The 130,520-nt window shown below is 43.9% G+C and overlaps 1 protein-coding gene across 1 annotated transcript; it reads left to right on the plus strand.

The window, feature by feature from the left end:
* The first annotated feature begins 980 nt into the window (after positions 1 to 980).
* LOC144693608 (erythroferrone-like) lies at positions 981 to 97,897 on the plus strand. The gene is made up of 8 exons (XM_078563421.1): positions 981 to 1,160; positions 47,597 to 47,707; positions 60,695 to 60,797; positions 64,895 to 65,097; positions 68,165 to 68,273; positions 73,709 to 73,799; positions 84,273 to 84,351; positions 97,721 to 97,897. The coding sequence occupies exons 1-8, from the start codon at positions 996 to 998 to the stop codon at positions 97,817 to 97,819; spliced, it is 960 nt and encodes a 319-aa protein (XP_078419547.1). The 5' UTR covers positions 981 to 995; the 3' UTR covers positions 97,820 to 97,897.
* Positions 97,898 to 130,520: the final 32,623 nt, after the last annotated feature.

The raw sequence follows: 130,520 nt of genomic DNA on the forward strand, positions 1-130,520 counted from the left end.
TCATACAGTACTAGACAGGACTGAATCATTCTTTTTAACTCAGATGGATTGTACACATTCAGGAGCTGAAAGCAAGACGTACTCAGGCTGCACAACACTGGATGAGAATGAAGAGTTCCTTTTTACCTTGTGTATGAAAAATGACAAGGAATGGTATTGCTGAGCAGTGCGGCTGTTACAGAGTTAAGTTCTGTAACTTGAAGTAGGTGTGGAATGAGAAGCAGCCTGTTGTTGTCTGGCAGGGCTGAGGCGGGAACCTGAGCATCAGCTTGACAGAAGGTCAGATATTTACACAGGGCAACGCCACAAGAGGCAGAGACAGAGGCAGAAAGAAACCTTTACATGTTCAACCGAAGGAGATGGGAGGCAGAATATGCCAGGACAGCACTGTCACCTGAGGTTAAGAGGACAGGCAAACATCAGCGGGTCTCACCATCACCTCAGAGAGAAGGCTGATTCTCAAAGCAAGGCTCCTTCCAGGTTTCATTGTTAATAATGATGTGGAAAGTGTTCATTTGCCTGAACTGAGTTTGCATCCAGAGTGTCTTTCCAAAGCTCTTCTTTAAAGCAGTGGGAGATCAGTTCCCTTTGACGTTTTATCTAAAGGCGCAATCAGACCAGGCCCACATATAGCGAATCAAGGCACAAGTGAATCTTGCTTATAGGAAAATAGGAACACCAAAGAAAGACCATTTTCTTTGGAAGATAATTCTATTCTTCCTTTTACGAGTTTATTCAAGGACGTAACTTGTGGATCAAAAATAACAGCATGTAGAAGAAAACCTCCGAATATGAGGTTCAACTGAAAGTGAGTCTCGGACTTCTCTGTATAGGAACCTGCCAATCCCAGTGTAAACGCGATCTAAAATCTCCAATTCGGAAGCAGCAAGACAAATCGAATCCATACTCTGGGAGGAAGGAAAAAGCAAAAATTTATAATATCCTATTTATATTTATATTTGTCTTGCTGTGGACAGCAACATACACGGAGACAAATGGCGGCCTCACTCGCAGTGCTCCTGACCATTATGTTGTGTGTCGACTTTGTGCTGTTTAAGTTGGTGCTGTCTGATCGGAGTGTTGTGAGTGCCATGGGGAGAAAAGCCCTGCCAGTGGAAAAGGATTTGGACCAAATAATAAACGTGCCAGACAGCCAACAGGTAAGTGAGCCCACAGGTAAGCTAGCAAGTGAGTGAGCCAATATACAGGTGGGCAAGTGTGCAAGTGAATGAATGCACAGGTGTGCGAGTGTGTAAGTAGGTGAGCACACAGTGGAGAGAGTGATGTTCTGAATCAGGCGCTATTCTACCTTGCTGCTTTTTGAAAGATTTGGATTTTTTTTAAGAATCTTAATACCACCAGAAAATTGTATTTCCAAGGATTGAGTTACAGACTGTGGTGTAATTGAGGTATTTAGATTGTTTATAGGTGCAACAACAGACACCCTGGGAGTTAAGTTACAGGCTGGAAATAAGCAAAGAGTTTGTATGGTTTATATATAGATTAATGGTTACAGAGAATGAGGTACAGGATGGAATCTAATCGAGGGCTTCAGATGGTTTATATATAAAATAACAGGCAGCTTGGGAATGAGTTACAGACTGGAATTTAATCAAGGGTTTCGTATGATTTATATATAAAATAACAGATACCCAGGGAGTTTGCTTTTAAGGAATCTGATCAAACGCTTCATATGGTTTGCATATAAAATAATAGACACTCCTTGAGTGAGTGACAGGTTGGACTTAAATCAAGAGACTTGTATACTTCATGTGTAGAATAATATTGAGGAGTAAGTTACATGTTGGAATTAAATCGAGGGGCTCCGGTGGTTTACATAGAGAATAACGGATATTTGGGAGCAACATATGCTTCAATTCATTTTTGTAGTGTGCGGGCGATTTGTTTAAGTGTGTGGGCCCTCAAATTTTTTTTGTGCGGCTGCGCATATGTGTAATTTAAAGGGGTTGACTTGTGTATGGTGTGTGCAGGAGATTTCTGCAGCCATGCAGCTTAAAGGGAACTTGTTCAGGAGTGAGTTACAGGCTGGAATCTAAACAAGGGACCTGGATGGTTTATACTTAGAATAATGGATACCCGGGAGTGAGTTACAGAGTGGAATCTAATTGAAAGGTTTGGGTGATTTATGTATAGAATTCTGGATACTGAGGGTATAGATTAGAAACTAATCGAGGGCCCTGGATGGTTTATGCAAAGAATAATGAAAAACTGGGAGCGAGTTTCAAACTGGAACCTAATAAAGGGCTTTGGGCGGTTTAAATATAGAATACTGGATAATGAGGAGTGAGTTACAAACTGGATGCTAGTCAAAATGTTCCTAAACTGTTAACTGAGCTTTGCCTTTCTGTTTCTCTTGCACTCTTTCACTTTTGTCCCACACTTATGTTTGCCTCCAGCTCATTTTCTCATCCCACCCTCTCTTTCTATAAATCGGTCTTGTTCTCTCTCTCCCCTTTCTTCTGCAGGTCTGGCGCTCCTCATTTTACCCTTACACTCCCCCTGTAGCCCTCAGGACCTCCCACAGTTTTCTAACAAATATACTTTGGCTGATTTGCTCAGTTTGTACCATTTGCCTTTTTTTTTAAAAAAGGTCCACAAATGTAGGAAAATGGCCTGGAGGTTGAGGGGATGCAGTGGGGGGTGGGGGATGGCGTTGGTGGTGTTGGGGTGGGATGGGTGGTGGTGAAATGGGGGCTGGGAAAAGAGAGGAAATTCAATGGCCAGGAGTGAAGGAGAGCAGGGCTGGAGGCAAGGGAGGCTGCCAAAATAAAGCTTATTTACAAACAATGCAGCAGGAGAGGACACTAAGATGATGGGAAGTACCTTATGATTGAAAAAGAATGAAAGAGAATGAGACCATCTTTTTTGGGGGAGCAGGAAGAATGAGTGGAAACTCAGTGTATGAGTTATATGGTTCTAAATGTAGTGACCAATGGGATGCCTGTGACTAGGGCTATGAGGAGTATGTGGCCCGTACTTAGTCTCCGACTGCACTGGAGGCGGTGAGGCTATTTGATAGTTTGCATGTATAATAATGAATATATGGCTGAGAATTACAGGCTAGTATCTAAATGAAAGGATTTGGATGGTGTATGTTGAGAAAACATGGCAGTGAGTTACAGACTAGGATCTAATCAGTGAAAAACAAGAAAGAGACAATGAAGATGTGGAGACTGAGGCATAAAGTCACTGATGTTTGTAAACTGGTGAGCTGTTTTGTCTAGTAACCTAACGAAAACCTGCTAAGAATCTTAGCCCACGCCTGTTAGAGATGGGATTGTCCAGCCCTGGGCATTAGTGATAGCTTTGTGTGCCAAGAAAGCTCAGTGATGATGAACATGATACCAAGCTTCAGTCTGATATCATTTGATTGCCACAGCACGCGATACATTCCAGAATATTTAAATGGTACAACTGTCTATTTAAAGGGGCAGTGCAAAACCATAGCACGCTATACATTTCGGAGCCTTCAAAGGACACCATCGCCTACATAAATGGAAAAAATTTGGAGCAGATGCTAAGAAGATAGAGGTTGTGAAATGAATAAGAAAAATATAGAAGGGAAAAAAGAATTCTCAAGAGTCGTATGGTCCAGGAGGAGTGCTTCTACGCAAATGTGAAAAGCATCAGTCTAACCGTCAGGAGCAATAATAAATATGGAGGGACATGAGGTTGTAGACTTAATGAAAACTGTAGGGTGAAACGAAATGTGTTGGCTATAAAATTTTCAAGAAAGATAGAAGGGGAAGAAAAAGATTGAGTGGCCTTATTAATTGAAAAGAAAACACAACCGTAGAAAGGGAAGTTCTCATTGATGATGGCGGGGTCAAACAGCTTCTGACTTGAGTTGAGAAATAATAAGGGAGTATTTTCCATATTGGGGGTACTTCATGATACTGAATAGTTGGAAAGAAAATGAGGGTGAGAATTGAATGAAATATGAGGTTTGTATCAGTGGCAGATATGTAATTATGGGGGACTTTAATTATCCTAAGGCAGACTGCGATAAGGCAGAAGTTGTACAAATGGGAAGGGATTCTTAGAATAAGTTCCTTAGAACTGTTTCCAGTTAGTACGCTGTATCTCCACCAAGGAAGGATGCAGCATTGGAGATGTTCTAGGTAAAAAGGCAGGCCAGGTAGGTGACTGAAAAATAGCAGAACATTTCAGAAGCTGATACATTTCACATTGAAAAGCTACTGAAATGGAGCCCAAGGTAAAAGTGTTGGATGGGCTACCTTCAGCGAACCTCATCCAGATTAATTGGTTAGAAAAAAAAATAGAAAGACTTGCATTTATATAGCACTTTTCACAACCAGTGGATGTCTCAAAGTGCTTACAGCCAATGAAGTATTTTTAAATTGCAGTCACTATTATAATGTGGGAAACACAGCAACCAATTTGCACAGACATAACTCCCACAAACAGCAATATGAAAAAGACCAGATTTTCTGTTTTTATGACGCTGACTGAGAGATAAGTATTGGCCAGGACAGCATGGGTAATTCCCATGGTCTTCTTTGAAATAGTGCCATGGAATCTTTATATCCATCCCAACAGGCAGATGGGGCCTTAGTTTAATGCCTAATCTGAAAGATGGCAACTCCAACAGTGTCGCACCCCCTCAATACTGTACTTGAGTGTCAGCCTAGATTTTTGTGTTTAAGCCCTGGAGTCAGACTTATGACCAGAGCCTTGTGAATCAGACGTGTGCTACCTGCCAGTAAGTAGTGAACCAGTTGCAGGAGCTATATAAGATGGTAAGATGGAAGCTAAATCCATTCTGACTTAGAGAATAAGAGGATCCATGGATCAATATAAAGGTTGGATCAAAAATGAGGTCTAAAAATGTGGCATGTGTTAAATGTACACGGGATAATACAGAAAAAAGTGAGTTATTTAAAAGATGTTGCAAAAAATGAAATGAGGGATTGTGGATAAAATATGAGTTCATTGCACCAGGGAACACTTAAAAACACATGGACTAAGAAGGGATTTCCAAAAGGCAGGTCCTCATTGACTAATTTAGTTTAATTTTTTGAGAAAGTCAGAGACCATGGGTCGATAAGAATGTGGTGGATGTTGTAAGTATGGATATTTGTCAGTCATGTGATAAACATTATATAAAGGGCTTAAAGCAGAAACTGATATCTGATATTAAAATGAATGTGGTCACGTAGATAGGGAGATGGCAGGAGGAGATCAATCTCCATTATCTTTTCTTGATCTGCAATTTAATGATCTTCACTGAGTCTTCCACCATCAACATCTTGAGCCTACCATTGACCCGAAACATAACTGGACCAGCCAGATCAACATCATGGACAGGGTTTTCCGCTCGGCATGTGGGCGTGCCCGAGTGTGAAATAGCGCCTGATGTCGTTGGGTGAGCATCCCGAGGCCTATTAAGGCCATTAAAGTATTAATTAACTGCTATTTTTCGCTGCCCATCTAACCTTACAGTTTGCGGGCAGGCGAATCAGCCAGGTGACCTTTGTACTTTTGAGGGAACCTCATCTATGGGCGGGATGAGGTTTCCAACATTAATTTTTTAAAAAATGTTTTGACATAATTTTTACCATGTTTCTGGTCACGTGAGTGAGTCCTATGTGGGGACATTTTTTCTGATTTTCACAATATTTATTTTTGATTTTAATATTCTTCAGCTCCCCGAGGTAGCTCCCTGCCTTCAGGGAGTTTTCAGTGTGCGCTCCCCCCGCACCCACATTGGCTTCCACACTTGCCATCCTCCTCCCCCAATGCCCCTGCAGCGCTGAGCTTCTCAGTGCGCCTCTCACACTGGCTGGCCGTTAATTGGCTGGGGCAGGGATCGGGGGTCGGGGGCCAATCGCGGGTCGTGGTCCGTTTCCCGGCTGCTCCTGGGCCCGCCCGACGACCCGAAAATCCTGCCCCGTGGCTAAATGGGGTAGGATGCCCCATAAGAAGTGGCTTACCTACTGACCCCGTAAAACCATCCCACCACCAAGACTCAGATCAGGAGCACGATGCAATACTCGATACTTCGTATATCTTATCGCGTTGTCTCCAATATGAAGAAGCTATCTGGGTGGAAAATAGGAGTGTAAAGGGTTGATAAAGACCAATCTGGCCAACCTATCAGTCATTAATAACTCCTTTACTCCATCCCAGCTTCAAGTAACATTCCCAGTTTAGTGATGAAAGTTCTGCCCCTTTGGCAGAGATATGTACATTTCTAAAACAAAGGCAGAATTGAAGAAAGATCTGTGTCTCGTATAGATGGTTGGCAGTGAAGCAGTTTACTATACTTTGTGAAGATTATTACAATGTGTTTTTTACTTTGTGATTCTTTTTAATTTAATCTCCGTTAATAAGATTTAACGGAGAGAAGGTTCTTGAGATGGATGAAGACCATTTTGACTTTGATAGGTGAAGTTCATGTTTAGAACAACTGAAGAAGCATAATAATAATATCAATGTAAAACCCATTTACAAATATAAAGCAAGGGATTAGTGAAAGTAATTCAGCCCTTCAAGCCTGTCTATTCCACAGATCAAGTAGGACCTGCTATCTCATGGACTCAGTTCAATACATTTAAGCCATTGGAGAAAGGTTGTGTAAAATTTGCTTTCCCAAATGGTTCACTCTCAGATCAACTACAAAATTTGAAAATCTGCTTAAGAGTAAAAGTTCCTCAGATGCAGAATGAGATGCTGTTGAAGATCAGGTACAGCATGGGGTTGGATACAAAGAAAAGCTCCCTCTGCAATGTCCCATCAAACACTCCCAGGTCAGTTATAGCATGGGTTAAATACAGAGCAAATCTCCCTCTACACTGTCACCATCAAACACTCCCACTGCAGGTACAGTGTGGGTTCAATACAGAGTAAAGCTCTCTCTGCAATGTCCAATCAAACAATATCATGTCAGGTACAACATGGGTTAGATGTAGAATAAAGCTCCCATTATACTGTTTCATCAAACCCTCCCAGGTCTGGTACAGCATGGAGTTAGATACAGGGTAAAACTCGCTATACACTGCCCCATCAAACACTCCCATGTCAGGTACAACATGGGTTAAATTCAAGGTAAAGCTGCCTCTACACTGTTCCTTCAAATACTCCCATGGCAGGTATAGCACGGGATTAGATACACAGTAAAGCTCCCTCTACACTGCTTCGTCAAACACTCCCAAGTCGGATAGAATATGGTTTAGACAAAGTATCTTGCTGGTTCAGGTTTTGCTTCCGATACATGTCTTAGGAATTAACACAGCTAGGAAAGAAACAAATACGTCAAGCAATTGGTTGAGGGATTTGAAATTTGTAGGCAGAACTTTCCACTGGTGTCAGGTGTCAGCGGACAATATGGCGGGAAGGCCAAAAATCGGTTTTACCGCATCGTGAAACGAGTTTGCAATCGTCTGCTCCACCCGTCAATGGCGAGCCCCTTTTCCCACCTCCGCACGTTGGAAGCCTCATTTTAATACATCTGCATATCATTATAAGGCCAGCCTGCCGGAATCATCCCCCCGACACTGGATCATCTGAGCATATCGACATGATTGCATACTGATGTGTTTCACGACTGAACATAAGCACCTGGCGGGCTGCACTTTACTCGGGATTTCGAGGTTAGTTTGTCTACCTTGCTTCGGGCAGCACTCGTGGTCATCAGCGCCAGGCTTCACAGGCAGCACCACATCACTGTTAGGGGAGCTCACGGGCAGGTTTCTACCTGCCACACCAGCCATAAGGTGGGGGTGGATTTTCAATGGCTGCAGGGTGAGGGTTGTACTGGGGAAGGGGGGTATCCCAGGGTGTGTGTGGGGGCACATGTTGATCTGTGCCAGTGGCCTCAAGATGATAAGGGCTGAGGAGGCAGTCTCCAGAGGAGATGAGGCCAGATGGAGATGTGAGGGTGTGTGTGTGAGAATGGGTGGTGACGTCCCTTGAGCTGTCAGTGAGTGAGATGCCAGTGAATGTGTGACGGGCTTGAGTGTGTGAGTGTAGAGTGATGAGATGGTTGCCATACCCTGGCTGCACGGATGAGATCATTCACCCTCTCTCTGCATTGGATGGCCAACCTCTCCTGTGCAGCATTGGCATTGATCACTACTGCTATCAGCTACCAAGCTGGAGTGGTGAGATTGATGGACCTCCTGTAGCCAGAATGTGGGTAGAGGACATCATGGAGGGCCCCCATGGCATCCAAAAGGTATTCCAGGGATGCACCACTGAATCGGGGTGGGGGGCTGCAGTCTTCTCACCTTTCAGGCCATACAGCAGTCCTGGGCTGGGAGGGCTGAGAGGTGTGCACGTGGCTGCACTTTAAATAGGGCACTCGGTGTGAGGAAGCAGCGAGGTGACCGCATGGTGGGAAAATGAATGCCCAAATGCCATCAACATGGCGAGTTTTCCTGGAATGCTGATTAATGGGCAGGATTGTGACGATACAGTGTGAAAAGCCCCCATCGTGGCCGGTGGGTAAAACCTCTTCCCACCTGCTACCGCATTCCGCCCCATGGCCTTTCACTGAGAGAAGTGCATGTTTTGGACGCTATGCGAGCTAGAATGCTGTTGCCATTTTTTTGCAAGTCTTCTTTTCTGACATTTGAACCCTGTTCTGGTGAAGTCCTACATTGGGAAGAAGCTGAAGGCAGGAGACCATGTGCCATTCTGCCAACTGCCAGTAGAGGGCACACTTCTTCCTACTATAGATTGTGGGGCAGAAGTTGAATCCTCACAACCTTCCCTGAAATCCCAAACAAAGGCTTCTGTTAAAAGCCACATGGACATGTGTACTGGATGGGCTTGAGCAAGCTACTACCTAATACCTCTCTGAAACATCACATTCTGATTCATTCAGACATCTTTTAATGTTGGTTACTCTGGGCCTTAGCCTTTCAGCTTAGTAACTTCCTCTATGTCAATATTCAGTCTTCCTATAGTCACTATTTCACAAAATCCTTTCCAATGACACGAGTATTGCCGGCAAGATCAGTATATGTTGGGAGGATGTTGATTACAGAATGACGTCTCTTAAAGAGGTCTTTCTGGTCTTCAGTAGGTTAACAGCAAGTCTTTATTGACAACTTGTAACTATATACATATAGTGAGTAAAAGGTACAGACAAGGAGCCACCTCCATGTCTAGGTCTTCACATCTCTCTGTTCAACAGTACACTGACCCTAGGTCTGGATCATGTGCTTTCTTATGTCACTGTGTGGGCGGTACTCTACTCAGTCCCACATTAACCCTGAATGGGCCAGACCCTTATACTACACCTCCCCCCAAGTCTTTATCCAATATATATGAAGTTACACTAGTTTCCTTCATGGCCAGAATTTTTGGCTCGGCGAGCAGGGTGACATCAAGTGGGCATCCTGACGTCACCACTCGCCATTTAGATTTGCAGTTTGGCAGGCGCGCAATCGACTCTGCTCTGCGTGCCCGCCAAACTGTCAAAGGCATATTAAGGCCACTTAAATATCAATTAAAGTAATAAACTAAGCTGCCCTTCCAACCTTAAAGTTGGCGGGCAGGCGAAGAGCCCAGGCGGCCTTCGCATTTTTCATGGAACCTCATCCACGGGCAGGATGAGGTTTCATGAAGGGTTTATAAATTAAATAAATGTTTTCATTAATGTTCCTTGACATGTCCCAGCTCATGTGACAGTGTGACATGAGGGGACATGTCTTAAAATATTTTCTTTTCTTTATTTAAATTTTTAAACCTTAAACTAATCTCCCTGAGGCACCTCCCACACTGGGAGCGCACAGCGCTTCCGGGCGCAGGTCACACTGGGCAGGGCTTAACTGGCCCGCCCACATAAAATGGCGGTGCGGACCCGATTGGGGATGTCAATTGGGTTCGCGCCTGCCCCCGCACAACCCTCACCCGACGGGGGGAAAATTCTCCCCCATGTCTTACATTGTTATCAGTCTCATGCATTTACATTGTTGTTACCACATTATTACTATTACTGCTATTACTGTATCGGCATTATTACAATATTTGCACACCCCCATCTTCCCCCTTCAAGTCCTTGAATTTATAGGTTCAGGCGGCCTGGAAGCCTTATAACCCTTCTATATTTCATTCACCATTCTGTCGGAGGAGTGGTAGGCTCTATTAGTTCTGGTTCTTTCTATTGGCTTGGAGGTTGGACTGGCATTTGGGTATGCTTTCATTCTTTTCTTCCATCGCTTCATGTTCAACTGATGTTGGTCAATTTGGCGGTTGTGTTGATCCATGGTCGCTGCTCCGGTAAATCGTTTCTTGCGGGGTAGGAGAACATTGAACCCATCTCTGCATCGCTTCTTTCTTGTCTCCTTCCTATTTGCTCGATGCCCTCTGTGGCTGAGGAAGAGAATTCCTCTCGCGAGAACAAGGTTTAGTGGTATGCTCACCTCTGCTTTTCGTTGTCGATGGTGGGAGACTGCTACCAGGTTGCAGCACCCCCTGTAGTTGTCGCATGTTGGCTGGAAGTTGCCATGTGTGCACGGTGGTTGCTGTATTGAACAGCTGTACTGTTGTCATAGATGGAGGTAGAGGCCTCTCGGACTGCTGATTACTCTGTTGTACCACTCCCACTGGAGGCGTCGTAGTTATCTCATGGATGGTAAGCTGGTCTGACCACTGGGAGTTTTCTGGGACCTGCAGTAAGAGTTTGCCAACCTGTTCCACAAAGAGAGAGTTGAAAGCTGGAGTCCGAGTCAGGCTCTGAATCAGGATTGGGTTTTAGCCACAAGTTTTGTTCGAACGGTGCTTCTGACACTGGATCAGTGAAAGGGCTCTCAGGACTAGCTGCGGCCTGGAACTTTAAAAAATGTAGCTCTATCCTTGCAGGTTCTGTGGTCTCTGTGTTCTGAAGCTGGACTTCCAGGAGAGATTGAATGGCGTTGTCTGCTTCAGTAAAACCTCTGCCTTCAGCTCCCAGGCTCTTTTCTCTGGAACGTTTTCTGGCGAATTGTCTCAGTGTCTGCAGCTTTTGTTGGGAGCTTCTCTCTTGTCAGAGTTGCTGTTGAATTTTTTTCTTTTTTGGTCCTCAGCATTTTAGTGAGGTTGAGGGTTTTTGATCTGAGCTGCCATCATCTTGGGAGGATGTTGACTACAGAATGGTATCTCTTAAAGAAGTCTTCGTAGTCTTCAGTAGGTTAAGTCTTTATTAACTATTTGTAACTATATACATATATACAGAAAAGGATACAGGCAAGGAGCTATCTCTAGGTCTAGGTCTTTACACATTTCTACTCAACACCTCACTGATCCTAATCTGGGTTCACATGTCCTCTTGCGACACTGTGTGGGTGAAGCTGTACTCAGTCCCACATTAATCCTGTATGTTCCATGACTCTTATACTACAGGATATTTCGTCCATCTATAGTTCCCTTTGAGAAGATAGGGGAGCTGTCTTCTTTAACCACTTTAATCCCTCTGGTGAAGGTGCTCCCACAGTGCTGTTAGGAAGGACATTCCAGATTTTGACCCAGCAACAGTGAAGGCAGGACAACATATGTCCAATTCGAGATAGTAAGTAACTTGGATGAGTACCCGGGAGTGGTGGTGTTCCCATGTATGTGCTACCCTTGTCCTTCTAGGTGGTAGTGGTCACACTTTGGTGGTAGCGGTGAGGAGCTGTTACTGTTGAAATGTTGAAAATATAAAGCTAAGTTTGGGTATAATTGATTATCCCAACAGAAGTCCAGCAGACTTCTTGATTTTGAAGTCACTGCAAGCTCCCTGTGTAATGTCACAAAACCGTAGCAGATTCTGAGATCAGCATTCTCTTGCCTTGCTATTGGAAAGAAGTTAGTGCATCAGCAATGTAGAAGATTGTCAATGAATTGAGATGAAGGAATACCACACAGTGATTGCAAGACTGTGTTTCGATAACTTGGCTAGCATCAGTTAATCTGGTGATTTCTCCCTTAGCTTTGTTGCAAAGAGCATCTAGAAATCATGCATTAGAACGGAAGAACTATTAGAAATAAGGTTATTGATTTGATTACTCACATTCTAACCATATCCCCCAATAAACTCTATCCAGAAGCACATCCAGTTATTTCTTGAAGTCATCTATACTGTTTCTTTCAGTGGCTCATTTATTTTATGTCTAGCACCCTTCCTGAGAAGTAGCTTTATTTACTCCAAATGTTCAAATAATAGTTCTTACCTTTTACACTTTCTGCCAGTGTAATATTTCTAAAACAACTTTATCAATCTTCATTGTAATTTTGAAAACTTGAGAGGTAATCCTAAAGTGATTTTTCTCTAACATGTGCAACATCTTAAAACTCTCTCTGTAACTCGGATAATTAAGGTCTGGCCCAGTCATTGTAATCTGCCTTTATAGAGCACGATAGGACCATTACTGCACCTCATATATCAGGGTGGAATCTAACCCAGTTTTGGATACCACATCTACATTATAATGGTTCATACTTCCTCACAACAATTTAAGTTAATGCTCACAGCAAATAGGCAGTTTCGATAGGACAGACTGCATCTCCTTAGATTCTGTCTACTTATACAGTGAGTGGAATGTGTGTAACAGGACTAATAATTATTCTTTACCTAACACACATCACACCAGCTACCACAGGGAAAACCATTGCCAATCCATCACAATCAGGCTAAGCTTGCAAGTTAAATGTATTTGTTTAATTACACAAAGGCAGAAAATACAAGTTACTGGCACAGAAGACAATAAAAATAGAATCTACCCAAACAAGGCTAAAATACCTTCAGAACATGTTTCTCATAGAGTCTGATAATTGGCAGAAATTTGGGAAGGAACCAATCTAATGTTCTATTTGTTTTTTATTCAATGTGAGCATCACTGGCAAGGCCAGCATTTGTTGCCCATCCCTAAATTGCCCTTGAGCAGGTGGTCATGAGCCAATTCTGAACTGACGTAGACCATTTGATGTGAGTACACCCATAGTACTGTTTAGGGAGGGAGTTCCATGAGTTTGGCCCAGAAACAGTGATTGAACAGCAATATATTTCCAAGTCAGGATGGTGTGTTACTTGGAGGGGAGCTTGCAGGTGAGTGGTGTTCCCAAGTGTTTGCTGCCCTTGTCCTTCTAGGTGGTAGAGGTTGCTGGTTTGGAAGATGCTGTCAAAAGATGAGTTGCTGCAATGGATCTTATATATATAGTGCACACAACTGTCATTGTGTAACGCAGGTGGAGAGGGTGAATGTGTAAGATGGTGGGTAGGGTGCCGATCAAGGGCGTTGCTATGTCCTGGGTGGCATTGAGCTTGTGAGTGTTGTTAGAGCTGCACTCATTCAGGCAAGTGGCAAGTATTCCATCACACTCTTGACTTGAGCCTTATTGATGGTGGAAACGCTTTAGGAAGTTAGGGTATTTGTCACTCTCCACAGAATTCCCAGCCTCTGACCTGTTCTTTTTTATTCATTCAGGGGATGTGGGCTTCACTGGCTGGGCCAGCATTTATTATCCATCCCTAATTGCTCTTGAGAAGGTGGTGGTGAGCTGCTCTCTTGAACCGCTGCATTCCATGTGGTGTAGGTACACCCACAGTGCTGTTAGGAAGAGAGTTCCAGGATTTTCACCCAGCGACAGTGAAGGAACGGTGATATATTTCCAAGTCAGGATGGTGAGTGACTTGGAGGGGAACTTCCAGGTGTTGATGTTCCCATCTATTTGCTGTCTTCATTCTTCTAGATGGTAGTAGCCATAGGTTTGGAAGATGTTGTTGAAGGAGCCTTGGTGAACTTCTGCAGTGCAACTTGAAGATGGTACACATTGCTGCCACTGTGCGTCAGTGGTGGAGGGAGTGAATGTTTGTGGATGTGGTGCCAATCAAGCGGGGCTGCTTTGTCCTGGATGGTGTCAAGATTCTTGAGTGTTGTGGGAGCTGCACTCATCCAGGCAAGTGGGGAGTATTCCATCACACTCCTGACTTGTGCCTTTTAGATGGTGGACAGGCTTTGGGGAATCAGGGGGAAAATTACTTGTCGCAGGATTCCTAGCCTCATACCTGCTCTTGTAGCAACAGTATTTATATGGCGAGTCCAGTTCAGTTTCTGGACAATGGTAACCCCCAGGATGTATAGAGTAGGGGATTCAGTGATGGTAATGCCATTGATTTTCAAGGGGCGATGGTTAAATTCTCTCTTGTTGGAGATGGTTATTGCCTGGCACTTGTGCGGCGCGAATGTTACTTGCCGCTTGTCAGTCCAAGTCTGGATATTGTCCAGGTCTTGCTGCATTTGGACATGGACTGCTTCAGTATCTGAGGAGTCACGAATGGTGCTGAACGTTGTGCAATCATCAGCAAAAATCTCCCCCCCTTCTGATCTTATGATGGAAGGAAGGTCATTGATGATGCAGCTGAAGATAGTTGGGCTGAGGACATTACCCTGAGAAACTCCTGCAGTAATGTCCTGACGCTGAGATGACTGACCTCCAACAACCATAACCATCTTCCTATGTGCTAGGTATGACTCCACCTAGTGGAGAATTTTCCCCCTGATTCCCATTGACTCCAGTTTTGCTAGGGCTCCTTGATGCCGCATATATCAACGCTGCCTTGATGCCAAGGGCAGACACTCTCACCTCACCTTGAGAGTTCAGCTCTTTTGTCCATGTTTGAACCAAGACTATAATGAGGTCAGGAGCTGAGTGACCCTGGTGGAACCCAAACTGGGCGTCAGTGGGAAGGTTATTGCTAAGCAAACGCTACATGATAGCATTGTTGATGATCCCTTCCATAACTTTACTGATGTTCGAGAGTAGACTGATGGGGCAGTAATTGGCCGGGTTGGATTTGTCCTGCTTTTTATCTACAGGACATACCTGGGCAATTTTTCACATAGTAGATGCCAGTGTTGTAGTTATACTGGAACAGCTTGGCTAGGGGCACGGCAAGTTCTGGGGCACAAGTCTTCAGTACTATTGCCGGAATATTGCCCTTAGCCTTTGCATTATCCAGTGCCTACAGCCATTTCTTGATATCACGTGGAGTGAATTGAATTGGCTGAAGATTGCATCTGTGATGCTGGGGCTGTCCGGAGGAGGTTGAGATAGATCATTCGCTTGGCACTTCTGGCTGAAGATTGTAGCAAATGCTTCAACATTACCTTTTGCACTGATGTGCTGGGCTCCCCTAACATTGAGGATGGGGATATTTGTGAAGCCTCCTCCTCCAGTGAGTTGTTTAATTGTTCACCACCATTCACGACTGGATGTGGCAGGACTACGGAGCTTAGTTCTGATCCATTGGTTATGGGATCGCTTAGCTCTGTCTATCACTTGCTGCTTATACTGTTTGGCATGCAAGTAGTCCTGTGTTATAGCTTCACCACGTTGACACCTCATTTTTAGGTATGCCTGATGCTGCTCCTGGCATGCCCTCCTGTACTCTTCATTGAACTAGAGTTGATCCCCTGGCATGATGCTATTGGTAGAGTGGGAGTTATGCCGGGCCATGAGGTTACAGATTGTGTTTGAGTGTAATTCTGCTGCTGTTGATGGCCCCCAGCAGTTCATGGATGCCCAGCCTTGAGTTGCTAGATCTGTTCGAAATCTATCCCCTTTAGCACTGTGTTGGTGCCACACAACATGTTGGAGTGTGTCCTCAATGTGAAGGTGGGGCTTCACCTCCGCAACAACTGCGAGGTGGTCACTCCTACCGACACTGTCATGGACAGATGCGACTGTGACAGGCAGGTTGGTGAGGAAGAGGTCAAGTGTCTTTTTCCCTCTTGGTGGTTCCCTCACTACCTGCCGCAGACCCTTTAGGACTCGGCCAGCCCAGTCAGTAGTGGTGCTACCGAGCCACTCTTGGTGATGGACATTGAAGTCCCCCACCCAGCGTGCATTCTGCACCCTTGCCTCCCTCAGTGTTTCCTCCAAGTGGTGTTTAACATGAAGGAGCACTGATTCATCAGCTGAGGGAGGGCGGTACATGGTAATCAGCAGGAGGTTTCCTTGCCCGTGTTTGACCTGATGCCATGAGACTTCATAGGGTCCGGGGTCAATATTCAGGACTCCCAGGGCTACTCCATCCCAACTGTATGCCCACTGTGCCGCCACCTCTGCTGAGTCTGTCCTGCCGGTAGGACAGGACATACCCAGGAATGGTGATGGTGGTGTCTGGGTCATTATCCGTAAGATATAATTCCGTGAAGATGACTATGTTAGGCTGTTGCTTGACTAGTCTGTGAGACAGCACTCCTAATTTTGGCACTAGACCCCAGATGTTAGTAAGGAGGACATTTCAGGGTCGACCTGGCTGAGTTTGCCTTGTCATTTCCAGTGCCTAGGTCAATGTCAGGTGCTCCATCCTGTTTCATTCCTTTTTTGAGGGTTTGTAGCGGTTTGATACAACTGAGTGGCCTTGCTAGGCCATTTGGTCTAGGACCATAGGGCATAATTTCAGAGTAAGGGAGGGTCACACATTTAGGACAGAGATGAAGAGGAATTTTTTCTCTCAGAGGGTAGTGAATCTGTGGTATTCTTTACCACAGAGGGCTGTAGAGGCTGAGTTGTTAAATATATTCAAGACTGAGATACAAAGATTTTTAATCAGTAAGGGAATCAAAGGATATGGGGAAAAGGCAGGAAAGTAGAATTGAGGAATTTCAGATCAGCCATGATCTCATTGAATGGCAGAGCAGATTCGATGGGCCGAATTGCCTACTTCTACTTGTCTATGTCTTATTATGGTCTTATTTCAGAGTGCATTTAAGAGTCAACCACACTGCTGTGGGTCTGGAGTCACATGAGTCCAGATTTCCTTCCCTAAAGGACATTAGTGAACCAGATGGGTTTTTACGACAATTGACAATGGTTTCATGGTCATCGTTAGACTTTTAATTCCAGATTTTTATTGAATTCAAATTCCACCATCTGCTATGGCAGGAATTGAACCCAGGTCCCCAGAGCATTACCCTGGGTCTCTGGATTACTAGTCCAGCAGCAGTACCACTGCACCATCACCTCCCCTGTAGCCACTATATATAACTGTTACAGTTAAGCTTTTCATCAATGCTAACCCCCAGGATGTTGATAGTGAGAGATTCAGCGATGGTAATGTCGTTAAACATTAAGGGGAGATTGTTAGATTCTCTCTCATTAGAAATGGTCATTGCCTGGAACTTTTGTGGCACAAATGTTGTTTGCAACTTATTAGTCCAAGCCTGAGTGTTGTCCAGGTCTTGCTGCATTTGGACATCGACTGCTTCAGTATCTGAGGAGTCACGAATGGTGATGAACATTGTGCAATCATCAACAAACATCCCTACTTCTGACATTATGATTGAGGAGAAGGTCTTTGATGAAGCAGCTGAAGATAGTTGGGCTTAGGACACTACCCTGAGGAACTCCTGCAGTCATTTCCTGGGCCTGAGATGATTGACATCCAACAACCACAATCATCTTCCTTTGTGCTAGGTATGAATCCAAGCAGTTGAAATTTTCTGCCAATGCCCATTGACTTCAATGTTGCTAGTGCTTCTTGATGCCTTGACACTTGGTTAAATGCTGCCTTGTTGTTAAGAGCAGTCACTCTCACCCCAACTCTTTAATTCATCTCTTTTGCCCATGTTTGGATGAAGGCTGTAATAAGATCTGGAGCCAAGTGGGCCTGTCAGAACCAAAACTGAGCATTGGAGAACAGTTTATTACTGAATAAGTGCCGCTTGATAGCACTATCAACAACACCTTCCAACACTTTGCTGATGCTTGAAAGTAAAGCGATGGGTCAATTATTGGTTGAGTTGGATTTGTCCTTCTCTTTGTGGACAGGACATACCTGGGCAGTTTTCCACATTGTCGGGTGGGTGCCAGTGCTGTAGCTGTACTGGAACAGCTAAGGGACACAGTTAGTTTTGGAGCACAGGCTTTCAGAACTATTTCCAGAATGTTCCGAAAGGTCAGAGTCTAGGAATCGTGTGACGAGTAACTCACCTCCTGACTCTCCAAAGCCTGTCAATAAGGCACAAGTCAGGAGTGTGATGGAATAACCTCCTGAATGAGTGCAGCTCCCACAACACTCAAGAAGCTCAACACCATCGAGGACAAAGCAGCCCTCTTGATTGGCACCACATCCACAAACATTCACTCCCTCCACCCCCGACGCACAGTGTGTACCATCTACAAGATGCATTGCAGGAATTCACCAAGGCTCCTTAGAGAGCATCTTCCAAACCCACGACCACTACCATCTAGAAGGACAAGGGCAGCAGATAAATGGGAACACCACCACCTGGAAGTTCCCCTCCAAGTCACTCACCATCCTGACTTGGAAATATATCACCATTCCTTCACTGGCGCTGAGTCAAAATCCTGGAACTCCCTCCCTAACAGCATTGTGGGTGTACCTACACCACATGGACTGCAGCGGTTCAAGAAGGCAGCTCACCACCACCTTCTCAAGGGTAATTAGGGATGGGCAATAAACGCTGGCCTGGCCAGTGAAGCCCACATCCCATGAATGAATAAAAAAAAATGTTGTCAGGGCCCATAGCCTTTATAATATCCAGTACCTTCAACTGTTCCTTGATATCATGTGAAATGAATTGAATTTGCTGGGGACTTGAGGAGGTGGCCACGATGGATCATCCACTTGGCGTATTGGGCTGAAGATGTTTGCAAATGTTTCATGTCTTTTGCATTGACATGCTGGGCTCAGCCATCAATCAAGATGGAGATGTTTGTGGAGCCTCCTCCTCTGGTCAGTTGTTTTATTGTCCACTGCAATTCATGACTGGATGAGGCAGGACCGCAGGGCTTTGATCTAATCGCTTGTTTTGGGATTGCTTTGTTCTGTCTATCGGAGGTTGCTTCCACTGTTGGGAAGCATCTGGTCTTGGGTCTTGTTGCTTCACCAGGTTGGTACCTTGGGCAAAATTTTTACCTCAGTGGGCAGGCGCGTGCCCGACCCGCTCGAGCGTAAAATGAGGCGCATTGGCGTCGGGCAAGTATCCCGATGTCAATGCGCAGGCGTGCGATATTTCGATCGGCAGGCGTGTGCGGGAATCGGCAGTGCGCCAGCCAACAATTAAAAGGCCTGTTAAGGCCATTAAAGTCTCAAGTAACTTACATTTTACGGTTGGCATGCAGGCGAAAAGGCCAAGCGGCTTTTACACTTTTTAGAAAACCTCATCCACGGGCGAGATTTATTTGTTTCCAAAAGCAAATAAAAATAAAATAAAATTTTTAAAGTTAATTAATTACGTGTCCCTGCTCATGTGCATCACATGAGGGGATATATTTTATAACATTCTTCAATTCTTTAATTTTTTTTCGAAAACTCTTCACTGCCCTGAGGCAGCTCTGGGCCTCAAGGAGATTCTCAAGTGGGCACTCACGCCCATGCGTGAAGTTCACACTCACCCTCCTTGCCCTCCTCACCCCACCCGCACAGGCAGCGCTGAGCAGGGCCACTAGCGTTTCACGCTGGACGGACCTTAATTGGCCCCCCCAGTGTGAAATTGCCTTCAGGCCTCGATCGTGGGCAGCAGTCGGCTTCTTGACCTCCCCCCACCTGCGCCCACCCCTGCCGAGCCCACCCGACAAGGCCTAAATTCTGCCCCTTATTTTTAGATATGCCTGGTGTTCATCCTGTCTTGCTCACCTGCTCTCCACATTGACCCAGCGTTATCCCATGCCGTGATGGTAATGGTGGAGTAAAGGATATGTCAGGCCCTGAGGTTACAGATTGTGGCTGAGTGAAGTCCTGCTGCTGCTGATGGCCCACTGTGCCTCATGGATGCTCAGTTTTGAGTTTAACAATGTGATATGTGTTTATGGGTGATGTAATATTCTGTTCACTACATAGACCTCAAGTGTCAAAGCTGAATTTAATGTAGACCAATTGTTGCCTAGTTAGCCAATCTAAACTGGGAGGGGCACTACAATTGGCTCAGTGGTGCTGAGGGAGTGCGGAAATTGGTCAAATTTCCAAATCCCCGTTGTGAGTGAGTGACCTCCAACTGGAAAAGAGAAATGTAGATGCTAAATTCAGGTTTGGTCGCAATTCCCCTTCAGTCATATCTCCAATCTTCACTCAGTGTTGAGGTTCACAGGCTAGAACTCCCTTCCTAACACCACTGCGAACGTATGTACACCATATGAGCTGCAACGGTTCCAGAAAGCGGCCCATCACCATCTTCTCAAGGTAAAACTAGGGATGGGAAATAAATGCTGGCCTTGCTAGTGATGCCAATATCCTTGAAAGAATAAATAAACAAAATGGCATTTAGACTACAGGCACCCAGGGAGCTGAGCCCCACCACCATCAGAAGAGGGAGAGAGGAGAAAACATAGGCAGAAAAGAAAGAAAGCTGGTGAAGATGTGACTGCTAGATAGGGACATTTGCTGATTAATGCAGTGATTATGGAATGGAGCCTGACTTCATTAATGATTGATGTTCTCTAACTGACTACGGCAATGACAGATATTCAGCCCCTGATTAGTCTAATGACCTGTCTCTTGCATCTGATCCTTGCAATAACCAATCTCTGCTGCCTGGCGCTATTCACATCCCCGTGCTGAGTGATGTCCTGTAATTGCTTTGCTGACTGATAGATTGAATTGCAGTAATTACCAAACTCTTGTATCCAATTGCTACAATGACTGATCAGTCCCAAAGACATAAACCAATTCAGATTCCTGTCAAGAATGAGGCCCAGCCAATGACTTCTGATTTCCTTCACTACATCAGTGTAAGGGCCAATTCCCGTGCCTCCATTGAATGGACTGGTTGCTGTGGCTCAGTTCATAGCACCCTCGCCTTTGAATCAGAGGGTTGTGGGTTCATGTCCCACTCCCGGAAACCAAGAACTGTGATTGTACTCGAAAGAGTTGCAATCTGTGACTGTTGATAACTCGAAAGAGTTTCCCTGCCCCTGATTAATGAATGGTCTGGTCCCCTGCCACTGATTTGGTCCCTTGCCCCTGATTAATGAATGGTCTGGTCACCTGCCCCTGATTAATGAATGATCTGGTCCCTTGCCCCTGATTAATGAATGATCTGGTCACCTGCCCCTGATTAATGAATGATCTGGTCCCTTGCCCCTGATTAATGAATGGTCTGGTCACCTGCCCCTGATTAATGAATGATCTGGTCCCTTGCCCCTGATTAATGAATGATCTGGTCACCTGCCCCTGATTAATGAATGATCTGGTCCCTTGCCCCTGATTAATGAATGGTCTGGTCACCTGCCCCTGATTAATGAATGGTCTGGTCACCTGCCCCTGGTTAATGAATGGTCTGGTCACCTGCACTCGATTAAGGAATGTTCTGATCCCCTGAACCTGATTAATGAATGGTCTGATGTTCTGTGATGTGCGTCAAATGTGTCACATTTCTGTTAAAATATCTCAGACCCATGTTGTAAGACCACTTTGGTTTTGTGTCTATAGGCTCCACCTGAAGATGAACATTCCTCCGTAGGGAATAATTATTACCTCAACTGAAGGCATAACTTACATTAACTTAACGTGCACACATTAGAAGTGGCCAACTGGCTATGATTTTTCCTCCATTAAAATCAATACAGGGAAATTACCAGACAGCAGACACATTATTTTTGTTGCATGCTTATGGTGTGCAAGCTATCTAGCTATAAGCAAAGGATCAGAAAATCTGTTCCTACATGCGGGTTATTACACTGCTACGTGCAGCTTTTGGCACCCACCCTTCAAATAGACACTGAAAGATTAGAGAGGGTTCAGTAAAGAAAAATAAAGAGAATTCTGAGGCCAGAATTGTAGATTAAGAGGGTTGGTTGACAGATTGAACTGGAAAAATGAGTGCTGACAGGGTACGGGATCCAAGACTTTACAATACCAAGGGACATAAAGGCATAAGCAGATCATTTAAACAAAACTATAGTCACAAAGCTATAAACGGTGGCTGCAGGATCAGCTGTCATACTGAAGATCTGTGCATCTAAGCTAGTCTCTTCCAAAGCCACATTACTCCAGTACAGCTCGGACAATAGGGAGATTGTCCAGGGTATATTCTAGCCACAAAAAAACAGGAAAAAGCAAACCTGGCTAATTGTCACCCTATCAGCCACCTCCCAATCATTGACGAAAAGCCAAAACCACTCATTCCAAATTCTTCACAGTCTTGAATCAGATATGGACACAAAAGCTGAATGCTAAGAGTGAAGTAAGACTAGCTGCTCTCAACATTATTCGATGGAGTACGGTATCAAGTGGTGAAGCAAAACTGAAGTTGTTGGGTGTCAGAGAAAAAGCAGCTTATACCTGACATAACATAATTAGGATTATCAGAGACTAATCGTCTCAGATCCAGGAGTTCCTCAGTGAGATATTCACAGCTCCATCATATTTAGCTGCCTCATCAACGACCTTCCCTCCACAATGTCAGGATTGCGACTGATGATTTCACAGTATTCAGCACAGCTTATCTTATAACAAAGCAGCACACAAACTGAGTAACATTCAGACTTGAGCTGTCAAGTGGCCTCCACCAGCACCGCCATCACCAAAGTCAACACTATTAACATCTCGGGAGAGACCACTATTGACCAGCAGATTTACCAGGCCAACCATATCAACTTATAAGACCAACTAATGGCTGGAGCATGGGGGCAAGTCATGTGTTGAAACCTCCAGAAATACGTTGAATCACAGTTGGCAACCTTGAACAGCTGCAGACCCTGTGGTAATGGTTTTCCCACAGTGGTGTTAGGCAGTAAATTCCATGACTTTGATCCAGCAATGATGAGGGAACATTGACAAATGTTAAAGTCTGGATGGCCTGTGATTTGGAGAGGAACTTATATTTGATGACAAGAATGCTCGTGTTCATCAGAATACTCTATCCATACCCCTAAATACCTCTAATAAATCTCTTCTCTGCCTTCTTTTCTCCAAGGAAAACACTCCTAGCTTCTCCAATCTATCTTCATAGGCATTGCTGCTTTTGTCCCTCTCAGGGGTAAAAGTCCAAGGGGATGGAGGTCCTTTCAAAGTAAGCTTGGTGATTTGCTGCAGTACATCGATGATCTGCAATGAGTGGCTCACCTCTTGATCCCTCCAGTTACCCCTCCAACATCCACAAGACTCAAATAAATTTGCTTTTATGGTTGCAGCTGCAACAACACACAAGGTGCTTAATATCAGCCAGAACAGCGCTGTTAGCTTGATTGGTGCCATGGTTACTTAATTCATATCCACCTCCTCCTGCACTGATACATTGTGGCTGCACAATGTACAATCTACAGGATGTACTGGAGACTGATCTTCAATTCCTAGAGGCTCCAGGCCAATCCTGGAGGGCTGGCAACTCTAGTTCAGAGAGAAGGCCCACTGTCATCTCTCTGACCAACTAGAGACGGGCAACGATTGCAGCCTTGTCAATATTACCCTTACCAAGCTGCTCGTATTACACTTTAAGTGGGCTTATTCCTCCATTAAAATAGCAGACAGTGGAACCTCACTGAAACATGTCAAGAAATGCTATGTCAATATCTCTAAAAGTGATCTCCCGGCTACTGCCTCAACTTTTCAGCTGTCAGAGTGGGCAGGTTAGCTCATTTAAAAAGCAACTGGACAAATATCTAATTGAGAATAGGACTGTAGGTTCTGAGGCTCAGTATAGACAGAGGTGATTGAATATTCTGATGAACACTAGCGTTCCTGTGTCCCATTGGGAATATTGGAATATCACATGTGAGGAATGTAACTCTTGGATTGAATTAGTCAGTTTGTGATGTTGGGTCAAAATCTGCGAATTTGGGCAATTCTCATTGGAGCCAATGGCACGCTCTGAAAACTTGACCTGGAATTGCCAAGTGTCTAAGATGGTAAAAGTGTACATGATCAAATGAGAGTTGCAGACTTGTTGGGACAAAGGTCAGTTCTCACTACAAACTGGAGCTCTGTCATGATACTTGCTATTCATAGTAACATAAATGTTATTGCACTGATACAGGAATTTGCTTATTACAGTATTGGTTACCAGAATTCCGTCACACGTACCAGGAATAATTCCAGTAAATGTTTTGATTTAATTGTGGTTTAAAGATTCCTGAATCTTGGCATTCTCTGCCACTCAATCTTACCCGACTGCAAATATCACCAGTCAGTATAGTATTAGTACCAATTCAAAGACACTCCAAGTCTAGTAAAGGCAGTGAGGTACTGATGAACTACATGTTGGTAAGAGGAACATGGAGAGACAATATAAAATAAAGGGTACAATGCTAAGTGGGTGCAGGAGCAGAGGGACCTGGGAGTATATGTGCATAAGTCATTGAAGATGGCAGGACAAGTTGAGAGCGTGGTTAATAAAGCATACGGTGTCCTAGGCTTTATCGATAGGGGTATGCAGTAAGACCAAGGAGGTTATGTTGAACTTACATAAGACAGTAGTTCGGCCTCAGTTGGAGTACTGCATCCAGTTCTGAATGCTGCACTTTAGGAAGGATGTGAAAGCATTAGAGAGAGTGCAGAAAAGATTCACAAGAATGGTTCCAGGGAAGAGGAACCTGAGCTATGAAGATAGATTGGAGAAGCTAGGAGTGTTTTCTTTGGAGAAAAGAAGGCAGAGAGGAGACGTATTAGAGGTATTTAGGGGTATGGATAGAGTAGAGGGGGAAACTGTTCCCACTCGTGAAAGGATTGAGAACGAGAGGGCACAGAGTTAAAGTAATTAATAAATGAAGTAAAAGAAACATGAGGAAAAACCTTTCCATGCAGTGGGTGGTTAAGGTCTGAAACGTACTGCCTGAGAGTGTTATGGAGGCAGGTTCAACTGAAGCATTCAAAAGTGAATTATACAGTTATCTGAAAAGGAAGAATGTGCAGGGTTATGGGGAGAAGACAGGGGAATGGCACTAGGTGAATTGCTCATTTGGAGAGCAGGTACATACACAATGGGCCGAATGGCCTCCTTCTAAACTGTAACAATTCTGAAAATGTTGGTGTTCCCAATTGGTGGAGGTTCTCACTCAGATGTATCAAGGCATACTCAGCATGGGAAATGTTAATGGCACACTAATGCAGGGCACATTTTATTGGATTTGGGACTGAAATATTATTAGGACGGTGTAGAGGGGCCTTTACTTTGTATCTAACTTGTGCAATACCTGACCCAAGAGTGTTTGGTGGGACAGTGCAGCAAAAGCTTTACTCCTTATCTAACCCAAACTGTCACTGTCCTGGAAGTGTTTGATGGGACAATGCAGGAGAATTTTATTCTATTAACCTGTGCTGTACCTGACCTTGGAATATTTGATGCAGCAGTGTAAGAGGAAGCTTTACCCTTTTCCTAACATGACCTGTTCCTAACCTGGGAGTGTTCAATGGGACAGTGTAGAGGAAGCTTTGCACTGTATCCAACCCATGCTGTACATGACAAGAGAAAGTTTGATGAGACAGGGTAGAGGGAACTTTATTATGTATGTAACAAATACTTTACCTGGCCTGGGAGTGTTTGATATTGCATTTCCCTTGGTTTTCACAGTCAGTAGTTTTCGCATTGAAATGAAGAATTGCTTTCATTATGCTCAATATTTACCTAGATTTGGGGATTGGGTTGGGGTGATCACTCCCCTTCTTTCTTCCTTTGCCTTCTCCCTGTGTCCCAAGTATAATGAAAACATGCTGTGGCAGATTGAGATCAAAGGAGTTATTCTTCCTAACCAAAGCTGCCTTGAAGACTCACTATCATATGTAAGATTAGATCTCTCGATATGTATGGAGATCTTTGTTCTTCAGTTCTGAAGATTTGTGTACATTGCTGTACAACACGATTTCGGGCAAACAGATTGTAGGCCACTCACGTTAACCCATTCGTAGTACCCTCACGCTATGACAGTCCCCACCTATCTATTGATCTAAATTTAAACAGGATGGCAGGGGAAAATTCACGTTTAAGTCTCATATTAAAGAAGCATTAACTATCCAGCTCGGGAACAGAAAGCAAATTTGGTTGATAATGTTGGCGAAACTGATCATTTCAGAGGGATTTGGGTAAATTAAGTGGATAAAATGGCAAAATAGATTTCAGTGTGGAGTACTATAGAATAATATAGGAACAAAGGTAGGCCCCTTAAATCTGTTCTGGCATTCAATTAGACCATAGTTGAACTCTACATTAACACCATTAAATCTATCAATCTCAGTTTTGAAATTTTCAGTTGACCCATATCCTCAAACGTTTTTGGGGCCGGGCGGGGGTGGTGGGGGGGGGGGGGGGAGTTCCAGAATTCCACTACCCTTCGTGTGAAAAAAGTGCTTTTTGACATTACCCCAAATGGCCCAGCTCTGATTATAAGGTGTTGCCCCCTTGTTCTACACCACCCCAATCAGAGGAAATGATTTCTTTTTATCCATACTGTTAAAAAATCATTTTGTTAAAATTATTTTGTTAAATGTTAGACTGTACCTTTAAAGATAGTCCTGTGATGTAAGATCACATGATCTATGTAAACCAACATGTTAGCAGCATGGGATACCTCCACAGCCAGTGTAGAGATAGAGATGGAGTTGAATATGCATGTGTAATTGCCACTGGCTGTATTGTAATGTTTCCACTTAGAAAGTTGTCTACAGATCAGCTCTATTACAAATAGGTGACAAGGCCACACTATAACAAACTGGAGACAAGGATAAATCAGGATAAATCAAGACAAATTAGAATTGGTACTGTACCTCATCCAGCAGTTGTGAGTATCAACGTCCATTTAAAATAACAGAAGATATACTCACCCAAAATGCCATAGTTTGGTTGAATCAAACCCTTTGAGCCAGCCACAAATGTTTGGTCTCAGTTTGGTCTCAGATGTTTCGTTCTTTCAAACGAATGAAATTTCGGGGGAAGAGAAGAGGTGAGCAATCCTCTTGAGTATTTGTGGGAGCAAAACCTACAGTCTGATTCAAAGTTTGATGGCACCCAGTGCCCCAGCTTCAAAGAATTTTGGAGAACTGATGGACCTTATGAAGGGACATTTTCAATCCAAGCCCTCAGTCATGATGCAAAGATTCTGGTTCAATTCATGAAATAGAGCCCCAGATGAGCCAATTGCTAGCTATGTGGCAAATTTGAAGCAACTAATGGAACATTGTGAGTTCAGTGAAGCTCTGAACGACATGCTTAGAGGTCGTTTAGTGTGTGGTGTGAAAGAAGACACTATTCAGAGAAAATTGCTGGCCAAAGTGAATCTGGATTCTAAGAAGGCGTTAGAAATAGCGCTGGCCATGGAAAGCGCTGTAAGAGATTCAAAAGCAATAGAAAGGGACATAATGGCGCCGTAATCCAAATTGAGCGGGAACAGTCAGCTGAAAGTAACACGAAATAGCAAGAGTCTGCTGCGAAATGGGGAACAGCCCTCACTAATCGAAAAATAAGAAGAAATAATTTAGCGGCTAAATTGAAGAACAACTTTAAATGATGTGGAAACAATCAGCCTTTTAGCAATTGGCAGTTTAAAAAAGTGAAACGTTACTTTTGTCAAAGAAGTGGACTTATAATGAGACAGTATAAAGAGAGATTTAAACAGACTTGCAAACAACAGAAGAAGCCAATGAAATCTACAGTGCAGAAGAGCCTGAAACAACAAATTCTGACATTTATTTACTGTTTAACATGAAAGTTGGGAAGACAGAGCCAATATTTATTACAGTACAAGTAAATGGAAAACCATTAAAAGTGGAAGTAGACACAGGAACTTCCACCACTGTAATTGGAGAACACACTTTCAGATATTTAAATAACAGTGAACATCAATTAAATTTGGAACAAACATCCGCCAAGTTGAAAACATACGCAGGCCAAGAAATCCAAGCAAAAGGTATCAGCAGAGCACTTGGCCATTATAGAAACCAATCAGCACAGCTATCAGTGATGTGGTAGTAGGTGAAGGGCCAAGCCTTCTTAGGCAAGATTGGTTAAAGGAGATTAAATTAAACTGATTTGAACTCTTCCAGTTGAGAGCAAATGGTCTACCAGATCTGCTTAAAGAGTATGCCACCGTCTTTAAGAGCAAACTGGGAAAAATCCGAGGCCTGCAAGCCAAAATTTACGTGGATCCAGAAACAACCCCTTGCTTCATGAAAACAAGACCAATGCCATATGCCCTGAGAGAGAAGGTTGACGTTGAGCTGAACCAGCCAGAGAGTTTGGGTGTCATAAAAGCAGTCCAGTTCTCAGAACAGGCAGCACCCATAGCCCCTGTCCTTAAACCAGACCAAAGCGTCTGCATTGTGGGGAATATAAACTAACGGTCAACAGAGCAGCCAAACAAAAATTGAAGACCTGTGTGTCAAGATAGCAGGAGGGACAACATATACAAAGCTTGACACGAGTCACACGTATCAGCAATTAGAGCCAGACGATGCCTCCTGGGAATTTGTCACAATTAATATCCACAAAGGGTTGTACCCGCTTGCCGATTGGTGTTTCCTCAGCCTGTGCCATCTTTCAGAGAACAATGGAATATTTACTGCAGGGGACTAGCCCAGGTTGTAGTCTACAAGACAATGTGCTGATAATCGGATTCACTGAAAAGGAACATTTGGCTAACCTAGAGGAAGTTCTAAAATTTTTTTTACAAGCAGGGGTGGGACACAAAAAGGAAAAATGCACGTTTCAAGCAAAGTAAGTAATCTATTTGGGCCACCGGGTAGATTCTCAGAGGTTACACCCAGTAGAAGTGAAGGTTAAAGCAATAAGAAAGGCACCCGCACCCAAGAATGCCTCTGAACTTAAATCATTTTTAGGAATGCTAAATTATTATGGGTGATTTTTACCTAATTTATCTACAGTTCTGGCTAAGAAAGAAGCCAAGTTGGCCTTGGGAGGCACCCCAAAAAAAGGCTTTCATGAAAGTGAAACAGTTGTTACACTCATCCAATCTGTTGGTGCATTTTGACCAGATGAAAGGCTTGTTGCTAACATGCGATGCGTCTCCCTATGGAGTAGGAGCGGTACTATCTCATAGAATGGACAACAGCACAGAACGGCCAATAGGCTATGTATCCAGGACACTTACCACAGCTGAAAAATTATATTCCCAGACTGAAAAAGGTCTGTTTTTGGTGTAAAAAAAATTCACCAATATGTGCATGGCTGGCATTTCATGATTGTTTCAGACCACAAACCATTGTTGGGGGTTTGTTTAGCAAGGAAAAGGCTATATCTCCCATAGCCTCAGGAAGAATACAATAATGGGCCCTAATTTTGGGGGCTTATGAACAAAGCTTTGTATGTAGGCCTGGCATTCACATCGCAAATGCCGATGCCCTGAGTCATCTGCCCTTACAAGAGATTGACAAATACATCCCAGTTCCACAGGAACTCATTTTACTGTTAAATTTTCTAGATTCCTCCCAGTGTCTGCCAGTCGGGACCCAGTCCTATCTCGAGTGCGTGACCAAGTGTTACATGGTTGGTCCCAGGAGCCAGTCTCCGATGAAATGAAACCTTTCTTCAAACAAAGACATGAGATGAGCAGTTGAGATGGCATTCTATTGTGGAGTGCACAGGTAAAAGTTCCTCCAAAGGGAAGGGAGCCACTTTTAGTCAAACTACACAGTGCCCATCCAGGGATCTCCCGAATGAAGACTATAGTGCACAGCTACCTATGGTGGCTGGGGATGGATGGCGATATTGAAAATGTGGGTAAAACACTGTGTGCAATGTTAGCAGCTGCAAAAGTTGCCAGTGGCATCCCCGTTGCAGCCATGGGAGTGGCCTGGTGCGGTTACACATCAACTACATCAGACCCTTCAATGGAACCATGTTTCTATTGATCATAGATGCCTATTCCACATGGTTAAGCATGTATGAGGTGAAGTCATCAACGTCGGGCACAACAATAGAGAAACTACGCCAGAACTTCACCATCCACGGTCTGCCAGAGGTATCCAGTAATGGCACTGCATTCACGAGTACAGAGTTCCAATGATTTATTAGCCTCAATGGTATCACCCATGTGAAGACTGCACCGTACCATCTGTCATCAAATGGACTGGCAGAAAGGGCAGTTCAAACTTTTAGGGTGGGCATGAAGAAGTTAACAGGGGATTAGTTGGAAACCAAGCTTGCACGCTTTCTTTTTCACTACAAGATGACCTCCCAGACAATGACAGGAGCAACACATGCAGAATTGTTGGAGAAGAATCAAGGAAACCAAAAAGCTACGCATGACTTGTATAGTCGTAAGAGACAATTTACTTTTGGAGGAGCAGTATATGTAAAGAATTTCGGTGGAGGACCGAAGTGGTTACCTGGTAAAGTAAGTTCAGTGACTGGACCATTATCATACCACGTGCAAATGGAAGGCCGGATCACCTGTAAGCATGTGGACCATTTAAGAAAAAGGGAGATGTCACAACAAATATTGTACCATCTGTAATCATTACTGAACCAGTGTTTCCTGTTCAACGTGCACAACAAGGACTGACATGTCTGATGTCTCTATCAGAGTGGAAGACACTGAACTGCAGGTGCCCACCGAGGTACCTGATGTTCATGCAGTTCCAGAGAATGTGGTCCTGACAAAGAATCTGAAGTTGTGGAGCTGCGACATTCCACACGAATCAGGAAACCACCTGAAAGACTGAACTTGTAAATTTCGTGACCTGTGTAAATGTTATAATGTCACAAGATAAATATACTTGTAAATACAACATGTATGGCAAAGTTAAAGAGGGAGGAATGTAGTAATTATGGTTTTATCAAATGCTGGACTGTACCTTTAAGAATAGTCCTGTGATGTAAGATCACATGATCTGTGTAAACCAATGTGTTGGCAGGGCGGGCTACCTCCACAGTCAGCATAGAGATAGAGTTGGAGTTGAAAGCACACATGTAGTTGCTGCTGGCTGTACCATAAATAAACCTAATGTTTCCACTTAGAAAGTTGTCTGCAGATCAACTCTTATTACAAAGAGACGACAAGGCCACACTTTAACAGCACTTCAATTAGATCACCGCTTAATCTTCTATACTTAAGGGAAGACAAACTTAGTCCATGCAACTTATCCTCATAATTTAACCCATTTGGCTCTTTTATCATTCTGGTGAATTGTAACAGCACTGTGGGTGTTCCCACAACACATGGACTGTAGCGGTTCAAGCAGGTAGTTCATCATTAGTTTCTCAAGGGTAATTAGGGATGGGCAATAAATGCTGTTCAGCCAGTGACACCCGCATCCCATGAATGAATAAAAAAAATCAGTACTGCATCTCCTCCAAGATCCTTCATGAGATGCAGTTGCCAGGTGCAGTTCAACCGGAGCTTTATTCAGCTGCAGAAACTGTAGTATAACTTCCACATTTAATTATTTTTGTATCTGTTCACTAGTTTTTAGTGACTTCTGTATTTGGACCCTAAATCTCTCTGGCCGCCTAGATTTCCAGCTTTTCGTCATTTCAAAAATATTCTGACTTATCTTTCTTAGGTGTTTCTTCGCTGGATGACCTCACACTTTCACACACTGAACACCGTCTAGCACAGTATTGTCCACTCACTTAATCTATCAATGTCCCTTTGCAACATTTTGCCCCATCTGCATTATTTATACGCTGCCCAATTTAGTGTCATCAGCAAACTTGGACAAATGGCTCTCTATTCCAATGGAGGATGAGGAGATGGGGAACAGAATTGGAATGGTTGTGCTCACTACCATAACGGCAACAGGATATTACCGATGGTTCAGCTGGTTACCCCAGTAAGACCTGAAAAGTTCAGATTCAAACAATATTGATCTCAGGCAAGATAATGGTGAGAGGAATACCTCGGTATCTTGTGTTATGAAATTAAAAATTAGCATCAGCACTAAACAGAAGCAATTTGTTCCCTTTTATCTAATGGGTGCCGTACATGTACAGGAGCAGGTACTGAGACACACATAAACCACACAGTGCTATACAGGAATGAATCATTCCTTTTACCCGCTATACATTTCAGTGTACATTTCGTGTACAGAAGCTGACACTATGACACACACAAACCATGCAGCACCATACAGGAGTGAATTGTTCCCTTTTATCCAGTGTCTTCTATTCCTGTTAATCATACAGAATTTGACATTTCTCAGTCTGCTACAGAAAAGGCAAACACAAAGCCAGCCTCATTAACTTAAAATGCTTACTTTTGGATATACATTGTGGATTATATTCATGGCATTCCAATACATTTCACTTGCTAGAACCTAAGGAACATGTACATTTGTCTTTCTTAAGTTTGCTAGACTTTGGAAAATTGCATCCTAAATATATCTTAGCTCTTTCTGGTATGCCTATAATAATTTTGCCAGTGGCCTAATTTATTACATTTATAAAATGAAATGGAATATTTTACTTTAGACATTTCCATTGGAGGATTACATTGCTGTTATTGTATTCAGTGAATCGGTGCCCCTCGGCACTGGCGCCAGTCTGTTTACCTAACCGCATAGCTCGGATAGCACTGCAGGGGAAAATAAGATTACACTCGTCTGAAGCAAAATAAATTATTCACACATCAGAAAATCAGCAGTTTCCATTAACCCCCTCTAAAGTTGGCAACTTTGGGTTCCAACAATATGTACCCAGGATAGTATTGACATGAATTGACAATGCCAGGCGGAGGTATGGTCCTGGCCTCCTTTTAAGAGATTGGAAAGTCAGATATAATGCATCACAAAGGCAAGATGGAGGGGAGCATCTTGTTCCTTTCACCTTGAGGGGAGGCTAAAGAATAAGCTGCTGATCACATCAATTCCTTGCCCAGATGGACCCCAAAACCAGAGTAGTAGGAGCAGAATTAACTGGTGAGACCTTCACCATTAATTACCCACTAATGTTTGGACTTTTGACAAAGTAGTTAACAAAGAAGCATAGCAGTTATATTTTATAAAACCCAGAGATGTTCAGGTAAATAATCTTAGCCATCTAACGAATATTAGGGGTATGTTGCAAGGGGGATGGAGTATAAAAGTAGGGAAGTCTTGCTATAACTGAACAGGGCACTGGTGAGACCACACCTAGAGCACTGTGTACAGTTTTGGTATCCTTATGTAAGGAGAGATATACTTGCATTGGATGCAGTTCAGCGAAGATTCACTAGGTTGACTCCTGGGATGAAGAGGTTGTCTCATGAGGAAAGTTTGAACAGTTTGGGCCTATACTCATTAGAGTTTGGAAGAATCTTATTAAAACATATAAAATTCTAAGAGGGCTTGATGGGGTAGATACAAGAGGATGGTACCCCTCATGGGGGTGTTTTAGGACTAGAGAGCACAGTTTCAGTATAAGGGGTCTCTCATTTAAAACGTAGATGAAGAGGACTTTCTTCTCTCAGTGCATCATTACCATTTGTAATGATCTACCTGAGGGAGTTGTGGGTCATTGAATGTATTCCAGGCTGAGTTAGACAGGTTTTTGATCTACAAGGGAGTGAAGGATTATGGGGGACAGACAGGAAAGTGGAGTTGAGGCCCCAGTCAGATCAGCCATGATCTTATTGAATGGTGGAGCAGGCTTGAGGGGCCAAATGGCCTACTCTTGCTCCTACTTCTTATATTCTTATGTTTCTTATGATTGGTATCTCATGGGCTGCAAAAATGTTATGCACATTATGCATTTTTCAAGAACACTTGAAAAAGGGGCATTATAGTTTTGGGATTTGTTGCAACATGAAAAGCTTTGATATGAGGATAGTTAAGGCAACAACCCTTGCATCTTTTAAAGTAAAAGCAGATCATGGAAACTGAGAACAGAGCTATGGAAGAAAACAAGGCAGTGGGATTAATTTTGGGTTACTCTGACAAAGAGCCAAAATAGGCACAATAATCATGGCTTCCTCCTGTGTTTAAACCTCTGCTGTTGTATGGTTCTAAGTTCTATGCTTCTCAACACCCCTTTTTCTGAGATTCTATAGGCAGAATTGTCCCAGATTTGCACTAAGTGCGTTAGCGGATGGGTAAAATGACGTTCTAGCTGCTGGCCGCAGTGGTGGCTTTTCATGCCGTATCATCCCAAACCCGCTGCATTAACTATCCATTCCAAGGAAACACGCCGCTTCCATGGCAGGCGGGCTCTCATTCGCTCGCCACACCATCACCTCGCCACTTCAGCACGCCGGGCGCCATATTTAAAGACCAGCTGCGCGCGCACTTCTCAGTGCCTCCAGCCCAGGACTGCTGTACAGAAGACATGGCCCTGAAAGGCAAAAAGACTGCAGCCGCCAGGTTCAATGATGCATCCCTCGAGCATCTTTTGGACGCAGTGGAGGCTCGCCATGATGTCCTCTATCTCCATTCTGGCCACAGGATGGGCAGCGACATCACCAATCCAGATTGGGAGGCAGTGGCAGTGGTGGTCAGCGCCAATGCCCTGCGAAAGAGGACAGCCACCTAGTGCCGCAAGAGGATGAATGATCTCTTTTGTTCCACCAGGTTAAGTCACTCTTCTCATCACTCTCAACTCACACACTCACAAACCCATTACATATCCACAGGGCCCTCACTCACTGCCAGTTCAAAGGACATCACCATTCACTCTCTCACAAAAACCTTCATTGTCCTCATCTCATCCATGGGACCACTCACCACCCACAAAGGCCAGGCATACTTATCACCTGGCCTAGCAGGTGTCCTGCTTACAGTCTCTCCACCTCTATAACATACAGGACAAGCTGGCACACTTCAAGAGGAAGAGGTCGCAGACTGGTGGAGAAATGCCTGAAATCAAAGTCCTCACGGACTTAACAGAGCCATCCAGCTGGCCGGTGAGGATCTGGACCGGTCCTGTGCTGACGGTGAGGTCGGCGCTGCTCTACCAAGTGAGGATCCAGCAGTGCAACATCCATCAGACAACCATGCCGTGAGTGATGTGTCCTGTTTCACAGGTCACTGTCGTGCAAATTATCTCCCCTTGCTTTCACAGGCACATCTTGGAAACAGTTGACAGAGTCCATGACCCAGGGCCTCCAATCAAGCCCCGAAGAAACCTCTGAAGAGGAAGCTGGAGGCACCCTCCCTGAAGTGCCGTCACAGCCTCACTCACACCCTCCACCAGCACAGAGACACACACCTTGGTGGGACCTAGCTTTAGAGTAGCCTCGGGATCACACTGTCTGACCCACAGCAGGTGGAGGCAGGGACTTCCCAGGTCTCCAGCACTCAGAGGACTGCTGGAAGCCAGAAATTTGCTGAGTCTGAGTCAGATGAGGAGCCTCTGGACTCGGTCATGTCACAGTTGCTGGAGCTGCAAAGGCAAACTCGGGAACATCAGGAAGGGATGTCCGCTGCACTCCTCAGATTGTAAGACACAATGGAAGAGTCTATCCGCCTTCACTCTGTGGTGATAATGTTGGCATGCCAACACACCAAGGTCAACACTGGTAGGATGGCTGCCGACATGGAGACCTTGGTCTAGGACATCACTCCTGCACTGCTGCTTGGGCTTAACTCCATCGCTGACGCCAAAGTTGGCCTCCAATAGTGTGTACGCGAGAGTGGTGTGGGCAGCTTGATCTCACTCCAGCTACCTCTTCTCCTCAAGGAGTCAGCTAGGGGCCCTGGGGCACCCATAGGGAGGAGGATCAGCAGGTGTACCTCCTGGGGCCATCCATCCAGGTGACTCTGGGAGTGACCGGCCCATCCGAATCCCCTCTTCCTGAGAGCCCAGCAGCTCCAGCTCCACAGGCCGAGGAGGCTGCCACTGCCACACAGCAGGACCCCGAAAGCAGGCCGGGGCCCTTCAAGTCTTGGCCCTCCCAGAGGACACCCGCCAAAGTCATCACAGACAGAGTGTCACAGTCAGCAGGCTGCCTCCACCGCTGCTGTGGATGTCCAGGGAGCACCAAGATGTAGCGGCAGGGTTAGGGCAGTTAAGAAGATGTAGTTGCATAGCCTGGGCACGCGTGTTATTCACTTGTACATACTATTCACTATTGTCAATAAACTCCCAAGAATGTCTCCCTGCCTATGGCTCCTTGTTCTGATGAGCAGTGTTCGTGTCACTCAGATGTGAAACCTATCTGCACAAGACAAAGGCCTCTTCCCTGTGCTTTGTGCAGCCTTCGGACCAAAATGATGGTCCAGCCTCACACTCCCTGGACACATTGGTGATGCCTGCACCTCGATGGTGCTTGTCATTGCTGCCAGAATGTAGGGCAGGCGTCACAGGGTTCCGTCATTCTCTCTGTGTGCTTTTAGCACCTTTAAGGTGGGGCTGGCCCCCATCTCACCAGCATCTGTGACCAGTGATGCTGTGCTCCTGAAAGGGTCAGGTGTTGAAGGCAGACAAAGGATCAGATGCTTTTAAGGTTTCATAGCTGCGTCTCTATGATATGACCCTGATCACAGAGCACAAGCGAGCTGCCCTCGGCCAGACAGAAGTCAGACATTCTCAGAGGTCATGTGAAGATCTATGGAGTGTCTTCACTGCATGTTGTCATCATCCTCCTGCGATCAAGCAACTATTAGGGCCTCCACAGCGTCTCCATGAGAGGAGCATCATCACAGAGGGTAGGTGCACTGCCATAAGCCAGACTGGAGCCGAACATTTATAGGTGCAATGTGAGGATCTATGGTGTCTGCTCACTGCATGTTATCATCATCATCATCCTCCACAAATCTGGCAGCTATGAGGGCCTCCCGAATGCACCTGCCTCCTCTAGCCAGTGCGAGAGCCTCATCCCCATCGTCGTCACCACCGAGGACCCCCTCACCCTCATCCCTGTCGGTGTCCTCCTCATCAGAGGAGACCTCCAGCTTCTCCATCTCCTCCTCAGTCAGCTCCTCCCCCCGTTGCAGCACCAGGTTGTAAAGGGCATAGCAGACGATGATGATGTGTGACACCCTCTGTGGTCTGTATTGCAGGGCTCCACCAGACCGGTCCAGACACTGGAACCTCATCTTCAGCATCCCAATGGTTTGCTCCACCAAGTTACGAGTTGCAGCATGAGCCTCATTATATCATTGCTCTGCTGCAGTCTGAGGCCGCTGTGGCCTCTGCGGGTAGCCCTTGTGCCTGAGGAGCCACCCCTGCAGCTTCAGTGGACCCTGGAAGACTTCATGGATCTATGACCGACTGAGGATGTCAGCGTCGTGGACACTCCCTGGGAACCATACCCAGACCTGCAGGATGCGTTTCTGGCTGCCGCACACCAGCTGCACATTCAGCAAATGGAAGCCCTTGCGGTTGACATAGTTGACCTCATGTTGCGACAGAGATCTGAGCACCACATGAGTGCAGTCGATGGCACCCTGCACTGTGGGAAACCCGAGATCTGGGCAAATCCAATTACTCTTGCATCCTGGTCCGAGGAGAAATACTCAAAGTTGTGTGCCCTCGCAAAGGTGGCATCTGTGACCTCATGGATGCATTTGTTTGTGGAGGCTTGTGAGATCCCACAGAGGTCACCTGTGGAGCCCTGAAAGGAGCCATTGGTGTAGAAATTGAGTGCTGCGGTTAATTGCACAGTACTCGCGGTGGATGTCCTCCATGTCTCCATGGTGGCAAATCCTGCACTAGCTCACAGATGTGACAGACCAGTTCCCTAGACAAGTGCAGTCTTCGGCAACACTGGCTCTCAGTCATCTGCAGGAATGAAACGCGGTGTCTATAGAGCCTGGGTCTAGCTAGGCGCCAACCAGCAATGGCTCGCTGTGACTCTTCAGCAGTGTGTGCGGAGCTCCATCCGCCCCTCTTCCAGAGGGAGAAGCTTCCAGAGAAGCAGCTCCTCCCTCTGTGCATCCAGGCACCTCAGTCACTCACTTCTTGGTCTTTGCTCTCTGGATGCCACGAGGCATAACAGCAAGTTCAGCAGTTTCCTCCTGCAGGATGAAAGAGAGAGATGCGTGGGTCAGTATGGGTGTACTAAGAACCTGTCTTGGTCAAGTCTGGAGGCCTCTTAATGCATTCCAGAGAGCGGATGGCCACCACTTGGATGGCCAGAGTTTAGTGTGCTGTACGGCTGCCTGAAACCCCACCCACCTCCGCCCCACTCTACCTGACCGATTGGCGGCAGCTTTGCCCATTGGACTGCATGCTGTGCTCTCAGCTCAGACACAGGCATTCTCCTAACCCGCACTGCAAGGCTGCACTGTTAGCTTGAACCATTGGGGAGACTGGTCCAAACTGGGATGATGACATTGCAAGGGGCTGTGAGCACCTCCACCAGTGACTGCTCCATGGCCAACTTTAGCAAGGAGATTGTACAATGTGCCCAGTTGTCCAACTGTTCTGCAGTCCACTAAAACACTCATTAGTTTGCAGTCTGTGCCTGAGGTATGAAAAGCTCTGGAGCACGTGGTGGAACTTTGATGCCTCTGCGTTGCTTGAGTGGGCAGAGAAGCTAGAGGCCCAACTCCAATCGTATCAGTGTGGCTGTGCCTGAACTGTCTCAGCTGCAGAGGAATGGTTACTTTGTACAACTTTATACAAGCAGCCCTAACGTGTGGCCGCTTCTGTTGCCCATCACCCTACCCCACACATGTTTGTGCACTACCTTCAACTCAGGGCAGCCTTTGCCACCCCCTCTCCCACAATGCGCATCAACCTTGAAGTCCAACAGGTGACCTGGTGAGTGCTCCACAACGTTACTGTGCATTTACCTCGGAATGCAGCCCGCCAAGTGCACGTCTTTTATATGCTGCTGTAAAACACGTCGGCGTGCAATCACACTGAGGTGGGCAGACAATCCAGCTGGGGCGGTGACGATTCCAGTGGGCTGGGCTTATAATGATATGCAGGTGTATTACAATGAGGTTCCCGATGTCCGATGGCGGGTAACGTGGCACACCATCAGCGGGCGGAGCGGATGCTCGCAAACTGGTTTCAAGACAAAACCAATTTTTGGCCTTCTCGCCATATTGTCCACTCACACCACTGAACACGCCCGACGCCGGCAGGCATGGACGATTCCACCCTATATTTCTGTGGTTCTACAATGCATAGTTATATGCTTGCGTTGTTCTCTTGGCTCTAGGGCGTATATTTTTGTTGTTCCATGTTATCAGGTGCCACATCAAATGGTATTGCAAAAAATCAAAGCTCATGGTGTAGGGGGTAACATGTCGGCTTGGATAAAAGATTGGCTGGTTAACAGGAAACAGAGAGTGGGCAGAAAAGGGCCTTTTTCAGGTTGGCAAGATGTAACGAATGGTGTGCCACAGGGATCAGTGCTGGGGCTTCAACTGTTTACAATTTACACAAATGACTTGGATGAAGGGACTGAAGGTATGGTTGCTAAATTTTCCGATGACACAAAGATAAGTAGGAAAGTAAGTTGTGAAGAGGACATAAGGAGGCTACAAAGGGATATGGATAGGTTAAGTGAGTGGGCAAAAATCTGGCAAATGGAGTATAATGTGGGAAAATATGAAATTGTCCATTTTGGCAGGAAGAATAAAAAAGAAGCATATTATCTAAATGGTGAGAGATTGCAGAGCTCTGAGATTCAGAGGGATCTGGGTGTTCTAGTGCATGAATCACAAAAGATTAGTAGGAAGGTACAAAAAGTTATTAGGAAAGCTAATAGAATGTTATTGTTTATTGTGAGGGGAATTGAATACAAAAGTAGGGAGGTTATGCTTCAGTTATGTAGGGCATTGGTGAGACCACATCTGGATACTGTGTACAGCATTGGTCTCTTTATTTAAGGAAGAATGTAAATGCATTGGAAGAAGTTCAGAGAATGTGTTCTAGATTAATACCTAGAAAGGCTGAGTGGTCTTATGAAGTAAGGTTAGACAGGCTAATCATGTATCCACTGGAGTTTAGAAGAGAAAGAGGTGACTTGATTGAAACATATAAGATCCTGATGGGTCTTGACAAGGTAGATGTGAAGAGGATGTTTCCTCTTGTGGGAGAATCTAGAACTAGAGGCCATTGTTTAAAACTAAGGGGTCGCCCATTTAAAACAGAGATGAGGAAATATTTTTTTTCTCAGAGGATTTTGAGTCTTTGGAACTCTCTTCCTGAAAAAGCGGTGGAAGCAGAGTCTTTGAAAGTTTTTTAGGCAGAGGTCGACTGATTCTTGATAAGCAAGGGGGTGAAATGTTATAGGGGGTAGGTGGGAATGTGGAGCTGAGGTTACAATCAGATCAACCATGATCTTATTAAATGGCAGGGCAGCCTTGAGGGGCCATGTGGCCTACCCCGATCCTAATTCGCATGTTTGTATGTTCATATATGGGTCTAGGTTCCATGTTCCTGGGTTTCATGTTTCTGTGAGATAATAAGGTTTAACATTAATGGAAACTACATTTCATTGTTAATAAATTTATTCAACATGGTAACTTTCGGGTTTGTGTGGTTCAGTGCATTTACACAATGAACCATTACGTAAGTAGCCACTTTATTGTTATTGCATTCTCTTTACAAGCTGTGATTTCCTGCAGACAGAAAGGATTTTCTTCATTAAATTTTTGTCCCAAAGGCAGTCCTTTGTGCTGGCTGTTTCATCATGGGGGAGGGAGTTATCATAGGCAAGTCTCATCATTTCCTCATCCAACATGCATGTTTACAGACTGTCTAGCAACTTCAGGATGAAGGTTAGGAAAGGAATATTACCCTTCCCTACACTAAGGGTGTGAATGTCAATTGTAGCATCTTTACCATCAGTGAGATTAACTAACTCAGCACTGATCAATCGCAGAATTTGGGATATCTCTTGCCTGTTTGCCTCAGTACCATACTAGGTAATGCATCTACCAACTAAGAGCTCTGCACTCCTTCAATTCTGACCTCTTGTGCATTCCAGTTTCCTTTGCTCCACCATTAGTAGCCATGATTTCATCTGCCTAACTCCTAACTCTGGAATTCCCTCCCTAAACTTCTCCGCCTCTCTCACTCTCTCTCCTCCTTTCAGTCACTCTTTAAAACCTATCTCATTGACAAAGCTTTTGGATCCCTCTCCCAATATCTCCTTCTGTGGCTCAGCACCAAGTTTGTCTGATGGTGCTTCTGTGAAGCGCCTTGGGATGCTAAATGCAGATTGTTGTTGTTGAGCATTTGAAAGGATTTAATGCCACATACGTGAAGCCTTGAAAGAAAGACGCTTGGTCATGTTGCTGGCATGCAGTGGCCACACGCCAGTGTACCATGCCAGGTTAGAATTTAATGAGGGTTTGCAGCCACCATTGCTGACATTAGTGAGTTCACATTCTAAGCTGTGTCATTGACATGAGTTGTTGGGTGGGGGTCTGGTTCTTCTCCCGGCTGGTTACACTTCAGCACTGTCTGTTGCTACAGTTGCCAGCTCTAGATGGATGTATCCCTGGAGGCTTCATCATATGACCTCCTGCCTCTAACTGCTCCAACCCCACACTCCCTCAATTTGTCATCCAATATGTCCACCCTTACAGTGCGCCATTGTCCCAAGCCCATTTGGAAAGGAACAGATGCTTCGTTAGCCAATTGGATGACCTTTGACCCCCCCCCCCCCAGTCAAACAGCCTTATCTTCCCATTGCCAATTAATTTATAACCAATAAGCAAAAGTGTGCAAAGCAAATGAAAAAGAAACATAATTTTTTAAACACTACTTTTCCAGAACCACTTCATCCAATTTAGTATCGTGGGGAGTGGGAGCCTATCCCAACAGGCAATGGTGGGGTACACCCAGGACTGGGCACCATTCCATCACAGGGCACACACTCACACAGACTAAGAGACAATTTACCATAGCCTATCCACCTAACCAGCATGTTTTTGGATGGTGGGAGGAGTACCTGATGGAAACCCACACAGACATGTGGAGAACATGCAAACTCCACACAGACAAACACCTGAGGTCAGGACTCAAACCCAGGTCCCTGGAGCTGTGAGGCAGCAGCGCTAACCACTGCACCATCATGCTGCCATTTTTAAACACCCCTATGATTATTCTCCTGGTTTGTCCGCAGCAATGTCCTGGGGATTAATCTCCAATCCCTGAAGACTCTCAACCAATTACAGAGTGTTGGCAATCCCACCAGGGACCTGAGAAATAGTCACCAGCCCAGTCATCTGGCCAATGTTGCACGAAGAGGCCAAAAACAAGAAAGGAGAAGAAGCGATTTGAATAAGATATGGGCCTAGAAATTGGCTTGTGCCGGCCTGCTGGGGAGGGAGGATGCAGTAGATGAGATTTTCTTGAGTTAACTGAGCCTCATGGACCCTAATATTTACTGAGATGTGCGTTCAGTTTTGGGGAAGACAATAAAGACAGGAAGGCCAAAAGTACAGCTTTCTTGCTTGCCCTGGGGTTAAAACTATAGGGTGTGTTTGATTTTTGTTCCCAGGTTTTCCATTTGATAGCTAGCTTGATTGATTTACTTGGCCAACTGTTGGACAGGGAAGGCTATGACATGTGGCTGAGGCACAGATAGATTTAGCAGAGATAGAGGCAGGGGATGGTGATAATTACAGGGAGTTTCAAAAGCTTTAGTGAAGATTGGGATCAGGGATTGTGGAGGTGGCGATCGGAAGAGATCACAGCAGGGTAAGTGATCGCGGGGGTCTGAGGTCATTGAGGTGGGGGTGAGGGTGGGGTGGGGGTATTGGGGAGGCGGCAGTGCTGATTGAAACACTGCTGCTATTCTTGGCCCACAAGCAGTGCTTTAAATGAATTTATGTTATGGATCCAGCCCTTCTCACTCCCTGTTGGGTTTCTCATGACTTAGGGGAACCCCGGCAACAGTACCTACAAGTAGAAACCTTATTAAAATGGAGGTACATAGCTTCCTTAAAAAGTTTAACAATCAACCCACCTCCCTCGAGTAATTTGATTGTCCTTCCTTCATCCTGCCTCTGTTAAAGCTGGAATTAGGTGGGTTCATGGCAACTTGGGATCAGGGCTGAAATTTTTCAATTTGAAATCTCCCACCCACCCCAAACCGAGTTATGTGGGTTACAATTACCCCCACAGTGGCTGCTCATGATGCAGCAAGAACAGGGGGGTTGGGGAAGTCTGAAATCGTTGATCATCCCACCCAAACACACAGGGAGCCTTGGCTAATTTATGGAGCGCAAAGGTGTGGAAAAAAAGCAAATAGCTTCAGTAGTTCAGCTAATTTGATGGACAAGGAACCAAGTAGAAAAAATACTTAAACGCAACTGTAAATTCAATTGTGGTTACTAAAGATGGCCCAGAGATGACTCATGTAGTAGAGAGGAGTCTGATGGACAAGACATCTCATTCTGGTATGTTGTGGTGAATGAAATATGAAGATGCTGTGATTCCACAGTGCTATAAACACATGAAATACTCTTGCTATTCTTTGAGCCATTAGAACAACTTGTACAATAGAGGAATAAGGTATTCAAATCTGGACCTCAATGACACAAAAAGTTGTGCTTCAGTGAATTCTCAATGACAGCTATTGATGTGGGTCAGAAATAAAAATGGCTTACATGTATATAGTGCCTTTCACAACCTTTGGACATCCCAAAGTATTTTACAGCCAGTGAAGTGCGTATTTGAAGAGTAATCACTGTTGTAAGCTCTTTAAATATGAAAGTCAATTTGCACATAGCAAGATCCCACAAACAGCAATAAGATAACTGCAAGATAACCTGTCTTGGTGATGTTAGTTGAGGGATAAATGCTGTTCAGGATAATGTCCATGTACTTCTTCGAAATAGTGCCATGGTATCATTTCCATCCACCTGAGAGAGCAGACAGGGCCTCAGTTTAACATCACATTGGAAAGACAGCACCTGCAGTAGTGCAATGTGCCTCAGTACAACACAAAGCGTCAGCCAGGATTATGTACTCAAGTCTCTGGAGCATCACTTGAACCTGCAACCTTTTGACTCAGAGGCAAGAATGCTACTAATTGATTCACAGCTGATACAGGGATAGCTGTAGCAAGACAATGTTTGGCCACAATCTTTTGGCAACGCATTGTTGTAAAGTTGTCAATCGCATCCATGATAAGAATGGTCCCTGTTGCAAGTGAATATGAATGGCATGTTTTTAAAGTAAAGAGCTTGCATTTACATAGCACCTTACGCAACTCAAAGCATCTTACACCAATGGATTACTTCTAAAGGGCAGTCGCTGTTGTTATGTTAGAAAATGTGGTGTGTTACCAACATTGGACTTTACAAGACAGGTTATGTTTTGAAATGTCTCCTTTAACTTAAGATGAAACATAATATTCTCAAAAGGGGGCGGTGAGGTCATACAAAACACCTCCACACAGAGTCAGGCCCCATGTGATCTGTGGCCATGGGAGAGAAACTCAAACAAGAACCTACTAAAATCAAATGACAGTTTTGACACCTTGGCACAGCATCTCACAGAAAAAAGGACAGTTGCTTTTTGAGATGCAGAGAGACAGACAAAACAACTACTGCTGCAGGGAGAAGCAATGCAGTTACTACTGTGGGGAAGCAGAAGGATTTTTTTTGTGTTAACAGCCAGGCAGGATGATTGTGAGACCTTGTTTGCTGTTTGAATAGAAGGAGACAGAACTGATGGGATTTTTGGAGATTTGCGGAGTAAAGAGTTGCCGGGGTAGGCCTTGCTGGTGATGGTCAGGTCTGGAAGACTCAGGCTGAGTGGAATGACTTTTGAAGGACACTGGAAGTTTTGACATAGTGCGGCAGGAAGAAATGAGCCTGCTGGAGAGCTGGGGTCAACTTTGGACTTGTTCTTGTAATGCTAAACATCTGTCAGAAGTGCAGTGCTCAGATGTACCTCGATTTCGTTAGTTAGCTAAGGCAAAAGTACTCTTTCTTTAGTTTAGTGTATTAATTGCCTATTAAGTAATGTATCTCAATGTTTGATCTTGTTGATTTTAGTTTGTTTGTTATAGTAAAAAGTCTTAAAACATGAAATCTTGTTCTTTGGTAATTTCTGTCGGTTACTGGGAAATTCATCTCTTTGGAAAAGTTATCACTATCTATGGGGGTCACAACAGGTGGCCAAATTGTGAAATGCAATGTCCCACAATAAAGCAGCCAACCTCTTTTTGGTGTGGTTGACTAAGAAAAGAATGTTGACCCAGTGACCAAGAAAACTCACGTGGTCATTTACTTCCAACTGACAGGTGACTAGCTGACATTATTATTGTTAAGCATAAGAGCCAAAGTATTATTAGTCACTTAACATAATTAGAAAGAATTTGGATTAGGTAATCTCGCTAATTATCTTGTCAAATTCAAAGTTCTAAATAAATGCAGTACTTTCAACAACAATGACCCCCATTTATACAATATCTTTCACAAGATGTCTGGACGGAAAGTGGGGACAGACACTGGGCTGGAGTTGAGGGAAACATACTATTTTTTATATAAAGATATTTGGGGTTGGAGGGGGGTGCGGGCTGCTGGGGGAGGGTGGAAGAGAGAAATTTCACAGTAGACACCTACTTAGAAGGGCGCCTGTTCAGGAGAGAAGAATAACGTATTCAGACTCTTTTGAGTGTAGATGATTTCATTTCATACATAACGGTGATTCTCAAGTTAAGGACTGAAAAAGAGTATTGTATGAAAGCAGTGCTGAAAGTGATATGTGAAAGAGTTAGTGTAAGCAAACATCCAAACTGTTCCAAAAGTGCATGCCAATTTACAAACCCACCCTCGAAGCATCATGCCCATTACTATTTGCAATAGTGAGCTCTTGGCCTTGCCCAAGCAGACATATTTCAGCTGTTTCAGAGTGAGTGGCAAATCCTCACAAGTTCCAACTCTCTCCATTTTCCATAAAGTGTCAGCAATTCCTCTTAATAAATCTCCCTGTGCTTTTTTCTTGCTCTTTCCAAAATGATTTATTACTTTAAAAAAAAAACTAACTGAAATATAAGCAGAAATGAAGAACAATCACAACAATAAAGAGTATGCATTCATAGAGTAAACAAAGCCGTTGTTGAGATTGGCTAAGACAATGTTGCAATGGCTGGGGCAAAGCTGGGATCTTCCATTCCTCCATTCACCTCTTTCCTTATTCAATTTATCCACCTGTGCTCATTAATATTCATGAGCAAACATGACAAGAGTTTCAGGAAGTGTAAACTTTAACAACTGTTTGCTGCTCTAGTAACTATAGCCAATTAGTTTTGAAAATGACGCTTCTCTCAATGGCAATCTTATGAGAAAAATCCTCAATCTTTAAAATCTAAGTGGAGAGGGTCTGGGTGGAACAATGGGTCAGACACTGTCTTTTCACACTCTGGGACTGGGTGGGACAGTGGGTCAGACACTGTCCTTTCGCACTCTGGGACTGGGTGGGACAGTGGGTCAGACACTGTCCTTTCACACTCTGGGACTGGGTGGGACAGTGGGTCAGACACTGTCCTTTCGCACTCTGGGACTGGGTGGGACAGTGGGTCAGACACTGTCCTTTCACACTCTGGAACTGGATGGGACAGTGGGTCAGACACTGTCCTTTCACACTCTGGGACTGGATGGGACAGTGGGTAGGACATTGTCTTTTCACATTCTGAGACTGGATGGGACAGTGGGTCAGACACTGTCCTTTCACACTCTGGGACTGGGTGGGACAGTGGGTCAGACACTGTCCTTTCACACTCTGGGACTGGGTGGGACAGTGGGTCAGACACTGTCCTTTCACACTCTGGGACTGGGTGGGACAGTGGGTCAGACACTGTCCTTTCACACCTGGGTCTGGGTGGGACAGTGGATCAGACACTATCCTTTCACACTCTGGGACTGGGTGGGACAGTGGGTCAGACACTGTCTTTTCACACTCTGGGACTGGATGGGACAGTGGGTAGGATATTGTCTTTTCACATTCTGAGACTGGATGGGACAGTGGGTCAGACACTATCCTTTCACACTCTGGGACTGGGTGGGACAGTGGGTCAGACACTGTCCTTTCACACTCTGGCACTGGGTGGGACAGTGGGTCAGACACTGTCCTTTCACACTCTGGGACTGGATGGGACAGTGGGTCAGACACCGTCCTTTCACACTCTGGGACTGGGTGGGACAGTGGGTCAGACACTGTCCTTTCACTCTCTGGGACTGAGTGGTACAGTGGGTAGGACACTGTCTTTTCACATTCTGAGACTGGATGAGACAGTGGGTAAGATGCCATCTTCTACTGGTATTGCGTAGCACAGTGGGTCAGACTTGGTCTGTTGCCTCCAGGCCCAGGGTCAACTCTACCCTAGATTTATGGAATGAACGTTCACCATCTTTGCTAGTTGTATGGTTCATATGAGGCTTTGTCAGTCCAATTATCCAGCACCAAATTTTCAGTCTTTTCACGTGTACTGGATTGAATTACGGGTACATTATTGGTTGGATCAGGGACAGCATTATCTTTATGTAGCCCATCATTTTTCAGGCCTGAAAACTCTTGATGGATTTCACTCTTCAGCAAACTTGCCAGATGCTGGATGGACCAGCATTGAGGGAGATTTACTCTGCATTTAACCTATGCTGTGCCTGGCCTGATCATGCTTGAATCTGTGTAGTTAACATTGTTCCAGTTTGTAGAATTAATGTATTAAAGAAATAAAACTCAAGTTCTACTGGGAACATTGCCCAATGTTACCTGAATTAGTTCATTCTCAGCTCATTTAAAGATTTCGCAGTCCATGCCAAATAATGACTATGTTCCATAACTCAGTTTCTTTCTCAGGATTTGGATTCCAGCCTTATTTTTCACCTTTTCTCTGGCAGCTACCAGATACACCCGTGGACCCACACGACAGCTGGCTTCTGTTTGTAGAACACTCCGAGAAGGGGGTCAATGACAGGAGGAAGAACAAAGGAAGAGGACGAAAATCACAGGTAATTATTATGTGGCGATGGATGACGTGGGGAATTGACATTGTGCCAGACACAGTTATCAAATAAAAGTTACCGTATGAATAGTATGAATAACTTGTTTGAGTTTTGAAAAATTACAGTTCTGTTGGCAATTTAATATGAACTGAACATAGAATGTTAACAAAAGAGTATCACCATCAAAGTGGGTGGCTTGACTGGCATGTGAGGGAAGGAGGTCTCATTTGTTAGTCCGAGAAATCTGGTTGCTTTAGAAGGGTAACGTCACAGCAGAACATATGAGTGGATGCTATTGATTAGGATGAGCCTAAACATGTTCAAAGGAGAAATCTGATGTGTCAGGCAACGCCAGACTCAACCAACAAGAATAACTTGCACCCCAATGTCTGTGCATCTGCACCCACTGAATTTGTGTATCAGCACTCCTAGCCTTATATATCCATACCCTGGATCTGCATATCTTCATTCCTGCATTTGTGTATGCACGAATGTCCAAATTAGGATCAGGAGTAGGTCACTCAGCCCCTTGAACCTGCTCCACCATTCAATAAGATCATGGCAGATCTGATTGTAACCTCAACCCCACATTCCCACCTAAACCTGATAACCTTTTGCCCCTTGCTTATCAAAATCTATCTCGCTCTGCCTTAAAAATATTCAGAGACTCTGCTTCCACTGCCTTTTGAGGAAGAGAGTTCCAAAGACTCAGCCCTCTGAGAGAAAAAACTCCTTGGGCGAAATTTTACGGCAGTGGGATTTTATGTTCCCGTCGCAGTCAATGGGGTTTAGAATGTCTCGCCGCATTTCATGGCCCCGTCCCTGCCGAAACAGGGCCATAAAATTCTGCCCCTCATCTCTGTCTTAAATGAGCGACCCCTTATTTTTAAACAGTGACTTCTAGTTCTAGATTCTCTCACAAGAGGAAACACCCTCTCCACATCCACCCTGTCAAGACCCCTCAGGATCTTATATGTTTCAATCGAGTCGCCTCTTACTCTTCTAAACTCCAGCAGATACAAGACTAGCCTGCCCCACCTTTCCTCATAAGATAGCTCTCCCATTCCAGGCAATAGTCTAGAAAACCTTCTCTGAATTGCTTCTGACACATTTATATCCTGCCTTAAATAAGGAGATCACTAGTGTACACAGAACTCCAGGTGTGGTCTCACCAGTGCCCTGTATAACTGAAGCATAACCTCTCTATTTTTTTATTCAATTCCCCTCATAATAAATGATAACATTCTATTAGCTTTCCTAATTAATCGCTATACCTGCATACTAACCTTTTGCGATTCATGCACCGGGACACCCAGGTCCCTCTGCATCTCAGAGCTCTGCAATCTCTCACCATTTAGATAATATGTTTCTTTTTATTCTTCCTACCAAAATGGACAATTTCACATTTTCGAACATTATACTCCATTTGCCAGATCTTTGCCCACTCACATAACCTATCTACATCCCTTTGCAGCCTCCTTAAGTCCTCTTCACAACTTACTTTACTGCCTATCCTTGCCTCATCGGCAAATTTAGCAATCATCCAAGTAATCTACATAAATTGTAAGAAATTGAGGCTCCAGCACTGATCTTGCCAACCAGAAAATGACCCATATATGCCTATTCTCTGTTTCCTGTTAGCTAGCCAATCTTCTATCCATACTAACATGTTATCCCTACACCATGAGCTTCCATTTTATGCAATAACCTTTGATGTGGCACTTTATCAAATATCTTCTGGAAATGTATCTGATGACCTGCACTGGTAAAGTGCTTTTAACATAAAAGTAATGCCTCAAGGTGCTTCACACATTGAAAGTCAGCACCAAACCATGGGGCAGAAACTAGGCAGTGTTCCCAAGATTCTGATCAGGAAGATGGATCTTGGGATGGCTTTTAAAAGTGGAGGGTGAAATGGAAAGACAGTTTATGGAATGAGTATCAGTGGAGCCAGAGCAGCTGAGGAATCTGCCCCTCAATGATGGAGCAAAAGGAAATACACCAAAGGCCAAAGCTGGAGGAATCAAGTGTAGAGGGGGTTGGGGGCATTTGTTTAAACATCTTTTAAAAGTCCGATCACTTGATCCCAGTTTGTGTCCTGTGAGGGACTATTGAATTCCTTACCCGTGAGGCTACAACCTCAGCTGTAGGATGAGCCATACCAAAATTCTGCTGCCTTTGTCTTAATGTGCACAACGTCCCATTCCCCATCACCCCTGTGCTCACTGACCTACTATGGCTCCCAGTCAAGCACTGTCCTATGAAACTACAAAGGCATGAGGTGTGAGTTGGCTAAGATAGATTGGGGAACTTCATTAAAAGACAAGATGGTGAATAGACAATTGCTAATATTTAAGAAATGCATGTATGCATTGCAACAGTTATACATTCCTTTCTGGTGCAAAAACACAACAGGAAAAACGGTCCAACCATGGCTAACAAAAGAAATGAAGGATATATTAGATCCAAAGAGGAGTCATATAAAATTGCTAGAAAAAGTAGCAAGCCTGAGGATTGGGAGCAGTTTACAATTCAGCAAAGGAGGACCAAGAGATTGGTTAAGAGGGGAAAATACAGTATGAGAGTAAACTTACAAGGAACATAAAAGCCGATTGTAAAAGCTTCTATAAGTATGTAAAAAGCAAAAGATTAGTGAAGTCAAATGTAGGTCCCTCACAGTCTGGAACAGGAGAATTTATAATAGAAAAAAAGGAAATGGCAGAGCAATTAAACAACTACTTTAGTTCTGTCTTCACGGAGGAAGAGACAAATAACTTTCTAGAAATAATAGGGGACCAAGGGTCAAGTGAGAAGGAGGAATTGAAGGAAACTAGTATTACCAAAACAATAGCACTGGAGAAATGAATGGAAGTGAAAGCTGATAAATCCCCAGGGTAATAAAAGAGGCGGCCGTGTAAATAGTGGATGTGTTGGTCATTATCTTCCAAAATTCTGTAGATTCTGGAACAGTCCCGGCAGATTGAAGGGTGGCAAATGTAACCCACTATTTAAAAATGTTGGGAGGGAGAAAACAGCAAATTAGAGACCGGTTAGCCTAACCTTAGTAATAAGGAAAATGCTAGAGTCTATTATAAAAGATGTGATAACAGAATACTTAGAAAATATAAACAGGATTAGACAAAGTCAACATGGATTTATGAAAGGGAAATCATGTTTGACAAACCTACTGGAGTTTTTTGAGGACGTGACTAGCAGAATAGGTAAGGGAGAACCAGTGGATGTGGTGTATTTGGATTTTCAGAAAGCTTTTGCTAAAGTCCCACATAAGAGGTTAGTGTGTAAAATTAAAGCACATGGGATTGGGGGTAATATATTGGCATGGATTGAGAATTGGTTAGTAGACAAGAAACAGAGAATAGGAATAAATGGGTCTTTTTTGGAGTGGCAAGTGGTGACTAGTGGTGACCACAGGGATCAGTGCTTGGGCCCCAGCTATTCACAATATATATCAACGATTTGGATGAGGGAACCAAATGTAATATTTCCAAGTTTGCTGACAACATGAAACTTGGTAGGAATGTGAGCAGTGAGGAGGATGTTAAGAGGCTTCAAGGTGATTTAGACAGGCTGAGTGAGGGGACAAATACATGGCAAATGCAATATAACATGGATAAGTGTGAAGCTATTCACTTCAATAGGAAAACAGAATGGCGGAGTATTATTTAAATGGTGATAGGTTGGGAAATGTTGACATACAAAGGGACCTGGGTGTCCTTGTACATCAATCACTAAAAGCAAGCATGCAGGTGCAGCAAGCAGTTAAGAAGGCAAATGGTATGTTGGCCATCATTGCATTGAGTACAGGAGCAAGGATGTCTTACTGCAGCTGTATAGAGCCTTGGTAAGACCACATCTGGAGGATTGTGTGCAGTTATAGAGTCATAGAGGTCTACAGAACAGAAAAATGCCCTTTGGCCCATTGAGTCTGCGCCAGTCAAACAGTTACCTAACTATTCTAATCCCATTTTCCAGCACCAGGCCCATAGCCTTGTATGCCATGGCATCGCAATTGCACATCCAAATACTTCTTAAATGTTATGAGGGCTTCTGCCTCTACCACCTTTTCAGGCAGTGAATTCCAGATTCCCAACACCCTCTGGGTGATAAAATTCTTCCTCACATCCCCTCTAAATCTCCTGCCCCTTACCTTAAACCTATGCCCCCTGGTTATTGGTCCTTCCACCAAGGACAAAATTTCCTTCCTTCTACCCTATCTATGCCCCCCATAAGCTTATTCACCTCAATCATGTCCCCCCTCAATCTCCTCTGCTCCAGGGAAAATAACCCTTCTATCCAATCTCTCCTCATAACTAAAACTCTCCAGCCCAGGCAACATCCTGGTAAATCTCCTCTGCACACTGTCTAGTGCAATCACATCCTTCCTATAATGCGGATTCCAGAACTGCATGCAATACTCTAGCTGTAGCCTAACCAGCGTTTTATACAGTTCCAGCATCTCCCTGCTCTTATATTCTATGCCATGGCAAATAAAGGTAAGTATCCTATATGCCTTCTTAACCACCTTATCTACCTGTCCCGCTACCTTACGGGACCAGTGGACATGCACACCAAGGTCCCTCCCAGGGTCCTACCATTCATCGTGTATTCCATGCCTTGTTTGTCCTGCCCAAGTGTTTCACCTCACACTTATCCGGATTAAATTCCATTTGCCACTGATAAGCCCATCTGACCAACCCGTCTATATCCTCCTGTAATCTAAGGCTATCCTCCTCACTATTTACCACCCCACCAAATTTCGTATTATCCACAAACTTGCTGATTAACCCTCCTACATTCAAGTCAAAATCGTTTATATATACCACAAACAGCAACGGACCCAACACCGATCCCTGTGGAACCCCACTGGACACAGGCATCCAGTCACAAAAACGCCCCTCAACCATCACCCTCTGCTTCCTGCCACTCAGCCCATTCTGGATCCAATTTGACAAATTGCCTTGGATCCCATGGGCTCTTACCTTCGTTATCAGTCTCCCATGTGGGACCTTATCAAAAGCCTTGCAGAAGTCCAAGTAGACTACGTCAAATGCATTGCCCTCATCTACACACCTGGTCACCTCTTCGAAAAATTCAGTCAAATTGGTCAGACATGACCTCCCCTTAACAAAACCACGCTGACTGTCCTTGATTAATCCCTGCATCTCCAAGTGTAGATTCATTCTGACCCTCAGAATTGCTTCCAATTGTTTCCCCACCACTGAGGTTAGACTGACTGGACTATAGTTTCCTGATTTATCCTTTCTTCCCTTCTTGAATAACGATACCACATTAGCTGTCCTCCAGTCCTCTGGCACCTCTCCTGTGGCCAGAGAGGTATTGATAATTATTGCCAGCGCCCCTGCTATCTCCTCCTTTGCGTCACTCAACAGCCTGGGATACATTTCATCCATGTCTGGAGATTTATCTACTTTTAAGCCTGCCAGACTACTTAGAACCTCCTCCCTTTCTATGCTAATTTCTTTAATTATATCACAGTCATTCTGCCTGATTTCCATACCCACATCTTCCCTTTCACTTGTGAACACCGACACAAAGTATTCCTTTAGAACCCTACCTACATCTTCTGGCTCCACGCACAAATTACCACGATGGTCCTTAATGGGCCCTACTCTTTCCCTAGTTATCCTCTTACTCTTAATGTACTTGTAAAATAACTTTGGATTTTCCTTTATTTTACCTGCCAATGTTTCTTCATGCCCTCCTTTTGCTCTCCTAATTTCCTTTTTAAGTCCCCCCCTACACATTCTATACTCCTCAAGGGCTTCTGCTGTTTTGAGCCTCCCTTTTTCTCTTTATCCAATCCTGTATATCCCTTGACATCCAGAGTTCCCTAGATTTGTTGGTCCCATCCTTTATCTTTGCTGGAATATGTTGGCCCTGTACTCTCCCTATTTCCTTCTTGAATGAGTCCCACTGCACTGACACAGATTTACCTAAAAGTAGCTGCTCCCAATCCATTCTGGCCAAATCATATCCAATCTTCTTAAAATCAGCCTTCCCCCAATTTAGAACTCTGATTTCTGTTCCATCCTTGTCCTTTTCCATAACAACCTGGAATCTAACCGAGTTACGATTACTATCTGCAAAATGCTCCCCCACTGATACCTCTACCACTTGCCTGGCTTCATTCCCTAAAATTAAGTCCAGGACCGCCCCCTCTCTTGTAGGACCTTCTAAGTACTGGCTTAAAAAGCTCTCCTGGATGCATTTTAAGAATTCCGCTCCTTCTAAACCTAACACACTATGACTAACCCAGTTAATATTGGGGAAGTTGAAATGCCCCACTATTACTACCCTATTATTTTTACACTTCTCTGAAATTTGCCTGCATATCTGCTCTTCTATTTCTCATCCATGTTTTCAAATCCTTCCATGGCTTCACCCTTCCCTATTCCTATAAACTCCTCCACTCAGGGTAATGCTTTGGGGACCCGGGTTTGAATCCACCACAGCAGATGGTGAAATTTAAATTCAATAAAAAATCTGGAATTAAAAGTCTGATGATGACCATGAAACCCTCCACTCAAATCTATCAACTTTGGGGAGGCAGTGGCATAATGGCATTGTCACTGGACTAGTATTAAAGAGAGATCCAGGGTAATGCTCTGGGGACCTGGTGGGTTCAAATCCCACCAGGCAGATGGTGAAATTTGAATTCAATAAAAATCTAGAATTAAAAGCCTGTTGATGACCATGAAACAATTATTGATTGTTGGAAAAACCCATCTGGTTCACTAGTATCCTAATGTCCTTTAGGGACGAAAACCTGCCTGTCCTGGTCTGGCCTACATGTAACTCCAGATCCACAGCAATATGGTTGATTCTTAGTTAGGGATGGGCAATAAATGCTTGCCTAGGCAGTGATGCCCACATCCTATGAATGAAAATATAAACTCTCCAAGAAATATGTGTTCCTCTCATTCTGGCCTCATGAAAATCCCTGATTTCAATCACACCACCATTGGTACATTCAGTTGCCCAAATAAAGTTATCCTCAGTTGTCAGAAAGCAAGATTTTCTGCAGAACTGACTGAATTTATTTGATAACATTCTTGTGATGAACCTTGTGATGGTTCACTGTGCCTTGTTTAAAATTCATTCATGGGGTGTGGACGTCGCTGGCTAGGTCAGCATTTATTGCTGATCCCTAGTTGCCCTTGTGAAGGTGGTGGTGAGCTGCCTTCTTGAACCACTGTAGTTCATGTGGTGTAGGTACACCCATAGTGCTGTTAGTGAGGCAGTTCCAGGATTTTGACCCAGTGACAGTGAAGGAATGGCGATATATTTCTAAGTCAGGATGGTGAGTGAGTTGGAGGTGGTGGTGTTCCCATCTATCTGCTGCCCTTGTCCTTCTAGTAGTATTTGTGTGTTTGGAAGGTGCTGTCTAAGGAGCCTTGGTGAATTCCTGCAGTGCATCTTGTAGATGGTACACACTGCTGCTACTGTGCGTCGATGGTGGAGGAAGTAAAGTTTGTGGATGGGGTGCCAATTAATCGGGCCACTTTGTCCTGGGTGGTGTCAATCTTCTTGAGTGTTAGAGCTGCAGGTAAGTGGGGAGTGTACCATCACACTCCTGACTTGTGCCTTGTAGATGGTGGACAGGCTTTGGGGAGTCAGGAAGAGAGTTACGTGCCACAGAATTCCTAGCCACAGTATTTATATGTCTAGTCCAGTCAGTTTCTGGTCAATGGTAACCTCCAGGATGTTAATAGTGGGTAATGCCATTGAATATTAAGAGGTGATGGTTAGATTCTCTCTTGTTTGAGATGTTTATTACCTGGCACCCATGTGCCACGAATGTTACTTGCCTCTAGTCAGCCCAAGCCTGGATATTGTCCATATCTTGCTGCATTTGGACTTGGACTGTTTCAGTATCTGAGGAATAATGAATGGTGCTGAACATTGTGCAATCATCAGCGAACATCCCCACTTCTGACCTTATGATGGAAGGAAGGTCATTGATGAAGAAGCTGAAGATGGTTGGGCCGAGGACACTATCCTGATGAACTCCTGCAGTGATGTCCTGGAGCTGATATGATTGACCTCCAACAATCACAACCATCTTCCTTTGTGCTGGGTATGACTCCAACCAGTAGAGAGTTTTCCCCCTGATTCCCATTGATTCAAGTTTTGCTAGGGCTCCTTGATGTCACACTTGGTTAAATTCCTGCTTTGATGTCAAGGGCAGTGACTCTCATCTCACCTCGGGAGTTCAGTCCTTTTGTCCATAGTTGAACTAAGGCTGTCATGAGGTCAGAAGCTGAGTGATCCTGGCAGAACCCAAACTGAGCACCAGTGAGCAGGTTATTGCTTAGCAAGTCGCTTGATAGCACTGTTGATGACCCCTTCCATCACTTTACCGATGATCGAGAGTAGACAGATGGGGTGGTAATTGGCCAGATTGGATTTGTCCTGCTGTTTGTGTACAGAACATACCTGGGCAATTTTCCACATTGCCGGGGTCGATGCCAGTGTTGTAGCTGTTCTGGAACAACTTGACTACAGGAAGTTCTGGAGTACAAGTCTTCAGTACTATTGCCGTAATATTGTCAGTGCCAATAACCTTCGCAGAATCCAGTGCCTTCAGTCATTTCTTGGTATGACGTGCAATGAATTGAATTGGCTCAAGACTGACATCTGTGATGCTGGGGACCTCTAGAGGAGGCCAAGATGGATCATCCTTCCGGCATTCCTGGCTGAAGATTGTTGCAAATGCTTCAACCTTATCTTTTGCACTGATGTGTTGGGCTTCTCCATCATTGAAGATGGGGATATTCGTGGAGCCTCCACCTCCAGTGAGCTGTTTAATTGTCCACCACCATTCACAACTGGATGTGGTAGGACCACAGAGCTTAGATCTGATCTGTTGATTGTGGAATCACTTAGCTCTTATTGCTTGCTGCTTATGCTGTTTGGCATGCAGGTAGTTCTGTGTTATAACTTTACCAGGTTGACACCTCATTTTTAGGTATGCCTGGTGCTGCTCCTGGCATGCCCTCCTGCAGCCTTCATTGAACCAGGGTTGACCCCCTGGGCTGATGGTAATGGTAGAGTGGGGGATATGCTGGGCCATATGATTACAGACTGTGTTCGAGTACAATTCTGCTGCTGCTGATGGCCCACAGAGCCTCATGGATGCCCAGTCTTGAGTTGCTAAACCTGTTTGAAATCTATCCCATTTAGCACAGCGGTAGTGCCACACAACAACAGTGGAGGGTATCCTCAATGTGAAGATTTTGTCTCCATAATGACTGTGTAGTGGTCACTCCTATTGATACTGTCATGGACAGATGCAGCTGCAAAGGCAGGTTGATGAGGATGAGGTCAAATATGTTTTTCCCTCTTGTTGGTTGCTTACCACCCGCCGCAGACCCAGTCTAGCAGCTAAGTCCTTTAGGACTCGGCCAGCAATGCTGCTACCATGCTACTCCTGGTGATGGACATTGAAGTCCCCCATCCAGAGTGCATCCTGTGTCCTTGCCACTCTCAGTGCTTCCTCCAAGTGGTGTTTAACATGGAGGAGCACTGATTCATCAGCTGAGTTGGGGTGGGGTGTGTGGGGATGGTGGTACATGGTGATCACCAGGACAGTTTCCTTGTCCATGTTTGACCTGATGCCCTGGGAGTTTATGGGATCCAGAGTCAATGTTGAGCACTTCCAGGGCAACTCACTCCCAACTGTATCCCACTGTGCCAGCACCTCTGCTGGGTCTGATCTGCTGGTGGGACGGGACATCCCAGGGACGGTGATGGTGGTGTCTGGTTCATGATCTGTAAGGTATGATTCCATGAGTATGACTGTGTCAGGCTGTTGCTTGACTAGTCTGTGAGATATCTCTCCCAATTTTGGCACAACCCCCCTGATGTTGGCAAGGAAGACTTTGCAGGGTCGACAGGGCTGATTTTGCCGTGATCATTTCCAGTGCCTAAGTCGATGCCAGGTGGTCCATCCAGTTTCATTCCTTTTTGACTTTCTCGTGGTTTTATACCACTGAGTGGCTTTCTCAGCCATTTTAGTCAATCACATTGCTGTGGGTCTGGATGTCACATGTAGGCCAGACCAGGTAAGGACAGCAGATTATCCCTAAAGGACATTAGTGAGCCAGATAGGTTTTTACGACAATGATTTCATGGTCATCAATTAGCTTTTTAATTCCAGATTTTTTATTGAATTCAAATCCCAACAACTGCCGTGTCTGGGTCCCTAGAGCATTACCCTGGGTCTCTGGATTACTCATCCAGTGAGAATACCACAAAGCCACTGCCTCCCATTATTTGCTAAAGGTGCAAATTGTTGGTGTTGTTATTGAATGGTAATCAGAAGGTCAAACAGGTGTGGAAGTCTGTCACCTTGCCGATCAATACGGCACCAGGAAAACTGGACAGATTGCCATAAGAGAAAGTCTGACTTGAGGCATAAAGGTAAGAAAAGAGGATAAATGTAAAACAACATAGGCTGCCATATATTTAAGAAAGCTTTCAAAGTAAGCTAGAAATGTCCTGATAAGTTTGCTCGATTACCTTAGTACATTTAAAAATAATAAAGGCTTGTATTTATGTAGCACCTTTCACAACCTCAGGTTGTCCCAATGAAGCAATAAATTGTAATAAACGTCAGGAGATATAAGAGGGTTAACCTTGAAGGTTGGGAATAGAGGATATGAGATAGGGGACAAGAGAAATGATAGTGTTATGAAATTGGGGTTATGGTAAAGGGGTTATGAAGTTGGAGCTATGAGATATGTTGCAGGATGTATAAGTAGGTATGGGATGGATGTAGGTGATAGGGGGTTATGGGTTTGGGAGCAAGGATATGAGACAAGGTATTGGATAGGGGATAGTATGTATGGGGCAGAACTATGGGGAAAGAACAGGGGAATGGGTCTACTTGGATAACACTTTCAAATAGATGAGAGTCAGATTTTGGATGCTAAAGGAATCGAGGAATACAAGGATAGTTCAGGAAGGTGCAGCTGAGATAAAAGATCAAGCATGATCTTACTTAATAGCAAAACAGGCTCGGGAGGCTGAATGACCTTCTCCTGCTCCTACTTCTTATGACCGTATGCTCGTATGTCCTTATGTGATACAGAGAATGTGGGAACCAATTTGAACATGGCAAAGTTCCACAAAGAGCATTGTGACAATGACCAGATAATCTGTATTAATGATGTTGGTTAATCTGAATTTATCCAGTAATTTGCTGCAAGTGCAATACACAGATCAGCAATGAAGATGACTGAGAGTTAGTGCTACACTCCTGAAGGGAAGCACTGAGGAAAATACAGCAGAGGAAGAGTGAAGGCACTCTATACCTGCTCACGCATGTAGCCAGTAATTACAATGCCCTCAGTCAGTTCTTTAATATTATTTAAAATAATCCCTCAGCAAATTATTTTACAATAATGCACAGAAACCCATAGAACTGGGCTTCATCCTAACCAAGGCTCTGAGGTTCTATGGGGCTTTAGTTGTTTCCCACCCGAAGTTTTGTGGAAGATCAGTGAAAACCCAAGGGAAACATGTCCATTTTCAGCCATCTGAGGTTTCCTGTAGTCTCACATCAAAGTGTTGGAAGGACGCCAGCTGTAGCCCTCCAGGACTTTCGGGTCAAAATAGGTACTCCCTGATATTGTGATGGTAGATAAAGGGGAATCAGTAGATGTACTATATTTGGATATTCAAAGGCATTTGATAAGGCTTTACACAAAAGGTTAATGCGCAACATACAGGCTCATGGATCTGGTGATAATGTATTAGCATGGATGAATGAATGGTTTATGGACAGAAGCAGAGAGTTAAGGATAAACAGGGCATTTTCAAGCTGTCAGGTTGTAACTAGTGGAATGCCACATGGATTAGTACTAAGGCCTCAGCTATTTAAAATCTATATGAATGAATTAGACATAGAGACAGAGAGGAATGTATCCAGGTTCACTGATGAAACAAAACTGGGTGGAATGTAAGCTCTGAGGAGGAAACAAAAAGCTGCAAAGAGAGAAAGACAGATTAAGTGAGTGGGCTGCAAAGTGGCAGATGGCATGTAATGTAGGGTAGTGTGAGGTTGTGAAACTTCTAAATGTTGCTGTTTGGAGAGACTTGGGTGTACTCCTACAAGGAACACAGAATATTAGCATATAGGAAGCAATTAAGAGAGTAAATGACTTGTTAGGCTTTATTGCAAGAGGATTGGAGTGCAAAAATAAGAAAGTCTTGCTACAATTGTATAGGGTTTTGGTGAGGCCACACCTGGAGTACTGCATACAGTTTTGCTCTCTGTATCTAAGGAACAATATACTTGCCTTGGAGGCAGTATAGTGACGGCTTCCTAGAATGGTTTCTGAGATGAGAGGGTTGTTCTGTGATGACAGGCTGAGTAAATTGGGTCTATACCCTTAGAAGAATGAGAAGTGATCTCATTGAAATGCACAAGATTCTGAAGGGGCTTGGCATGGTAGACACAGAGATTGTTTCCCCCAGCTTGGGGAATCTAGAACACAGGAGTACAGCCTCAGGATAAGGAGCTGATCATTTTGGACTGAAATGAGGAGAATTTTCTTCACTCAGTGGAGTGTGAATCTTTGGAATTCTTTGCCCCGGAACTCTGTGGATGCTCCATCATTGAGCATAATCAAGGGTAAGATAAGACAGATTTTTGGTCTCTCAGGGAATTGAGGGATACGAGGAGTGGGTGAGAAAGTGGCAGTAAGGTAAAAGTTCAGATATGACCTTACTTGAAGGCAGAGCAGACTTGCAGGGCTGTATGGTCCACTCCTGTTCCTATTTCTTACGTTTTTATGTCCATATATCTGAGCCATTAACTTGAGAACTACATTGCTCCTGAGAGCTAAGACAATGCAGAAGATGGTGCATTAAGAGGTCAATGATTCAATCTAATTCTGTAGCATTGCTTCAAAGTGAGCAACAACCCTTTCCCTTTGTACTTTCCAGCATGGTATCCCAGGGCCACCAGGCCCTCCAGGACCCCAGGGCCCCCCAGGGGCTGTTGTCACACAGGAAGTTCTACTGAAAGAATTCAAAGAAATGCTTAAAGGTAAAATTATGTGATATTTTAATAATTAAAATTGTAATTAATAATATTTAACACAAATGGGACTGTCTCTTGATCCCCTTTCCTCTCCATCACCAAGAGTGAGTATTTCCACCTCCGTAACATTGCCTTTGCCTCAACTGCTAAAAACCCTCATCGACGCCTTTGTTATGTCCAGACTCGACTATTCCAATGCTTTCTTACGCTCTATAAACTTGGGATTATCCAAAACTCTGCTGCCCAAATCCTAAATTGCACCGTCCCATTGAGCTTACATTGGCTCCCTATCCAGCAAGGCCTTGATTTAAAAATTCTCACCCATGTTTTGAAATCCTTCCTTGGCCTCCTCCAGATGGTATCCTCCATAACCCTGTGACCTTCTCCTGTACTATAACCCTCCGAGGTGTCTACACTTCTCCAATTCTGGTCTCTAGTGCATTCCCATTGGCCTTCTGCTGCCTAAGTCCCTAAACTCTGGAACTTCCTCCCTAAACCTCTCCATAATTCTATCTCTTTCTCTTCCTTAAAACCTACTTTTTTTGACCAAGTTTTTGGTCACTTTCCTCACATCTCCTCAGGTGTCTCAGTGGCAAATTTTCTTTGATAACACTCCAGTGGAGCAGCTCAGATTGGTTTTCTACATTAAACACAAGTTGCTCTTGTAATAGACAGTGAGCGAGTTAATAATTAACATAAATGGGACCATAGTAAATACAGGGAGAAACTTTATCTAAAATAAATGGGACTTCAATCAACCTTGAGGGAAACAAAATTAAAATAAAAGAAATGCAATAGACACCGGAGACAATCATTATAATTAATGGGACTGTATTAGAAACTGCAGGGAGTGATAAATGAAACTGTAATAGAGACTGAGTGACAGAATATTAAAAGTATATGAGGCTGACATACAGGTTGAGAGAGATAACTAAAATTAGCGGGACTGTAAGGGAGATTGAAGCACACATTAAAATTAATGGGATTGCAATAGAGACTGAGTGAAATAATATAAAACATAAATGTAGCTGAATGAAAGATTGATGATAATTAACATGAATGGGACTGTACCCCAACTGTGGCCAAATCAATGTCTTGTATAGGTTAATTAGCACCTTTTTAATTTTTTGTTCACTATTCATGCGTATAAAACCTAAATCCTATTTTCCTTTTCAATGGCTTTATCTACTTACTTTTAAAAATGTATATTTGTACTCCTAGATCAATGTATTTGCACTTCTATATCTGTGTATATGCACCCCTAGATCATAGAAAGTTTACGGCACATATAGAGATTATTTCACCCATTGTGACTGCGCCAGCTGAAAAGCAAGTCACCCAGCCTAATCCCACTTCCCAGAATATGGTCTGTGGCCCTTCAGGTTACAGCACTTGAGGTGCATATTGAGAGACCTTTTAAATGAGTTGAGGGTTTCTGCCTCTACCACCCTTTCAGGCAGTGAGTTCCAGACCCCATGTCACCTCTGGGTGAAAAACAGTTTTCCTCGTCTGCCCTCTGATCCTTCTACCAGTCACTTTAAATCTATGCCCCTAGTCATTGACCTCTCTACTGAGGCAACTAGACCCTTCCCATCCACCCTATCCAGGCTCCTCACAATTTAGTACATCTCAATCAAATCTCCTCTCAGCCTCCTCTGTTCCAAAGAGAACAACCCCAGCCTATCCAATCTTTCATCTTGGCTGCAATTTTCCAGTCCTGGCAACATCCTCATAAATATCCTCTGTGCCCTCTCTAGTGCAATTACATCCTTTCTGTAATGAGGTGACCAGAACTGCACACAGTACTCATGTTGTAGCCTCACTAATGTTTTATACAGTTCCAGCATAACCTCCCTGCTCTTATATTCCTCAACGAATAAAGGAAAAGATTCTAAATGCCTTCTGAACCACCTTATCGACCCGTCCTGCTACCTTTAGGAATAGGTGGGCAGTCACTCCAAGGTCCCTCACCTTCCTTACACTTCTCAGTATTCTCCCATTAATTGTGTATTCCTTTGCCTTCTTAAACCTCCCCAAATGCATCACCTCACACTTCTCCGGGTTGAATTCCATTTGCCACTTTTCTGCCCACCTGACCAGTGCATTGATATCTTCCTGCGGTCTACAACTATTCTCCTATAAGTTTGCCTGTCTGACTTTCTGAGTGCAGCATTTTCTGTCTTTGCTTCACATTTATCCATATTAAACTGGCGACGCCACAAGCATGTCTACTTCTGCAATCTCTTTCGTTCATCTTCAACACTGCCATCCTCCAGTTTGGCATCATTAGCACATTTTAATATTAGTCCCTCTATGCCCATGGCCCATGTATATATGTGGAGCAGCTTCAGCACAGATCTCTGCTCAGCACTGTGCATGTCACAGAAATATAGAAAATGGGATCGGGAGGAGGAATGTGTAGAATAATGGGTTCATAGTTATGGTAATTAGAAAGTGATGTGTACCATGATGTAGCAGTGACATCAGCAGTCATGTGCAAGAAACAAAGGGTGGAATTATCGGGTCCCATTGGCTGTGAGCATCATGGCGGACGTAAGCGGACAATATGGTGAGAATGCCAAACTATGGTTCTACGCCATCGTGATACCAGTTTGCGCTCATCCACTCCACCCTCAATGGCAGGTCACGTTTCCTGCCGCTGCATGTTGGGAACCTAATTTCAATACTTTAGCATCTCATTATAGGGCCTGCTTGCCAGAAATATACGCTCACGCTGGACCATCTGGGCACCACGCCAATGTGTTTCACAACTGTTTATATGTGACATGCACCAGGCGAGCTGCACTTCACTTGGGACTTTGAGGTTTGTTTGTCTACCTTGCTTCAGGCAACACCCATGGCCATCAGAGCCAGGCTTCGCAGGCAGCACAACATCACTTTTAGATGGCTTACCGACAGGTCTCTACCTACCAGACCAGCCCTAAGACGGGGGTGGCTTTTCAACGGCTGCAGGGCTAGGGCTTGCTTGGGGAAGGGGGAGAAGTGGCCTCAGGCAAGGGAAGAGGCTGCAGGGCGAGGGCTGTACTGGGGAAGGGGCGTATCCCAGGGTGTGTGTGGAGACACATGTTGATCTGTACAAGTGGCCTCAAGATGGTGAGGGCTGAGGAGGCAGCCTCCAGAGGAGTTGAGGCCAGATGGACATATGAGGGTGTGTATGTGGGATTGGGTGGTGATATCCCTTGAGCTGACAGTGAGTGAGATGCCAGTGAATGTGTGATGGCCTTGTGAGTGCGTGGGTTTAGAGTGAAGAGTTGGCTGCCTTACCCTGGCAGCATGGATAATATCATTCATCCTCTTTTCAAGCACTGGGTGGCCAATCTCTTCTGTGCAGCCTTTGCACTGTTCACCACCGCCACTACCTCCCAAGCCAGAGTGGTGAGATTGCTGGAACTCCTGCAGCCAGGCCAGGGGTGGAGGACATCATGGCGGGCCTCCAAAAGGTATTCCAGTGAGGGATCACTGAACTCTCCTTGGCTTTCACTGGCGTAGTCCTGGGCTGCAAGCATTGAGAACTGTGTGCGTGGCTGTAGTTTAGATATGGCAGCCAGAGTGAGGAAACAGTGAGGTAACCGCGTGGTGGGTGATTCTGAGTCCGCCCACCAGCAAGATGATGTGTTTCCTGTGGCTGCGTAATTAATGAGGTGGGAAGTGGACGATACAGCGCGAAAAGCTGCCATTGCGGCCAGCGGGCAAAACATCATTCTTCACATCTACTACCGCATGATACAATTCTGGGACAATTCTGCCCTAAGTAGTAAGATGGAATAGTCTGTACATGAAAGAGATATACTTACCTAGAAGCCTTATAGTGTAAATATCAGTGCTTTTGAAGAAAACTACCAGAGTTAGGCCTAAGTCACTCAGAGCTAGAGAGAAACCTTTCCAATACAGGTTAGGCCACAAGTTACCTGAAGAGGGATCCAAAACTATTCAATATGGAAACCAAACCACAAACCAGAATGCAGAATAGCTCGATTCAAATATCGCAAGAAAAATCCCAACGTTAATAAAATTAGTTATAAATGAACAGACTAGATAAATTGTCCTCCTATATTCAATTTAAGTTGATTTTCTTTCTGCAGAAGTGGTTGAAGAAAGGAATAGGATCACGTTGCAAGAAAAGTGCCAGGAATGTCCAGGAATTCAGGGCGGTCTTGCCTTTCCCCCACTGTTACCCAGGGAGATGGGCCCACATCATAGGCTGGAGGCAGCATTTCATTGCAAGCTGAAGGACGACCTTGTGATGAACAGAAAGAGTCTGAGTGAGCTGCAGAACTTTCATATTGTGAGTGGCTTTTCAATCTACACAACCAGCATAACTCCACCTTCCTACATCAATGTTAGTGAGCAGCAAGGAATAAATGTATTATATATATAAATGTAAATATAAATAATGTCTTGCATTAATAAGATAATTGACGAAGGGAGAACTGGGTGATTCCATATTCCTTTAATTCAATATTAGGGTAATGAGGCAGGAGTGGCATCCACCTACCTCACCCCGGGCGTCATCCAGGGGTCACTTAACATAGATGGCTGGCACCCACTTCACAATTGGAGCATGGTTCTATGTGCCCTGGATATCTTTGGTGAGCTGCAGCAGGCCCTCCTGCCAGCATTGAAAGAGCTGGAAGGCCACTTAGAGTGGATGAAGAGCCCCAAAGAAAATTATAGCTAAGGTTCCTGTAGACCTCAGTGAGACTGAGGCTTGCAATGGGTAGGCATTTGGCATTGAAGTAGAGGAAAAAGAAGTAAACACCTTTGTTATTCCCTATAAAGAACTTGAACTCAGGAACCAGAAGTACAATTTCAAAATTTGTGGATGACACCAAGTTGAGAATTACAGTCAATACTGGGGAAGACTGTGACAAAATGCAAAAAGATGTTAACCAACCCATAGAATGAGTGTGTACTTGGTGAAAGAATTTCAGCATGGGTAAGTGTAAGGTGGTGTGTTGTTCTAGGAGGAATAAGGAGACAACATACCCTACAGAAACTAAGAGCTTAAATAGGGTAAAGGTGCAAAGGGATCTAAAATTACAGCTTCATAAATCATTTAAAGTAGCAACATAGGTTAACAAGACTATAAAAAAGCAAACAATGCCCTTGGGTCCATTTCTTGAGGAATAGAATTCAAAAGCGGAGAAGTAGGCTAGAGTCTAATCAAGCCCCTGTGGAGTGCTGTGAACAGTATTATCATGTTCTATATAAAAATGACACTGGAGAAAGTGCAAACAAGATTTACAATTATGATACCAGAACTATAACTACCATGAAGAGCTGAATGGGCTATATTTTTCATCTCTCTTGAAAAGAGAAGGCTGAGAGGTGACCTGATAGACATTCTTAAAACTATGAAGAGTGCAACAGGATAGCTTAACAATATATTTCCACTTGTGGGGGAAACTAAAACTAGGAACAATAAATATAAAGTTTTCACTCAAATCCAATCGAGAATTAAGGAGAAACCTATTTGCTCAGAGAGTATTTAGAATGTGGAGCTTGCTATAGTTGAAGCAATTAGCATAGATGTATTTAAGGGGAAACTAAGTATGTAAAAGAGAGAGAAAGGAGTGGAAAGTTATGTTGATGGGGTTAGATGAAGCAGGGTGGAAGGAGGCGCTTATGGAGCATAAACAAAGGCATGGACCAGTTGGGCTGAGTGGCTAATTTCCAGACTGTGTCATGGGCAGAATGCATGTGTTCTCATACTGCCCATGATCATCATGTTTTGTATGGAAAAAAGTGTGTCTTCTCTTATTCTTGGAGTTTGTATCTCAATTAAGTAATTCAGCAGCAAACTTTGTGAGTTAACAAAAAAAAAAGGTTATTTATTCTCATACACTTACCCCAAATTAAAAGCAATGTCACACACAGTCAGTCTCAAACACACATTCACACACATAAAGATTGGATACTGATAAAGATAATACACTTTTACAGAGTACAGTTATCTCAGTCTCTGATTTGCGATCTCCTGTCTCCCATGTGGCAGGACTGTGGTCTTTTGGAGGGATTCAATGGTTTAAAGTTGAAGTGAGGGTCTTATAAAGCAAAGGGTTCACAGCAGGTTGTGAGATTTCTTGTAGTCAAATAGCTAAGAGATTGGTTCACAGGTGAACTTTGAAACTGGAACAGATGAAGTACTTTGGCTGCCTGAAGTCCTGCAGTTGGTTTCCAAGTCTGGTTAACAGACTGGCTGACTGATGCTCTGATGGTTTCAGTGGTTTTCCTCAGCAAACTGTTCTTAGCTGATCTTTTAAACAGACCAAGAAAGCATGGCTGTCTGTTCACAAGCGAAAAGACTTTTCCAAATAAGGTGTTCATGTTGATTTCACCTTCTGTGTTGTGGGTTAACATCTCTGAGGTTTGAGACAGCTTTGTTCCAGAATGACCCATTCAAATCATATAATTTGATTGGACTCAGGGGAGGCCATCGACTCACATCAGTCTGTAATGTTCTTTCTATTCCCTCTTGAGACAGGGGAGTGATTATAATCCACCAAAAAAGTCAAGTGACCTTGGGTGGCCATCTTTTCCAGGCTTTTTAACCTAGATTTTTTTAAAACAAAAAATTAATTTAGAATATGACATTCTGAATTAGGCATGACAGCTGTAAACTCTATGCAGTAATTCTGTGCAATAGGAGGTCCTCTTCTTCCCACCAGGGAGTTTGAGGATTTTCTGGCCATAACTCTGGAATTATCAGCAGATGGTCTCAGGGTGGATAGGAGGGTAAAGGGGCCCCATCTCCTCATTGACATGTGGTGGCTGCCAACAGTGGTCCAGGCGGGGGTGAGGAGTGAAGGTATGAACACCGCAGTAGACCTCGCTGCTTGGTTCTCTTCTCTGTTTGTGCTGCTATTGCACCCATTTGACCGGCACCCCTGGGACCTGCATCTCAATCCAACCCAGATTGATGGAACAGAGATCCTTGTCTAATTTTTGTAAGGATACGAAGTGAAGCCACCCTGGTTACATTAGATCCACAATTCCTGATGGTGCTATGAACATGAGCTTAACGTGTTAGCATAACATTCCACAGATGAACAATGACATGAAACCATTGATTTGAAATGGTTTAATGCCTTCATTAAAGTTGCATGTAGTTAGAGGGATCTGTGGGCAACATAGCCAGGTTATTAATCCTTATAATAAAATAAAAGCAAAATACTATGGATGCTGGAAACTTGAAACAAAAACAAAAATTGCTGGAAAAACTCAGTAGCTCTAACAGCATCTGTGGAGAGAAAGACAGACAGAGTTATAATTGGCTTGGTTGTAATTACTGATCAAGAAACATTGAAAACAGGTCCCAGTCCAAGTTATTTAATAAGTTTGTTTCCTTTTAGCCTGAGAAAGATGGTGTGTTCCTGCGAGGAATCGGTCTGAACCTAACCAGTGGCCAATACGTAGCTCCAGTGGCAGGATTCTACCAGTTCTCAGCCAACCTCCATATTGGTAAGATGATCAGGAGGGCAATTGGTTGTGTGGGAATAGACAGTTGGATATCTGCCTGTAAGGGATAAGTGCATTTATTCAAGAAATGCTGCTTTAGTGATACATTTTTTTCCAAATCTTACACAGCTCTGATAATAAGTCAAAATGTCTCCATTTTTATCAGACTGTGATAGATAAGAGCTTACTTTCCCTTTGAAATTTCTCATCTGCTGAAACAAATATAGAGCTGGTTTGTTGCCATACTAAAATTGATGTTTCCTTTTACCCATGCTTTGTCATGAACTCATAATGCAGAAGTGACATTTATGTTAGAGACTGCCAATGTCAAGGCAACACACCCTACAAAGCAATGGCACAGCATCAACAAAATGATTTTGGGGGATAAACAATAGGAAATCTGTGAACATTAGGGAAAATCAGAAAAATGGAAACTGCTTTCCAGGCAGTCCATCTCATTTTAATGTTTGATGTTGAAACTCTCCCTGAGCTTGGTGTATGTATGGTGATATCTCTCTCCCTGTCAGTCCCTCTCTCTCTTGTTTTGATGTTTTTAATGAAGTTTCTTTCTCTATTTCTTGGAATGGTGCATGTTTGATGGTGTGTCTCTCATTCCCACAGTTTGAGGTATTTAACGCTCCAACACTCCTTGGTTTGCTGTGGGTTTACTGCAATAATCACTTGGTATGATGCGTTTGATTCTCCAACTCTGTATTTGGTGTTTGATTCTCTAACTCTCTCGGTTTAGTTTATTTGATTGTCTAACTTGGCTTGTTGTTTGATGCTGTAACACTTTCTCTGTTCAAGACTTTTTTTTGACGCTTCATGTATTTGATGTTTTACCTCCGCCAATAGAGGCCATCCCTTCTCAGACTAATAGGAAAGAGGCCTGCTGTATATTTTGTAATATAGATTGCTTTACAGAAAGAGTAACTGAATAGAGAATATTTTCTCTGTGGCTCAATGTATGTGTCAAATTCGATGACTAGAATGAGCATTCCTTCATCCTGCCAAGATTTTATGTTCATTATCCATAAAAGGGAGTTTCGCAACTCATTTTCAGTCAAACCAGAAATGGCTAGGAGAATCTTAAGCCATCCAGGTATATGTTATTGGAAGCTTAAAGCGCAGGAGGAGGTCATTTGGCTCATCGTTCCCAAGCTGACTCTTTGAAAAACCTCCAATCGCCTACACTTTCTCCATAGCAGCCTTGCAAATTCTCCTTTTCAAGTGTACATTTAATTCCCATTTGGATTTGATTATTGAATCTGCTTCCATTGCCCTTTCAGGCAGTGTATTCCAGATCACAACATCTCGCTGTGCAAAAAATATTCTCATCTTTCATCTGGATCTTTATACCAGTTGTCCAATTTTCTTGGGTTACTGAAAGTCCTGCCACTGGAAACAGTTTCTCCTTCCTTGCTCTATCATAATTTTGAACACCTCTATTAAATTCCTCTGAACATTCTCTGCTCCAAGGAGATTAATCGCAGAGTCTCCTGGCTTTCCGCATAACTGAAGTCCCTCAGCCCTTGTACTATCCTAGTAAATCTTCTTTGCACCTTCTCCCAGGTCTTGACATCCTTCCTATATCCAAATCAAACTCAACGTTCCAGCTAAGGCTTAAACAATAATTTAGAAAAGTTTAACACAGCTTCCTTGTTTTTTGTTCTGTATGTGGGAAGAGATTGGCTAATCCTCGAAAATGAGCATTGGGAATCATGGTACTTGATTAACCCCAAGCCCGTTCATTACACTGCAGGCAACACAATAAACCAGTGCAGCCTATACTGTTTTACATGATTGTTGCCAACAGCCAGTGCAGCCTGCGCTGTTCATTGCGCAAGGTTGATTTGTTTATTTTTGTATGCTTTATGCCATGATTGAATCTCTAACTTTGGATTGGAATGTGCATTTTTTGGTGGTTTTTATTTTTGTATTGCTTGAAAGAGGATAATTTGATGAGTAGTGATAAAGGAAAGGTAAGGAGAGTGGACTGTTGGTGAATGGAGAGGCGTGGCCATTTATAATAATTATTTCATCACATAGTGTCCAGGCAGAAAAGGTTGTCTATGTTGTAGCTTCCCTTCCTCTTCCTGTCCTTCCACTTCCTCCTCATCCTCTTCTTCATACCTTGCCCACTGATTGATGTCATGAACAGTCTGCTCTGCTGCCAGCATTGCGTATGTGTGTCCAAATCCCTTTTACCAAAATGGTGAAACACTTTCCATCGAGAATGTGCATGCACCTCGGATGTCATTTTCACATGTAAGAAGGCCACGTAGCACCTGAAAAAGTGGGTGTTACATAGCCCGATTTCTCCCCTTATGACTCTATTTGTAAAGCCAAGTATCCTTAATGCATTTTTTTTACAGCCTTATCAACTTGTTCTACCATTTTCAAAGCATTTCCTTACTATGTTAAATATAGCCTGCAGTATATTAAGTGAATTACAGTTCCGAAAATAATAGAACCTTCCACACATGAATCTGTGTTACACACAAGCTTTGATTGATTTTGCAACAGTTATATGGTTGACAACATGTTCCAATAATGTAATCTGTCAGATGTTAGTACTGAAGCATTTATTGATGCTGGATTGCAAGAGGCCACCATCACTGTCCTCTCCTTTGTTTGTTTTCTATGTTCCCATTCATTTTCTACTGCCCATGTGAAATCCTACTTTAGTGAAAGCCAGTCCATTGTGACCAGAGGGCAATAGTTTGCAAAAGGCCTGAGGCTGTGACAAGTATAAGACAATGTGAGGGACAGTATTTAAAGCGCTGAAGAACTGAAAAAGATGCAAGGAAACCTAATGGAGGTGATTTTAACCAAGGACCCCTCGCCTCCACCCACAACCCCACCACCCCTCCCCTGGACCCCACTGATCCCACAGGCTATATAACCCGCTTTTCTGAGCAGATGGGAAGGGCGTGTGCTGGGAGTGCCTGGAGTAGTTTAAATCCTGCAGCTTCTGACACAAAGTTGGTTATGCTACCCACTAAGCCAATTCCCTTCAAATGTAGGACCTCTTGTTATACAGGCTGTTTTTGCACAGCAACGTTCCTTAAATGGCAATAAAAACAGAAAATTCTTGATATCCAGATCTGGCAGCATATGTGGAGGGCAACAGAGTTAACACTTCAGATTTGTGATCTTAATAATATAAGGACATTAAAAGAAAGGCATTAAAATTTGCAATTAAAGGTTTGACTGCACAGGGTAACCAATGATGATCTTTATCATGAGGATTACCATCTGCAGGTAGCCAAGCACAAACAGTGCCAAGGAAAAATGATAGAAAACCAGAAATTGATGGAAATACTCAGCAGGTCAGGCAGCATCTATGGAAAGAAACAGAGTTAACATTTCAGGTCAATGGCCCTTCATCAGAACTGAGGAGAGATAGAAAACTGATAGGCTTTGAGACAGCGGAAGGGGGTAGGGGGCAGGAAGAACAAAAGGGAATCTCTGTGACCGTGTGGAGGGCAGCAGAGATTAAATGACAAAAGGTTTCACAGTACAAAAGACAGAGAGTAGTATGGGTTTAGTAAAGAAACAAAAGATATGTTCAGATAAGGTGCGAATGGCTGCATAGCAGCTGTCTGAATGCAACATGAAGGGATAAAGAATGATATGAGACAAGACTAAACCAACAAAAAAATGCATAGGAGATGATCTAAAATTGCTGAACTTGATATTGACTCCAAAAGTCTGTAGAGTGCCGAGTTGAAAGATGAGGTGCTGATGCTTGAATGCTGTAGCAGGCCAAAAACGTAAAGGTCAGAGTGGGGGAAAGGTGGAGAATTGAAATAACAAGTGACAGGAAGCTCAGGGTTACGCTTGCAGACTGAACAGAGATGTTCCACAGAGTTGTCACCCATTTGGTCTGCCCAATGTAGAGGGGACCACATCGTGAGCAGTGAATACAATATATTAAATTGAAAGAAGTACAAGTAACTCACTGTTTCATTTGGAAGGTTCTTGGATAGTGAGAAAGGAGCAGGTAAAAGGGCAGGTGGTGCACCTCCTGTGCTTACATGGAAAGCAGCTGTCGGAAAGGGAGGGAGTGTTGGGGGTGATTGAGGAGGAGATCATGGTGTTACAGAGAGAGCCATCCCTTCAGAATGCTGAAAGGGAAGGATGGTGAAGATGTGTTTGGTGGTGGCATCACATTGGAGATAGCAGAAATAGTGGAGGATGATCCGCCATGATGAATGATGTCTGGCATTACAGTGCAGAGTTTCTAGGGCTTCATGGAAACCAAGATGTAATAGTTCCTCCAAACCCCAAGTGTATCCAGGGAGCAGAAAAACTATCCTTTCAAATGGTAACTTGAGTTGCGAGTGGAGTGCTTCTGTCAGGAAGTGAACTGGGGTCTTCCAGGTTCAGGCTGACCTGATTATAGTGCGGAATAGAGCAGCCCTGAAATCTTCTGCAGATCTTGTAGGGGCTTTTTGAGGAGAAGCAGTCTCCATAATCCAGGCATTATCTGTGTGTATCACCTCAACTCCCTCTACACACAAAGGCAAAGGAAGGGAGAAAATCTTACTGAGAACAGCAGCTGTGGTTTCCACTTAAACATTCCCAAGTCTTGACCTCACTACATTTCAAATGAAATAGTACATTGTCAACATTTTAATGACTGCTGTTTGCAACTCAGCTAAGTTTGGTGGTGGTGGAGCAGTAATGTTACTAGACACTAGTAATCTCGGTGCTAAGGCGAATGCTCTGGGGATATGGGTTAAAATCCCATGGCAGGTGGTGGAATTTAAATTCAATTCATAAATCTGGAATTTTAAAAAAAGCTTAAATCTAATGGTGACCACAAAACCATTGTTGTAAAAACCCATCGGGTTCACTAATGTATTTTAGGGAAGGAAATCTGCCATCCTTACCCGGTCCCCTACATGTGACTCCAGACCCACAGCAATGTGGTTGACTCCTAACAAGCCACTCAGCTGTATCAAACTGCTACGAAGTCTAAAAGGAATGAAGCCAGACAGACCACCCGGCATCGATCGAGGCACCAGAAACAACAACGGTAAACCTAGCCCTGTCTCCTCTGCAAAGTCCTCCTTACTAACAACTGGGGGCTTGTGCCAAAACTGCAAGAGCTATCCCACAGACTAGTTAAGCAACAGTCTGACATAGTCATGCTCATGGAATCACACCTGACAGACAATGTCCCCAACATCAAATTCAACAACCCTGAGTATGCCCTGTCCCTCCAGAGGTCAGGAGGGAAGTTGCCCTGGGGGTTTGGAGTGCCACCCATGGTGCTGCTCCAACATGCAGAGCGAGAGGTTACAAGAGTCACTTCATTCCAGCACAGATCCTACATCGCTGCTGTGAGTGGCACTGTACTAGACGTCCTTGATCAGAGTTTGAAAACCTTTACGCTTTCCTTGATGGCAGTGTTTCCTCTTTTTTTACAGAACACAGAGAGTACCAGAGAAGAAGGCACAGCAGACCTCACGATAACATCCGAATCCTCATCTGCATTGAATCTCTCTGTCAGCACAATGCGTAAGTGATGATAATCCACTGTTGCCATGGAACCATTGAACACAATCCTGTAGCAGGACAACAAGCAAATCCAACCAGATCTAAATCTCAGATTCTGACACTTGAATCTACCATCAAGACTGTGAAGTGAATTAACATGTCTGATCTAGGAAATGTTCATATTGTCAATGGACAAGCACAGGAATTGAAAGATATGGGGACAGGGATAAATGGGTTGATCGCTGGAAAAAGGGAGTGTTCTTTTAGCTTAATTCTTCTTTTCTGTTCTTATAAAATCTTAGGTTGTGTTCGGTTCTGATGCAGTCCATATTTCAGTATTGGACTTAATGGGGAAGAAGGTGAAGTTGGTCTGGAATGCTGACCAAATGGATGAAAGAGAATCGGCAGCTAGTTATACATCCTCCCCGATCTGCTTTACTGTTGACTTGAATGGAATCTAGTGGGAGGACATTATCAATGTGCCAATCTTTACTTATATTGCATTGACAGGCTGTCCAATTGGAAACCTATCAAGAGTGGGGCAACTGCAGTTGACATCAACATTGGTTCCAGCCAGGAACTAACCAAATACTTCAAATTCATCTCCTCCAATTCACAGACAGGATTAAGCCCAAAACAGAAATCTCATAACTTATCATGAATGGAGTCTGAGGATAGAGATCTTCTGTGTGTCAATCTATAGGAGTAATATTGTACTGAACCTTTATTTCACAGAATCACAAAACTTTAACGGCACAGAAGGCCATTTGGCCCATCTTGTCTGCACCGGCTCTCCAAATGAGCATAATGACCTAGGCCATAGCCTTGCCTTTTCCCTGCACATTGTTGCTATTCAAATAATCATCTAATGCCCTCTTGAATGCCTTGATTGAACCTGCCTCCACCACACTTTCAGGCCGTGCATTCCAGACCCGAACCACTCGTTGTGTGAAAAAGTATTTTCTCATGTCACGTTGCTTCTTTTGCAAATCACTTTAAATCTATGACCTCTCATTCTTGATCCCTTTACGAGTGGGAACAGCTTCTCCCTATCTACTCTGTCCAGCCCCCTCATGATGTTGAACATTATCAAATCTCCTTGTAGCCTTCTTCTCTCCAAGGTGAACAGTCCCAACCCCTCTAATCTATCCCCATAGCTGAAGCTCCTCATCCCTGGAACCCATTCTTGTAAACCTCTTCTGCACTCTCCAAAGTGTTCACATCCTTCCTATAATGTGACGCCCAGAACCGTACACAATACTCCAGGTGAAGTCTAACGAGTATTCAGCATAACCTCCCTGCTCTTGTACTCTATGCCCCTATTAATAAAGCCCAGGATACTATATGCTTTATTAACTGCTCTCTCCACCTGTCTTGCCACCTTCAATGATCTATGCACATATACACCCAGGTCTTTCTGCTCCTGCACCCCCTTCAAAATTTCACCCCTTATTTTATATTGTCTGTCCATGTTCCTCCTGCCAAGATGCATCACCTTACACTTCTCCACATTGAACTTAATCTGAAACCTTTCTGCCCACTGCACCAACTTGTCTATGTCCTTTTGAAGTTCTACACCATTCTCCTCACAGTTTACAACACTCCCAAGCTTTGTATCATCCACAAACATTGGAGTTGTCCCTTACACACCAATATCTAGATCATTAATATATATCAGGAAAACCAAGGGTCCCAATACTGACTCCTGGGGAACTCCACTACAAACCTTCCTCCATCCCGAAAAATATCCATTGACCATTACTCCCTGCTTCCTATTTTTCAGCCAATTTTGTATCCACGTTGCTACTGTCCCATTTATTCCATGAGCAATAACTTTTCTCACAAGTCTGTCGTGTGGCACTGTGTCAAATGCCTTTTGAAAGTCCATGTACACCACATCAACAACATTACCCTCATTGACATTTTCTGTTACCTCTTTAAAAAAACTCCAGAAAGTTAGTTAAACACAATTTCCTCTATAGAAATCCATACCGGCTCTTCCTTATCAACCCATATTTTTCCATGTGACTACTAATTCTATCCTGAATAATTGTTTCTAGAATCTTGCCCAACACTGAAGTTAAACTGACTGGCCTGTATTTGCTGGGCTTATCCTTACAACCTTTTTTGAACAAGATTGTAATGTTTGCAATTCTCCAGTCCTCTGGCACCACCTCTGAGTCTGGGGAAGACGGAAAAGTTATGGCTAGTGCCCCTGCAATTTCTACTCTCACTTCCTTCACTATCCTTGGAAGCATCTCATCCGATCCTGGTGCCTTGTCAACTTTAAGTGCCAACAGGCTATTCAACACTTCCTCCTTATCAATGTTGAATCCTTCGAGTGACAGAGATTCCTCACCTGTCACCATGGTCTGGGTAGTATCCACCTCCTTGGTAAAGACGGATGCAAAGTATTCATTTAATACCTCAGCCATGGCCGCTTCATCCACGTGTAAATTCCCTTTCCCTAATCAGCACTACTCCTCCTTTTACTAACTTTTTACTATTTATGTGCCTATAGAAGATTTTGGGATTCCCCTTTATGTTGGCTGCCAGTCTTTGCTCATAATCCCTCATCACTTCTCTAATATGCTTTTTCACCTCCCCTCTGAACCTCTGTATTCTCAATTGTATTTCCTACCTGACAGCTGCCATAAGCACACTTTTTCTTTTTTATCTTAATTTCTATCTCCTTTTTTATCCAGGGATCTCTGCATTTGTTTGCCCTGCCTTTCTCTTTCGATGGAGTGTACCTTGACTGTGCCCGAACCAATTCTTTTTTGAAGGCAGTCCACCTACCATGTTCTTGATTGGCTTGAGGTGTTGCTTGGTTAGGATAGGCCAGATTGTTAAAAATAATCATTTCAAGTTCCATGATAGTTCCTCCTCCTCCCCTTTCCCCTCTCCTCTTGCTTTCACTCCAAGTGGTGGAATTCTGCTCAGCTTAATCACTGCAAACCCAAGCTCTAGCTACCTGCCTTCCAACAAGGCCCATCCCTATTATTCCCGCTCTGCTCTCACCCTTACAATACTTTTAAGACTGAACCCTTTTCCATTGCGACCCAGAATTAGACCCCTCCTTTTCTCCTCGGGGCTTTGGGACTGGGAGGGAGCAGCATTCTTTGAAGAGGTAGCAAGCGTATTGCCTGCAGTGGTCTGTTATAGTATGCTAAACCAAGAAACTAGTGCAGTGAGAGTGGACAAGGGACTTTCATAGAGGCTCAGATTGATTCAGAATAAGTTGAGGAACAGCAATGGGAGCTGGTGGGGAATGGGACCTGGAACGATGGTGAGGGAAGTAACAGAACTGCAGTAATAAGAGTTGCCCTCATGGGGGCAGCACGGCCAGATTTGGAACAATCAAGGATGAGGCAAACCTGAAGAGGTCTAGAACCTGAGGCCTGTTCTGGAATGAAGAAGAGGCATAGAAAAGAGTTGGACAGTTGGTTAAAGTGCCAGCAATGGGAATTAGGAGAGGGGGGGATTTTGAAATCTAGATCAGTTTAAAAAATATTAAAGATCCTTTTTCCCAATGTAGCAAACAGTGAGTTACAGTCCTATTTTAATATTATAATACAATGGGTCATTATAGCAACCATCCTGGGTACAGTATTACAAGTGTATAATATTGACTTATTACAACAGTACAATAACTGTACTTCAGTAATTTAGAAACTTGGGAATGGGAGTGGACTATTCAGTCCTTCGAGCCTGTTTTGCCATTTAGTTAGATCATGGCTGATTTGTATTGTACCTCCATATACCTGCCTTGGTCCATATCCCTTAATACCTTTACTCAACAAAAACTATCAATCTCAGTTCCAAAATATTGAATTGACCCAGACTCAACAGCATGTTGGGAGAGAATTCCACATATTCACTACCCCTTTATGTGAAGAAATGCTTTCTTTTTTTTTTGTTCATTCACAGGATATGGGCTTCACTGGCTGGGCCAGTATTTGTTGCCCATCCCCAGTTGTCCTTGAGAAGGTGGTGGTGAGCTGCCTTCTCAACCGCTGCAGTCCATGTGGTGTAGGTACACCCACAGTGCTGTTAGGGGGGGGAGTTGCAGGATTTTGACCCAGTGACAGTGAAGGAACAACGATATAGTTCCAAGTCAGGATGATGAGTAACATGGATGGGAGCTTCCAGGTGGTGGTGTTCCCATGTATCCACTGCCCTTGACCTTCTAGATGGCAGTGGACATGGGTTTGGACGTTGCTGTCTAAGGAGCCTTGGCAAATTCCTGCAGTGCATCTTGTAGATGGTACACACTGCTGCTACTGTGCGTCGGTGATGGAGGGAGTGAATGTTTGTGGATGTGTTGCCAATCAAGTGGGCTGCTTTGTCCTGGACGGTGTCAAGCTTCTTGAGTGTTGTGGGAACTGCATTCATCTAGGCAAGTGGGGAGTATTCCATCACACTCCTGACTTGTGCCTTGTAGATGGTGGACAGACTTTGGTGAGTTACTCATCGCAGGATCCTAGCCTCTGACCTTCTCTTGTAACCACAGTATTTATATGGCTATTCCAGTTCAGTTTCTGGTCAATGATAAACCCCAGGATGTTGATAGTGGAGAATTCAGTGATGGTAGTCATTGAATGTCAAGAGGTGATGGTTAGATTCTTTCTTGTTGGAGATGGTCATTGCCTGGCCCTTGTGTGGCACGAATGTTACTTGCCACTTGTGAGCCCAAGCCTGGTCTTGCTGCATTTGGACATGGACTGCTTCAGTATCTGAGGAGTCACGAATGGTGTTGAACATTATGCAATCATCAGCGAACATTCCCTCTTCTGACCTTATGATGGAAGGAATGTCATTGATGAAGCAGCTGAAGGTGGTTTGGCCATGGACACTACCCTGAGGAACTCCTGCAATGATGTCCTGGAGCTGAGATCACTGCCCCCCAACAACCATAACCACCTTCCTTTATGCTAGCTATGATTCTAACCAGTGGAGAGTTTTCTCCCTGATTCCCATTGACTCCAATTTTGCTAGGTCTCCTTGATGCCACACTTGGTCAAATGCTGCCTTGATGTCAAGGGAAGTCACTCTCACCTCACCTCAGGAGTTCAGCTCTTTTGTCCATGTTTGAACCAAGACTGTAATGAGGTCGGGAGCTGAGCTGGCGGAAGCCAAACTAGGTTTCAGTGAGCAGGTCATTGCTAAGCAAGTGCTGCTTGATAGCACTGTTGATGACCCCTTCCATCACTGATGATCGAGAGTAGGCTGATGGAGCGGTAATTGGCCGGGTTGGATTTGTCCTGCTTTTGTGCACAGGACATACCTGGGGAATTTTCCACAAAGCTGGGTAGGTGCCAGTGCTGTACCTGTACTGGAACAGCTTAGTTAGGGGCGCGGCAAGTTCTGGAGCACAAGTCTTCAGTATTATTGCCGGAATATTGTCAGGACTCATAGCCTTTGCAGTATCCAGTGACAACAGCCATTTCTTGATATCATGTGGAGTGAATCGAATTGGCTGAAGACTGGCACCTGTGATGCTGGGAATCTCCCGAGGATGGATCATCCACTCGCAAATGCTTCAGCCTTATCTTTTGCACTGATGTGCTGGGCTCCTCCATTATTGAGGATGGGGATATTTGTGGAGCCTCCTCCTCCAGTGAGTTGTTTAATTGTCCACCACCATTCATGACTGGATCTAGCAGGAATACAGAGCTTAGATCTGATCCGTCGGTTGTGGGATCACTTAGCTCTTTCTATCACTTGCCGCTTATGCTGTTTAGCACGCAAGTTGTCCTGTGTTATAGCTTCACCAGATTGACACCTCATTGTTAGGTCTGCCTGGTACTGCTCCTGGCACGCCCTCCTGCACTCTACATTAAACGGGGGTTGATCCCCTGCTTAGTGGTAATGGTAGAGTGAGGGATATGCCGGGCCATGAAGTTACAGATTGTGTTTGAGTACAATAAAAGCAAAAAACTGCAGGTGCTGGAAATCCAAAACAAAAACAAAATTACCTGGAAAAACTCAGCTGGTCTGGCAGCATCTGCAGAGAGGAACACAGTTAACGTTTCGAGTCCGAATGACCCTTCAACAGAACTAAGTAAAAATAGAAGAGAGGTGAAATATAAGCTGGTTTAAGGTGGGGTGGGATAAGTAGAGCTGGATAGAGGGCCAGTGATAGGTGGAGATAACCAAAAGATGTCACAGACAAAAGGCCAAAGAGGTGTTGAAGGTGGTGATATTATCTAAGGAATGTGCTAATTAAGGGTAGAAAGCAGGACGAGCAAGGTAAAGATAGCCCTAGTGGGGGTGGGGTGGGGTGAAGGAATTGAAATAGGCTAAAAGGTAGAGATAAAACAATGGATGGAAATACATTTAAAAATAATGGAAGTAGGTGGGAAAAGAAAAATCTATATAAATTATTGGAAAAAAAAGGGGGGGTAAATTGGAAAGGGGGTGGGGATGGAGGAGAGAGTTCATGATCTAAAATTGTTGAACTCAATATTCAGTCCGGAAGGCTGTAAAGTGCCTAGTCGGAAGATGAGGTGCTGTTCTTCCAGTTTGCGTTGAGCCTCATTGGAACAATGCAGCAAGCCAAGGACCGACATGTGGGCATGAGAGCAGGGTGGAGTGTTGAAATGGCAAGCGACAGGGAAGTCTGGGTCATGCTTGCGGACAGACTGAAGGTGTTCTGCAAAGCGGTCACCCAGTCCAGCTGCCAGACCTGCTGAGTTTTTCCAGGTATTTTTGTTTGTGTTTGAGTACAATTCTGCTGCTGCTGCTGGCCCACAGCGCCTCATGGATGCCCAGTCTTGAGTTGCTAGATCTGTTCAAAATCTATCCCATTGAGCATGGTGGTAGTGCCACACAACACAATGGAGGGTATCCTCAATGTGACGATGGGACTTTGTCTCCACAAGGACTGTGCGGTGGTCACTCCTACCAATACTGTTATGATTGTCCTTGAACAGTTCAACACTAGGTTTACTGCCCTTTGTTCTGGACTGTGAGGAAATTGTTTTCACTATCTACCCAATCAAATCCTTTAATCATTTTAATTACTCAATTAGATCACCCTTTAATCTTATATAATTAACTGTCTATAAGCCAAGTCAATGCACCCCCTTCAAGGCCAATATATCCTTATTGCAATGTGGTGCCCAGAATGCAGTCTAACCATATCTTTAAACAACTGCAGCATAACTTCCACTCCTTTGTATTCCAGCTTCCCTGAGATAAAGGCCAACATTCCATTAGCTTTTAAAACAAAATTGTTTGTATCCATTCTCTAGTTATAAGCGTTCCTGTACACAGAGCCTCCACAATTGGTAACTTTTCACCATTAAGAAAATGTTATCTATCTTTCTTAGGTCTATTGAACTCTATCTGTCACAATTTCACCTACTCACTTAATCTATAGATGTACCTTCGTAGCTTTTTGCTCCATCAACATGTGCCACCGAACACAGTCATGAGCAAATTGAGATATATGGCTCTCTCTTCCTTCATCTAAGTCATTGATTAATCTAGAGAAAAGCTGAAGATCCAGTATAGATTCCTGGAAGACACCACTGCCAATTGGAGTCTACTGTACTCTGTCTCCTATCTCCAAACCAATTTCCTACCTACATCAAAATGTTGGGCCCAATTTTAACCCATTCAAAACTCACCTACCTGCACAAAGTTAAAACTGAGTTCAATCATTGTTTTCAATTCCATGCGCTTTCATTTATGCTAACAATCTCTTGTGTGGAACCTTATTGACTGCCTCCTGAAAATGCATATAAATATTACCTGCAGACACTCCCTTATCTACCACATTCGTGATGTCCTTGAAAAATTCAACTACGTTGATACTGTAGTGAGAATTTTATTTTGTATCTTCCTCACAGTGTACCTAACCAGCGAATATTTGATGGGATTTTTTAAAAATTCCACCATGGGATGTGGGCAGCATTTGTTGCCCATCCCTAATTGCCCTTGAACTGAGTGGCTTGCTAGGCATTTCAGACAGCAGTTGAGTCAACCATATTGCTGTGGGTCTGGAGTCACATGTAGACCAAACAAGATCAGGATGGCAGATTTCCTTCCCTAAAGGACACTAGTGAACCAGATGGGTTTTTACAAAAATTGATGATAGTTGGCACAGTTAATTGATGCCATTGTAGGTTTTGAACTGGTGTTACCTAGGCCTCTGGATCATTAGTCCAGTGAGATTATCACTACGTCACCATCTCCCCTTACTTAGCAGCAAAGGTGTAGCTGAGACTGTTTACTATGATAGTAACCTGTCCTGTGCTTTACTTTGAATCCAGCTTATGCAGCAATTGACATGGGAGTGCTTGGAAGGGCAGTGTAGATGTACATTTGCCCTGTTTTTAAAACAAAAAATAAAAAATACCTGGAAAAACTCAGCAGGTCTGGCAGCATCGGCGGAGAAGAGTACAGTTGACGTTTCGAGTCCTCATGACCCTTCAACAGAACTAACTAAGTTTTTTACTTAGTTCTGTTGAAGGGTCATGAGGACTCGAAACGTCAACTGTACTCTTCTCCGCCGATGCTGCCAGACCTGCTGAGTTTTTCCAGGTATTTTTTATTTTTTGTTTTGGATTTCCAGCATCCGCAGTTTTTTTGTTTTTATTTTTTGCCCTGTTTTTAACCTGACTTGGGAGTGATTAATGCTTACAGTGGGTGACCTGAAATAGAAAGAGTTTCATTCTCCAGGCCTGACTTCCCTTACTTGACTGAGCATAATATTTAAAGAAATAGTTCTATTCTGTCCTGTACGACAGCTTCTCTGAACCTGGGCAGGAAGAGCAGCCCACATTCTCTGTGTTTGTGCTTAAATGATCTGAATGAGATCTATTTACAGGATCTGCAGTTACTGTGGACAGATTATAATCTCTGTATCTTCCTCTCATCCCTTTCACTGTCTGCAACAAAAATTCAAACAAAGCTCAGTCCTGTCTGAGTGTAAAAACAGAGCCTCTTTCACTGGCAGTGATTGGCCTTGCAGTCTTTTGCTGCTCTTATCCCTGATGCACAACATTGATGTTGTTCTGTCTGGACAAGCAGCAACTAGAAGGGAAAGAATGAGTTGTGAAACAGACTCTTGTGCTAAGCAAAGCATATTTCTTTGTATATACAGCACACCCCTGACACCCAGGTTATGGGTGACAATTCAATCCCATCTTGGGCTGTGTAGTTTGCATGTGTCTCATTGTCAGACACTGTCACAACTCACTGTGCTGGCATTTGAACTCACACTATCTGAGTTGTGAGTTCAGGACCATAACCAAAATGCTGCAACAATAGCTTACATTTATATAGCCAATTTAATCTAGTAAAATGACCCTAAGAAGTTCACTGGAGTTAGATAACATTTGACACCAAGCAACATAAGGAGTTCTTTGGACAAAAAAAGCTTTGTCAAAAAGGTGGTTTTTAGGTGCATCTTAAAGGAAGAGAGCAAGGTAAAGAGGTTTAGAGAGAAATTACAATCATACCCGCATTGTTATATTACAGACAAACAATGTTGCTGTATTACAACTTCCCAATATTACTACATTGCAAATCTACAATATTGCTATACTACATTCAATATTACAACCATACCATAGTAGTATATGAAAACCACATAATAGTAATATATACAAGAATGTGATAGTGTTACATTATAACCATATTGATATAACTATATATTACTACCATAAAACATTATTATATTGTAGCCATACTTTGCTATTTTACTAACAAACAAACACTATATTATGTTACAATGGTACTATATTGCAAACCATTAAACATGCCACAGTATTATTACACAGCAATCATATATTGCAACTATAAAACATGTACTGTACAAATAGGGTAAATGGGGGCAATTCGCCTCTGTCGCTTACTGTACAGCTTGTGTGTGTTTTAGTGTTGGCTCCTGTACAGGTCCAGTGCATACTGTGTAAGTATCTATCCTAGGGATAGATTATCCAATTACACATCAAAAACGAAGGAGTTTAGAGTTCTAGAGGGAAGAAAATAGAATGTTTGAAAGATTTTACTCCAAAGTTTATGAAGATGGAACAGGAAGAATGGAAATTTGATATAAATATTTGAAAAGGGGGAATATGAAAGCTTATAGCGAAAGGTCAGGAATTAGCGTGTGTAACCCCAACTGAAGAGCTGTCATTGGCATATCTGTAATGGGTAAACCCTTCTTCTGTAATTTGTCTTTTAGAGCAAGGATTGGTGTTAAATACACCCAGTCACCGTAAAGCATTTTACTTTATTCAATTGTAGTTTAGAAGGCAAGACCTATCTTGGAGTGCCATGGAGCAATGGGATATACTAAGCCACTCACCCTACCCTGCTCAGGGTGCGATTTCAATCACTATGGGAGGGCAAGCATTTCCGTAAGGAACATTGACGGGAATCTGAACAGGATGAGGAACAACGAGGTGAAGTAATTGGTTAAAAATAGTCTTTCAAAATCATCACAAATAATATAGAACAATTTTTCTGCCTTTCCTACAGCTCCCTGGAAACAGTTTATGGCCTGGATAGCAACAGTCATATATTCACCATGTTTGTCAATGGTGCCCTCTATCTGCAGGTAAGAGTGTAGTGTTCCTCATGTAATGAAATCTGTCCTCGAATCAGACTGTAACTACAGGCCCTGTTTGTGTCACATGTAGTACATGCATTATAATTCACTCCTGTTGGGCTTATACAGGTTGTGTGTATCTTAGCATCAGATTCCATGCCTCTACAATTCACTGAGGGTAAAAGGAAATAATTGTCTCCTATTTGGTACTATATGGTGATTGGGCATCTCATTTCAGTTCCTGCGCCTTAACAGCACATGAAAACTAAGTAGGAAGAATTCAGTCCCAGTTGAGGGCCAGTAAATTGAATCAGTGCAGATGCGTTGAAAGGTCCATTATGGTGTGTGATGTGTGTTCATTTTTTCCGCTCTCGAAGCAGACAAAACAAACATCCTTAAATGAACCATAAATGGCTGCCAACCAAAAGGCGAGTAAACCAAAGTTATCTTATCTGAACATGCAGCCAGAAGAAGCACAAGTGTTTCAATCACTTCCTCTCCAAATCTCCATCTTCCCAGTCTCCACCCCTCCCGATCTCCACCCCTCTGATCTCCTCCCTTCTCCGATATCACTCCGCCTAATCTCATCCCCCCTCTTCGATACTCCCTCCCTGATAAACCCTCCCTGATCTTCCCCTGGTCCCACTGCCCTCCCAGAACTCCTCCTCTCTCCTCCTCACTCCAATCCCCTCCCCGCCCTGCTCTTCTCCCCTCCCTGATCTCCTTTCCTAAAATCAACTTATAGGTAATTATAAAATAACACACTCACCTCCAACCTTCACTTTCTCTCTTTCTCTCTTTCAATCTTAATCTGTCTTGTACTTCTCTATCTTAGTGATGTTAGTTATTGCTTCTCTGTCTTTTCCTCTCTTTTCCATCAAAACCCAAAGCACCCATCCTCTTTCCTTGCTGGTGAACTCAAACTTCAATGCTCTCTCTTACTCTCACTCAGTTCTTCCCTGAACCGCAGAAATATGCATCTCTGCATTTCCCTTAGTCTTCCAGTCTTTATAAAACCTAATCACTACATCCTGATTTACCTCAACTTCACTCCTATACGTTCAAACTTGCTGGTGCCCTGCACACTTGCTTATGTATGTCCAAACATATATTCAAAATGCATGTACACACCTATGTACCCAAATGCTTGCATCACATTCATACACATGTACAGAAACACACGCACACATCATACATGTATAAGTATACACACAGTGACAACAAAGGGCTGTGTTAAAGACAACTACTCACACTAGTGGAAAGTGTTATTCCACAGGAATTAGAGCTCGGACCACTGCTGTTCCCAATTTACATAAATGATCTTGACTTGGGAATTGAAAGTACAACATTAATATTTGCACACAACGTCAAATTGGTGGGCATAGTTAATACAGAGAGGACTGTGACAAAATATGGAAAGATGTTAACAAACTTGCAGTATGGCTGTATAAATGACAGATGAAAATAAATATGTATGAAGTGGGACATTTTGGTCTGAGGAATAAGGAGGCCACATACAGATTAGAAAATAAGAGTCTAAATCATGTAGCGGAGCAAAGGAATCGGAGGGTATAGATTCACAAACCATTAAAAATTGCAGCACAGATTATCAAGGCCATGAAAATGCAAACAAACATTGGGGTCCATTTCTATAGAAGTGAAAATGAAAAGCAGAGAAGTTAAATGTGAAATTTACATGCAACCTTGATTAGAGCCCACTTAGAGTATTCTGCTCAGTTTTGGGCTTCATACCATGTGAGGTAATTGAGATGAATAGCAGAGGTGCCTTTAAGGAGAAGCTAGATGAATGCATAAGGAAAAGATTGGAAGAATATGCTGAGATGGTGAAATGAATTAAGGTGGGAAGAGGTTTATGTGAAGAATAAATACCAGCATCGACCAGTTAGGCCATGGAGTTTTTTTTGGTAATACATTGATAAAAAGCTCATACACATAGCTGTAGAAGCACAAGTAAACACCTGCACAGGCACACATTTACACGCACATGCACCTGTATAAATAGTAAAATGGTCAGCTCATAGTTTAAGATGGTGCAATTATCCCGTCAGTGGATCTGTGAAGAGCCTTTGTTTCATTTTTTTATCTGTGCAGTTAGCGTTTGACGGCTATGCTCGATGTCACACTGAAGACTTAATCCCCTTTCTGATGCAATTTTGAAAAAGCAAAGAAAACACTGTTTGGCATTATTTGTGTTTTGCTGTGGTTACCACCTGCGTTGCTAGCTGGCCTCACACTCTGGCTATTTCTGCCCAAAACACAAGGCCTTTGATTCTCTCAAACATTTTCATTGCTGTTTGACTCTATTCCTGATATGCCCAGACCTCTTGATGGCCCTGTACCTTGACATATAAAGGATAAGAGTACATCCATCCACATTGGTGCAGAGATTGTCTGCAATACCATTGTGAAATTCTGGTGAAGCACCTTGTATTGACCACACATCTCCCGACCAGTAGGTATGGGATACACAGGGAACAAACCTTTAATTGACTTTAATGATCTTTAGCAACTAGTTGCTTGGATTGTGGGAATCGATAGCAGAGGTCAGGTAATTATTATAATACACAAAGAATCAAGATGAATGCATTGCTAGCTCAGATAAAAACCTACATTAGCTAAACTAAAGTGAATGAAATCATTTACTACACAGACTGTAAAATGCAATGGGTCAGACACTGTCCTTTCACACTCTGGGACTGGGTGGGACAGTGGGTCAGACACTGTCTTTTCACACTCTGGGACTGGGTGGGACAGTGGGTCAGACACTGTCCTTTCACACTCTGGGACTGGGTGGGACAGTGGGTCAGACACTGTCTTTTCACACTCTGGGACTGGATGGGACAGTGAGTCAGACACTGTCCTTTCACACTCTGGGACTGGGTGGGACAGTGGGTCAGACACTGTCCTTTCACACTCTGGGACTGGGTGGGACAGTGGGTCAGACACTGTCCTTTCACACTCTGGGACTGGGTGGGACAGTGGGTCAGACACTGTCCTTTCACACTCTGGGACTGGGTGGGACAGTGGGTCAGACACTGTCCTTTCACACTCTGGGACTGGGTGGGACAGTGGGTCAGACACTGTCTTTTCACACTCTGGGACTGGATGGGACAGTGAGTCAGACACTGTCCTTTCACACTCTGGGACTGGGTGGGACAGTGGGTCAGACACTGTCCTTTCACACTCTGGGACTGGGTGGGACAGTGGGTCAGACACTGTCCTTTCACACTCTGGGACTGGGTGGGACAGTGGGTCAGACACTGTCCTTTCACACTCTGGGACTGGATGGGACAGTGGGTCAGACACTGTCTTTTCACACTCTGGGACTGGATGGGACAGTGGGTCAGACACTGTCCTTTCACACTCTGGGGCTGGGTGCCACAGTGGGTCAGACACTGTCCCTAAACACTGTGAGATCATGTGGTTCAGTGTGTCAGACACTGGCCTTAGATACTGTGGGACCAGGTGGGACTGTGGTCAGATACTGTCCTTTCACACTCTGGGACTGGGTGGGATAGTGGGTCAGATACTGTCCTTTCACACTCTGGGACTGGGTGGGACAGTGGGTCAGACACTGTCCTTTCACACTCTGGGACTGGGTGGGACAGTGGGTCAGACACTGTCCTTTCACACTCTGGGACTGGGTGGGACAGTGGGTCAGACACTGTCCTTTCACACTCTGGGACTGGATGGGACAGTGGGTCAGACACTGTCTTTTCACACTCTGGGACTGGATGGGACAGTGGGTCAGACACTGTCCTTTCACACTCTGGGGCTGGGTGCCACAGTGGGTCAGACACTGTCCCTAAACACTGTGAGATCATGTGGTTCAGTGTGTCAGACACTGGCCTTAGATACTGTGGGACCAGGTGGGACTGTGGTCAGATACTGTCCTTTCACACTCTGGGACTGGGTGGGATAGTGGGTCAGATACTGTCCTTTCACATTCTGGGACAATGCTTCGAATGGTTTTTCATATCGTAACACTCTTCACTTGCAAACAGTGTTAATTAGTGGAAGGATTTTTAAGTTGATTAACAGTCTGACAAGCCACAACATGAAAGGTTTGTGCCAGATATCCTTTTAGCTGCCATGATTCATATATTCTACGTCACTCCCAAGTGCCAAGGTTGTTCATCGCCCCTGTACACTTGGGTGGCTGGCTGCTGGGAGTCAAAGGATATCCTCTCAAAAGGTGAATAATGATGATCAGACACCCAAGAATGCCCATGGAGGGGCGGTACAACCAAAGCTCCAGGATCTGCTCCTCCATCGGAGTTAGCAACGCCAGATTTGGTACTCCCTCGCCAGTTCAGCTACGCTCCCAGGCATTGTGACTCTTCTTCTCCAGTAAGGACAATAGTGTTTTCACGAGTGCCCCCTCCCATAGGCCCGAACACTGCATCCTCCTCCCCAATATCGCTGGCTTAAGCGCCCAGCACATTGTGGGACTTCTCCCTTCCAGACATGCCTGCTGTCCAGTCTAGTCCCGGGCAGTCTCTAAGGGCACAGGAAAATGTGCCAATTTAAGGATGTGCCAACTCATCCTCGCAGAGCAGAGAAGGTCATTGAGCCTCTTCTGGCACTGCACCCTGGTCCTTCGGACAACCCCCAGCTGCTGACTCGTGCTGTCACCTCTGACCAAGCCTTCTTCGTGATATGGCGGCCTCCTCTTGCTGCCTCGTGGCAGCAAAATCTACTGTCGATCACTGATGGTGTTTATTAGTACCAGCAGGCAGGCATCAGAGAAGTGGGGGGGTGCTGCTTGGCTTTGGCCATTTCCATTCCATTTGCCATGGCTTCTGGCTCCTGAGGACATTGCAATCTTTCATGCACACTCTCCTCCTCACTTTCACTCTTCACTTCAAACTGGAGCTTTAAAGTTGCACACCACTCTCTCCCACAGTTCTCCCTCAGATTCATACCTTCATTCATCTGTATTTAAACCCTGCCCGCCTGCCTGCAGCTGGCCAGATTCAGGCACCTGCCCTCTTCCCGCCCCCCCACGAGCGGCACTGGCCCTCTCTGTGTGCACGTTTCACACTGGCTGGCTGGTAACTGGCCAGCCAGCACCTAATTGCTCTCAGGTGCTGATTAGGGGAGGGGGCAGATTTCACATGCGCTTCTGGTCCTGCATGACGAGCTGATCATTCAGGCCCATGCTTTATGGGGCAACTGAGGCAAGCTATTTGTCCACAAGGGAAATTACAGCTGAAATAACCTTGCCCTCCCTTGTCATCCAGAGGTCACACTCAGAAATGGTATCCTTTGTGGATGGAGTTAAAATACAGACCAGCTATGATGTAATTCAATGAAGGAACCCACTCAAAGGACTGAATGGTCTAACGCTGTTCCTACTATTCCACCACATGATGCACTGAATCCCAGAAAACATTTAAACATTTTTATCTAATGGTATTAAAATAAAATCTGCCCATATGTACCGCCATATGTGAATGTTGGAGGGAGAGATAAATGCTTTGTTTCGAGGTAGGAAGGCATTCACTAATGCACTTACTTTCCTGGCCATTCAATGGGAAAATAAACTGTTGCTATGAATCTGCTGTTACCATCTCAACACCAAAATTGGATAACCTTCAACTTATCCCAATAAAATTCCATTAGAGTATGGATTTGGATGATCCTACTATCTTTTTCCCTCATTGTAAATCATGGTGGATATTCAAAAAGGTTATTTTTTAAAAATAGTACAAATTTAGCTGAAATAACAGGAACAAGTGAATCTAATGACAGAAGGAGACCTGCCCAGGTCTGGATAGCATAACTATATGCTTTATCCTCTGAGTTGAATTAGTTTTTTTCAATATGTCCCCTTTTTTATTTCAAATGCATTTATCTCATTACTTATCCCATCATTCAATGTCACGTCTACCTGTTCTATTTCCCTTGTAAATACCAAAGTGAAATAATTATTTAACATTTCTGCCATCTGTCTATTGCTATGCGTAGCATTATTCTCTTTATTCTTTAATGGTCCTATTCCCATCAAAGCCTTCTTTTTTTACTGATGTGCCTGTAAAATATTTTACCATTTTATTGTATGTTCCTTGATAATTTAATTTCATAGTACCTCTTTGCCTTCCTAATTATTTTTTGACTTCCCTCCTAATCTCCTCATGTTGTCTCTTATCATACACTCCTCTGCTGTCTATGCTCTTAATGTTTGTCTCTTTCCTAAACCTTAATTCTTCCCTTATGTCTTTATTCATCCATGGAATCCCACTAGCGGTTTGTTTGTTCTTTCTTTTTAATGGAATATATTTTTACTGCAGCGTGTTGAACACTGTTTTAAATCTATCACTGTTTGTCAATACTTTTGTCAATTTTACTTTTTCAAGTTCTATTCTCAGCCTCTGAAAATCATCTTTCTCCAATCTACTAATTTGATTTTGATCATACTTATGTCCTCCTCTTTCATCACCTTAAAGCATATTATACTGTGATCACTATTGCCTGGATGTTCCCCTACTTTTACTTCTCCTCCCAATGCATGATTGCCTCGAGCTCCCCTGTTTTAGTACAAACACTGTGTGCATTGCTCTACAGCTATTTTAGTTCATTTTTAGTAGAATTTACTCTCACTTTATGTTTAAAAATCTTTTTAGACTCCAGTTCTATAACTCTATTTAGTCCCTTGCCATCAGTGTCCTCCCTTAGTTTATTCTTTCCTATGCTCTCCTGCCCTGCTTTGTTTACATTTAGGCTGCTTACATTTCCTGTACATCCCTCCTCTAGTCTTACTAATTTAAAGCCTTTGCCCTCTTTCCACTAGGACTGGGTCCCACCCCGATTCAGGGGAACATCATCCCATTGGTACATCTCCTTCCTGCCCCAGAACTGGTGCCAATGTCCCACGGAAAGGAATCCCAGCTCTTTAGCAACATGCTAGTTCTCTTGTCTGTCTGCTGCTCCACCTGCTCAGGCAAATTATCCTTGAAGTTCTGCTTTTTAATTTAGAGCCTAACTCCTGATACTCTTTCAGCTGGACCTCCTCCATATTCCTATCTATGTCGTTTGTTCCATCGTGGACTATGACAACTGGATTAACACCTTCCTTTTCCAAGTTTCTCTCCAGCTGTCGTGAGATATCACCTACCCTGGCACTGGGTAGGCAACATATCCTCTCGTGCTTGGCTGCAGAGGATGCTATCCGTTCCCCTAATTGTAGAGTCCCCTATTAGTGTCACACTTCTATTCTGCTCTCCCCTCCCCTGTACAGCCTTCTGGACCATGGTGACTGAGTCTGCATTGCGACTGATCTTCCTGCTGGCTTTCTCCTTGTCCTCACGGATAGCGAGTACACCCTATCTTTTAAGACAGAACCTGTAATTGTAGGATCTCCTTCTCAACCTCTTCTAACTTCCTGCTACTCAGCTCCCTACCAAACACACCCTCACTTTCCTGAACCTGTGTTTCCCTGTGGGGTGTGGCTATATTAGAGTCATAGAGGTCTACAGCACAGAAAAAGGCCCTTCGGCCCATCGAGTCTGCGCCAGTCAAACAAGTACCTAACTATTCTAATCTCATTTTCGGGCACTCGGCCCATAGCCTTGTATGCCATGGCATCACAAGTGCACATCCAAATCCTTCTTAAATGTTATGAGGGTATCTGCCTGTGCCGCCCTTTCAGGCAGCGAGTTCCAGATTCCCACCACCCTCTGGGTGAAAAAATTCTTCCTCACATCCCCTCTAAGTCTTCTGCCCCCTTACCTTAAATCTATGCCCCCTGGTTATTGATCCCTCCACCAAGGGGAAAAGTTCCTTCCTGTCTACCCTATCTATGCCCCTCATAATTTTATACACCTCAATCATGTCCCCCCTCAATCTCCTATTCTGGATAAAACTGCCCAGAAATTCCTCCCCCTCCCTTATACCTAGGAGTCTCAACTCCCACTCCAGCTCAATGACCCTGACCTGGAGAGGTGTGAAATGGAGACATCTCCTGCAGACGTGTTTGCTCGGGACAGTCCCACCACCCAAAGACTCCCAGCATTTTGAAGTCAGGCACACAACCTGCTCTGCCATATCTTGAACAATAGCATTATTTTATTTATTTAATTATTAAAGTCTTTATTCAACGATTATTTGTATTTATATCAAGTAGTTTAACTGGTTAAGCTAAAAGTTTAGTATATTACTTATACTTTCCTGGTCCTAGTTTAAGCTACTGTCCTAGTTTAGAGAAAGAAAACCTTAAAACTCACAACAAATCACCTACCTGCTTATGTAATTAATGCCTCTGGACATCAGCTCTCAAGTCTCCCGCTCCCTCTCTCAAATCACACCTTGTTCCGTTAGAGACCAGAACAGCACCTCTTCCCACACTGTGCAAAATTCCTTCACTCAGCAACTTCTACAAATTAAGTAAATACTTTGTTGAAGCTGTACTCTGTTGAGCCAGACTTTGTGCTACTTACTTAAGACACAGAATGCAAATAGTCAGATTTACAGACAATAGCTAACTACAAGGTACAAAATGTGTTAATGTTTGTGGCTCAGCAATCAGCAAGTCCACATGTTGATATTAGTGCCCGCTGGACCCAGGAAAATAACTTAATACGTGACCACCATTAATGAAGGGAGGACTCTCATACAACCCCTCGACCTAACTAAGCTCAGGAGACTCAACACAAAGAATTGTCTACATTTCTGAGTTTTCAATGCACACACAGATACAACAAACTAAGGAGCTACTGACCGCTTACTGCAGTGAGATACCTGGAGCAACTGAGTTAAGGCATTCAAATGTCACATTTCAGCATCCAGTTTTGCAACTATTATATAAGGCAGAGTTTATCCAAGTGGGTTTAAGGAGCCCTCTCAAGGTTTGTGGCAGCATTTTTGCAACTATTTCCAAACTCCTTTTCTTGCTTCCTTCTGTTTCTTTCCTTTGTTCACTTAGTTGGTGAGGAGGTTTTGTGCTTCATGTTCTGCCGTTGCCATTTTTTCATATATTTATGACTTACTTTGCAATGACCTGCTTGGAACCAACACCACAGGCTCTGAATCAGCAGAGCCACGGCTACTTACAGTAGTCCAGTCTCCTCTAGTGAGCTCCAAACCCCAGGTCCAATAGCAGTGGAGAGCTGATCTATGTTAAACAGAAGATGGTGACTCACAAAATTAGCTGAGGTCAATGCACCAAATGTCCAGTGGATGCTTACAATGCATTGTCTAATTAATGCCCAACAAGAGGCCCAACTGAGAAATATACCATAATGATTTGTATCTAGAAACTGGGAAAGAAAGAAATTAATCAACAGAAATGTAGGACTTATATTTCTACAGTGCCTTTCAAGTCCTCATGATGTCCGAAGGCACTTTACAGCCAATTAAGTACTTTTCAAGTGAAGTCACTGTTGTAATATGAGGAAGCCAATTTGCACACAGCAAGTTTCCACTGTCAGCAACGTGATAATGACCAAACAGTCTGCTTTGGTGATGTTGGTTCAGGGATAAATATTGGCCAAGACACTTGGGTTAACTCCCCTGCATTTACCTTCACCTGAGGGGCCAGACAATGTCTCAGTTTTACATCTAACCTCAAAGACAGCACCTCCAACAGTGCAGCATTTCCTTGGCACGACACTGCGGTGTCAGCCTGGATTTTGTGCTCATGCCTTTGGAGTGGGACTTGAAACCACAACCTTTTGATTCAGAGGGAAGAGTGCTACCAACTGAGCCAAGATGACATAAGTATTTTTTTTTAAGATATGTATATTCTTACAAAGAATACCAAAGGATGCATTCATTGTCATGGAGTAATTATTCAACAGCAATTTGCTTAATAGAAGTCTTGGAACCAGCCACTGGAAATGATATGTGATGTAAATGTAAATGACTGCACTCATGCTGGACCAGGTTGGGTTTTAGTCTCTGTGCTGACGCTGTTTGTTGCTAGTAATCTGTAATGATGTGTGACAGAAAGAGTAGAATGTATTTAAGTAAGATTTCAATCAGCACAGTATTTAGGCCTGTGATTTGATCAGACTGTGATCTAGTGCCTCTCCACATTCCATCATTATTAGATAGGACAGTCTTTAGATACCACAAGATAACTTGCCTTGTGACTGAGCAGCATTGTACAAAAGCATAAAGAAGGGAATGCCATCAATTTGCAATGTTAAACTTTCTTCATTTGAGTTCAGGAGTGCTTCGTTGCTCTAACTCTGATTATGTTGGTCTTCACTGTTTTCTGTCTGCCAAAGTTATGGCAGGAGACCAGGAGAACCTCAGTAAGTTCACAGGCCACGGCCTGTTAGTATAACAGTCGTGCATCTAATCTTCCTGACTGGAACTGGCATCCATTTTACACCCCATCCGGCTTTACTCTTCCTTGAATTTCATGCAGAATAAAATCAGATGGAATGTACAAAAGGCTTCTGACATGAACATGGACCATCCCCACTGTGTTAGGTGAAAATTGCAGCTGTAATATTTGTCACGCATTGAACCTGGTTTAGCTGGTTCCTCAATACTCAATGTGTACTATACTTGCACAGCAGTGGACACTGAAACACAGCTGATCGTAGCGTAGCAGAGAAGTCTGAATTGTTCCCATTTATCTTCTCTGTACTGTATCTGCACAACAGCTGACACATCTGAGTTGCACAGCACGAGACAATAGTGCATTCCCATTTAGTTGGGTGCCTAATCTATATATAGAGCAGTGTACGGTGACACTTATGCCTGGCCGTACAGAACTGCACAGGACTGAATTATTTCCTTTTTCCTGATGTATATTGTACATGTAAAGGAGCTGGCATAAGTCACACACAATTCATACAGTCAAAAACAGGAGTGATTAATACCCCATTAACTTGTTAGCGCTGTACCTGAGCTAATATACAATCTGCACAGTGATAGAATAGAGTTGAAATTTTCTCTCTTAATTAGTGTTACACTGAGACACATATATCGATATTTAAAAGAACACAAATCATCTCCCTGCAGATCTTCCACTGTGCAACTGAATGCCTTCAGCAATCTCTGTCTCATTACTTACAGGCATACTCATTCTCCTTCATAAAATCTTACAACACAGATCGGGGGCCATTCAGCCCATTGTGCCTGTGCCAGCTCTTTGAAAGAGTTATCTAAGTAGTACCACTCCCCCTCCTCTTTTCCCAGAGCCCTGCAATTTTTTTCCATTTCAAATATAAATCCAATTGCATTTTGAAGGTTCCTAATGAAACTGCTTCCACCACCCTTCCAGGCAGAACACTCCAGATCATAACAACCTCCTGTGTAAATTTGTTTTGCCTCATATCTCCTCATTCTTTTGCCAACTATCTTAAATCTGTGCTCTTTGGTATCAACCCTCCTTCCAGTGGAAACAGATTCTCCCTGCTTACTCTGTCAAAATAATTCATAATTTTGAACATCTCTATTAAATCTCCCTTTAACTTCCTCTGCTGTAATCCCATTTTCTCTAGTCTCTGAAGTTTTTCATCCCCGGCAATATTCTAGTAAATCTCCTCCACAATCTCTCCATTTACGCTCCATGCCTCTATTAATAAAGCCAAGGGCCCTGCATTCTTATAAAGCAGCTTTATCAACCTGACCTGTGCCTTCAAAGATTTATGATGATGAAACTTCAGGTCTCTCCGTTCCTGTTCACCCTCTGAAATTGTGCCATTTGGTTTATATTGCCTCTCCTCAATTGTCCTTCAAAAATATATCACTTAACTTCATGTATTAAATTTCATCTGCAGATCTTTTCCAGCTCACTAATATGAACATATGAACAAGGAGCAGGGGTAGGCCATTCGGCCCTTTGAGCCTGCTCCGCCATTTAATAAAATCATGGCTGATCTGATTGTAACCTCAAATCTGCATCCCGCGTATCCCCGATAGCTTAGCAACCCCTTGCTTACCTAAATCTATCCACCTCTGCCTTAAAAACATTCAAAGACTCTGCTTCCACTGCCTTTTCAGGAAAAGAGTTCCAAAGACTCACAATCCTCTGAGTGAAAAGATGTCTCCTCATCTGCATTTTAAATGGGTGACCCGTTATTTTAAACAGTGACCCCTAGTTCTAGATTCTCCCATAAGAGGAAACATCCTCACCACATCCACCCTGTCAAGACCCCTCAGGATCTTATATGTTTCACTCAAATCGCCTCTTACTCTTCTAAACTCCAGCGGATACAAGCCTAACCTGTCCAACCTTTTCCCATAAGACAACCCGTCCATTTCAGGTATTAGCCTGGTAAACCTTCTCTGAACGACTTCCAACACATTTACATCCTTCCTTAAATAATGTGACCAATACTGTACTCAGTACTCCAGATGTGGTCTCACTTGTGCTCTGTATAACTGAAGCAAAACCTCACTACTTTTGTATTCAATTCCCCTCACAATAAATTATAACATTCTATTAGCTTTTCTAATTATTTGCTGTACTGCATACTAGCCTTTTGCGATTCATGCACTAAGAGACCCAAATCCCTCTGCAGCTTGGAGCTCTGCAATCTCTCACCATTTAGATAATATGCTTCTTTTTATTCTTCTTGCCAAAATGGACAATTTCACATTTTCCCACATTATATTCCATTTGCCAGATCTTTGCCCACTCACTTACCATATGTATTTCTTTTTGTAGCCTCCTTATGTCCTCTCCATTTCCTACCTATCTTTGTGTCATCAGCAAAATTTGCAACCATCCCATCCATCCATTCATCCAAGTCACTTATATAAATTGTAAACAGTTGAGGTCCCAGCACTGATCCCTGTAGAACACCACTCGTTACATCTTGCTAACCTGAAAAAGACCCATTTATACCTACTCTCTGCTTCCTGTTAGCCAGCCAATCTTCTATCCATGCCTCCTATACCATGAGCTTTTATTTTCCACAATCAACTTTGATGTGGCACTTTATCATATGCCTTCTGGAAATTTAAGTACAGTACATCCACCAGTTCCCCTTTATCCACAGCACATGTTACTTCCTCATGTACTCCAATAAGTTGGTTAAACATGATTTCCCTTTCACAACACCATGTTGACTCTGCCTGATTGCCTTGAACTTATCCAAATGACCTGCTATAGCTTCTTTAATAATAGCTTCCAACATTTTCCCTTATGCAGTTAGAAAATCAAAAATAGCACACAATATTCAATGTTCCCAATCAGGGTTTAAATAATTTCTGTGCATGGTTGTTAACTTATGTTCAATTACACTTGAGATGTACCTTCTATTTGTTAACAACTTCAGCCTGACTGGAAATCTAATACATGGGATGATGCTGCATCTGCAACACATGTCCTCTTGAGTAGGAAGTGTAAGTGGACTGAATGGAGTTCCTGGTCCTAACAACTCTCTTCTCTCCACAGGCCATGCAGTACATCTCCGTTTTTGCTGACAATAGATCTGGTTTTTCGGTCACTATTCAAAGCGGCTCAGATTTCACAGGGATCTTCCTGGGCACGTAGAAGCAGCCAGTGGATTGGATCCAGCCTGCTCGATTCCCTTCTCTCCTCCTCCTCTCCCACTCTCAGACTCCTCTTGCCACTCCGTCCCCTGCACACCGCATCATCCTTGAATTTATTCCTGCGGTCGTGAGGGCCAATAGTAAAGAGCACTCGAGGACGACAAAGACATTTACCAGAATTTTTTTGCCATGGATCACTGGGGTTGTCCTGGAGAAATCTTTCTTTTCATGTATTTTAATGACATTATTTTCCCTGAGTGAGTGTCGGGAATAGATCAGCAATAGCTTTCAAAGCTCTTGATGATGTCAGGATGTGGTTTAGGACTCAAAATTTGCTTGAAATTTGCTTGCGACCTGGATGTGTCTTTAAAGTAAGGTGCTGCATTTTTGCAAAACTGGACATACAATGCATATTTCACAGGAGTGGGGAGTGTGAAAGATGGGACATTCTCCCACTGTCCCTGCAAAGCTGCAGTTCCCCAACAGCATGCATTGCTATCTTTTAAAATGATCCCATGCCAACTGCACAGAGATTTGCCTCATATTTCTAAGTATTTTGTTTTATTTTTCTCTTTCCTTCTTATATTTGATGGGAAAAAATACAGAAACCTGCAAGACAGTAATGAATCTATAGTTGGCTTCCTCCCCAAGTAGGGCTCAGGATAAGGGTAATGGTGTTTGGGAATAGACCCCAGGGACATATTGTACAGACAATGTGACCCTATCTATAGCCATTGCCACAGCCAGTGGACAGCATGGTCACTGTGGGGTCTGGCAAAGGCAAGGATATTACAACCGTAGAAATCATTCTTTAAGTCACAGGTAAACTGCAGCAGTTCCAGAAGGCAGCTCCACTACCTTCTCCGGGGTAATTAGGGATGGGCAACAAATGCTGATGTAGCCAACGGGGCCCACATCCCGTGAAAGAGACAAAAAAAACCGGTTGGGCTTTGCATCAAACTTCTCATTGATTGAGCTTAGATGCTAGGGACTTTGGCTTTCAAATAGGTTTGGTTTGACAAATACAAGCAAGTCGGGGCCCCGAATGGATCTTAGAGATGGCTGTTGTGGGGAGGGAGGAGTTGGTTGTCAGTGGGCAAAGGGATGGGACCGCAGATCAAACGTGGGGTCTGAAATGGAACCAAACTGAGGAAGGAGAAGTCAACATCTAGCCTGTCAGCTGATTGACAGGAGCCTTGATCTGGTTGACATAGTGACTTGTCGATTTTGCTATCATCTATTGTCCAATCTGGTTGCAAGGTGCTTGCAGGCAGCAGTGGTGCTGTAATCTGATTGGCTGACGCTCATATCCTGGTTTAAACTGCTTTATTCTGTAGGGTTGATAAAGTGTTAATAAATATCATTCTGAAAAGAAAGGCCTGTGAGATGCACAGAATAATTCATCAGCTGATATTTCAAACTGAAAAATAAACTTTGCTTTTTGCCCACCGACCTAAAAGCCAGTTGGGGCTAATAACATCTGAACCTCTCAAATTGCCTGTAACTCACTCCCAGATAACCAATAATCTATATATAAACCATGTGAATTCCTCGATTAGATTCCAGCCAGTAACTCAATCCTGGCTATCCATTATTTTCAAGTACTCGAATTGAAAGGAGGTGACTGGCGGAGTCCCACAGGCATCTGTGTTGGGGCCTCAACTGATTTACTAGTGATGAAGATAATTGGATAGAGGGCCACTTATCCACATTTGCTGAAAAAACATAGGTGGCATGGCAAACAGTGTAAATGGAATCAAAACATTACAAAGGGATATCGATAAATTAAGTGAATGGTCAAAGCTGTGGTAAATGGATTCCAATATAGGTAAGTCCACCAATTGGACCTAAAAAGGATAGATCAGAGTGCTTTCTGAAAAACCTAGAAACAGTGAAGGTCCAAAGAGACTTAGGAATTCATGCACGTAGATTATTAAAATGTCCTGGAGAGGTACAAAAAATAATCAGGAAGGCTTTTGATATGCTGGTCTTTATAGGATTAGAATGCAAGGAAATAAAAGTTATGTTGCAGTTCTACAAAACCCTAGTTAGATTACACCTGGAGGACTGTGTTCAGCTCTGGGCACCACACATTAGGGGGGGCCAAATTGGCCTTGGAGGGAGCGTAGCATAGATTTGCTAGAATGATACCTGGATTCAAGCATTAAATTATGAGCAGAGATTACACAAACCAGAGTTGTGTTGCCTGGAATTTAGAAGCTCAGGGCTGATTTCATCTAAGTTTTCAATATATTAAGCAGAATTGATAGGGTAGGTAGAAATTATTTCCGCTGGTTGGGGAATCTAGGATGAGGAGACAAAGCTTAAAAATCAGAACTGGGCCTTTCAGTAAATGACAGCAGAAGCTTGGAACTCTCTTCCACAAAAAGCAGTTGACGCCGGGTCAATTGTTTATTGCAATTCTGAGAATGATAGATTTCTATTAACCAAAGAAAGTAAGGGATAAGGTGCAAAGGTCGGGGTATGTGGTGCTAGGTTGCAGATCAGCTGTGATCTCATTGAATGGTGGGACAGGCTCGAGGGACTGAACGTCCTCCTTCTGTTCCTTTATTTCTAAGTTCTATATCTCAAACACCCTCATCCCTCGATTAGATTCCATCCTGCAACCCACTCCCAGTTATCTTTTATTCTATATAATAACCAAACAAGCCCCTCAATTAGATTCCAATTTGTAACACACTTCCAGGTGACCATTATTCTATTTGTAATGCACCTGAATCCCTGGATTAAAATTCCAGTTCATAACTCACTCCTGGGCACCCGTTATTCTATATAAAAATCCATCCAATCTCTTTGATTAGATTGTCCTGTAACTCATTCTTATGTATCTGATTCTGTAAATAAACCATACAAACCCTCAATTAGAATCCAGGCTGTAAATCTTTCAAGATATTAATTATTTTATATAAAACCAAATGAAATTCCCTTGATTAGATTCTAGTTTGAAACTTCCTCCCGGTAAGTTGTTACTTTCTGTGTAATTTTGTCTTTTAAAGCTCCTGTGAAAAGCCTTGTGACATTTTTACTATGTTGAAAGTGCTATATAAATATAAATAGTTGTTGTTCTGTAAACTATTCAAACCCTTCCATTTGATTCCAGCCTGTAACTCATTCCCCAGTTGTTCTATATATAAACCATTGCAATCCCTAAATTGGATTTCAACTTGTAGCTCACATTAAGGTAGCCAGTGCTTCATATATTAACAGTCCAAAATACTCTCCCAGGACAGGGTTTTCAGGTAGGATAGAGAGGGGAATAAAAAAGGAGTGGGGTGGGATGGGGGGTGGGTTCATAATATTGGTTAAAGAAACAATCACAGCTATGAGGAGGGATAATATACTAGATTGATCATCAAATAAGTCCACATGACTTGAACTGAGCAACAAAAAAGAGGCAACCACAAGGTTGGAGTTATATTCTAGTCCCCAAACAGACAGATGGAGATAAAGGAGCAAATATGGAGGTAAATTGCTGAGAAATGAAGAAACAAAAGGGCAATCATCGTCGGGGGATATCAGCTGCCTGAATATTAACTGGGATAAATTTAGTGCAAAAGGTACAGAGGGTGCAGAATTCTCAAAATGCATTTAGGAGAACTTCTTAGCCAGTACATGACAAGCACAGCAGTAGAGGGGCAGTTCTGGATTCGGTTAAATGAAGCTGGGCAGGTGGAAGGGGTATCAGTGGGGGAGCATTTTGGAGGTAGTGATCATAATTCAGTTAGATTTATAATTATGGAAAAGGACAAAGATAGACCAAGAGCAAAAGTTTTAATTTGGCGCAAGGCCAATTTCTCTAAGCTGAGATATGATTTAACAAAAATGGACTGGAAACAGCTATTTGAAGGTAGATCAGTGTCAGGGTAGCGAGAGGCTTTCAAGGAGGAGCTACAGATCACTCAAAACAAATATGTTCTCAGAAAGAAAAAGGGTGTGATTCACAAATCTAGAATCCCTTGGATGTCAAAGAGCAGACAAAGTAGGAGGAGGCAATAGAAGAAATTTTATGTCAGATACTGAGAGCTCAATACTGCAGAAAACTCAGAGGAGGATAAAAAGTACAGGGTGAATTGAAGAAGGGAAATTGGGAAGCAAAGAGAGGGCATGAAAAGAATAGTGACAAGTAAAATCAAGGAAAGCACAAATATGCTTTATAAATACATAAAGAGCAAGAGGATAAGGAAAGAGTAGGCTCTATTACAGACTGAAAAGGTAATTAGTGTGGAAGTAAAAGACATGGGCATAGTTCTTAATGACTTCACATAAAAGGGGGACAGTGCAGACATTGTAGTTAAGGAGTAGGAGCATGAAATATTGGATGGCAGAATGAAAGAGGAAAAATTAAGGGGTTTAGCATCTTTGAAAGTGGTAAATCACCAGGCCTAGATGAAATGTTTCCCAAGCTGCCAAGAAGAACAAAGTAGGAAATGGCAAAAGCTCTAACCATAATTTTCCAATTTTCCCTGACTACAGGCAAGAGAACCAAGGACTGGAGGGCTGATAATAATGTACAGTTACTTAAAACAGGCAAGAAGTGATAGCCTAAGTAATCACAGGCCAGTCAGCTTAATCTCAGTAGTACACAAATTACTGGAAAACTTTTTGAGGGATGATACAAATTATCATTTTGAGAGTCATAGATCAAGGGCAGTCAGCACGGATATTCCAAGGGAAGCTCATGTCAGACTAAGGTGATTGAATTTTTTGAAGAGATTACAAGGAGGGTTGATGAGGGTAGGGTATTTGATGTCATCTACATGGACTCCAGCAAGACTTTTGGCAATAACCCACATGGAAGATTAGTCAGAAAAGTAGGAGTCCATGGGATCAAAAGGCAAGTGGCAAGTTGAGTCCAAAATTGGCTCAGAGGCAGGAAACAAAGGGTAATATTTGATGTGTGTTCTTGTGACTGGAAAGCTGTTTCTAGTGCATCTCATGCTGTTCATAGTAGATATAAATGAATGGATCTAAATGTAGGGGGTATGAATTAAAAATTTCCAGTCAATATAAAAAATGACTGTCTAGTTGATATTAAGGAAGAAAGCTGTAGACTGCAGGAAGGTGTCAATGGATTGGTCAGATGAGCAGAAAAGTAGCAAATTGAATTCAATCTGGAGAAGTGTGAGGTAATGCATTTGGGGAGGGAAGGAAAGGGAATACACAATAAAGGGGTAGGATAATGAGAAGTGTAGACGAACAGAGGGATGTTGGAGAGTATGTCCGCAGATCTGTGAAAGTGGCAGGACAGGTATATAAGGTGGTCAAGAAGTCATACAGGGTTCTTTCCTTCATTAACCAAGAATCAGAGATTATGCTAGAATTGTATGAAACACTAGTTAGGCTACACCTAGAGTATTACGTACAATTCCGGTCAGCATATCACAGGAAAGATATGATTGCACTAGAGAGGGTACAGAGAGATTCATAGGGGTGTTGCAAGGAATGGAGAATTTTAGCTTTAAGGAATGATTAAATAGGCTGGGATTGTTCCCTTTTAACAGGGAAGGCAGAGGGAAGATTTAATGGTGGTAGATAATATTATGGGGGGGGCGCAGAAAGGGGGCAATGGTGGCAGGAATGGTTGTTGTTGGCAGCAGGTTGAGGGTCTGATCTGTGCATCTAGGAGAAGTAGCCATGTAGCTCCAGAACACCACAGAAAGGTTTTTAAATATGGTAAAACTTCAGTTGTGGCTGCATACAAACCCTGCTTTGATCAGTAACAGGTTTTGTAGAGGGGCCTTTCATTAGGCCTCCAATTAATATATTCAAAGCGCTGGTTTTAAATGACTACTGAGGTGCCGAAAATACAGGCTAAACAAATTTAGCAGCAACATAGGTTGCAAGTATGCTGTCACATTGCTATTATGGTACAAATTGCTTTCATTCTATGTCCAAGAAGTGGGCACATTTTGCATGAAATTCCACCCAAATGATTTTTCACTCACCCAGACATCTTAAAGAAAAATCATCTTTCATTTACAGACATCAAATAGTTGACAATGACAACATTTCTTCCAACAAGTAGACTTTAATGATAACAGATTAATTGGTGGATTAAGACTTGCCATTCCCTCTTCTCATATCCCTGTTTCTCTCTTCCTGTTTCTGCTGCAAAGATACAGTTTATCAAGCTCCCTGTACCAAGCACTGTGCCCCGGGTGAAAACATGTGGAAGCAGCCTTCACATGAGGGAGTTTGCACCTGGGCCTCTTGTAGATGGTGAGGCCTGCTGTGCTGGTGAGGGAGAACGGTGCCTGATCTGGAGGTGCTAGAGGTGGGGAGGGAAGGCAAATAAAGTTGATGTTCTAACTTACCCAGGGTCCTACTTGTTAGGAGTATGATTTCAGCCTGAATAACTGGTGTGGATAAAAGGTATTGAGACAACATTGGAGTGTTGAGGAGGGGTGGGGTGGGGGCGCTGTGGGAATGTCACACCATTGACTAAATGGTTGACTGTTCCCTGAATAGGACCTATGGACAGTGGCTAATGTCATTAAGATCTCATAACCTAATTCAATATCCTAGAAAACATTCCAACAAATACTCCCCAACCACTTTTCCTGTGTACATGAAGTCGTGAAATGTAGTACAAAAACAAAATTTACTGGAAAAACTCAGCAGGTCTGACAGCATCTGTGGAGAGAAAGACAGAGTTAACGTTTTGAGTCCGTATGACTCTTCTTCAGAACTAAAGAGAAGTAAAAATGTGGTGAAATATATACCGTTTAAGTGGGGTGGGACAGGTGACGCAGGATAGAAGGCCAGTGATAGGTGGAGGCAACGGAGAGATTGCAAATGATGTCATAAACAAAGGACAACATTTTCCCCCCGTCGGGGGGAGAATGCGGGAGTGGACGCTGGCGGGTGGTCTTCTGACCGGCGTCCCCAGTTGGTGGCGCGCCGCCATTTTAAGTGGGCAGGCCAATTAATGCCCACCCTGTGTGACGTCTGCCAGGGAGTGCCATGCACTCCCTGTGTGGGCTGGGGTGGGGGGGGGGTGATTTCCTCAGCTGGGAGTACACTCTTTCGTGCATGCGCGTGAAAGAGTGCAAAGATTTCCCTGAGGCAAAGTGCTGCCTCAGGGAGATCGGCTCCGATTTAAAACTTTTAATAAACATGTTTAAAATTTTTCTCTGCCATGTTCCCCCCATGTGACACTGTCACATGAGTTGGGACATGTCCATAAGTTTTATTGAAACCTTTCTTAAAAATTTAAATACCCTCATGAAACCTCATCCTGCCCGTGGATGAGTTTTCATGCTTTTTCCGAGGCCCGCCTGAACTCCCGGCCTGCCCGCCAACTTTAAGGTTGGATGGGCAGGTCCATCAATGAGGTTAATTAGTTTTTTAATGGCCTTAACAGGCCGTTGACAGTTTGGCCGGCGCGTAGCCGAATCGGCCCCGCCCCCACTCACTGACTGGACAAACCTGCCCAAAAGGTCGAAGGGGTGTTGATGGTGGTGATACTGGCTAAAGGAGGTGCTAATGGTGACATTAAGAGTAGAAAGCAGAATAAGCAAGTGACAGGCGGCCCTAGTGGGGGTGGGGCAAGGGGAGGGGACAGTGTGGGAGGAAAGATTGAAATAGGCTAAAAGGTGGGAATAAAACAATGAATGGAAATACATTTTTAAAATAATGATAATAGAAATAGGTGGTATAAAAATATATATATAAAAATTAAAAAATAAATATTTGATAAAAGGGGATCAAAAAGGGGTGAGGATGGAGGAGAGAGTTCATGATCTGAAGTTGTTGAACTCAATGTTAAGTCTGGAAGGCTGTAAAGTGCCTAGTCGGAAGATGAGGTTTCTGGAAAAGGATGGAGTGGGTCAGTTGGAGAAAACACAAGATGAAGTTCTCAGCAGGGGGAAAGGTTGTTCATGAATATCATCAAGAAAAGGAAAGAATGTTAGATTTACATATTTTAAGACATTGGAACTTGCTGAAGGGGGTGATTGAAGGAAGATTAAAGGGATATAGTCCAAGAGAGAGAGAGAATGATAATGTTAGACAACTTGAAATTGAAAATGGGAGGCTCCTGCGAGCAACTGAAGAGGCAAGGCCACAAGTCATGGAGGAACGAAGAGGACATTCCCTTAGGCAGATCACTACTAGACAGTCAAACGTTGGTAAATCATGGCAGTTCCTGCAGGATTCCATTCATTCAATCTGGAACTGTTTTCTCTCTGCTTCCAAGCTTATTCTTTTCCTACGGGCCTAGTGTTCTCCTGCATGTCTCAGGCCTGTTGCTCAGTATCTAAGATAATGAACAAACCGTGTGAGAAACAAGTGAAGGTAGCTCCCAGGTCAGCCCCTTTCCCATCCTGTCAGTGAGGTATGCCAACTATAAAGGAGTGCTTCCACCCATCACACTGTGAGTCCTTTTAAGGTCCAGCAAGTGCAGGAACTCAACGATGTAGAGTCCCTGCTCCCATCTGGATTCTTCAGTGCAAGGTCAGGACCTGGTTCATACATCAGGAAAGCCAGCAACAAAACCAGGACCCAATACCTGGATACAACCTAGCTTCCAGAACCCAAACCAAAGCTACAATGAGAGTGAGCTGAACAGTTTTGGATTACAAGGGTACTGAGGTTCATCCAGCTCAGTCTGTTCATGTTGTTCCCAGCCAGCCCAATGTGTTACTAACTGGAACCGGTAATGTTAATCCAGCTCCCTCACACTGTCACTCAGTAACCCCTCTCCCCCCAGCGCCCTGTGTTACTGACTGTATCTCTACTGATGTTAATCCAGCTCCCTCACACTGTCACTCAGTAACCCCTCTCCCCCCAGCGCCCTGTGTTACTGACTGTATCTCTACTGATGTTAATCCAGCTCCCTCACACTGTCACTCAGTAACCCCTCTCCCCCCAGCGCCCTGTGTTACTGACTGTATCTCTACTGATGTTAATCCAGCTCCCTCACAATGTCACTCAGTAACCCATCTCCCCGCAGCGCCCTGTGTTACTGACTGTATCTCTACTGATGTTAACCCAGCTCCCTCACACTGTCACTCAGTAACCCCTCTGCCCCCTGCACCCTGTGTTACTGACGTATCTCTACTGATGTTAATCCAGCCCCCTCACACTGTCACTCAGTAACCCCTCTCCCCCCAGCACCCTGTGTTACTGACTGTATCTCTACTGATGTTAACCCAGCTCCCTCACACTGTCACTCAGTAACCCCTCTCCCCCCAGCACCCTGTGTTACTGACTGTATCTCTACTGATGTTAATCCAGCTCCCTCACACTGTCACTCAGTAACCCCTCTCCCTCCAGCCCCCTGTTACTGACTGTATCTCTACTGATGTTAATCCAGCTCCCTCACACTGTCACTCAGTAACCCCTCTCCCCCCAGCACCCTGTGTTACTGACTGTATCTCTACTGATGTTAATCCAGCTCCCTCACACTGTCACTCAGTAACCCCTCTCCCTCCAGCCCTGTGTTACTGACTGTATTTCTACTGATGTTAATCCAGCTCCCTCACACTGTCACTCAGTAACCCCTCTCCCTCCAGCCCCCTGTGTTACTGACTGTATCTCTACTGATGTTAATCCAGCTCCCTCACACTGTCACTCAGTAACCCCTCTCCCTCCAGCCCCCTGTTACTGACTGTATCTCTACTGATGTTAATCCAGCTCCCTCACACTGTCACTCAGTAACCCCTCTCCCCCCGACACCCTGTGTTACTGACTGTACTAATGCTAATCCAATATCTTTGCCTGTGAGTCACTAGCTGCTGCTATAATAGTCAGAGACCTGTGAGGAGATGTCCGAATGTCCCTCTTTGTGTGTGGCACGAGGAACTCCCTCCAAGATAGAAACACTGTTTTTCCCCTACTCCCTGTTAAACATTCCTGACTGTAAGAAAATGACAAGGCCTGACAACAGACCATTCACATTACAGCGAGCTTTAAGGCAGCCACCAACATAGCACGATCTGATGAGCTCAGTGTTTACAAAGTATGTAGACTGATTGGGGGAGGGGGGCATCAGCCTAGCGATGGGATGGGAGATTCCGCTCGCAGCTCCATGATAGCACAGATGAGATTAGGACAAGAGATAGCTTCAGTATGGCGCCTGCAACTCTTGCTAGACAGAACATAGTGTATCACTGTGGTCCTGGCAAACACGCCTCCTCCTGCAACACTGATTGACAGGCTGAGTGTATTCCAGGCTCAAGTCTTCTTAACCCTATCCCATTCAAATACAGCTCCAGTACAGGAGTGACCCTGCCAATTCCTTAAAGCCAGGAAAGGAAAGGGAGTCAATACTTTGGTAAATTAAGGAACAACGGCCCATAACTTCCGTGGAGCGGCAATCTGACTCTGATGGCCACTCCGCCCTTAGTTTTTTACCTCGAAATCTAGCCGTTCCTTTCTCACCCGACTTTCCCTCAGGCCGGGTGGGAACTGTGTAGTGCAGCGGGTTCCCGAGGCCTTGTGTCGAGAGTCGGAGGTAAGGAAGCCACGACCCCTTTTTTACAGCATGAGCTGCTGTAAAGCTGGTAATGTTAAAGGTCCAGCCACTTGGGGAAGCCAGGGAGAAGGTAAGTTTGTAAGGTAAGTGGTGTAGGATTGGGGGGGGTGGTGGAGTGTGGGGGTCGGTTGGTTGGGGGTGCGGGTTGGTTAATGGGGGGGTGGTGGTTGATCGGGGTGGAGGGGGTCGCGCGGTCAGGAGGGTTTGGGGAGGGCAGGTGGTCAGTGGGATTGGAAGGGGGTCAAGTTGCAGTGGGGCGGTTAGGTGGTTGGGGGGATTGGGTGGTCAGTGGGGCGGGGGGTTGGGTCGAGTGGTCAGTGGGGGCCAGGTGGTCAGTGGGGGAGTTGGGTTGAGTGGTCAGTGGGGTAATGGGGGCTTAGTGGTTAGTGTGGGGTTTGGGTGGTGAGTGGGGGCTGGGGTCAGGTGGTCAGGGGATATGGTCAATGGGGTGGGAGAGGAGGGTAGCCTGGGTTTTCTATGGGGATAGGGGGACCGTGGGGTTTCGGTGGTGTGAGGGCTCCTGTGGGGAGTCGGGGTGGTGGGGGGAGGGGGGTGGTTAAGGGGGGTGTTGAGATGGTAGTCAGGGGGGGTTTCCTGTAGAAGGCCAGGTGGGTTGGTGGGGGGAGTTCAGTGTGGGGTCAGGAGGGTATTAGGGGGTAGTGGGGGTTTAGGGGGGGGCAGTTAGGAGGTCCTGTGGGGAACTGGGGGTGGGGGGGGGGACATGGGGAGTGTCCTGTGGGGTTCAGGGTGGGGGAGTCAGTACTATAGTTACCAGAAGTTAGAAGTGGTTTAAATTCTTCTAACTGTCTCTGGGTAACTATTTCTGTAAAGTTTTGGATGGTTCTCTTTGCAGGGCAATTGCCCAATGGAAGTTTGAACTTCCTGGGGATTTGCCATGCAATCCTTAGAACCAGAAACATAGAAATGTTACGATGCAGAAAGAGGCCATTCAACCCATCATGCCTGTGCTGGCCAGAAAAAGATGAAAAAGAAACTAGCCGCTCATTTTAATCCCACTTTCCAGCACCTGGTGCATAGCCTTGCAGGTTACAGCGCTTCAGATGCAGATCCAAGCATCTTTTAAATGAGTTGAACATTTCAGCCTCAACCACCAATTCAGGTAGTGAATTCCAGATGTCCACCAGCCTCTCGGTGAAAAAGCTTTTCCTCATGTCCCCTCTAATCCTTTTACCCAATCACCTTTAATCTATGTCCCCTGGTAATTGACTCCTCAGCTAAGGGAAACAAGTCATAGAGTCATAAAGGTCTACAGCACAAAAAAAGGCCCTTCAGCCCATCGAGTCTGTGCCGGTCAAACAAGTACCTAACTATTCTAATCCCATTTTCCAGCACTAGGCCCATAGTCTTGTCTGCCATGGCTTTGCAAGTGCACATCCAAATACTTCTTAAATGTTATGAGGCTTTCTGCCTGTACCACCCTTTCAGGCAGAGTTCCAGATTCCGACTGCCCCTTGGATGAAAACATTCTTCCTCACATCCCCTCTAAACCTCCTGCCCCTTACCTTAAATCTATGCCCCCTGGTTATTGATCCCTCCACCAAGGGGAAAAGTTCCTTCCTGTCTATCCTATCTATGCCCTTCATAATTTTATACACCTCAATCATGTCCCCCCTCAATCTCCTCTGCTCCAGGGAAAATAACCCCAGTCTATCCAATCTCCCCTCATAACTAAAACTCCCCAGCCCAGGCAACATCCTGGTAAATCTCCTCTGCACTCTCTCTGGTGCAATCACATCCTTCCTATAATGCGGATTCCAGAACTGCACGCAATACTCTAGCTGTGGCCTAACCCGTTTTATACAGTTCCAGCATAAACCCCCTGCTCTTATATTCTATGCCTCGGCTAATAAAGGCAAGTATCTCGTATGCCTTCTTAACCACCTTATCTACCTGTCCCACTACCTTAAGGGACTGGTGGACATGTACACCAAGGTCCCTCTGATCCTCAGTACTTCCCAGGGTCCTACCATTCATCGTGTATTCCTGTGCCTTTTTTGTCCTGACCTTCACTAACCAGCCCATCTGACCAGCCTATCTATATCCTCCTGTAATCTAAGGCTATCCTCCTCACTATTTACCACCCCACCAATTTTGTGTTATCCACAAACTTACTGATCAACCCTCCTACATTCTAGTCTAAATCATTGATATATACCACAAACAACAAGGGACCCAACACCGATCCCTGTGGAACCCCACTGGACACAGACATCCTGTCACAAAAACACCCCTCAACCATCACCCTCTGCTTCCTGCCACTCAGCCAATTCTGGATCCAATTTGACAAATTGCCTTGGATCCCATGGGCTCTTACCTTTGCTATCAGTCTCCCATGTGGGACCTTATCAAAAGCCTTGCTGAAGTCCAAGTGGACTATGTCAAATGCATTGCCCTCATCTACACACCTGGTCATCTCTTCGAAAAATTCAATCAAATTGGTCAGACATGACCTCCCCTTAACAAAACCACGCTGACTGTCCTTGATTAATCCCTGCATCTCCAAGTGTAGATTCATTCTGTCCCTCAGAATTGCATCCAATAGTTTCCCCACCACTGAGGTTGGACTGACTGGACTGTAGTTCCCTGGTTTATCCTTTCCTCCCTTCTTGAACAACGGTACCACATTGGCTGTCCTCCAGTCCTCTGGCACTTCTCCTGTGGCCAGAGAGGTATTGAAAATTATTGCCGGCGCCCCTGCTATCTCCTCCCTTGCCTCACTCAACAGCCTGGGATACATTTCATCCGGGCCTGGAGATTTATCTACTTTTAAGCCTGTCAGACCACTTAGAACCTCTTTCCTTTCTATTCTAATTTCTTTAATTATATCACAGTCCTTCTGCCTGATTTCCATACCCACGTCGTCCCTCTCACTTGTGAACACCGACACAAAGTATTATCCTCTTATTCTTAATGTACTTGTAAAATACCTTTGGATTTTCCTTTATTTTACCTGCCAATGTTTCTTCTTGCCCCCTTTTTGCTCTCCTAATTTCCTTTTTAAGTTCCCCCCTACACTTTCTATACTCCTCTAGGGCTTCTGCTGTTTTGAGCCCTCGGTATCTGCCATAAGCCTCCCTTTTTCTCTTTATCCAATCCTGTATATCCCTCGACATCCAGGGTTCCCTGGATTTGTTGGTCCCACTCTTTGTCTTTACTGGAATATGTTGGCCCTGTACTCTCCCTATTTCCTTCCTGAATGAGTCCCACTGCTCTGACGCAGGTTTACGTAAAAGTAGCTGCTCCCAGTCCAATCTGGCCAAATCATATCTGATCTTATTAAAATCGGCCTTCCCCCAATTTAGAACTCTGATTTTTGTTCCTTCCTTGTCTTTTTCCATAACAACCTTGAACCTAACGGAGTTATGATCACTATCTGCAAAATGCTCCCCCATTGATACCTCAACCACTTGCCAGGCTTCATTCCCTAAAATTAAGTCCAGGGCCACCCCGTCTCTTGTAGGACCTTCTACGTACTGTCTTAAAAAGCTCTCCTGGATGCATTTCAAGAATTCTGCTCCCTCTAAACATATCACACTATGACTAACCCAGTTAATGTTGAGGAAGTTGAAATCCCCACTATTACTACCCTATTATTTTTACATTTCTCTGAAATTTGCCTACATATCTGCTCTTCTATTTCTCTCTGACTGTTTGGGGGCCTATAGTACACTCCCGGCAATGTGATTGCTCTTATTTTTGTTTTTCAGTTCCACCTATATGGCTTCATTTGAGGAGCCTTCTAAGATGTTATCCCTCCTTACTGCTGTAATTGATTCCTTGAACAATATTGCGATACTGTCTCTTTAACCTCCTTCCCTATCTCGCCCGAAGACCTTATATCCTGGAATATTGAGCTGCCAATCCTGCCCCTCTCTCAACCATGTCTCTGTGACAGCAATGACAAAAATTACATTATACTTTCAGTCTTTCCTGTCTACTCTATCTAGGCCCTTCATAATTTTGTACACCCCAATTAGGTCACCCCTCATCCTCCTCTTCTAAGGAAAACAACCCGAGTCTATCCAATCTTTCCACATAGCTGCAATTTTCAAGCCCTGGCAACATTCTTCTAAATCTTCTCTGTATTCTCTCCAGAGCAATTATGTCCTTCATGTAATGTGTTGACCAGAACTGTACACAAAATTCCAGCTGTGGCCTAACCAGCATTTTATACAGTTCCATCAATACATCCCTGCTTTTGTATTCAACACCTGGCCCAATAAAGGAATGCATTCCATATGCTTTCTTCGCCACCTTATCCTCCACCTTCAGGGACCTGTGGACATGCACTCCAAGGTCTCTCACTTCTTCAGCCCTTCTCAATATCCTCCCGTTTATTCCCTTGCTTTGTTTTCCCTCCCCAAATGCATTACCTCGCACTTTTCTGGATTGAATTCTATTTGCCACTTTTCTGCCCACTCAGCCAAACCATTGATATCATTCTGGAGACAACAGCTATCCTCTTCTCTGTCAGGCCTTGTCGCTGTCTTGCTATCAGGAAGGTTTAACAGGGAGGAGGGGAAAAATTGGTGTTTCTGTCTTTGGGGGAGTTTCCCAGCGCCACAAACAAAGAGGGATATCTGGACATCTCACAGACCTCTGCCAGGAGAATTGAATAGCTTTTTCAAAGAGCCAGTACAGGCACAAAAGGGTGAATGGCCTCCTTCTGTACTGCAAGGTTCTATGCTCCATTTGTCCTGCAGACTGGCAAATCAGCAACTTGACTCTACAATGGATAAGAAAGTCAAGCAGTGCATATCAGCCCATTTTGTGCCACTGCCCATTTCTACCCTGTTGAGTCTATCTAGTTAAACAACATTACTCTAATAGATCTCTTCCTGAGGATGGACAGCTCTAACTTACAATGTTGTCCCTCAAGCTCCTTTCTAAAGACACTGGGGACCAGTGCCATTGCTATCCATATTGTTGAACAAGACGGCAGGTCCTGAACAGCCTTTGGTGTGTCCCTAGTGCAACAACATAGTTTTATTTCATCTGCTGCTAACCTTTGCAGACTATCAGAGCCAATTTAGAGACAAGCTTCATTTAGCTTGTCCTTTTAATTTTGGCAGCCACTGAAGCAGCAATGTGACTGGGAATTGGCATTACAGAGGAACAGCCTGTCCCTGACTTATGCAGGAATGCAAGTCACAGGGCCTGGTCCAACCCATTCATCCCCATTTTAATGCTATTTAGGTAACCTTGTGCTGCCAGGAAGCATGGCCCCAGCAAAATGCAACTGAAAGTATGGCTGGGATCTTCTGTGCCCGCTGGCGTCAGGCGTGTTCAGTGGTGTGAGCGGACAATATGGCAAGAAGGCCAAAAATCAGTTTCACGACGGTGTGAAATCAGTTTGCAATCGTCCACTCAGCCCTTTGATGGTGGGCCGCATTTCCCGCCATCTGATGTCAGGAACCTCATTGTAATACATCTGCATATCATTATAAGACTAGTCAGCCAGGCTCATCACCTCACGCTGGATTGTTTGCCTACCTTGCTTCGGGCAGCACCCACAGTTATCAGCGCCAGACTTTGCAGACAGCACCACATCACTTTTAGCGGGGCTCACGGGCAAGTCTATACCTACCAGACCAGCCTTAGGCTGGGTGGCTTTGTATGGTTGCAGGGCTAGGGCTTGCTTGGCGAAGGGGGAGAAGTGGCCTCAGGCAGAGGAAGAAGCTGCGAGGCGAGGGCTGTACTGGGGAAGGTGAATATCCCAGGGTGTGTGTGGGGACACAAGCTGATCTGTGCAAGCGGCCTCAAGATGATGAGAGCTGAGGAGGCAGTCTCCAGAGGAGATGAGGGCAGATGGACATGTGAGGATGTGTGTGTGAGAATGGGTGGTGATGTCCCTTGAGATGCCAGTGAACGTGTGGTGACCTTGAGTGTGTGAGTTTAGAGTGATGAGATGGCTGCCTTACCCTGGTGGCACAGATGAGATCATTCACCCTCTATCTGTATTGGATGGCCAACCTCTTCTGTGCAGCATTGGCACGGACCACCACTGTCATCACCTACCAAGCCGGAGTGGTAATGTTGCTGCCCCTCCTGCGGCCAGAGTGGGGGTAGAGGACATCGCAGTGGGCCTCCACAGCATGCAAAAGTCGCTCGAGGGATGTGTCACTAAACCTGGGAGCTGCAGTCTTCTTGCCTTTCGGGGCCATGTTTTATTTGTAGCAGTCATGGGCTGGAAGCACTGAGAGGTGTGCGTACGCCTGTACTTTAAATGTGGCACCCTGCAAGATGAAGGAGCGAGGTAATGGCATGGTGGGCAAATCAGAGCCCGCCCGCCATGGAAATGGCATGTTTCCCGAGAATGCATAATTAATGCGGCGAGTTTGGGATGATATGGCGTGAGAAGTTGCCATTGCGGCCGACGGGTGGTTATGTGATTGGGACAGAGCACTTGGGGTTCACTGCAGAGGAAAGTCAATCCTTGCAGCCTCTGGCAGTACAGCAGCTGCTGACAGAATTCCATACACTTTCACTCCTTCCAGGTGAAGCAGCGATTTACTTCTACTTCGTTCAATTTAATCTACTGTATTCGCCACTCACAATGCAGTCTACTCGATATTGGGCATACCAAACACAGACTGGGTGATCACTTTGCGGAACACCTCCATTCAGTCCACAAGCCTGACCCCGACTTTCTGGTCACTTGCCATTTCAATTCACTATCTTGCTCTCATGCTCACATGTCCATCCTTGGCCTGCTGCGATGTTCCAGTGAAGCTCAATGCAAACTTGAGGAACAGAACCTCATCTTCCGATTAGGCATTTTAAAGCCTTCTGGACTCAACATTGAGTTCAATAACTTCAGACCATATACTCTGTCCTCCATTTTGAATTATTTTCCCCCAGTGCTAATCTGCATCTTGTTCTCATGTTTTGCTTTCAGACAATGCTGACCTTTCTTCTGCTATTAATACCTACTTTGGACCTATGCTTTGTTTCTTCACTACTATCATTTCTGCTCTCTTTGCTTTTTGTTCCATGATATCTTTGTAATTTAATCTCCCCCACCCTCTAACCTATCCCTGACCTTCCCTTTTGCTCCACCTGCAGAGTGAAAAACAGAGGAGTTCTTCTTTGTATCCTGACCAAAATGATTCCTTCAATTAACATCACTAAAAACAGATTATCCGGTTATTATCTCATTCTTGGCAGCCTTCCACCTCGTGAGATGCTGGTTTGTGCGCTGGTGGTCAACTTTGAGTAAAGTGTCACCCAGTATGACTCAAGAGCCCGACTTCTGCGTGGCAGTCTTTGCCAGATTTGCTGAAGAGGAGGAAAGTGGCCTGAGAAGGTGCAGGATTCGCTGGTCTGTTTTCTGTAGGCCCTCTTCTTGGCCAACTGAGCTTTTTGTTTCTGTTCACCTTTTCCAGTGCCCTTTTAAACAATCAGCCTCCAGAAGTCACGACCATCGGCGACTGTCTGTAAATTGTCATTGTCAACGCCTGCCATCATCATATCTCACTTGCTGGTGTCCTTGTAATTGAGGAATTTATGCCCAGGAGGTCATGACCTAGTGGCCAGTTCACATGCATAAGGTCATTGGGTACGTGGCCATCATCCATCCGATGAACGTGGCTGAGCCAGCGTAGACATCATGGCTTAGCAATGAGTGTATAATGATGGAATTAGCACACTCCAGACCCTCTGAGTTGGTGAACTTGTCCTACCAAGAGAGGCATTACTCTTGGTAGAACCTCGCTATGTGCAAACTGGCTGCACTTGTCCCATATTACATCAGTTACAAAAGTACTCCTTTGGCTGTAAAGCACTTTGGAACTTCCTGAGGCCACAAAAGGTGCTATATATAAGTTCTTTTTTCCTAAATTGATTCCTCATCTGGAAGAAATCTGGAAGGAAATTGGCCAGAGAGGACAGCATAGACAACTCTACATGACACTCCTTCCCCATGTAGAAACAACTTACATTTATTAAAATGTAAAATGGTACATGGACATAATTTTCCAGAATATAATATGACTAAACCAATATTAACAGTACCCAAAATTTAACTGGTTGTGTTGCATATTTGTTTTTACTTTAATCACAACTCAAACACATATAAGACCAAATTTACCAGGGTAAATTATATGTAAATAAAAAAAGTTTTTTTTCTTAACACTAGTATATATTTGACAAAAATATCATTCGATGAGAAATAATGAAAAGAACAACTTTTTTTTTCCCTACATAGTTTTAATTAACCTACCTGGCTTCTTACTCTTTCTGTCTGCTGTCTCCTTCCATTTTCATTAGCTTGACTCTGCTCTCTCAACATCTCTGACTGTGTTAACCCTGAACATTGCCTTGAACTACCAACTCCACTTAGTTGTTGGGCCTGTGACAGTGACTTAATCAAAGAATCTGATTAACTTGGCTCCACTGAGGATTCTGTAATATTGGCAAGCTTTCAGTTTCTTTGTGACTTTCATTTTCTTTGTGACTTTCAATTTGGAGTGTAGGAGGGATTTGGACTATAGGAGATTTATCATGCTTTCCCTTTGACAGATTCCCCCTTTCAAACAAATGTTATTCATGATACTGACAGAGTCTCTCCAATCTTCACTAGATATGTGAACGCACTTCATCTCTTTACGACAACTTCAGACACACTTCTTTTTATCACCTTGCTGCTTTTTTGCCATGATCTCTGACCAACTCTGAACTCTCTAAGTTTTATGCCTGATGCATCTCGACTCATTTTCATTTTGTCTTGCTTTTCCCTTACATTTTTATTGACATCAGGCCTTGGAGAGTGTTTAAACACTAACTGCTAAAGTAAGCAACCTGTTGTAGACTGTGGCGTTATTCTGTAAAAAGAACAGAAAATTATCTCAAAGAGAGACATAAAAATTGCTGCCTAGCTTGTCATTTAGCAAATACTTATGCAAAGACCTCTTCACAATCTGAACGCTTCTTTCTGTAGCACCATACAATGCTGGGTGATATGATGGTAACAGGGTATGTTTGGCTCCATTCTTACTTAGAAATATTTCAAACTCTTCTGACATAAACTGTGGGCCATTATCTGACACCAATATCTCTGGTGACCCATAAACTGCAAACCAACTTCTCAAAACCTCAATAGTTTCAGTACTTATGGTATTGGGTATAGATTCAACATTTATCCACTTGCTACAGCTATTGACCAAAACAAGGTACTCTTTCCCTTCCACTTCAAAGAAATCAACATGTACACATTCCCATGTTTTTTTGTGTTTGACCACAGAATGAAAGGATCCTTGAGTGGATCATTTCTCATTATGAGACAGAGTTCACAACTTTTCACCTTCTTAATTGCCCTTGTTCTTCCTAATCTATCCAGCTCTTTATTTACTGCTTCTAACTGTGCATAAGACATTGGCCTAGCCTTGCAAAATGTCGACTGAACATTGTTTCTTATCTTGACTTTGACCTTGCGATGCCTAGTTTTATTATTTGGTCCTCCTTGCTCAAGGAGCACTTTGTGCTCTCTTAGCACTTTCTCAAGTCAGGCATATTCTAATTGATCCCTATTGTAAATAGCTCGGCCCAGTTTAATCGTATCTTTTTAAGCCAATTCCTTGCCATCAGGAAGACTCTGCCCCCTCCTCCAATGGCAAGTAATAGGATGTATCATCACATTCCACCCTAACACTAACTACACCTAACCCTGGAATACTGTTTTTGGAATAATTAGTCATTTTTACACCAGTTCTGCATAAGGGAATGTGACTTAGGGGTTTCTGGTGCTTTCCTACTGAGGTAACAGACACTGTTGCAGCTGGATCAACAGTGAAAGTAAGTTGTGAATCTCCGACTCTCATTTTTACTGTGGGCGCTAGATTTATACCTTCAGCCTTAGGACTCCCATCTTCCATGTACTGTTTTTCTTGCCTTCTGGCTGAGTACAACTTGACCTTCCTACTCAATAAAATCGACTTCTGTTTCCACATCTATCATATTTGCATTCAAGGACTTCCAGGCTGTTGAACTAGCTTTAGATCGACCAGGACCTTAACCTGATGCATGGCTGTGACCTGGACTTTTACCACAACCCAGAGTATTACTGTTTCCTCTACCCCTTTATGCCATCTGGATATGATGACTTTCCCACAGTCTTGGCGCTTCAACTAGAAATGCAGCATGTATGGTTTGTGACCACAATAGCAGCAGTTACATCTAAATTTCCAACTCCGAGACTTTGAACTTGGCTGCCATGGTCTGGGTCCCACTGAAATACGCTGGAGCTTCCTGTCAGCTCAGGAGAAGAACTACCTTGCAATTTGCAACTGTCTCTTTCCACCATTTCAATGGCTGTGGTCTCATCGCAGGCCTCACTCCACATCAACTTATTGCCTTTGCTCAAAAGTTTGGCCTGGATTTTATTGTTCTTCAGACTGTCACAACTCACTGGGGAGAGTGCGCTGTAATATCAAGCCCCACTCTTCCCCGAGCTGCCACAAATGTGAAAAGTTTGACCAAACCACCCGATTGCCCCAATTCTAACTATTTAATCTAGGTTAACAGAATGCGAGCACCAGGTTTGTAAACTTAACAAGTAAATAACTGTTTATTGAACAAACCATCATTAACCAATGGCAAAAGAAAGAATTATGAACTGCTAATTTCTAACTCTATAACCTAAGCTCTGCCCCTTCTCAAATCCCTATACACACATATACAAGGCTTTGCCTCTTGACAGGGGTTTTCAGAGAGAAGGCAGGTTATAGAGATATGAGAAGAAAAAGCCAGCTAGCTATTATTGTGGAATTACTGGAATCTTCCACACACAAGAGAGAAAGGTATTAGGTCTTTTCCCTTTCAGGCTAGGAGCTATTCTGCTGCACTGCTTCTCACACAAAACCCGGTCACTTGGTCAGGAGCCAATTAAAATGTTGTTGCCAGGCAGGTCCCTTGGCCCAGGATTCCTTTCCAGCACCATCCTGTCTTTCATGGCACACCCTGTTCCAGGACTGCAACAATGTAAATATCTCTCATACTGTTCCAGTGGACATGGCTTTCAAACTGCAGCCATTGTAATTCTAATCCACAGTCCAGCAGAAAATAAAAAGATGTGGGGCAGAATATTACGTTTGACATGCGTGTACACGCCTGTCACCCCTGAGCATAAAAAGATGTGCCATGATGTCGGGCATGCGCCCAATGTCATCGCACAGTCTTGGGATATTTCGCTCGGGCTGCGCATCCACCGATAATTAAAAGGCCTATTAAGGCCATTAACAATCTAATTAAACGCAAATTTATGCTGCCAGTCCAACCTAACAGTTGGCGGGCGGGCAGGCGAAAAGGCCAAGCAGCTTTTACATTATTGAGGAAACCTCGCCCATGAGCGGGATGAGGTTTCCTAAAACAAATAAACATTAAATAAAAACCTTATTTTTGACTCAGTCACATGAGGGGACATGTTTTATTAAATTTTTTTACACAGTGCTTCAATCTTCCTGAAGCAGCTCCATGCCTCAGGGAGATGAATCACTCTTTCTTGCGCTTGCACGAACTGCGCACTAAGCCCAGCTCTCCCTCCTGCCCCCACCTGCACAGGCAGCGCTTAGCACTGCCGCTCATGATCCACACAGAGCAGGCCTTAATTGGCCCGCTCGCATGAAATCGCGGTCCGGAGATGATCGTGGGCAGTAGTCGGCTTCCCGGCCGCCCCCACCTGCCCCCACCGAGCACCCCCACCAAGGGCAAAATCCTGCCCATGTTCTTTACAACAGCCCAGCAGAAATAAAAAGATATGTTCCTTACAAGGCCTTAAACACACAGCGTCTTTAAATTTGATTTTTAGGTTTGCGCCATACCCAGAATGACAAGAGAGTTTCTTTAACTCTAGAATGTAATCTACTACAGTTTCACTTGGCAACTGCTTCTTTTGACTGATTGCAAGTTTCTGTGGTGAAAAGTTTACTCTCTGTGCTGAACGCCAAGCGTTGGCTACATTGTTAGCAATGTCAGAATCTGGTCTTCAACCTCTACACATCTACAGTTGGTCACACCATCTTCATCAGTACAACTTCGTAGGTTGAATATCTTGCAGGTTCAAGCAATCGAATAGCTGACTAATCATATTACTATCGCAGACAGCATTAGCAAAGCGAGTTGTGACATTGAAGACTTTGTGATCGTGGTGATTTCGCATGCGACCGCAAATCTAGTTGCACGAGAGGACTTGAAGGCAGACTTGGCGACAGTGTACTGCAGAAAGTAAGCCAATACCTAAAAACCGAGCAGCCTCGTGAAAGAGAGGAAGAACTGGTTCCATACAGAGTATGCAATGAGCTCGCACTTCTTGATGACAACTGTATTGCATGGGGAAATCAAGCAGTTATCCTGAAAGCGCATTACATCTTGCCAATGAAGGACATCTGCATGTTGTTAAGATGAAACAATGATACCATGAAGCAGCCTGGTGGCCAGCAATAGATCCTGAATAGAAGAGATCATAAAATTATGTAGTTCATAAATTCAGTGAAAAATCTGTCAAACCATGTCCCACATTTCCACAACCGACCTCGTGGCCAACAAACCAGGGTAAGAACTCCAAGTTGACACTTTAGGAGAAGTGCAAACAGCCCCAAGTAATCAATGTTGTTCATTATCTTCATAGCAAATGGTTGAAAATCGCTAGAATAAATTCCATAGCCATCATGTTATGTTTTACTACGGGGTTGCTTTACTCGTGAACCAGTCACTTATCTGTCAGCAGGCGAGTTGATTACAATATGCTGCAGACACAGAACCAATATGAAATTAAGCACGTGTTATTTATTTACACAAACAACAGAGCATTAACATGATGTGCACTTCTCCAGCCAACCCTACTCTAAACTAACATTAACATGGTGGCCCACACTACACAGCTATTGGGCCTTATAGTCATGTGGTCAATTTGCTTACATTCTCTTAAGAGGTGTATTACACCTCAGATTACCACATCCCTCTCCCTTTACTTGAAAGTGCGTTTTACAATATATTAACTATTTACAAAAATGAACTAATTTACAAATTCAGTCTCTCAGGAGGCTTTTTCAAACATGTCAATTGTCATAGTTCTGTGACTTCGGATGGTTTACCTGAGGCCTCCCTCTCAGGATATATCTGTCCACTAAGCTTCTCAGTAGGAACCTGCAAGTTTACCTCTTCAACTCTCTCAGGCTCAATGGGTTCTGCAGGTACTTCCAAAGCAAGAGGAGCTCTTTCTACCTGTGGTGTAGACTCCAACGGGAATGTTTGGTGCACCTTTTCTTGTGGATCTTTCCCCTGTTTCCTGAGGTGATCTACATGTCTCCTGATTATCCGACTTTCAACCGATATATGGTAGGACAGGGGTCCTGTCACTGCACTGACTTCACCTGATAGCCATTTGGGCCCATCTCTAAAGTTATTTGCAAAAACTGTTTCTCCTACAGTGAAGTTTCTTTCCTGATGTGGTAACCGTGTTCATTTTTCTGGGCCTCCTGGCTTCTCTCTACCCTCCCCCCCTAATTTGGCCGTATGAGGGTCAACCGTGTCCTGAGACACCTCTTCAATAATAACTCTGTGGGGTCAATACCAGTGGTTGTATGTGGCATAGTCCTATAGCTGAGCAGGAAGCATGACAACTTTGTTGCTATAGAGTCCCCTTCTAGTTTTTCATTCCGGCCTTGAAGACCTGGACAGCCTGCTCGGCTAACCCAGTGGATGCAGAATGGTATGGCGAGGCCTTGACATGTGTCATGCCGTTGAGAGTTGTAAACCTTGGGAATTCCCCGCTGGTGAATGCTGTTCCATTATCAGACAGTATTAACTCTGATAAACTGCGTATCGCAAAACTCTGATGCAATTTGTCTATGGTGGTGGCAGATGTGGGTGATTGCACCTCATATACATCCATCCATTTGGAGTGAGCGTCGATAAGTAAGAGGAACATTGTGCCCAAAAAAGGCCCCACATAGTCAACGTGGAGGCGGACCCATGGCCTTCCTGGCCATTCCCAAGGATGCAGTGGAGCAGAAGGAGGCAATCTCTGCACCTATTGGCACTGCATGCAGCTCTTGACCATGTTTTCGATTTCAGTGTCCATCCCTGGCCACCATAAGTAGCTGTGCGCCAACATTTTCAACCTAGAAATGCCGGGGTGAGCGCTATGCAATTCTATCAATCATGATTGTCTTCCTCTGGGAGGCAAAATGACTCTCACTCCCCACAGCAAGATGTCATCGTGGCAGGTGAGCTGGTGTCTCCTGTTAAAATAGGACTTCATTTCATCCGACTTTGGCTCGTTAGACTATCCCTGCAAGACTTGTTCCTTGATGTGAGACAAAACTGGATCGTGGTCTGTCCATTCTTTGTTCTGTTTGGCATTCACTGGTGATGAATCCAGGAAGTTTAATACCAAGACAAGTTCTTGAGGGGTGGGGACATTCACATTGCTGCCCTTTAGATGTAATCGACTCCGTGCATTGGCATGGGCAATCTGGCTTCCTGGATGGTGGATAAAAGTATGTTCGTAAGCAGCTAGAATCAGTGCCCACCTTTGGATGTGTGTTGAGGCAATTGGGGATATTGCCTTATCTTCCCCAAACAAGCCTAGTAGTGGCTTGTGGTCAGATATGATGGTGAAGTGGCGACCATGGATGTATTGGTGGAATTTCTTAACACCAAATACAATAGACAAACCTTCTTTCTCTATTTGTGAGTATCTTTGTTCTGCCACACTGAGTGTTCTTGAGATGTAACCAATGGGCCGTTCGAAGCCATCTACCATCCAGTGGGAGAGTACTGCCCTTACTCCATAAGAGGATGCATTGCATGGTAAAATCAATTCTTTCTTTAGGTCGAAATGTACCAACACGGCCGATGAATATAGTAACTGTTTTATTGCCATAAAAGCCTGTTGTTGTGCGGCTTGCCAGGTCTATTTGTGGTTTTTCTTGAGTAATCCATATGATGGAGCCAGTATAGTTGACAAATTTGGGAGAAAATGACCGTAGTAGTTAACCATTCCCAAGAAGGACTTGAGTTCTGTGGCATTTTTCGGTGCTGGTGCCTCATGAATAGCTCTCACCTTGTCTCCTACTGGGTGACAGCCCTCCGAGTTGACTCTGCAACCCAAGTAAATCATTTCTTTTGCTTCGAAGATACATTTTTCTCTTTTCAAGCATACTCCAGCTTGTGAGAAACACTTCAATACCTCTTCCAAGTTAGCCAGGTGTTCTTCATCGGTTAGTCCAGTTACTAGGACATCATCGAGATAAACCACCACATAGGGTAGACCTTGAAGCAAATTTTCCACAGATTGTTGGAAAATGGCACAAGCGGATGAGGCTCCGAAGGGTAACCTGGTATATTGGTATAACTCTCTTTGTGAGTTGATAGTTACAAAATCCTGAGAGGCCTTTTCTAGCTCGACTTGCTGGTAAGCGTGGCTCATGTCGAGTTTCGTATATGCACATCCCCCTGCCAGCTTGGAGTAAACTTCATCAGTTTTCAGTATTAGATGCCTGTCAAGTCTGGTCACTTTGTTAACGGTCAACTTGTGGTCCCCGCATATTCACACACTCTGGTCAGGCTTTAGTACTGGGACTATGGGTGCTGCCCATTCGGAACATTGAACAGGTTGTAAGACCCCCAGCCTTTCCAGCCTGTCCAATTCAATATCCACTTTTTCTCGTGATGCATAGCGGACTGGCCTCGCCTTCAAATATCCTGGGGTTGCCCCAGGATCCATGTGGATTTTATATTGCAGCCCCTGAATCTTCCTGAGCTCTTCCCTGAACACAGGGGCATATTTCTGTAATAATTCCTGCAGATCTTTCATTCCGAGTTGGAAAATCCCAGTCCACTCCAACTTTATTTCCTTTAGCCAGTTCCAACCAAGTAGAATTAGACCCTCCCTTGCTATCACTATCAGGGATAGGTTAACAGACTGGCTTCTATATTGTACTGGAGCCTTGCATATACCTTTCATTTGTATATTTTCGCCAGTATATGTTTTTAGTCTGGCATCCGAGTTTTTCAGCTTTCGTGACTGGCCTCCTCCATTCAGATACTTAAATCAAATACTTAGTGTGTTCCCCTATGACTGTCGTGGATGCGCCTGTATCCACCTCCATCTGAATGGGTTTTCTGTTACCTTCTACTGTCACATAGATTGGCTCTGTTTTACCCATATTTAAGTTGTGTAGCAAGTAAATATCTGCCTCTGTTCCTTCTAACTCCTCCATTATATACATTTCATGACTTCTGCCTTTTTGTTTGAAATTTGGCCTCAATATTTCTTTACAATATAGCAATATGTGCCCATTGTGATGGCAGTAGAAACACTTGGTTCTTTTAAATTGTCATTTGTTTGCAGGCTATCTGGTTCCATGTCTGCTATTATTAATGTGGTTTTTATCCGTTAAGCCATTGCTTTTTGCTGGTCTGCTAATGTCAGCTGTTTCCCGCCTTTCTGTGGAGCCCTGTGCTTCCCTCCCAACGCCATTTTGTGCTCCCTTTATTGTTTCTCAATCCTTGACTGCGCTTTCCACTGTGAGTGCCAACTCCAGCGCCTTGCTGAAGTCTAAATTTGTTTCTAACAACAACCTTTTTTGAATGGCATCTTCGTTCTTCCCACATACTAATTGGTCTCTTAACATGTCATTAATCAACATCCCAAACTCACAGCACTCTGTCGGTTGTTTTAAGGCTGCTACATAGCAAGCGACTGTCTCTCCAGGGGCGCGACACCTCAAATTGAATTTAAAACGCTGCGTTGTTACCGAGGGTTTTGGTTGAAAGTGGCTTTTCACAAGATTGACCAACTCATCAAAGCTCTTGGAATCTGGGGCGTTGGGTGCCGTTAGACCAAGAATTAGGCCGTATGTTTTACTGTCACATGTCAATAAGAAGATTACCCACCTCTTCTCCTCCCCCGATATGTCGTTGGCCAAAAAGAAAAACACGAGGCGTTCAATATAATGTGACCAGTCATCGGTGGCCTGGTCAAACGGTTCGATGTGGCCAAATTGTGGCTACTGGAGGGCGATAGTTTCGACGACTACGGTGAGGGCTTACAATCGGCCTGCAGGCCACAGCTGATTTGCTACATTTGAATTTTTGCGGGTTTCCTTGGTGTTGTCGATTGGTGGGGTTTTGCCTCATTGCCAACTGTTTTACTGTGGGGTCGCTTTGCTCGCGAACTGGCTGCACACTTATCTGTTGGCAAGTGAGTCGATTACAATATACTGCAGACGCAGAGACCAATATGAAATGAAGCACATACTATTTATTTACAAAAACAACAGAGCACAACATGGTGTGCGTTTCTCCAACCAGACCCTACTCTAGACTAACATTAACATGGTAGCCCGCTATTGGGCCTTACAGTCACGTGGTCAATCTGCTCACAATCTCTTAAAAGTTTATTGCACCTCAGATTACTACACACCACTTCAGTGATTTTTAGACAAGTTGTTTACAAAATGGGGTTTGCCGGAGACTATCACTGAAGACAATGGACCACAGTTTGTTTTCAGTCAGTTCATAGGGTTCCTTGCAAGCTACAGAATTCACCACCATCTATCATCGCAATATAGCTCACAATCGAATGGTGGCATAGAATGATTCAACAGGATGGCCAAAGACAGTCTGAGAGCCAGCATGTCGGAGGGGAAAATGCTTGAACAATCCACTCATATCCAACTTCACAAATATTGATCTGTCCCACACTCTCTGACCACAAAGGCAACAGCTGAACCTATGACTGGTTGTAACCTTTGCATGCTGCTGACCATTTTTAAGCCATCACCACTATCCAACTAGAATGTCAGAGCGAAAGCAGAAGAAATCTCAAAGCAACAAAGTAAAGCAAAACTGTACTTCAACAAGTGAACAAGCGCAAGAAAACCATGACTTGAAGCTAGAGATTGGGTTTGTGTCAACGGCCAAATCACGAGCACAAGCTCACATCATCTCAATCAGGACCAAAGCAGATCAAGCGGTTGCTCGGTACCAATGCTTATCTGTTGGATGACAACACAAAGTCGAATGCAAGATGCTTGATAGTGAGCTCACCAGGATATTTTGGGGGCAGTAATTATGAGGATACATTGCCTTTTCCGATGAGCGACCATGATATTGATCATTCGCCTCATTGAGGTGATCATGCAGAACCATAACTTCAATTGCGTAGATCTCAAAACCATCGTCAACAACATATCTCAAAGACTCTTTCTATACTTCGAGAAAACGGACAATCCAAACTCTAAGAAATGACTCGACAGACATACGTTTGATGTTTAGGATAGTTTAATTTAAAATAAGGTCCTTTAGCTTACAAAGAGGAAAAGATGTTGTGCTCAGTTGTTCAGTGTTAGTGTGTATCTGTTGACTACTCAATGTGCTGTGTGCTGTCAAGCCTATGGATGTGGTTACAGAGAAACAGAAACTAAGCAGTAAGCATGAGAAAGCAGACATTTTAAAAGTTTTGTAACGAAGCTCCTGTTCACACATAGAACCTGGTGTGAGTCATCTCTGCATATATCTCCAAGGCACAAGCACAATAATCACCAACACAATTTTTCACCTCCCTAATCGCAACAAGATGTCTTTGATACACCCTGATGCAATTCATGGGCATCTAATTGACTATATCATAACTAAGCAGAGGGACAGCCAGGATGCATGTGTAATGAAAGCCATGTGTGGCACTGTCTGCTGGACTGACCACCGTTTTATCATTTCAAAACTAAACATCAAGATCTATCCACCTAGACATCCCCAGGGCATGAAGGTCCAGAAGCATCTCAATGTCTCTAGGCTCAAACAGGCAGTCATGAAGGAGTCTCTCTCAGAGAAACTCAGGAGTCACCTGTGTACAGCAACAATGGACACTGACTGCATTTAGGATAACTGGGTGACATTCAGGGATATAGTGTACAACAGGTCTCTATAGAGGCCCTGAGCACTACCTCTCATAAGCATCAAAATTGTTTCATTGAAAACAACGAGACAATCTAGAACAAAAATAAATAAAAATACTTGGAAAAACTCAGCAGGTCTGGCAGCATCTGCAGAGAGGAGCACAGTTAACGTTTCGAGTCTGTATGACTCTTCAACAGAACTAAGTAAAAATAGAAAAGAGGTGAAATATAAGCTGGTTTAATTGGTGGGGGGGAGACAGGTAGAGCTGGATAGAGGGCCAGTGATAGGTGGAGATAGCCAAAAGATGTCATAGACAAAAGGACAAAGAGGTGTTGAAGGTGGTGATATTATCTAAGGAATGTGCTAGTTAAGGGTAGAAAGCAGGACAAGCAAGGTACAGATCTAGAAAGACAATCTAGAAACTACTGGAGAAGAAACATCATCTCTACAGGGTTTACCTCAATGACAAATCATCACTGTCCAAGTGCGATGCCTACTAAAACATCCGCAGGACTGTCCAATGCAAGCTCAGAGAGATACAAGACATTTGGCTGAATCAGAAAGCAGACAACTTCAGTCATGTGACGACTGCAGAGGCTGGAATAAATTCTACAATGCCCTGAAATCTGTCCATAGTCCCCAGTCAATTGATTCATCGCCAGTAGACGGGTCAACACCGCTTACAGATAAAGTCCAAATTCTAGAAAGATGAGCAGAGCACTTTAACCTCAATTGGCCTTCATTCATCAATGAAGAAGCAATCAATAGGCTGCCACAGGTTACCATCAACTGCCGTCTTGATGATCCTCCCACACTGTTAGAAATGATGAACGCAATCAAGCTCCTATTTAACCGATGCTATCCCTGCTGAGGTCTACAAGGCTGGAGGTCAATGCCCAGCCAAGAAGCTCACTGAGCTATGCAAGATCAAAGAACCATTCTGTAGGGATGCAATAATGCCTCCATTGTCCACCTGTACAAATGGAAAGGAAGTCGCCAATCTTGCGACAATCATAGAGGAATCTCACTCCTCTCAATTGCCGGCAAAATCTTCACCAGAATCCTTTTAGAGCTGCTTTGTGCAACATATTGACCATGATCTGCTGCCAAAGAGTCAGTGTGGTTTCAAGAAGAGTTGAGGAACCACTGATATGGTGTTTTTAGTTAAGACAGCTCTAAGACAAATGCCAAGAACAGAACATGGACATTTACACTATATTTATTGAACTGACTAAGGCCTTTGACACAGTGAGCAGTGACGGTCTTTGGAAGCTAATGGAGAAATTTGGTTTCCCTGAGAAATTCATCACAATAGTTCGATAGTTCCATAACAGCATGTTCACGTGATTCCTGGATGATGGTTTGAATTCTGACCCATCCCCAGTCACTAATGGAGCCAAACAGGGTTGCATGTTAGTGCCAACTCTCTTCAGCATGTTTTTCTCTGCCATGCTTTCCGGTGCCTTCCATGACGGAGATCCTGGAATCGAAATCAGATATTGCATGGACAGGAAGCTGCTCGATCTGACTCCAGGCACAGACCAAGTCTCCAAGGACATACTTCATGATTTCCTTTCTACCAATGACTGTATACTAGCTGCCAGTTCAGAGCTGCACATGCAATGTAGAATGGACTTGTTCTCCAATGCATTCAACAACTTTGGCCTTATGATCAACATGAAGAAAACTAAAGTAACGTACTAGTCTGCTCCAAGAAAATCCTACCTTGCACCCAAGGTTTCAATCCAAGTCCAGAACCTGTCAGCAGTGGATAAATTCACTTTGGCAGTACACTCCCTGGAGCAGTTCATATTGACAACGAGACACATGCAAGAATTGCCAAAGCAAGCGTACCCTTCGGTAGACTTCAAACATCAGTCTGGGAACAAAGAGCACTAAGTCTGCCGACCAAACTGAAAGTTTATAGAGCAATGAGCCTGCCCACCCTGCTCTACGCATGTGAGTCCTGGACTGTGTACCAGCATCATGCCAAGAAACTCAATCACTTTCACTTGATCTGCCTTCAGAAGCTTCAGAAGAACAGATGCCAGGACAAAATACCAGACACTGAATTGCTCAGCTGAGCTGGCATGCCAAGCATCCACACTTTTATTGAGACAGTCACAACTGGGTTGAGCTGGTCATGTAGCCCGGACACTCACTTATCAAAGTGAATCTTCTATGCAGAGCTTGAGTCTGGGGTGCGTTCTCAAAGGAAGCGCTACAAGGACACTCTGGATGTTTCACTTAAGAGTTTTGATATTGACTTTGAGTCCTGGAAGAACTGCACCTGGCACAAACTTATAAAGTGATGTGGCTTCCTTCGAAAGCAAGCGCCTATCAGAGACAGAGAGAAAATACAAGGAGAGGAAATCCCAAGTCAGCAACTCGTCCAGAACTCAGTCATCTGCAGTATCCTGTCCTATTTGCAGCCAAACCTTCTGGGCGCAGATCAGCCTTAGCAGTCACCTACATACCCACTGGAACCCTACCAAACACTCGAGATGATGAACATGGTCACCTTTGCCTCGAAGGACAAATAAAAGACACTTATGTAGCTACATGTGAGCATTAGTTTGAAGTGACATAAACTTCTTGCTCCATTGTGATGACACTTCCTGCCCCCTGATCAGGAATAGCACTGTCTGAATACCCATTTAATTGAAAGGGGAGATGTCAAAATAGAACAAAATGAATCTGTTTCTTTTTTCAATATCACTACCTCAATGAGGACATACTTTACGCGAGGTATAGTCTAACAGAAGGGTTCCTGTTGGTGAGACACCAGACAAACACCATTGAAGAACGACAAAAGCACTGCCTTATCTTTTCAGCGAAGAGAAATTGAGATAAGATCTGGGAGTCTCTCAGGTCTTGAACTGAAAGAATGATTTTCACTTCAAAGAGAAAAGACTAAGCAAGACACCTTCATCAAACCGAAAGAAAAACAGTCGCTATAAACAGTGGGGAAAAATCCTTTTCTGTGAAGATTTCCCTCAAGGGAAAGAAATAGAGAAAGAATCAGTTCAGTTTGTGTATTAGGAGCCTGGAGGAAGTGACATGTAAGTTGCCTGGCAAGGGTTTTAACAAAGTCCTTCATCTGGACACCTTTCTGGGTATAAATGTGCCATAAGGCGACCCAATCAAGGATAAGTTTAGCAGAATAAAAATAAAATACTGCAGATGCTGGAAATTTGAAATAAAAACAGCAAGCGCTGGAAAAACTCAGCCAGTTTGGCAGCATGTGCGGAGAGAAAAACAAAGTTGACATTTCAAGTTCAAT

The sequence above is a fragment of the Cetorhinus maximus genome, chromosome 19, assembly GCF_964194155.1.
Source record: "Cetorhinus maximus chromosome 19, sCetMax3.hap1.1, whole genome shotgun sequence".
NCBI lineage: Eukaryota > Metazoa > Chordata > Chondrichthyes > Lamniformes > Cetorhinidae > Cetorhinus > Cetorhinus maximus.

Bases quoted from the DNA above. Each gene is read 5' to 3' on its own strand.
- LOC144693608 (XM_078563421.1), top strand. From the start codon at position 996: ATGGCGGCCTCACTCGCAGTGCTCCTGACCATTATGTTGTGTGTCGAC. The intron at 1,161-47,596 runs GTAAGTGAGCCC...TTTCTCTGGCAG, and splicing joins ACGTGCCAGACAGCCAACAG to CTACCAGATACACCCGTGGA. The intron at 73,800-84,272 runs GTAAGTGATGAT...CCTTTCCTACAG, and splicing joins TCTCTCTGTCAGCACAATGC to CTCCCTGGAAACAGTTTATG.